Here is a 141,957-nt window from a genome sequence, read left to right as displayed (position 1 = left end):
AGTGGTGGGAATAACAGGCTAGTGAAATTGTTCTATTCAGAATACTTGATTTCTTGCTTTTTTTATCATAAATGGAGTTACCTTATGCTTTATCAGTAGTTGTGAGGCTTCCTCAGTAGCTGACTGGTTCATTCCATTAATCAACATTTCACATCGTCAGTTATACCTCCTTTCAGCTGAATGGGATCTGGCAGTCAGCAATCTCACTGCCCAGCTCTCTCAGTGCTGATGAAATTACAGCATCTCAGTATTTGATTATGGCATAGCAGTTCTGTATCCATCACTAAAATATCTTCATCCAGTTCTGTCAGCACATGTCAGCATTGAGGGAGATGAGTTTTCTGATGCAGTAATTTGAAGCCAAGGACCATGGGGTGTTCTGGGTTGAAATGAAGGCCTGTGCTGTCCTGAGGAGTGTCAGGCATCACATACCTGAGACCTCCTTCCCCAGCTGTTGTGAACTGCAATCACTGAATTTAATAATCAGTTTTATCCTGTTTCTCTTTTTTCTTTGCCGAAATCTACCCCTTGCAATGAGCTTTCCATTTTCAAGTGACTACCAGAAACCAAATCAGTGAATTTATTACTGAATGCACTTCAAGTATTGTTGTAAGGTACAAGTGAAGTCTGATGCCTTGTGTCAGGCATCAGGCTCAAATTGTAATTCGCAGTTACACTTCATAGTCTCTTTTTTCTCTTCAGTGATTAAGGTTGGATTGAGCACCTTGAGCACCGCAGGAATTCAAGGGTCCTTCCAGCTCTATGTCTTCTAGAACATTAAGGAGCTGATCCTTGTGATTTTCCAAAGTCAAAACACTTTCTCCAGTGAAGTCTTCAATTGGCTGTTTTAGTCAGAATTCATTCAGTTCTAGTGTGTCTCCAAAAATAGATTCCGTAAGTTCATATATTGTTTCTGTCTATGTAATTGTGCTGTTCTGGACTTGTCAAGTGTTGGATATATCCAAATGACACATTAATCGTATTCCCTGTATTATTTCATAGAATTTCATACATTTGTGAGGATGCTTGTGATTTACAAGGAAGCAGTGGAAGCTCATAGATCAGTGTATGTGGATATGAACAATTTGTTATAGGACAAAAAAGGAGCCAGTGTAGGTCTGTGGTTTGTGTATCTTAATTGTTCTTGCCATGGGATTTGCTGGAGTGTTCCAAATTGAATCAGAAGCTTTAAATACGGAGGTGGATACATATGTTAAAGAAGTCTGTCTGCATGAGGGCTGGTGTGCAACAAGTGGAAGAGCCATGTGCCAGATCCTTTGTCAACAGCCAGTGTTGACAGAAAGAGCTTGTCTGTGGTCAGCAGGGACAAAGACACTACTAAATCTGCGTGAAGATCCCTGACTTTACAATGACTTTGGCCTTGTCGTGTGTTTAGAGACTGTGTTCCATATAAGGCTTTAGCCTTAAACTTTTTCTAGGGAAGGTCACATTTATTCAAAGCATAATTTACTTGCATTCCCTTTGTTTCCTTTTAAGTTTTCTAACTTTAGCACTCATGGCACAGATAAAGGAGCTTCTGCTTCACAGATTTTCCATTTACATAAAAAACCCCCACCCATAAACACCCTTCATTGTCAGTGCACCAATTCTGCTGAGTGCTTTTCATTTGCCATGACCTTGAAAACATAAGGGCATTTATTAATTAATTCAAATTTACAGCTGGGTGGAGGGGAGGACTGCAGATTGGAGGTAAGCAATTTGTGGTATGCCCCTTATTTGATGAGGACTGTAGAAGGAGGAGTAGTCATTGCCATTGCCAGTATTTCCCATTCCAATCAAGTATGGTTTTCATTTAACCACTGGTTAAATACTGACCTTAGCAAGATGAGAAGAGTCTAGACCTGGAGTAATTACTGTAAGCTGAACTCCTGACAGTCCTGGATATGGACAGGAGCTGTAATTATCTCTTCTTTTTTGTAGTCTTGCACTGATTACCTCTGGATCTTTCCTGACATAAGCCTGTATATTGTGCTATAAACACAGCAATAATGGAAGGGACTTTGGACTTGGATACAACTCTACCAAAGTTTGTTTCTGCCCAGACATATACCAGAACATTTAGAGATTTTGTGAAGAAAGAAATAAGATTGGGTTTTTCTGTTTGTTTGGTTTTGTTTGTTTGAGTTTCCCTCGCCCTCATTTAACTGGTTTTAGCAGTACTTGCAGTGAGCTTGTAGGGGAAAATACGTCTTTGATTCTTTCTTTAACTCTCAGCCTCAAAGCTTATGTCAGGGGGAGTTACGTGTGCATAGAGAAAGGAGAAAATATGTCTTGAACTTTTGTATGTTCTCAGAAAAGGATATTCTCACCACCCACCTTAATTCTGAATTCTTTTTCTAGTCTGCTGGATTATCATGTAGGTCTTAGGGAAGCAGGTAAAGAGAGGACTCCAAATAATGTAATGTATCTGTGCCTCTTTTTCCATGCCTGAATGGAGAATATTTCAGTTGGAGAAACCCACCTTAGAACCACTTAGAGCTGAATGATAGATAGGTTCAAGTCTCAAAGCATCCTGTTCCAAATACACAGCCATTTAAAGTAGAGGGAAATCTTTTCTAGCTGTTAATGTCATGAGATTTTGACATTCAACTGAATAGTTGCTATGCTTTCCAATAAAAATTATGCTATGTGGTACTATTAAACCCACCTTGCCACGTTCAGGTGCCCCTCTGACATTTAACCTGGAGTATGCACCACACAAGAAGCCTCTAGTTCTCTGAATCCCATGCTGTTTAAGAAGCAAGCAGCAGAACGATTAATTTAATTTACTTGCTTAATCTCACTTATGTTTTATATTAATATGAATCGCATTAGAGGAGCAGGGATGTGCTTATATAACAGAATATTCACCTTCAGCTAAAGATTAATGTAGTTACTCATATTTACCGTATATAAAATGGAGGTCTTCCTCTCCTGCAGCAGGGTACAAGTAACTTCCAGGAGAGGTAGTTAAAAATTCTATGCCAGGAGTCTCTGAGCCAGGGAGTGGGTTATCAAGCATTTGCAGTATAATATTAGATACTGGAGGCATTCCCATCTTGGCAAAGATGACAGAATCAGGATGTGTAGGATTGTGTGGTTATGCAGGAAATCATTGTTTGCTCCAGTATCCTGAAACAATGTTTAATGACCTCTTCTTTCTCCAGACCTCAAAGACTTCTGCTTTGATATTGGATTGCATGTAGTACAGTGTAGAAATTCTGCTGTACTGTAATGTACACTGTTGTTTTCTTGTTAATTAAATACACGATTCATCAGTTTCTTCTTTTGGTCAGGTTCCCTTTAGCCTGCATTGGTGAAATCTCACTGGCAGTAGTATTGTGGAACAACATTACAGTTCCTGCATTTGACTGACTCAAAGGCATTCAACATAAGGGAATATTCTATGAGGTTATCTTTTCTGAATCATTATCAGGCACATGATATCTCCCTGTTCCTGAGTGCCATCTTCCTGTATATCGTAATAAATTAATCAATCTCTCATGGTCCAATGTGATACAGGCGGCCAAACATAACTCTCCAACATTGTCCTTGATTTTATTGGGAGCATTTTCCAAATAAGCAAGAACTATTAAGTTTTGGATGTTTCTTCAAGATAGAATTTTATAATAACCCTTTTTCATCTCTGAGCCTGCCTTAGTACCTCTTGGACAGGAACAGGTTTTGATTTCCCATGTTTTTATAGAGCCAAGCATAGTATCACCATTTTGTACATGGAGGATGTCTTCTGTCCACTCCAAGTTACTTTTTTGTTAACTTTAATACATTAGGCAGTAGCTTAGTTCTGTCTGATTTAGTTCCTGCATGAAAATTGAGAGACCTATTTTCATTCTTTGCAGAACCCATGTATGTTTCCAGTCATTCAGCAAGTTCACAGCAGAACAGTTTTGCCAGCTTCAGCTGATTTCTTCTTGATATTGTTTGACAGAAGGTAAGAATGAGAGCCTCTCAGTCTTATTTGTTTTTGTTACACCAGACCTCAATAGACAGGGCAGCAAATAAACACAATCTTAGTTGTTACTCTCAGAAAAAAAATTAAGTGTGATAGATGGAGTGCCATTTGTGATAGAAGATATTTTGTTTTCCTATCTTAGCATTGTTTTCCTGTGTTAGCATTCCAGAGATAAGGTATTTTCTAACATGTAACAACAACCTGATGTCAGTGGAAAACTCAAATGTCATTTCACATAAGCTCTCACATAAATCAAGAAAAAAATGTAATTTTTAAGATACCCAAACAGAAGCGAGGCTTAGGGTCATGGCGGAAGGTTGGAGATCGTTCTCAAACTGCTTCTTCCCCTCACATGCTGCAAAGCAAGGGGTTTGTTTTTTTGTTTTGTTTAGCTTTAAACAACATTTTCATGGCTCTACTACATTCATTATAAAGGTGGCTGCAAAAATGTCTTAATTCCAACAATGTTAATAAGCAGTTGGTTTTTATCTGTGCTTTAAGAGGCTGACAGAATATTTAACTCCAAGGGTAAAGGACTGGAAGGAATTGCTTTTATATTGTGCTTATGTTTCCAGTGCCTCAGAATCTGCTTCATGTTCTGTGTAATGTGACTCTCTGAAAGCAACTGCTTTAGAGGATCTAAAAGTAACCTAAACTTTCTACCACTCTGGCATTTCTTGCCCCCAAAAGATAATTTTGGTGTGATTCTCACATACGCTTCATGTATTTCTTCATGCTCCCTGTGTGGTCAGACAGACTTGTTAGAAGTAAGGTATCACAAAAGCTACAGCATTAAGTGACCTTCAAAGCAGAATGAAGCTTGCTGGCATGATGGTGAGCTTTGCCTATTTGTCTTGGTAGTTACAGCCTGAAAGTTGTTTTTATGATTTGTGCTCCTTGCCATGAAAGTCCAGTCTAGCTGTATGAAGGATATTTTCATGCCATAGAGAAGGTACTGGGCCAGATGAGCATACTGTCCTCTCTACTTGTAGATATCTCACTAATGGAGTAAAAACCATTATATCAGAGGCTCAGTACTTAAAATGGCAACACAGAAGCTATTAGAGAATATTTGGCAATTTTAAAGATATTATTGGATAGTGCACAGCAGTGAATACTTAACTTTGCGGTTTTTGGTGCAAGTGCAGGCTCATGCTTGCAAGTAAAGCTAAGCCTTTGAGAGGAAATGATCCTTCAAATCTGTCTGTGCTTTTCATGTCCGTTCAAAACATCATAGCAAGGTGGCGCAATCTGTAGCTTTTTTTCTCCATCAGGTACAAGTTTTGTAAGACTGTTGTTTCTTAATGTTTTAAAAAGCAAGAAAAGAGTAGGCTGTAAATACAGAACACATACCTGACTGTACAGCAGTGCATAAGTCATCTGTGGACCTCTTTGCCATAGGATGTTGTGGATGCCAAAAGTTTATGTGGGTCTGAAAAGCAATTAGACAAATGCAAGAAGAAAAACAAATTTGTGGTGGGCTGTTAAACATAGAGATAGACTTTACAACCAGCATGTCCTTGAGCCTGCTAGAAGCCTTGAGAGTATACTGGGGAAGTATTACAGGATTTTCCTGTTCTTATAGTGGATCTCTGGGGAAAAGTAGTATTTCCTTTTCTCATTATTGCCTCCCTTTAAGACTAGTCAGCAGCCTTTCCCTAGGAAAGTAAGGACCTTCTTTCTCCCTCCTTCCCTCCAAAAAGCAGGGAGAGAGAAGTACAGGAAACAGAGACCTGGAAGAAGGACAAAACCAAATGAGTTAAGAGAAAGTGGTGAGGGTTAAAGAGTGAAAAATAAAGGACAAGAAAACAACTGGGAGACAGTGAGCAAAACACTCCCAGGAATGCCCACTGCTCCCTCAAGGTATCCAGCAAGATGGTGGATTCTGAGAAGGGTTTCATGTCACTTCCTGGTGTGACAGAGGGCAAGTTTGGCTAAGGTCAAGAGGATGACACGGCAGTCTTACAACTTTGTGCAACTTTAGATGGGATGAATGTAAATAAAAAAGCAAGGGTAAAAACGGAGCAGAAAGAGTGCAGCCTGTAACATGCATGTACACAGGTGATGTCACTCTTTGTCAAAGGAAATGCTAGTTGGAAGACGCTGCAGACTGCATCATGAACATGCCTACTGACTGTTGCTGTAGCTTGGAGTCTAGTGAAACAAATCTTTGTCCTGCACATCTATGACTGTTCTTCTACTATTTGATCCTTTTCTTAGTTTAAACCCATGCTTTTCTAGTTGCTTCTTTGAATAATAGAAACCATACTGAAGTATACGCTGTATTAGCCATGGAGGAAATAATTTCAGATCCAAAATCCAGGCACCAGTCTTTATCACTATTACGGTGGGGGGGGATAAATAAATAAAAAAAAAAGCTGTTTTATTCATCCTGTTAAAAGGAATAAACAAAATCTCTTTATTCATTCTCTAAAAACATCCAGACAACCCAAATGAGAAGAAACTCTCAGTGTATCATATACAGCAGCTGGGGGACTAGGATTTTGTGAGTTTTGCACACAAACAGACATACGACTCATTCCACCAGCATGCTTACATTCATCCTCTGTCTCGTACCGGCTTTAATAATAAGCCTTAAAAAAACAAAGAATACATGTCCTGAAACAGCTTCTGTCTGTTACTTAATTGCTAAGTGACTTTTTCTAGATTTGCCTAATCATTTCAGCCCAGGCACCACTCATCTGTATTTAATATATACCATGAAGTGCCACTTGATTTCCAAATACTGAGCTCTGAACTTGGCTCATCTCACACAACTTTATCACAGAGTTGTTATTTCCATGAAGAAGGATTTTCAAATCATTCCCTATTGTCAGAATGCAACCAGACAAACTGAGTAAATCCTGAGCTGCATGAAATATGCCAGGAGACAACCATTAGAATCACACTGTCATACACTTTAAATGCAGATTTTTATCTTGCCTTAAAATGGTTGTAAGTTTGGTGAGAGTAACCTTCAGAATCAGAGGGCAGCTAGTGGTACCAAGCTATGGGGAGACACTGCTTGCAGTTTTCAGCATGGGTGGGGGAAAAAGTATACAAGAGGTGACAGTTTTCTGTAGATCAGAAGAGATCCGTTTGCAGGTCTGACCATTTTGTACTGCTTACCACACCGGTGTCACTAGCTAATGTTGTAGTTGCACATCAAGCACCAGCAGTGGTTTAAGTAGGCATCCCCCCAGCTTATACCTGTGAGCCAAAGAAGAAATTGGGTAAGAAGTGCATGCAACAGGCAACTTTGACCTGATTCACAATACAGGGTGTCTTTCCCTGTAGTATGGGATATAAATGTAACTCTGTATTGCTGTAATAGGAAATACAAGATTAATAGCAACTTCCATTCATAATGGTAACTGAGCAGCCTCGTATCCAAGCTCATGGACTTAAACTGTCAGGAATTTTCTCCCATTAAAGCACATAGAAAACAATCTTTTCACAATATATTTGATCAGTTTTTAGAAGTTCTATCTTCAGCTCATGAATGTGTAAATGAATAATGTTTTCTCCCTAAAAATCTCTCTGGAAAAAAACACTAATCAAGAATTGAGAGGTGAGAGTTAAGGGTGCATCCAATTGTGATGAACTATGTAATTTGGAATGCCTTAGAATAATGTGTTTGCTTATTCCATGAGTGCTGTGGGATACTTTATAAAGCAACGAAGAGATGCAAAGACTCGGCCTTGCTGTATATTCATATGGAATAGGCCCAGGCGAGGAGCTGCCCTCTTACTCCATGAAGGCTGTCTTGCTGGCATTTTATTGACACCAGTGCTGATTTTTAGCATCAATACTAGTTCATGAGCCACTTCATTGCCTCTTTTGATCTAGGATGACAGTAAGTTTAGATGCTAATAGTGTGCACATAATATGTTTCAAGCTCTTAATTTGTAAGTTACACTTTTTTACAAGAAAAGTGGGAGTATCTGTTAATGCTGTGACACTAAGAACTGGGGATCTCAGTGTGCGCTCCAGCTTCTAAAGCTTAACTTGGGTCATGTGCCATAGGGATCGTGATACTTACTGAAGTATATGGTTATACTATTGCAAGGGTATAGAAGAACATTAAAGAAAGAAATGTCCAAAAAGGAGTTAAAGTCTGAAGTCTAAATAAATAGAAGGCAAAATACTGCTCTATCTGGGCGTTTCAAAATGCTCTCTCAAACAGTGTGAAGATCCAGAAGACACTGGCAAGTTATTGCCCATGAAAGAGAACAAGTCAGGGAGTTCAGGTTCCAGCTGACAACTTTTCTTATATGAGAGTTTACAAACTCCATTACACTCATGTTAACTTCAGAACTGTTCTTGCTGACTGTCTGCATTGATATGAATTGCTTAAAACTTGATAAAATAGAAAAAGTAATTATAAATTTGGCTTGGAGACAGACAGGAGCTATGCCTGGTTGGATCTGTGGCTGCTCAATATTCGTTTTTCTTCTTCCTTTCGCACAGTGGCAGGACACTATTTATTTTTACAATTGTATTGAGGTATTTTGTGGACACTATCCGATGGGCATTTTATTTGTAATCTTCTCACCACACTAAGAAGCTGTTCTTGGTCAGTCCTTTTATTCGTAGACCACAGAATTCAGAATTCAGACCTCAAGGAAAAAGGAGGGAAAAGAGCAAACTTCTTGTGGTCATGTTGCTTAGCATACAGCTGTATGATGGATTTGGTGAGGAAAGCAGTATCGGAATCTAGGTAACACCCCTGTGTGCTGCACTGAGGAATGCTGTAATACAGTTTCTTGAGAAATAGAGACTCTGTTGGGAGCAAGTAGCCTGACTTGTCTACCATTGGCTGTAGAATTTAACCTCCTGCTTCTTACTGCAGCTTGTAGGTGAACTAGAGTATATCTCTCAGATACAGTGTTCTGATTTCATTTTAAAGCCATATTTTTCCTCAGTCTGAAAAGGCTAACTTGTTCTACCATGTATGGCAAATGGATCCGTCTGCTTAGCCACCTGGAAGGCCTCTATTTTTAGGCTCTTTCTTTGGAGCAGTTGTAATTTGAATTGACATACTGCTAGCTGAATGCATGGCACACTGGGCAGTAGTACCTCTGGAGCCACACAAGTTGTTGGTTGTTCACAGAAGCCCTAGCAAGAGCCAGTTTGCTTTTGCCAAGCTGGAAAACAAGCAGTGAAGTTGAGCTAGTGTAGGACTTGCTTGCAGCAGCCAGAGCTGAGCAGTCTTCAGTCAGTTAAAAAAAGAGAGCAGAAGGATGAAGGGCACGTACCTAATCTGTCTGGGAAGAGTTCAGTTGCCAGCTGATGTTTGAGCAGACACAAGTGACTGTAGCCTGAATGCTGCTGTTTAATTTAGATGCCTAAAACCTCACCCATACACAGCAGGTGGGCAGTTTTGGCTAACATTGTTCCATTGTGATTTTTTCTAAAGAATGTAGTACCAATAGCCATTATGAATGTACTTAATTATGAAATTATTTCTTTAGCATGCTCACACAATTTATGTGAGCTTGATTGGGAAGTAATGCATCTTAAACTGCACAGCATTTTGTACGTGTGTGTGGTACCTGTGCATACTTGACTGATGAAGTCATATGGATGACTTCTTGCTTTGGCAGTTGTTCTTGATCCCATTTTGTGACAGATTAAACATATTGAACTCTTCTGTTACTTGAAGGTGTTTTTTTCCCAGATCTTCACACTTGTTCGTCACTACCCAGCTGCTTATAGTCCACCATCACAAAAGCCATGCCCATGCAAGCAGTCCTTTAAAGGGCCATTGCTTTGTCAGGGTGCAATCCCCTAATCTGCAGCTATTTCCATAGTTTGTTTTTACATGTATAACCTTGCATATTGCTGTATTAAATCACACTGTTAAGTCATCTCAGTTTACCAAAGTGCTTTCTGTATTGTGTTGACAGATAAATTATTTTTCACCTTGCCAATCTTTGTTTTGTTCAAAACAAGGAATCTGTAAAGACTTTGCCTGTATGTGGGTCCTCTGGAGATTAGTTTGAATGTCTTCCTGTGTGTATTTGTGTGTGCAGATGCACATTTATTTGCTTTGTTATCACTGTTAAATGTTGGATCCAGAGCTATTATTTCTTTCCCCTTTTTCCGAGAATGACTTTGACAACAACTCTAACATAAAGACAGATTTGCTTGAAAATCTGATTCCCTGTTTGTTCTTATTATGTAGTAAGAATAGGGAAGTCTAATTTCTGCCCCAAATTCTAATTCGGCAAGAAGCCACTTGCTGAAGCTTTGCCACATGGAAAACCTATGCATTCCCAGGAAAGCAGTAACACCTGTATTTGTTGAGTTTGTGCATCGCTTGTACAAATGGATGCAGTTTAGGTGCTGGGTTTTGTTAAATTGTGAACAAGGGAGTACTTTGATTCTGCTTAGTCAATTTGCAGCAGCCTTTTCCTTGCTCTGAAATACTGTCAGAATCTCAGTAATCCATATCGTGCCTCTAAAACATTCATTCAGTGAGTTTAAAATGATTTCCACTTAGTTTTGTGTTCAGAAGGCTGGCAGACCAATGTATTATCCAGCAATTTGAACTGACTGAAGAGCTTTCTTCTGTGATACACGTCTGCAGCAGTACCAAGGTAGTCAATAGAATATTGGTCTGTTTGGTCTTAGACTTTTTGTTGATCCAATGTTTATGCCCCAGATTTGCAATCACATCTAGAAAATAGGTAGCGTGAGGTGCTTCATGTCTGCTGACATAGAGGACTGTTTTTAGGACATCGAGGGAAACTGCAGGGCAGTAATTTCTCTGGCATTATTGATACAAGGGCAAGAGAGAAAGTGATAAAATCTGTTTGTTGATATTGCTTGCTAGGCAAGAGCAGAGTCATAGTCTTTGCTTTTCCTCTTCACATCTCTATTGTGAGATGTTCTTTGTGTAGCTGTGAAAGAGCTTAATGAATGAATGAAGAGCCTGCAACACACAGCTATACAAAGCTGGGGGTTATTTTCTGATTTGTCCTGAAGCCTTCTTTGCATTGGAAATATACTGTATATTCCTCAGTCTGTGCTGTACCTCTGTCCTCTGGTTAAAAATTGGGAATGCTTTATGGTTGTAAAGAGAGAGAAGTAATGCTAAAGTGAATTCACAGTTGTGATGTGTTCCTACTGCAAGGGGAGGGAGGGCAGTGTGAGTTGATAGTTTAAAACTACTTTCTAAGTAACACTAAACTGTTTTTTTATATCTCTATTAATTACAAAGGAATCCAGCTCCAGTTGCTTATTGCGATCATAGGAAAAGTCAGGAATTTCTGCCAGCTATGTAGTTTCATTGCAACTAGGATCTGTTTTCCAGATAATGCAGCAGATGATTCCTGTCAGTCAGACATTGCTACTGTACCTCAACTTACCAAACACTGTAGTTGTTCAGAAATTCGGGGCAATTGTGGTGCACACTTTGACCCTACTTGTCAAAACAATCAGGAACTCAGGGAAAGGGTATCTGCCAAGGCTGCAGCATATTCCTGTGGGATATGGAAACTTACCCCTGTGTAATGGAGGACATGATTAATTCTGACTGCATTGACACTAGAAGGTTATTGAATAGGATTTCCTTGTGAATGGGCAAATCCTCTCCCAGCAGATAACCATGGCAGAGGTGTCTAGCGTACTCCCATTGCATTCTGAAAACCCACACCAAGGTTGCATAAATCCAGCTCAGGGTGCTCACAATTCAAAGTAACAAAGAAGCATCTACAGACTTGTTCATTCTGTAGTATTATGAATTACAAAACAATATGGATAAGGCTCATTTTATTGAAGAAAAAGGTTAGCTCTGCAGTCTCCCTGTGCCTCTTCAGTCTCTGTCTCTGTATTTTTGATAGCAACCATCCAGTAGCCTCTAGACGTGGGATTTTGGTTCATGCTCCTGTGTCCAGAGACTGTTGCCACTCAAGGCAGTATATAATCACATTCCACATTTTAAGCAGCTTAACAGGTCACTGGTTCTGTTCATCCTTCTCCAGGCACAACTTCAGAACTGTCTGGAATGAGGTCAGCCTATAAGGGAAGAGTAGGTGACAGCAGTTAGAGCTGAAAGGGGCAGCTATCATGGTAGATGATCAGGTAGAGAGCTGTCTTCCTCAGTGCTTGAAGCCTCTGCTGTTTGAAGACACATGCCTACACTTGACAACTTCAGTTATTTATTTTATCAGGGGACTGCAGGAACTTTTCCTGGCAGCAAGAGTAGCATTTATTTCTTCTAGTGTAAAATTTTGCCTGTCAGATGCTCACACCAAGGCTGGTCACAACATAGCTCACTTCATAGTCACTGGAGAGAATGAGACACTACCAGAGTGTCCAGCCTGTTACACAGATACACATTTAGAGTGATGAATTGTGCCTCCATTGATTATGAAGAGAGATGGGTAAATGACTTAGATCTAGACTGCAGGCATCCATGTTTGATCAAACAAATCATACGTCTGAGTGATGCATTCATCACTATTATCCTCTAGAAAGAAACCACAGACCTTGACAAATCTACTCACTTTATGCTTCAAATGCAAGATGCGCATCATCTTGACATTTGCCAACGAATCTGTGTGCGTGTAGGTGGGTAACAACTGACCCGCAGATACTTTTCCCCCTACTGAGAGGACGTAAGTAAGTGACAGATACTCATGGTGTTCTAAGCACTGTTGAAAGATATTTTGGTGCAAGGTAATGGATGTAGTATAGATATGTAGGATTCCCACTGAATTCAGAAAGATTTAAGTCTGCATTAAAACTGCTTGAGTGCTTCACTGTCCCCTTAACAGTCACCTTTCTGTTGCTCCATTAAGCTCACTAAAGTCAGTGGGAAGACTTGCAGCTATTAAAAGTCACAGACAGGTAGCTGTTGCCTCTCAAAGTTCTAAAATCTTCCTGTTGAAAAGCTCTGCCAATGACTCATAAAGGCTTCTCTTTATGCCCTTTTCTGGCAGGTATGTTTTGGTGGACAGAGTAGTGTCCTTCAGGAAGGTATAGAGAGCTGTCAGTACCATTTGATCCTTTTCTGGTGCCACAGAACTAGATACATCAGCACAAAGTAGTTAGCAGGATTGGTGTGATTCCAGGAGCCCTCTTTACTCTCTGGTTATGTACATTGTCTGGCAAGAGTCTACTGCTTACCATGGTCAGAATACAAAAAAGTACTTGACGGAGCACAAAGTTTCAAAACAAGTAAGAAAAATACCTGATTATTATATTGGACACCTTCTAACTTGAGTATATGGAAGACTCTGTGAAGAATCAACACATTTTGCACTTTTTCTTGCTCTAAGATGTGTTATGCTTATGGCGGGGTTTGAAATCTGTTGGTTTAAGTCTCCAAGTTCCTGCCACAGCCTTCTAGGAGCATCAAGCCCCTTAGGAGATTATCCATTAAAATACTGGGTACTATTAGGAGTGTCCTGTTCAGGGGAAGAATGATACTGGGAATCACCTTGCTCACAAGTTCAGAAACTCAGGGCATAGAGCTGTGGGAAAGGAACCAGGTCAGAGTGTTTTCTGTCCTCCAGAAGTCAAAAATTAGGCTATGGGGCTTTCAGACTTCAAGTACTAATATTTCCTATACATAAGTGCTAGATATAACCTACATGTCACGTATTCTTCAGTAGCAACTACTATGTTAAATCCTGTAAACGTATAAATCAGTTAAATGATGTTGTTAGTCACGTTGCTGTAGTGTGAAATCCAAGAATTATCCTTTTGCTTGGACAGCTCTTACTGATCAAGTAAGACTTTTTCCAAGAAAAATGTAAATTCCGAGTTAATTTTGGCCTTTGTTGCAAAGAATAAATAAATGAGCAAATGTGTATCGGTGACACAGCACTGCATAGTTGTAAGGCATAATAGGGACAAAACGCATAATTGAGGCTGTACAGAGACCTTTAGAAGCAGCGGGTTTAGTCCTCAAGTATTAAAAGGTTAATTAGGTTAAATGTTATTTTCAGCATTGTGCTTATTCCAAATAATTGCCTGATCTACTTATTTCTGCTTTTGTATAGTAACTGGTTATATCGTTTCTTCTGCTCCTGAGGTCTGGAGGGAGAAGCTTTACAGCTTGCTTTGTCAGTGCTTTTGCTACTTTGGTTGTCACTGTGGCGTTTGAGATAGGTTAGCGTTCTTCTGCTCTTAGCAATGTTTGGACCCATTTGTGTTCCACCTTGTGTGTGTGTGTGCAAGAAAATGCCCTAGGCCTAAAAAACCTAAATGTTCTCAGAAGTGTAGTGACTGATATGATGCTGTTGGAATGTATGGCTTTAAGCACTGGCTTCCGTGATACTTAAGCACATTTTTAATGCCCAGCATAAAAGCTAGTTTGATATTTTTTCATAAATTTATATGTCAAAATAAGCATTTCTACTGGTGCATCTTCTTTGAAATACAAGAACAATAAGAAAAAAATACAAGTGTTTGCTTCTTGATGTCTGGAAGGCAAGTCCTCACTTAAGCAGTTAACTTGCTTTCAAGAGAAGAAAATTCATTGTTCTACCTTCTGTGGTGGCATAAGGATTTCACATTGCCTTTGCCATCTGGAGAGGATGGTTGGATCGTTTTTGCCATGGAACTGAACAGCCCACTGGTAGAAATCGGATTTATTTTTCTGTCTCTGACTGAGCTTGTCAGCTGTGGCAGTTTAAATATGGTTTCTTCAACAATATAGTTAGAGCTCATTCGTTTTTTCTTTTGATTCTCAAAATATTTGGTACTTCTCAAATGCAGCAGCTTCCAACATCACAGACTCATTTATTTTGAGGGGTGCTGGCAGAAGATAACAGTTTCATATATATATATATATATATGTATATATATATATATAGGATCATCAAGTGAACTGTTAGGCAGTCATCGTTTTAAAATAGGTCTCTTGGTTTCAAAGACCTCATCTGAAACACTTGAAGTAGTAATGCAAAGGTAGATGTTCTTTTTGAAAAGATCCTGAAGCTTTAGCTTAGTCCGTCTGACCCTGAGTGAGGCTGTGAGGGCATCCTTGTATATCTGTAGTAGGTAGTAGGGAAGTCTGATGGGAGTAGAAGAGAGAATAAGATGATCAGGTGAAAGGAAATATACTCCTTAATAACATTAGCTTGCTTGCTTTTAGAACCATGAAGTAGGCCAGTTAAAGATTTTGAGATGCCATTGGTAGTCAAGGAACAAAACTTCATTTTGTACTGACTCCCAGCATATTTCTAGGCTGTGTTGCTCAACATCACTTGTCTTATGCCACAAGTTATATCAACATGGGCTGGGGAGGGAGCAGGTCGATTTTTGCTGTGTTATGAAATTCCTGGTTTCACTTTAGAAGGTTTCTTTCTGTAACTGAAAGGGGTAATTTTTCATGAAAGCTGTAGGTTATAGTATGTAGAAAGACTAAATCCATACCACAGATATAAAAAATAAACAGATTCCTGGTGTTCTAGATCTAGGTGGGTATGTGAGGGTTGTATGCAGCTTTGTTGCAGGTGTCTGTCTGAATAGCAGTGGATGTGGTGTATGAATATCTAAGTGGAATTTGTTTTAAAAGTGCACGATTTAGGTTGGGCATATATTGGATAAGAAACCCTGCCACTGATGTGTTTTTCCTTGTTCGCTGCCCACATACACACATATATACGTGCGTATCTATATAGAGACTCTGGAAATAAAACCTCATTTTTGAGCTTGTGGTTTTTTTTGCTACTTTGTATCTGATTAGAAGATAGTACAGCTGCGACTTCAGATTATTGCCAGACAGGGATCATTCTACTTCCTTCATTCTACAGTTTGTGTAGCTGAGTATTGCTGCTTGGATTGTGTCTTGCTGTGAGAGTGCAGCTGGGGTGAGATGTGTTGTGCAGCAGCTTGAGATTGCTCATGGTTAGCAGCAGTCGAGGGACTTGTTTTACTATATCCCAAGTCAGTAGGTGCCTGAAGCGCAAGGGAAGGTTTCATGCTGTTCCTATGTTTGCTCTTTAACAAACAGCACACTTTGGACTCCTCTGAGAATGCTGCTTCCATAGCCCTGTCCTGGTTTTGACTTGAGATAAAACACTGGATCACCACTCTTTAAGTTCAGTGTGGGCTAAAAGACCAAATTAGAGAAGTACGTACATGCTTGTGAAGGAGTACCAAAGGAAATGTATCATACTCAGACCAGTGCAGTGTACAAAATATTGCCAAAGCTGGTCTGTATTGTTGCACATACTTCAAGGCTAATACAGACTCAAACTCAAAAGAAACCCAAAAGCTTTGCTTCAGTGGGGAGAAAAAAAATTAAAATATATGGTGTAGAAAATGGCTTTTTATCCCAGTCTGATTGCCAAGAGGGTGCCTCTTTGTAGAAGGCACCGTCATCAATTATACCTTTCCCCCAGGAGCTGTTTACGGTAAAAATCTATTTTCAGAGCTATATGTAGTAGCAACAACAAGAAAACAGGCAAAGAAAACTGACATTTTACCCTTCAGGTACAGAGAAAAGGATCTATAAGTGGATGGGGATGCTATTTTAGAAGCATTACCACTGTCCCACTTATTCACTGGTCTGATCCATCCATCTACCTTTCAAAAACCTTCAACAATGGGAGGAAAAAAAGCCTTTAGAATGCGTGTCTTGCTGCTGTTTAATTGGTGTGTTGGGTGACTGAGCTCAAAAGACTTCTTCCCTGTCAGTCTGTGTCCCAGTTCTTGCGCTGCTGTGAGAGGCTGTCCTCACCATGTTCCTGCTGTGTGCAACACAATGCTCCAGCGCAGGTGCAGAAGACTTTGGGTCCCTCTGCTGTATATTGCTGTCAGTGACAGCAGGGAGATGGACTCTGTTGAAAAGCATAGTGCCTTTTTTAACTGCAGGAAAAAGCCTCATTTATTCTAATTCCAGTGAAGAATTGAAGTACTGCAAGGGCCAAAATCCCAGTCTCCGTAAGCCCTGCTTCACACAAGCCTGCTAAAGCTTTTGACTAATTTTAAGGCTCCGTGTTACTAGGGCCTGTAGGGAAAGGACAAGGGGAATGGCTTTAACCTGCCAGAGGGGAGATTGAGATGAGCTCTTAGGCAGAAGTTCTTCCCTGTGAGGGTGCTGAGGCGCTGGCACAGGGTACCCAGAGAAGCTGTGGCTGCCCCATCCCTGGCCGTGTTCAAGGCCAGGTTGGACACAGGGGCTTGGAGCAACCTGCTCTAGTGGAAGGTGTCCCTGCCCATGGCAGGGAGTTGGAACTGAATGAGCTTTAAGGTCCCTTCCAATCCAAACCGTCCTGTGATTGTATGGTGATACTGTTTTAGGGCATGGTGTGAGGGAGTTTGAACAGCATGAAGTTTTATCTAGTTTCTGTTGCCCATCAAATAGTTCTAGAAGCTGGAAGTCACTGGAGCTCGGTGCACAAATCCTGACCTTCATTTTATTTAGGTAAACTTTAGAGCAAGGAAATCAAATGGCTTGTGAGTATGTGTGACATGTAATCCTTACAGAGTTAAATCTGCTCTGGCTTTAAGGCAGTTTTGTTGCTAGAGATCTTCCCCAATGTGATAGTTACTCTTGAAATTTACTTTGCTTAGTAACTACCTAGTATTTAGACTGGAAACTAAGCAAATGTAACTCTGGTGAAGTCATAAAATTGCTTATGACTCTATTTGCAAATTTGGGATATTAATCCTCTTCTTGAAGAAGGGTAAGAAGAGGTATGTTTAGTTTCCTAGGAGGAAGGCTGCTGGGAAGGTGACCATCATTGCAGTTCATGTGCTTGACTGAGGCAAGAGTACAGTTTATTGTGAGCTTGGCAGTGTTAGCAATATTATCTTCATTGTGTTGTACTGATGTTTTATAATTTGATTACTTTAAAATCAATACAACACGAAGGCAAATCACCCTGTGATATAGAAGCATACGTCAGTGCACCCACCCATCCTCTAATATCTTTAGAGAGGAGTATGTCCTATTGGAAGTAGTTTGTGCCTACATTGTGAAAAGCTTAATATGGGAAAGTGTGGCACATGCATCTTTCAGATTACTTACCTGCCCAAAAGCTTGTCCCTTTTTTCAAATGACAGCACTTCCATTGAATAGGTATGATTTGCATAATGATAAATATCTAACAGCCCTGAAGAACTCCAGACTTTCACACATCTATCAAATGTTTCAAGCAGAAAAAGTTGTCCTGTGCTTGTATGTGCTGCTCTAAGAATGGAGAAAGTTTGCTTTCCATGGCTCATCTGGTTCTTAATAGGCAATCCAGTTTTGGTCTGGGAACAGAACCAAGATCTCTGTCCAGTACTCAAGAGAAGATGTTGGTTCTGGCTCTCCCCTGATGTGAGCAACGTGAGCTAGGTTGGTTCTTTAGGTTCTGTGCCTCAAGTTGAGTATCAGTGCCATTCTTGAGTTGCTGTTGTCTTTCTAACCCTATCCAAGATCTGTAAGACACTCTTTATCATATCCCCCATCCTAGTTAGTCCTGAGACTATAATTTCATTTTGTTACTAACAGTGAGTTACGTGATGAATGTATGCAAAAAGAGAGAAGTATGAATGAGAAAGTAATTGTGGAAGAATTGCTACTTTATTTCCACCCACAAGCATCCCTGTCCCTCTTATCCACACACACCTTGCCCTCACAAGGAGGTTGTAGGTGAAATTATACTAACTTCCAGGAAGCAGTGAAGGCAGGGTTGTTCCACAAGGAAAGGCAAGCCAGCAGCTGAGGAAGACCACACCACAGGCAGGAGCAGCATCCTTCCCAGTGAGGCAGAGTCCCTCAGGGCAAGCAGTCCAGGGCTGGTGACAGCAACAGATTCCATCAACAGTCCAGCCATCCTCAGGCAAAGAACAAGCCAGATCCAAAATCAGTCCAGCAAAGTCAAATAACAACTTGGGAATATGCATGGAAATGGGTACACCTGCAACATAGGTCAGCACAGGGTGCCTGGGCCAAGCTTGAATGGAGCTCCTGGAGCAAAGAGAAAGTCTCATTTGGGTAGGGCTCATGGGACACTTAAGGCCTTTGTTGGTGTGCTGAGGACCCTGACACTACAAGCTGAGTAAGGATCTGTCTGTGAAAGCTGAGTGCTGGCTCTCCTGGTGCCTCATGGGCTGGCTGGCGTTGTGAATGCAGAGTTCTGTTCCCTTCATTCAAATGAAATGAATCTACTGAAGCCAGTTACAGTCTGACCATTGCAAGCAATTTATGGTAAAGCAATTCTGTGGTTTTCCAAAGTGTCATCACAAGGCAATTTGAAATCTGGGTTTATTTTCCCATTTCTTTAACTGCTGTTTCCTGCAGATTCTCAGAATAGAATAAATGAGGAGCACATAGCAATAAATTACTCTTGTTGAGGCTGCTTGATGTCCAAACCACTGCAGATAGAAAGAAACGTCACGCCATTGTTATGGTGACAGTGAAGGATGATGCTTTCCCCCACCCTCTGCAGCTCCAGTGATGAAAATTCAGCTCTCATCTCTCTTTAGGCCGTGATGTAAGCCAGCAGCTACTCATTAAGCAGCAGCAGAGAATTTGCATCCATTCCTACCACATACCATTTACTAATCAACAACTGGGATCATTTTCTGAAGGGAGAAACTTATTTCTACCTTCCTTAATGCATACAGCAGCTTGGGGAAGAGCCATCTTTCCTTCCTGAACTCTTAACTAATTTTGAGGCAGCCAAGTAACTGACTGACTTCCTAAGCACTCTAGTGTTGTCATCTTCCATGGACTGCTCCTGAGCTATGCTTTTAGACATTGCATCTTCTGCTCCACAGGATACTTTGCCCTGATTCAAGGCTAATTAGCTGTTCCCCAATAGAGAAGGTCCATATTTCAGTTGGATGCTACAGCTGAGTGATAAGTCCTTTCAGTTCTGTACACTGTTCAGCTGGACTCATTCAAGTGCTACAGAAGCTGCTTGTTAAGGGGGAAGCTGTGTTTTCTCATTTGGTGGTGGTGTTGTGCACTGTTTTGTCATGGGTTCTGTGCCTTGGGTCTGCCTGACGCATTGTAGCTACAAAAGCTACTTTAGAACATACTTTGCATCAGATTCCTGAGAGTTAAATGATGATCTGACGACGCTTAGTGCCATAACTGGTCTTCATGTTCCCTATTTTAGCACATTCTTAGTAAGAAAGCTTTGTGATAATCTTTCACTAATCCTGCAGAAACCTGTTTTTCATTAGGCTGCCAAGGACTGTGAGCTGTAGAGATCGGATTTGGGATATAGATGCACTCAGAAGCGTGGTCTTTCTTAAACCTGACAGGGTCTTCCCAGGAATGATCACTGATTCTCAGCCTCTTCTGTTTGACTCTTATATTTGGCTACTGAGTAGAGTCTTTGAAAGCAAGGGATTCTTCCACAGATAAGCCATGATCTGCTTACCAGCCTATTGGTTTTCATTTTGCTTTCTGATGAGAGACCAGCCCCAATTCTACCTTCCCTTTCTGATCAAAGAGAAGGAGTCTGCCTGACTTACAGCTCCCATCCTCCAAAACAACCCAAACATTCCTGTGTAGCTCGATGCACTGAGCCTTGTGCCGCTTTGAACTATACTACAACTGGTGGCCCAAGAGCAGAGAGGTCCTGGATCTTCTCTTCCTAACAAGACATCTAATTTCATAGAAGAGGATATAAATATTAGCAAATAATTGATCTTCTGGTTAATAAAGGAACCCATTTACCATTGTCCCCGGAGCACACACTGGGTTCTGTAGAAATCCAGCGATCTCAGATGCAGAGAACGAATCTGGCTGCTGTTCATGACCTATACTGAAATGTTTTCAGGGATTTGATCTTGAATGATTCATGAAAATAGTTGATCCCTAAGACAGTCTGATAAGTATTTCAGAGTTGCGGCAGCCTCTTCACAGACTTTATTCCTGTTGTTCAGTTCACAGTTTTGAACTCCTTATTAGTCTCTGTTTTCTTTTTCTCTTTGCCCATAACCGACCTGACTGAATCCAGGGCCAGGCAATTCTGTTACTGTCTCTATTAAGCTAACAGCCCTCGATTCCGAGTTACCACAACAACAAGGATTACGTGACAAGCAAATGAAGACCCAGTCAGATAATGGAGTTTTTAAAATGGGGATTACTGGTGCTGAAGATGTAATGGTCTCTTTGATGCTGTTACTATCTATAGCATAAATCCCTCTCAGTCTTTGGCCTATCGACCTGACACACTGAAAAGGCTCCTTTGCAGCCCCTATTGTCCAAAGGGAAAAGCTTTGAGCACAGACGTCTTCAAGGCACAGGAAAAACACAAGGCCAGGAGATAAGCTTGGAAATTTGAAGGCAGTTCTTTCAAGCAGAGTCCCAGAGTTTTAGTTGAAACTGATCTCCTGATTGTATCTGTGTTGCTTTTTCTCCAAGGTGTGCATTCAGTACTTTGTAATTTCTAAAGATAACCTGAGCTGATCTCCTCAGGGCCAGAGCAGCAGTCTTGCAAATCACCATCTGCTGAAAAGCACTGTCTGATGAGCTTTTGGAAGACCCACTTGTCCCTGACACTCACTGTACCTCTTGGAGTACTGGCAGGTCTCTCGTATAGAATTACTCAATATATACCTTTACTACCTAAGAATAAACAAATAGTTGGACTTTGGAATAATTAGGACTATTGGTCTTGGTTTGGGGAATACCAGTTAGTGGCAGTGGAACAGTCTGTAGGAAGGTGAGAATTTGGGGCCTTTGTCCATACCATAATGCCCTCTCTCTGCAGAGCTGTTAATGTAAAGACAACCTTTTCCGTGTTCTGCAAACATGAGCCCTTCGCACTTCCTTCTGGGGATCTCTCAGGTTATTTTACAAGTCATTATCAGGTCCATCATATTGTGAGGAAATAGGGGATGTAATTCTCCCTATTTTCCAGCTGTAAGGTGAAATTCTTTCCTAAATTAGGGTAACATTATGCTTTATAGAGAGTTATGAGTACTGTCTTCAGGAGCTTAACAGGCACCGACTCACACGCACGCTCCTGTGCTAGGTTCTCTGATCAGTCTCTGGTTTTGTGGGAGCTCTGGGGGGATATCTGGCCATTAGCAAGTTTTGATCCAGTTTCAGTTTGTTCAGAAAATGAAAATATATGGGTAAAAGAAAACTGAGGGGTGAGGGTGAAGGGTGTGCTTGTATAGAAGTTGCCTCCCTCAGTTTTGACTTCACTCCTCAGCTGCATTCAAGGTCAGGCGCATGGAAATTAAGAATAGTTGGACTTATTCAAGTGCCTTTTTGTACAGATACCTTATCATCACTGTCACTGTGAGGCTCTGTTCCATAACAGATGCTGTCACTCAGTGCGTGAACAAGCCTCCTGCTGATGCCAATGCATTTGTTATGTTCACTGCCCAAGTTCACAGAGGCTGGTGCTTGTTACCGTTTGCTTCCTTTTTCTTGTTGCCTGTTTGTAACTAAGGGCTCAAAAGAGTTGTCCAGGAACTTGAAGTAGATGAAGTGTTCTTCTACAGTGACTTCAGAGTGTTTTCCAAGGCAACTGTGCTTTCCCTTTGTGTTGCAGCTCTGTGTGTCAGAGCTGATTAGACATTTGCGTTCAAGAACTTGATTTCCACAAGTTTTCAACGTTTCTCTCTTACTGGTTGCACAGTTCATGTAGCAGCAACATCTCACTGTTGGGAAGCTCTCTTGGGCTTTAACCTGTGCTGCCTTTATTCCATTCCCTTTCCCTTCCTTCCCATTATAGTACTTTATAACAAACTAAATTTCCCTCCTTCCTTGTATTCAAACCCTTCAACTGTTGGTAGGTGACTGTCATAGGCCCTTGGTCGTTGCTGAACCAAGCTATATATATATTTGATCTCTCTTCCCAAGTTAATCCCTTCAGCTCCTAATCACTTGTGTTGCCTTTTTCTGATGTCCCTATGAAATCAATCAATGTCTTCATGACAATCAGGAGCCCATCACAGAACACCCTGTTATAAATGCAATTTCACCACAGTGAGAAAGATGACATCTTACAGTTTCCTTGTTTCATAATATAATGCTGCTGCACATTCTCCCTAAAAGTGGCTTTGTTTTCTTTTCCTTTTTGATACTCTGTTTTAGTGAAAACTTAACCTCCAGTTTTCTGTTTATCCTCGGGTCTTGCCCATGATCACACATAGTAGGACTTAGGGAAGCTACTGCCCTTAAGTTACTTGTAAGAACAATCCAACTTCTTTTGATTCGTTTTTTTGTGGGGAGGAAGGATGGTGGCCTTATTTATCAGGGTAGATAGTGGCAGGACTTGGAGCATGCCAGTTTAAATAGAGCTAGATTCAGGAGTCATGGCCAGAGCTGAGAGCAGAAGAGGGAAGCTCTGGTTACTAATTCTTTGCATCAACCTTTGACCTCACACCTCAGATACACAGGCACCTTCCCAAACAGGGAATGGCCGTGTCTGAAACTGTGTGCTTCTAACTGCCCCAGGCAAGATAAACACAATCACCTATAGATTCCCGCTTGTCAGTGTGGAGGCACACCACAGCTGGTTGGCTGCAACCTGCAACCTTTCCCCCTGGAGGGAAAGCAAAGTTTATTCACAAAAGCAGCTATACGCCCTCTAGACTGCACTGCCTGAACTGATGTGTTTAGATTGGAGCTGCTTGAGGTGTTATCTGTTACATAGACAGTGACAAGGGGAAACTCTGCAAGTGGAAAATTAGTTGACGTATCGAAGTGTCGTAACAGAAAATGAGCGTTGGTACATTGAAGGGGATTGGTACTGAGGAGACCTTGGTCCTACACCTGCTGTCACTAGTGATTAAATCACCTTCCCACCATCATCCCCTCTTTGCTCTCTGACCCTTTAACATCAGCCCTCTGAAGCAACAGCTGCCTGTCAAGGTATGTTTTATGCAGTGCCTAACAGAGCAGAGTCTGGTTTTAGCTATAAATCACCACGATAAAGCCTATCACAATAGAACAAACTACAGAAATAGAGCAGACTGAGAACCCTTCACTGAGTTATTGAACTGCAATGGGGCTAAATCCCACAGAATCTGCTGTGGCAGCAAAGGGAGTTTAAGTAATGTAAAACATGTATGAGCTGAGATACACTGTGACAACAATACAGGAACATAAGCTGGCCACAAGTAAAATTTAGGTAAAAAAGTAGGAAAAGAGATTTATAAACATCAAGCCAGGGATGTTCTGGAAGAGCTTCCCATGAAGGAATTTAGAGGCAAAAGACCTAACTTCCTGTCCTAACTCTAAATGCCCTCTTTAAAGTTTGTTAGTAAGAGGATATAAGGGCTTGCTTAATACTGTATACAAGTCCTGAAATTTAGGGACAGATTCCTATTCCACATCTTCCTTTCTCAGAGCTATTTCAGGTCTTCATTCCTTCTGTGTTCTTTTCCAGCTTTCATTTCCACAATGAATTTCATTCAGTTAACTTAAAAAAGAATCTAAAACAAATCTGTGCAATAAAGCTCTCTCAGATCAGAGAGTTTGACCTGTCCATTGTAAACGTGGCTTCACAGGCAAGATTGTTCACAGGACTTTTGTCTGGAGCACCTTGTCATAATGCAGATACTTTGTCCCTTGATTGCGTCAGTCAACTTCAGGAAGTTTGCTGCTTAAGTGTATAAGCAAATGCACATTCTTCACCATCAGTAGGAATGGGGGCTCTGCTCCCCTGCTGCCACGTTTGATGTATGCTGCATGCTCCCTAGGACTTGCCTGTTTCTTAAATAGGTCAGTCAATATGTAAAGTGGAACCTTAGCCAGTTATCGCAGGCAAGAAAATCTGTGTCTTGGGTTTCAGCACAATCTGGTGGGAAAATGACTTCAGTGGAAAAAACTACTTTTGTGAAGGAACAAAGCAGGGAGGAATTTGAATCTACTTCAGAGTAGCTGTGAAACTCTGCTTAGTATCTGCCTGCCTTTGTCCCACCCAACAATGCATTTGCTGTAAAGCTTATAGCAGAACAACAAGCCCCATACTCCTTGGGCTGTAAATTAGCAGGAATTCTACTGGACTGGATCAGTGGCACTCTTGGGCAGTAGCATGTTTCTGACAGGACTGCTGGATGTGCAGTCCAGTCAGAGCCAATCATAACCTCAAGGCCCAGGCAACACTTTATAAGGGATGTGTCCACAGCATCCCTTTCCAGCATGTTTGGCAGGGTGATGCTGACTGGCAGGTAGGACAATCTTGCAGAGACCCTGCACTTGAGGAATTGACACTGTATGTGGAGTGGGAAATACAGACCGGATTAGTTGTTTCTGTTTGAGGTTTCAGTCTGTAATTCACTGCTGTGTCCTTTCTCATGCGGTGGCTTGTCCTGGAAGGTGAATCACAGCTGGTTCATCCTTTTTTCAGGGAGTTACATATACTGCTGAAATTAGTGTCCTGAGACTCCTCTCAAGCTACTATCTGATACTGCCCAGTCAGAGCCCAGCACAGAATGTTCTTCAGGGCTTCCAGCACTCCCTTCTGAAAACATCTCAGCAGCTTTCCTGGCAAGGAATCCCTTCCTGATGTCTCTACCTTAACTTGCTATTTTGTGTATCAGAGTGAACCTGATCAAAAGGTTACTGCTACTGAAAGAGGGAAGCTTTATTTCCCCAGCTACCTCCTACACTCTCCTGCTTTTACTGCCTCTGGCTTTCATCGGGTGCTTTAATAAACTGATGTAGTCTACTAATGTCAGACAAGTAAAGCAGTAAAATGAACAAACACCACTTTTTTTCTGAATTAGCAAATAGAAATGTTTGTGAAGGTCCCATGAGTGCAAGAAAAGGGAAACAGCAGAACTGGAGGATGAAGAACACCTCTTGTCTTTCAGCATCTGTCAGCTGGTAGATCAGTGTGTGAAACTTCAGTTTCATCCTCTTATTTTATTAAACATTAGGAAAAACTGAAAACCTAGAACCAAATTCCATGGTTCAGGGAGATCTCCCTCCTAATGATGCTGAAGTATCTACAGGATAATTACCATGGACCACATTCCTGGCAGTGTTCAAGGCCATGTTGAACAGGGCTTAGAGCAACCTGGTCTAGTGGAAAGTGGCAGGGGGGTGGAACTGGAAGAGCTTTAAGGCCCCTTCCAACCCAAACCAGTCTGTGATACTATGACCACAAAGCATGTGAATGTAGTTTCCCTGGTTCTAGGTGGCAGAGTTCAACCCTTATTTGTGAATATTCTTCTCCTTGAGTGGAATCTAGGCTAGTTGCATATGTTAAAATTAAAACTCAAAAGAACTAGTTTGTCTCAGTGCAACACAGTGTGGCGATTATGTCTGTATTAAGGTTAGAACTTCAGCATGTTATTCTGGATGAAGCCTATTCTCTTCTGCTTCATGCTGGGCCCGGTTTCATCTGTCTGGAAATGAGAGCTGATGGGGTTTGATAAATGGATGGAAAGGTTGTCCACCTCCACTGTGAGCATCAGCCTCAGAATCTCACTTATATAATGTGTTCCTCAGTGATTCACAGCAGCAATCTTGGCAGTCGCTGGCAGAGCCGTTCTCCTGCTCTCTAGCGGTAGAAGCACAAAAAAAAAAGGCCAAAACTGTTCTGCTGCTTCAGGACAAACTCATCCGTGACCTGAAAATGGCTGCCAAATTACCAGTTGATACCTTGGAAAATGGAGGTATCTAAGGTACCTGAGAAAAACCCTAAGAAATAGTTTAATCTAGCATGAATATGCATAGTGTTACTTGAGAGTGTCCGAACAATCATGCTGGAAGCTCTTAAAGTGAGAACTTCTTGCTTTTGTAGGAGCCCTTGCAGGAGTGCTTTTGCAGAATGAGAAGTTCTCGCTGCCGGTAGCAGTAGATGGCCCAGGACACAGTTGCTCAGTTTGGCTACAGCCATTAGATAGCACCAGTAAGCAGAGTCACTCACCAGTCTGCTGCCACTTTGTGGTGGGATGGGCAGAGCAGCAGTATCTGGTGAGCAGCAGTGTCTCATGCCAGAGCTGAACAGCCCTGTGATGTGGTTCATTAGGGAATAAAAGCAGAGTGTGAGGCTGTCTAGCATGTTGAAAGAAAGGGGCAGCAGCATTGATGGTCATCAGCATTGGCTGCCAGGGGCATCTCAAAGGTGGACAGTCGGGGAGGCGTAGCTACCTCCTTGGGAGAGCAGGGGTCTACTCAGAGCTGACTGATGGCTAGTAAGGGTCTCTCAGCAGGTGCGTACTGTCCAGAGACTGGAAAACAGATCACACAGTAAAACTGGAGGCAAAACTAGAAATAAAGCCCTCACCTCCCTGCCTCTCACCTCAGGGGTGGCTAACTCATTGTATAGCGTCCACTGAGGACAACAGTGGCACTGCACAATGTCTGACTCCTTGTGCTGTCAGAGCCCCTACGATGTGTGTGGAGCAATCTGTGTAACTACCACTCCGCCTGAAATTGGGGTCATGTAGTCAAGGTAGTAATAACAGGGAGGCTACAGACTGAGGATGCAAGCCTTAAACACGCACCTACAAACACATCACTACAAAAATAGTTGAGTCCATACTAAATTAAAGGTGAATATGGATTTTAAACATGCATACATTTCAGAACAGTGACATGTACTGGAGCCTCTTTAAAGTCCTGTGTAATAAAATAAAGAGTTCTCTTTAAGGCTTGCTTTAACATAGGCAACTCAGAGTGGAAGAGACAGTGCTGGAAAATTGCAGATTATTCCTTTCTCCTTCCCCATCCAGTGGAAAATAAGGAATATAGAATCACATGAATCTCTGATTAATATAAGCTTTCTCCTACAGTCACCTGCTGACACATGAGTAGTATGTGGTTTGATACCTGGACAGGCAGTCCCCAGCTTGACTGCCTCAATTGCTGAATTATCTATTTTAATCAGTGTTGTACAGCACCCTCTTCTGCTGAGAGGAGATGAGAAGTGGAAATCCCTGGTCTGTCTCTTTCCCTGTCTCTGAGAGGCATTTATGTACTGAAGAGCAAGAGAAGTATAAAAATTCAATTACAGCAAATAGGGGAGAATCAATAAAGGAATGAGAAGCTGACAGCACAGAGATGGGGTTCATCTCCACAGCAGAATCATGACACATGACATTACAAGAGCATAGAGTGCTCAGCTGAGTTATCAAGATTGATATTTATGATGATGACTTGCAGTTGTACTGTTTAAAAACCACACCTATTTGGTAATGAAAACCTGCTGGCAAGATCTGAGCAAAGAGGTGAAATTACAGGAAGAGTAAAATAAGATCAGTAAATCAAATGCTTTAAATCATCAGTGAGGCACACTACAATTAGGGTTGGATTCAAGAAGGCAGAATTATTGGAATTGCAAGCATAAATCCATGCCGTGCATGTGCTGGGAAACACGCTCACCTCCAGCATCTCCAGCTTGGCCTCTGTCGAGGGCACAAAGGTAACAACTGTATTCTAACATAATTATTCCCATCGACTGTTTCATGTTTCAGTTCAACAGAGGCTACACAGTTTTTGAGGATCCCCATTTTGGGACCAAATGAGGACTCTCGTATTTTGTGTCTTCACATCAGCTTTCACATAAACTGCATGGGATACAGTCTGTGATGTTCAAGACCAGGTGGGTGCTGGTGGAGCCTCAGAGACTTTAGCTGACTTTGCCTGGGAGATTGTTCATTGCTATTGATCTGAAATGCAACCCAACCTTGAAACAGCAGTGCCTTCTCCCTGGCCTATGAGCCTTCTCTCTTTATCTTTTTAATTCCACTTGTTCTGTTTGTCTTATGAAAATTTCCAGTTCCTAACCATGTGTTTGCCACTGTACAGTAGCCACAGCACAAGAACTGAAGGTGAATAAGGACCACTAAGTAATGCAGTACAAGCTCTTGTATACTGCATGGTTACCTCTTTTCTTACACATTCAAAGAAAAAAATGGGAGACTATCTAGTCATAGAATCATAGAATAGTTAGGGTTGGAAAGGACCTTAAGATCATCCAGTTCCAACCCCCTGCCATGGATGCCTCGCACTTAGACCATGTCACCCAAGGCTCTGTCCAGCGTGGCCTTGAGCACTGCCAGGGCTGGAGCATTTACCACTTTTTTTGGACAATCTGTTTCAGTGCCTCACCAGCCTCACAGTAAAGAACTTCTTCCTTCTATCCAATCTAAACTTCCCCTGTTTCAGTTTGAACCCATCACCCCTTGGCCTGTCGCTACAGTCCCTGATGAAGAGTCCCTCTCCAGCATTCTTGTAGCCCCCTAGCTCCATGTCCTGCTTACATTAAGGACACCAGAGTCATGAAGTTCCAGCCTTGGATTTCTCACTTTGTCAGTGGTGTCTACTTCAAACATTCCTGTTGAATAGGGATTGAAACACGTCACTCCAGTTTCAATGGTAGGTCAGGTTTAGTAAAACAAGCATGTTCTCAAATGCATTTTACAGAAATGCTTAACAAAAGCTGCTTTGAGTTCAGTGACAACAGCTGGATTTTGGCTTTAAGAGGCAGTGTTGAACAAGCACAAGTGGAGAGAAATAGCTCATTCCAATGGACTGATTAGGGGATGAGGAATCAGGAAATCCTGTGGTTTATTTCCTGGCCTGCCACTGCTTCATAACAGGCCCTGGTAAAATCTTTTAGATTCTCTGTAGTGAGCGTCTTATTTCATCTCATGTAGCGTTAAACCTTGCTTCAGTGAACAGTGACAAAGCCTAGCAAATACAAATATGCCTTGCTTAGAAAATTTAGCAAAGCATATGGTTTCCCTCTTTTAAAGGGAAAAGAGAGGAAAATACTGGTGACTAGCATTGTCCCAGCAATGCACATGAGAGCGATAATAGCTGTGTATTTCCTGTCCTCCCTATGGGGAAAAAACAGATCTAAGAGTGCCTCTGTCTAGTTTCTCCCTATTTCAGGAAATCCTCTCTCTTTGGTCCCTTTAGCAAGAGGAACTAGAATGATAGAGTGGGTTTATTGGGAAAGAACCCCTCAAACTAACTTGGATTTCTGGGGACCTTTAACTTTTCAACTTTCTTCCTTGTAATATGCTAGAGAACAGTGACTAACAATTAGGAAGGGACAGCAAAACTGTTATGGGACTTTAATTCTGAGTCCAGCATTGACTTTGTTGTGGCAGTCGGGGCCAGGTTGCCATTTTTCCTCCTTTTCCCTACAGAAACTAGGCAGAGGGTGCTGAAGTGAATTTGTGTACCTACAGTAAGTAGCATCTTTGGTACAAAGTAGAGTGAGCTTGTTTCAGTAGCTCCATGATTTTCATTCTGTGTACGCTGAAACACTGCTGGAGGGAACTTAGTAAATTAATGGTTGGTCTTCACAATGGCTCCATCCGCTTTTTTAATGTGGCAATTTATTAGGCATTTTACTTAGCTACAAGGCATTAATAAAACACGAAAAACTAAAGCTAACTTCACTGAACCTGGAAAACCGTGCAATAAAGTTACACAAAACAGGAACTCTCTTATTTTGCATTTCTTGTAGAAAATGAACGTTATGCACCAGCAAAGTTTACCATTTGTGGCTTTTAATTTAGATTCACCATTAGGCCACACTGCCACACTCCCAGCAAGTTACCTGCAAGGAGCAAAGAGATGACCTCTGAGAATCCATTTTCAGTCCCTCTTTGAAGCAGGTCCTTATTGAAACTGGAACTGTGATGGTCCAGCCTGGTAGAAGCTCTCAGTACTCAGCCCATAAAAATAAAAAGGTCTGTATGTGCTCACGTGGGCACAAGCATCTGGTGTGTGTGTGAACCCTCAGGGGATAATGACCCAAAGGCCATAGAACACTGTCATTTTCCATGACATAATAGGAGTTGCATCAAGAGTATGGGAGAAGCCAAGGAATAGGAAGGAAAGGTATCATCTCAGCTCACAGATAGAATCATAGACTGGTTTGGGTTGGAAGGGACCTCCTAAGCTTATCTAGTCCAACCACCTGCAGTGAGCGTTGGACATCTTCAACTAGATCAGGTAGCCCAGAACCACATCCAGCCTTGCCTAGAACATCTCCAGGGATGGGGCATCCACCACCTCTCTAGGCAAACTGTGCCAGTGTTTTACCACCCTCATGATGAAGAGGTTTTTCCTCACATTCAGCCTGAATCTCCCCTCTTTTAGTTTAAAACCATCACCCCACATCCTATCGCTATATATATATATACACACATGATATACACCTTCTGTGTAGACCAGGACTTACACAACTCAGTGTTCAGCCTCCTGTTCTTACAGCAGCTGTGCTCTGGAGAGAGATTTTCAAATAGATCACTATAACCAAAACCAGAAGTCTGAACTTCTGAGGACCAGAAACCTCCTACAGGACATGAACTTAGATAAATGTGACCTACTTCAGTCTCACTTGAGAAGTGTGAAAGTGGCTTCTATAAAGGGGAGTCCTAATGGTTTGCAAAGGTCTCAGACATCTTTGAAGGGTCATCAGTAACTGGAGTAAGTGTGATCTGATTCCTACTGTCCCTTCAAATTTTCAAAAGGCTTTGGAAAATCTAGTTTTTGAAGAAACTAAGCAGCCAAATAGGATAAGGGAAGGCTCCAGCATGCGTAACTAGCTGGGTACACAAGAGAAACAGATGGTAAATGACCAGGCCTCACAGTAATGCCAGCAGAGCTCCTCAGGGATTTGTGCCAGGATGTTCAGCATATCAACAAATGACCCAGGAAAGGGTGTAAGCATTCCAGTCACTAGCACTGCTCCTTTGCTTTTCCAGTTTCTCTGGTTTTAATGTATAGAGGAACATTATTAACATTTATTCTCACCTCTTGTGTGATACAACCTAAGACTAACCTAAATTAATTGCAGATTCAAGTCAGGTATCTGGGATTGAGCTAAAGCAGGTCTTTTATAGGAAATACCTAATCTTGGGTTTAAAATTTCCTGTGACAGAGAATCTCTGAAAATCTCCATCATGTTAATCTAGGGGGCAGTTGCCCTCAACATTAAAAATTATTAACCTAATTCTGGCCTGAAGGTATGTAGCTTCCAGGCAGCAGCTCTTTTGCTACAATGTGCTGGTGCGAGGATTCTTATGGGGTCAAGTCTCCACCTCTCCATGTGTGCGCTTACAGATTATTATCAAATAATTACTTCTATTTCCTTTTGCTTAACCAAAAAAGATTAAGCTCCCAGCATCTTTTCTATTAAAGTGTTTCTTCCAGTTCTTTTCCACTGAGCAGGATCTTCAGCTTAGATTTGGGGCTAAAATCTACCACAACCAGCAAAGACAGTTCTGAGTAGTTTAATCACCTTTTGAGTGTCTTCTGCACTGGGCAGGCCTTCCAAGCACAGACAGAATGACCAAAGCAGCTCTGCCACCACCGTTTTATAGAGCAGGGAGTAAGTGCCTGGCCGAGGGCTACATGTTTGAGATCTGTCCCTTGTGAAAAGCCAATGACTTTAAAATGACTTTAAAAAAAACTTTAAAAAAGACTTTAAAAGTCCCAGGAAGATGTTTTAGCAAGTTCTGTGTCAGCCTTAGGCTTGATGGGAATACCAAGTCATTTTGAATCTCACATTCGTTAGATCTCACAGCAAGACTCAGTCTTCTCAATGTATTCCACTCCAGCCTTCTCCCTGCTGTAAGAAGTGAAGCATTCTGGAGTACTGAGAAGTGTGGGGGCACACACCTGATCTGAACCTTTTCCCTGCTGAGAAGTTGGAATTTAGAAAAGCAACAACAAGATTTGTGAGTTTTCCCCCCATCTTTTCCCACCTCTCTTACTGATGAACTGGATATTTTTGTCACCACACATTGCTAAATAAATCCTGTCACCTAATCCTGTTAAGTGAAACCTGCAAATCCAAGGAAGGAGAAGTCTTGCTCCAGTGAGACAAGGATTTGTGGAGGGTTTTGCAGCATGGTAAAAAAACAAAGACAGAATTAACAAGGACAGAAGTGGCTAATAATATATACACCATTTTTCTTCGGGCAGACTTTGAACAGCAGCCTGTGTAGCACCCACCATGACATGGCGTTGCTCAGAATGGTGTTTGTTGTTGTTGCTGCTTAATGTTAAGTGCTTCCTCTGTAGTAAAGTATGTGCTGAGATGTCGCCACCTCCAGAGTGCTGTTTAATCTAACATTCCTCTATGGGAATAGGAGGAGAAGATGGTTGCAGTGTCTAGGTCTGCTTTATGAAGCTACTTTATATGAAAGTAAACAGCTTTTTTCTTATGGCAGTAGCAAACAGAAGCAGTTAGCAGAAATAAATGGGTTTTGCTAGTAACTTTCTGCTAGACAGCATAGGAACATGTATGACCAGGGAAGCTGAATGGACACCTGTCCTGGGTGGTCTCAGGCAAGTTCTTCATGCCAGACCCAGTGAAGGTCAAAGGTGGGATGTATTGCAGCATGTCACTCCTGTGAGCCCAACCAAGCCCACTGTGGGACATTGAACCTTTCAGTCCTGTGCCTTGGTGGCTCTCCAGGGACCATGGGCCAGTCAGTGTGCTGAGCAGGAAACAACTCAGGCAGGAGGGGAATGCTGTAGCCACAAGTTGCCTCTCCCCATCATCTCACTGCAGCTCAGCCATGTGCAGGGCTGCACATACGTACCTTCACATCATCTGGAACCCTGTCACCAAGATGTAAGCTTTATTTAAAAAGAAAACAACAGACCGTTCTCACTCTTCTCCTAAACTGCAGCTGGTGAAGCAAATGTCACTTTCCTGTTCCCTTAGTGTCCCACAGGAAGCATCTTTGTGAAGTTGCTCCATTGAACACAAGATTTAAGATACCATCAGTCAGTAGGAGAGCACAGGAGGGAATATGATTCTGTCAGCTAACGGGTTAGGGAAAAATCAGGAAGGCCTGTCTGCTGGTCTTGCTCCCAGGAATGTTTCTACACATCACACAGGAAAGGGCTTTGTCTAAAAAGAAGATAAAGTCTAGGAAGCAGCATGTGGAACTGCTGTGTCTTGTTCTGCCCTTGCATTTAGCAGCACAGAGCAGTAACATTAGCTGCAGTGTGCACTTTTCTCATTGATTTCCCAAAAAAACCCTCAGTGTTCACAGAAGAGCTGGGTGAGAGGGATCCCTCCCCCTCACAAACACACACACACAAACACAAGACTACCATCCACCGAGGCACATTTATACAATGATGAACTGATCCTATCAAGGCAATGGCCTCAAGAGCCTTTAGAGCTTTATTTAAACTCTTACACAAAGGTCAGTGGAGTGTTGAAAACAAATGAAAGCAGGGGCTGTGGAAATGAATCAATGGGAGTCCCTGGGTGGACTTTGGGAAGTGCCACAGTGTGGGGCAGGGCTGGTCTCTCCCTGCCTGTGCAGAGCCCAACACAGCCTTGCTGCTCTGCTCCGGCAGCATCTGAGCATGTGGCCATGTTCAATCAGGGCCAGCTTGTGTGCCACTGTGAAAGGTGAAATCTTAGTTAGTCCTTAGTCTGTAGGCCTGAGAATGAAGGAGATGCCTGCGTGAATAGATGTGACTAGCAAGTAGCATCCAGGGAATGAGAGGCACAGAGAAGAAAAAGCTCTCTCTCCATCCGTCTGGGTTTACTGGTTACTTAATCTTTGTCAAGTGTACAGCACTTGCACTTCCTGTTATTAGGAAGTCCAAATCTCATTTTACTACTGGCCACTTGGGTAATACATTGGTTCCTGAAATACCAATTTAAAAAAAAAAAAAAAGGACCAGGAAAAGTGTATTTTCTCTCTTTTTTTTGTTCTCTTCTACACATGCAACCTTCTTGTTACCAAAACCAGCAGGTTTGGCTTTCGCTTTCAAAAGAAGGAAATTCACTTTTTGGTAAAGATAAGGTTTTCAGAATGTCGCCTTAGTTGGTTAAGAGCAAGAATGACCATAAAGAAGCTTATAATCAAAGTTCATACCCTCCTTAGTGGCAGCATCACAGGACAACTTCATCACACAGAAAGGTGAATGTGATGCAGACAGTTCTCTCCTGCCCTCTTTTCATGTTCTTAGTTTCTTCTCTTCTGTTTTGGATCCACCCTTTTGTGTCTTTTCCATGCTTTAGCACCTTTCAACAAAGCCTTCTTTAAACAAGCAAAAAGGCTCCAGACCACACTGAACTGGCATTTGAAGACCAAGACGTTGTTTACTCTGCTGCTATATTCTGCTCCTGTGCTGTTTAGACTGGGACTGGACTACCTTCCTCTGCTGGGGTTTTGAGATCAGCAGGATTTTCTAGACATTTCAGTAACACTCATGATTAAACAGAAACATACAACAGACAGAGGCTCAGATTGGACCTGGAGTGCTTTTCTGATCCAGAAGTGAGGTAAAAGCCTGATTAAAGAAACACAAATGTGCATGTGTACACATAGGCAGGTGCAAACTCCAGGAAACAATCTCCAGATTTAGGATAGCCATGAGATCCTTCTGGAGTTGAGTGGGTTATATGCAGTACCACTGAAGGGCTGGCTTCTAAAAGCAAAAGCCCAAGCAGAGGACGCCTTTATTTTGATCTCACAGAATTATTTGCAGCCTTATCAACTGAAGCTTATTTCCCTTCCTCTACTTATCTACTGGCTCAGTGCGGCACTCGGCATTGCTGACAGTTGCAGACGCTGCTGCTGAGCAGCAGGCATGGCAGTGGCACAAATCACTCTCTTGCAAGATAATGGGAATGTCTTGAGGACTCAGGCTGGCCTAACCTGGTTGCTTGTTTGTCAAGGATGTACTTCTGCCAGTAAGGAATGAAATGCAGGCAGAAATACTCCATCTCCCTTGCCTTTGGGTTTTAGTGTCAGGGAAATTCTAATCCATTTAAGTTGCTGAGTGGGAGGGATAACTACCTGAAGCTCCCTCTGTGGGTAGCAGCATGAGCAGGGTATCTGTGAGGGGCAATGATAAAGTATGATCTGCTTGAAGCTCTCCCACTGCCATAGTGTTCAGACATGCTGGCTAAGCTTGGTTTTGCGATTTTGCTATCTTCAAGAGTTCAGAAATCCTGAATAAGCATGGAAATGTCTGAGTTTGTTCTCCAAAATCATGACATTCTAGCATCTTGTCTGAGGAAATGAAGTTTATACAGTCATACTTTGTATCCATCATCTGTCAGTTCCCTCCTACTAATACTTCAGCTTGTTTGGTGGTTTAAAACAAATTTGACAGAGGGATTTTGTCTCAAAAATAGCATCTGCCTATATATTTGTGAAAGTAGGTAGTAAAGAGTAAATAGAGTAAAAAAAGAGTAAAGAGAGAATTCCTCTTGAGTCATAAAAACATTGAATTAAAGGATAATTTAGGTTGAAAGGAATCTCCGAGGGTCTTCTGCTCCAGCCTGCTGCGGCCTATGCACCAGCCTTAAGAAGTGACTAGACGTTAGAGAATCCACAACAGTACAATTAGGAATTCTGGAGGAAAAGTTGGTGCCGAATCCTGCAAGTTAGACATGGGAGGCTCCAGTGACAAGGCATAAATCTATGGGACATTTCTTTCATAGTATTTTGCTCACAGAGCATCTTGTTTCTAATTAGTCTTATTTCAGGGTTTTTAATCTTCTACCTGTCTTCAGCAGTTTGCTGCAGGGAGGTGCTGTTAAGATGCATCCATTAGGAATTCTTAAACCAAATGTCTGAGAGGTGCTATGGCTTTGAAACTTTGCACTTGCATCAACAGCATGATGTCGAGTTTGATTCAGCAAGGAAGAGGAAGAGTTAAAGTCAGCCTCACTGAGACTTGCCAAGGTTGGGGGCTTCCATTCCTGTTATTGGAAACAATAGTACATTTCCCATCAAATCTAGACCTGCCTGAGAATCCAGAATAGTACAGTTGGTGTAGGCAAGAGATCTATCGGTGGGGACAGCCTGCTGAAAGTGATCCATTATTCTTTGTGAGGCCACAGCTCATTAAATGTGGGAGAAAGGCGCTATTTTGAGCAGGAGTCCTTTGCTAGCCACTGAACTGATCCAGTCTGAGCAAACCTCCCCATGCTGTCCCAACCCTCTCCTGATTAATTCCAGATGGAGGTAGAAAAACAAGCTAGTGCTTGGGTTTGAAATAGAAATTTGATGGAATATACATTTGGAAGGCAAATTTTACTGAAGTCCAAGATACAAGCTTAATATGGGTATTTCATTGTGAATATTGGAAAATTCCTGGGTAGAGTTTAGACCATAATGTACGAATGTGGGTACTTTGTAAACAAAAAATGATTGTGACTTAATCATGTAGTTGCTCTAATCTCAGATTCTATGTCATTTCTCTTCCTCACAGTTTCATAGCTCGCTACCTGTCTCTATTTTTCTAATTCTATGAAGGTTTCTATTCTGCAAGAGGAATATTAAAGGTCAGATGGCCAGACACTCGTGCTAATTTGTTTCCAGCTGTGATTTTTAGCTCCTTGCTTCAGTGAGGGTTACCAGCTATTGCAAAACATCCAAACATCCTGAAACTCTGGGAGGTTTATTCTCTGCATAGTCCGCAACTTCTTTCCATAGATGCCAACAGGGCTGGTTCTTTGGATAACATCTTTTTTGCAGTCCAGTAGCAGAGCTGCTTGTTGGTTATAAGCACGTTCGCCACAATGTGGCCTAGATAAGGGCTCATTTTTTCAATCTCGGTTTTAAGGGTGAAGAGAGTGGGATTGCTTGAGATTCTTTTGCCACTGGAAGCTGGAATGAGTGTAACTTTCCAAGTGCTTCCTGACACAAACTTTTCTGTGCTGTTGTGTATCTGCTGCTGCTGCCTCTCTCACCAGGCTCCACAGTCCGTTGTTAGAATCATAGAATAGTTAGGGTTGGAAAGGACCTTAAGATCATCTAGTTCCAACCCCCCTGCCATGGGCAGCTATGTTGCTAGGGATCTCTTCAGTATCTCTCTGTTCCCACTGATGGACTTTGAACTGTTCTTTCTCCCAACCCAAAACAATTCTTGTGTAGTAACAGTGGACTTTTCCTTCCATCCTGACGTCCAGATCTGTGGGACTCCTCTCTCCCCAGAGTCCAGCATCCTGGCATGGATTTCACATCCCATTGCTCAGCTGTTTCCATTACTGGCCAAATCCTCAGCTCCCCTCTTTGCTGTGGCTTAAACAGCTTTCAACACATGTTCCAGCAGTTCAGTCCCCCACTTTACTGCTTTTATAAGGAACATGGTAGAGCAAGGAAAACACACTGCCTGAATTTCAACAAGTACAAGTGTGACAGCACACGTGGGTCATTAATAAGGGCAAGGGAAGGTAGGATTTGTATATTTACAGTGATTATTTCTTTATTATCTTCTAGGTCTGATATCAGCTGCCAGGGCAGCAAGTGCAGACTCTACCACTAAAACTCTGAGGTAGAATTTCCCTGCTTTGTAGTGTTGAATATTTCATGAATTTCACATGTCAGTTATGAGTTACTGCCTGCCTGCGAGGAACAATAGGCAGCTTTGGAAGGACTTCCTCCCATTCTTCCAATCTATAGCACATGTTTGTGGACTCCTTTTTCATCTGAGAACGCAAGGATTCAAGGATGATGATGAAACTCTCCCCCATGCAGCATGCAGAAAGCTTGTACTGCTGCTTTCTGTACCCTGAGCCAGAGGACTGCAGTTTTTATGGCTCTCAGTCTGATCTTCTATAGTCCTGAGCTCCTTTGGAATGGGTTTTTTCCCATTTGCATTGCAGTGCTGGGTTTTTATTAAAACAGCACCACATATACATTTATAAATATGTATATATAAATACACGTATATACATAAATGTACACGTATATATGTATATATGAGCTGGCAAAATCCCCTAAGAAACAAGTGAATCTTTGACTGCTTCACTTGCATTCTCCCTACTAAATCCATTCCCTTTGTATCTATGCCAAGTCTGAGATCAGTAGCTGACAAATACTGTTTACAAGGAGATCATTTCCCTCAAAACCAGTTCTCCCTTTTCCTGGCAGGTGGGTTCTCTGTACCCCCTTTGGGTGTGCTGTGCAGGCAGTGATAGGCAGGACCTGGTCCTACAGCAGTGCTGGCTCTTCTGAAATGTGCCTGTAAAGGTCTGTTTGCTGACATGGAAAGAGCTGCCATGCTGACAAATGCTGACAATAAATAATGTCCATGATAGTAGTTTCATACCATTAGACAAGGATAATTCCCAGCCTCCTGCACTTAGTTCTTGGAAGGCTCTCAAATAAAGTATCATTATTTTGAAGTTCTCTGGGCACAAAATTGTCATTACATTTTAAGGACTTAATAACATCCTCAGAGTTTGGTACCTGTAATTCCTGGACCAAGGGTTTAGAAGCGTTTAGGAACCCACACTTGGAGACAGAGCTGCAGAAGCTTAGCACTTTGGGCTGTCTGCTAGACAAGGCCTAGATCCAATACAGCGCTGAGATTCTTATTTCTGGGCATGGGGATATCTGTGTGCTTCTGGAACAGTGCAGCAGTCATCCTGACTCAGTCTTTGCACCTGATAATTTCTGTCCTAGCTACAGAAGTGATAAAGGAGCATTCTGCAGCTTGGATGCTCTGTTGTATTCCTTCCCCACTTCAGGGCTGTAAGAGAATCTTGTTTGTGTCACCAGATACAGCAGCACTTGGAGAAAAATCCCAGAGAGGCCAGGACATAAAGAAGGTGTCTAGAATACCTACAGCTGAGAGAGGACAAACAGCTTGAGCATGTCCTTTGTTGCTCTGTCATTCCCTGGGAACATTAGGGACTGTGTTTAAAAAGCTGCATCAGTTTATGCACCTCGTTAATCAAAACACATCCTTTTGGAAGACAGTTGATTGCAGCTTAGGCACAGAAGTGCTTACACCTCAGCATCCCTAGTGCCTGGAGGAAGGAAGAAGAGGAGGAAAAAGACCTTTCATGCTGTCACTGGCTTGGTTCACATTATCTAATCTATGGGAGCATTTGAAAACTCAGATTTATTTGCCCAGAAAAGCTTTTTCTACCAGAAATTGTAATGAAAATAATAATATTAAATAATATTCGCACTGGGTAGCTTCACTGAGGAGTATTTCAAATGAGTCACAGCCCATCTGGGTTGTGCCAGGAGGTGGGAGGATGAGAGGAGCAGGTGAATGCTTCAGAGAAAGGATTCAAGTGAGAGCAGGCAAACAATGATGAGGAAGAATGTGCTGTGTATGTGTATGGTGAAGTCACTGCTGATGCCTGCATTTCCTTGAAGTAAGAGCTTCAGTAACATCTGCTGCTTTAAATGCCAGAGGTACCTGAGGCATGTGGCAGGGGACTCCTGGAAGGGAAAAGGGGAATATTTGCTTATGAAAGCAGAAGTGCAGACATGGGTGAGGGTTTCGTCACTGCTTGCAGTAGGCATCAGTTGCCTGTGTTTAGCCTCCCTTCTGCCTGCCTGCACAGTTCATGTGCTTGCCTTTTCCCAGGAGCTAGGATTTTAAATGGAGAAAACAACAAACATTTCAGAAAGCCTCACATAGCAAATCTATGCAAAAATATAGGCACTCTCTATACGGCTGAACAGATTCTTCATTTAACTCCACTGGTTTTAAAGGCTTTACATTAGAAAATCATTTGAATCTTAAGAGCTCCTTAAACACAAGGGAATAAACAGCCATTCCCAAAGAAGGACAAAGCAGGACTGATTGCCACCTCTTTTCCTCTCGAAGAACAAAAGGTAGGGAAATGCCTGATGTTAGCCTTTTTTCCCCACTGCTTTGGCCCCTGTTATATGAGGTACATTGTAGCCCTCAGTGAAAGGAAGCAGGATTACCGTGTGGAGCTGTCACTTTCCCAGGACCAGCCTGCCGGGAGCCCCACTAGTGGAGGGTGAGTGTGCCGCAGAAAGTGCTGACTCAGGTGCCCACTGGGAAGTGGGTTTCCCCGTGTCGTGTGGCAGGGAGAGCCCACGCATCCCTCCTTCCTCGCCATCATTCCAGCAGGGGAGCTCTTCCAGATGCAGCTGGCTTCTCTTTTTATTTATTTGTTTTTGGAATGATTTCTACAGCTCCACAGTGCAGGAATAGTGCTGGTTTGCATGGCTAACGGGGAAGCAAGGCAGCCGAGCAAAACCACACCTTCCACACCAGGGCTACTTTGCACACAGGTGCAAGCCACAGCGTTTTTCCCAGCAGGCAAACTCCTGCTGGGAAAGCCAGGCACTCCCTGCTCTGCATGCAAGTGAGATTTTCAAGGTGATCCGCTGTTTAGATTTGGACTCACCCCTTCTCACAACCTTCCCCCCCCCCCGCCCTGCCCCATGTCTTCACAAGCAAACCTGCAACAAAGCCACCACAACTCCAGAAGGAGCAGGGACCATAAGCATCTAAGAGGAAAAGGAATCTTCTTGCTCCTATTGTTCTTTTCATGTATTTTATTGTATGGTTATGCTGCTATTGTTAAATCCCAGCCGCCCGGTACTTCTTGCCGTTAAACCACGGGTGCATCCAGCCCGGCACTGCTGGCTAAAGCCGAGCCACGGGTGACTTTGGCTCCGCAGCAGGAGCTCTGCAGCTCCGCAGCAGCAGCGTTGCGGTGCCCGCTGAGGCACACACCCCCTTGGCAGGCAGGCGTTGCCCTTTTAAGAAGCCCGGGTGCTGGCTCAGGTAGGCAGAGCCTGCGTGCAGTAGTCGCTCCTATGGCAACCCAATAGAATGGGATCACTTCATGAATATTCCCAGGAGCAGGAGCTGCATGAGGAATAAGTGATGACAGTGATGTAAGCAAGCAGTGGCTGCTGCAGGTTGCAGTTCATTGTGTTATTGGCCGGCAGGTTGAGGAGTTTGAGGCACCCGGGCTTGAGCTTGGCTTTCTGGATGATGTCTGCCCGCCGGGAGACACGGCACATTTGCATCTCGATGCCAACATGGCAAAGCGGCTGCTGCTGCTGCTGCTGCTGGCGCTCTCCCTCACCTTCCAGCAAGAAGTGTGTGGCTCTCCTCTAGACTTATTGCCGGGTGCTCTGGATCTGAACAGACAGGGATTGCAGTAACACCAAGGGGAGACAAGCAGCAAGTAGCCAAATCGGGACAACAGAGGAGAGGGGGGGCTTTTTTTGCCTTCCCTCTGGTTTTTTTTTTTCTTCTCCTTCCCTTCTGGATGCAGAGCCTGTGTTTTGATGCAGAGCCTGTGGGTGCCACAGTCTGGTAAGGAGATGACACGCCAGTCTCTGGTCCCTTCTGCCCCTTGAGCTGGGAGCAGGGGCCTGGGGGCAGTGACGGTTCCCCTCCTTTGGCAGAGCGGGGGGTCTCTCCCTCTTACTGAGCAGCAGCAGCAGCAGCCATGGACAAGCTGCCCCCCTCCATGCGGAAGAGACTCTACAGCCTGCCCCAGCAGATAGGACCCAAGGCGTCGATCATGGACGAGGAGGAAGACAGTGACAAGGACACCCGGAGGAAAAGCATCAGGCTGAAGCCACTGCCTTCGCCCTCTGCTGGGAGCACCCGGGCTCTCGGGGGAGACCCTGGCAGAGGGGGTGACCCCGGCCTCGTGGAGACAGAGGCGGGCAGCAAGGGTGCCAAGACCAGCACCAACGGGGACTGCCGCCGCTTCAAAGGGAGCCTGTCCTCGCTGACCAGCAGGCACCTCCACGACGCGGCTGAGGAGAAGAGGCTGATCGGCGGTGAAGGGGAGCCGGCCTCCCCCAGTGAGGACAAGAGCCCCCCTGGCAGTTCGGAGCTGGAGCAGGGACTGTCAGCGCCTCCCCCACCAGCATCCCCCCCGGAGCTCCAGCAGCAGCCCCCCCGGGCTTGCTCCTCTACCTCCATCAAAGTGGAAGGAGGTGGAGGGTGCGACCAGATCACCCCAGATGAGGAGCAGAGGCTGGGCCAAGCCGGTTTCATGCAGAGGCAGTTTGGGGCCATGCTCCAGCCGGGGGTCAACAAATTCTCCTTGAGGATGTTTGGCAGCCAGAAGGCCGTGGAGAGAGAGCAGGAAAGGGTTAAGTCTGCTGGGTTCTGGATCATCCATCCCTACAGCGACTTCAGGTACAGTCCCCCCCCCCTCCTGGCCCACCCAAAACTAGCTGGTCTCCCCTTCCCCTCCCATGTCCAACTCAGACCTTTCTGCACAGTGCACACACCCAGGCAGAACTTTCCTTCATTTCCTAGTCAGAGAGGAGCTGGAGGACACATCCAGCCAAACAATCTGCAGATTTCATTTCTATTTAAGCTTAGTTCTAGTGACCCCACACTAGTAGTAATTCTAAATTGTGTTTTTAAACCAAGAAATGTATTTTCACGTTGGCTTTTTACAAGGGAAATCCTCTAAGTTCAGTGTTACTGGGGAAAAATGTTCCCACCTGATGCACAACTCTTAGACAAAAAGTGTGGTGGCTGCTGCTGCGTAACTAGTCCTACACCTCCAGTTCAGAGCATACGGTCTGCCTGATTCTTGGTTCAGATCCTGATTTTGTTCCTCTTGAGTCCTCTCCCTTGTTCCCAAAGAGTTAGGGCAGGATGTTGCTGTTCTGTGCGGCTTTGTACTGCAGCATCGCTTGTCAGGAATTGGTATGTGCAGGGGAGAGCAGCAGTCATTAAGAAGGAACTTAACACCTTCAGAGTCTTAGAGAGAAAGATTTTCTCTTTTGCATCTGCAGATCCATATTTGCAAAATTCATTTGGGTAGGGAATAGTTAACATTGTCTTTGTGAAAGTAATGGCTTGCTTTCACTCAGACAGCAACGTTTCCATGAAGATTAATAAGGACATTAACTTGTAAACCCTACAGCCATTTTTCATGGAGTTCTGTATAGCAGAGAGGTTGGCTTTGGGTATTTCCCTGTCTCATGCCCAGGTGAATCGTCCTCTGCAATATGTATATAAAGTACTGCAATCAATAATTAATTACTTAGCGCAGTCAATGGCTAAGGTTTATTGCTTCAACTTTTATTACAACTGGCTTACACCTCACATTTAAAAGCACACAGAAGAACATTCTTCAAACACATATCGATCAAACAACATGATTTTATGGAATTCTTGGACTTTTCATGAAACCTTGCATTGCTCCCCGAATACAGTTAGAAAGAAAGATAATGTCAGGAAGGAGTTGTAGGGTGGTTTTGGGTGCCCTAAGACGGAAGCCTCTTGATACTACTTACTAGGGGTTTAGCAAGCGGTCCACATGCTTAGAAGACTCAGCACTGGCACCGGATTCCTGCACATTTACTTGGATTAACAAATGTTATTATAAAGCTCTGTGAATTGGAAGACTGCACTGTCATTTGAATTCAGTGCATTCCAGTCTCCCGAGCACACAGCTGACCGAGCATATGAGGGTTTCCAGTAGCTACATCATGATACATAGTCCTTGCAAGTACAATCTTACTTAAACCCAGATGGGAAAGAGTCTAAAATTGCCTCCCAGTTGTGACTGATCAAGTCATAACTCACAAACATGGTGAAATGGGAGAGTCATTAGCTTTAAAAAGAACAAACCCAATTTCATACTCTTGACTATTGTTTGGATTATTTGCTCTGAGTCTGGAGTTTAACTACTTTGCTTTCCCAGGTTATCCTAGTAAGGTGTTCTCAGTGTGTCACACCCTTGAGGAATTTTGGCTTTAGTCTCTGGGTTGTATTTGGATTTATACAAAAGTAGCATTCAGTTTGCATATCTTTTACGTATCTGTACAGTGGATCCATTCCCTTCCATCTTTCTGGCTACATTTTCAGGACAGAACCAGGCTGGCAAACTTCAGTGACAGGACTGTAGCAGTAGCTGAGGTAACCACCTTGCCCAAGGTGAGATGCTCCTAAGAGTTTATGTTTTGAAGATTCTTAGTGAACCAGTCCTGCCTCCTTAAAACAGCACAGGAAACTAGGAGGTGAGTTTTGACTGCTGAAGTACTCGGCCATAGGGCCACTCCTAGCCTTGCACAAAGGACAGAGATATACAGGCAAGCTTAGACTCTGCCCAGCCAGAGGATCACACTGAGGCTGCTAACAGCCATTTGTATGCATGCAGCTATATATGTATATATGCATGTGTGACTCCTTCGTATTAATAATATAATCCTCCCCAATGTAGCTTTCATTTGTGCTGAAAAAGCACAGTGAGTTGGGTATCTGCACCCTGGTGCAATACACTCTCTGCTTGGGGTCAGATTCCTCTGGCTGCTTTGTGTTTCTTCTCAGTTAATGCTAGAAGCCTTGCACACAGATATGTGCCTTCTCCTACTGTTTATACCAACATCAGATGGGGCACTGGTACTGACTGTGCAAACAGACATTCAAAGAGGTGGGGAGGAGCTGGATGTGCTACCCTATGGTCAGTATGTGTATTTTCCAGGGAACTTTGTTCACCTCCTCTTCTGGGTCACTTGCAGCATATCTGTTTGAGTATGAATGTGCTTAGGGAGAATGCGTGGGCTTCCATGAAAAATGACCTCTGAATAATGGCTGCCTTGAAGGAGCAGAGTGGGAGCGTTCCCAGATACTCTTCGGGTTTTGTATTCCCTCCTCCTCTGAATACTGCTAAAGCATCTGTCTTGGAAACATCTCGCATGAATAATAATATTTTCTGACCTCTGAAATGCAGCAGATTGCACCAAAGAGCAGATATTATCAAACTGTTTGCAAGAGCTCTATCCTTGACCCAAAGGACTCTCTTTTCTGCTTTGAAAATTACGCAGTGCAATGCGTGATTGCTCCTTGTTACAGATGGGTGCAGAGTCTGGAGCATCAGGACCTTATCTCCATTATCCTGCACTTCTCTGCCACCAAAACTGCACAGCAGCATTTGGTGGACATGGTTCAAGTTAAATACTTAGACCCAGATCTTGGTTTCTGTCTTTTTGGAGAAACGAGTTTCACCTCTGAGAGTGAGCTGTATCTCCAGGCATTGTGGTAGAGCTCCAGACCTTGTGACTCTTGTCTCAGTACAGCTTGAGATGGGAAGTTTTGAATGGAACACTCCAGTCTATTTACTGGAGCTCAGTTCTGCTGCAAAATGACATAGGTGTCATTCCTCTGCCTTCATGGAGTTGCTTCTCCTTCGCAGTATGTGAGCAAAGTTCCTGGTTTAGCATAAAACAGAGGCTTTCATCATAGGCTTATTACATTATCCTTTTAGCATCTAACATGGCTAGTTCCAGTGGCAAATCTATGACCCTCCAAGAGTAAAGCAAATTAATATAGATTAAGGCTCTGTTGATTTCTGCTTTTAGTCCATTGTGAGGGGAAGAGACACCAGATGACCTTTATAAAAACCAAACTCCCTGCTCCTGAGTACTCATGACTAATGCAGTGGACTAGGTCTGGAAGCACTTAAAAGGCGGCTTAGCAATTTCTAATGAAAACAAGAATCCTAGCGCAATTTCTGAGGTGCAGCTGTATGTGCTAACGGCTTGAGTTTAGTTGCATCTGGGGTTGATTGCACATCAGTGCAGAGCCAAACAACTGTTTCCTAGATCAAGATTTATCTGTGACTTTGAAAGCTTTTCCACTGGGTAGATAGAATTGTAATTTACTGCTAAGAGAAAGCATTGATCCAGTACAATCGGTTTAATAAAAAAATTCCAGACAAAAAATGATCTATCTAGTTGGTAGCTGACTGAAGCATATTGGGTGTAGCTGCTCTCCAGAATTGCTTGTAAAAAGGTGTAGCATGCTGCTTTTAGAAAGGCCTGAGAACAGAGACACTACCTGAAGGACCAGAATAGTCCAAACAGTGGATGTAAATAGAACTGCACGTAATTCACTGCCCAGTAATCTATTAACTGCTTCACAGAAAAGAGAAGCTGCTGCCTCCTTGAAAACAATGGAAAATATCCCACTCGGTAGCAGACCCAACTTCAGATTTTAGGATTTGTCTTTTCATTGTTCTCCTTTACCTGTGATAGTTGTGTGCAAACAGATCCCATTTTTCATTTACTTCCTCTGCCAGAGCCCCCTGTCTGTTTGGGAGCCTGGGGAGATTTCTGTGGCACCCAAAGGAATCGATGCTCAGGTAGGGGAATTCCTGCAGAACAAAGTCATTTGCTCCCCTTCCTGCTGCTCCAGACCTCTGAGCAGTGTCATTCAGGGACACTCGTGAGGAATCAGTGGGATTACTAATTCCAGTACTAAACACTGGACCCAATAGCAGTGATGGGATTGAGCAAAAGTGGGGAGGATGCATGTTTCCCTTTTCTACTCTCTTGAATAGAACCGATTCCCTGCATTCCTGATGGGAATACTGCTCCAGCAATGGAGTCTGCTCTTCCTAAGCTTTCACTGTGTTGTGAGGAGGGTGAGCAGTGTGTGAAGCATACAGCACTGCTTCATGACTGCAGGTCACTTGGGTGGCTGTTGCTCTCCCTGCTCTCAGGCAGTAATGCCCTTTTCTGCAGCCCAGAATACTGCTGCTTGCACCCACCTTGCTTTGCATTCAGAGGCTGCCCACTCCCCTCATATGACTTGCCCACTGCTCATAGCAAACTAAAATGCAAGCTGCTCACTGTGTGAGCCTTATGTCCGCCAAATTGAAATTTGGGTTCAGAGAAACCTCTGCTTAGAGGAAAGGTCAGGGACACAGTTGCATTCGCAGCAGAACCTGTCATTAGAAACAAAACCAAACTGCAGCTCAGGCTCAGGTTTATTGCTAGGCAGCTCATTGACTGTGCTGGCTTCTTTTTGTTTTCATCCTGATGGCAGTTGCCCCAAAATAGTGTGGGGGCACTGTTGGCTGAGGAGGGGGAGATGCTTTCTTGAAGTCACATCTTGCTGTCTCTACTGCAGACAACTTTTCTGCCAATTCCCAGGGCAGCTTTGCTGGAGCAGAATGAGAGAAATAATGTGAGAGATAATCCAAATCCCACTGAACAGCATGGGTTGGATTTCTGTTCTCTTCAGTGGACTGTGAATCAGGCCGGAGGAGAAGAAACATGGTTTTGTGACCATAAACTAAGGAGACCAAACTAGTGCAGCCACACTTCCTGTGGCCACAGGCAAGTCATCACATCTTCACATCGTGACGGGGAGGATGAAAACCCCACACTAGCTAATCAGTGTGAGGATAGAGATTTTAGTATGAGACAGGTTCAATATTAGAAAAGGCAGCATTTGAAATACGGAGGCCTTGGTAGGAAAAACACCTCAATGTATCACCATAATAAGTTTTAAGGCTATAATCATATAATATTACAGTACTTTCATGTATGTTCAGGTGCAGAAACTGAGATGAAAGTGTATAAATAAATACTAAAACAAGACTTGAGATTTAAGATTAAGATTTTCAGCATAAACTTAATTCAGGCCCTTCAAACATCTCTCTGCCACTAGATGAACACATTATCTCTTCAGAGAAGCCCATCCCTCATCCAGGGCACACAGGGATGGTTCCTTTGTGAAAAACATTGCCTTGGTGTAGTCAGTTTGAGTACCTGTTTTGCAGAGGACGTAGCATTACGCAGCATAGCTTATGTTTAGAGCTCTGCCTCTGTGGGAGCAATCATCCGGAGGAGTGAGCAGCCAGCCAGAGAAACCCGATGCCACCCACCCTCTTCCCAAGCCTCTGATGTTTGTTAGTTTAGCTGTTGTTACAGCAAACCCCCCCCCCCGCATAGCTGTGAATAATGACATAGTGTTCTCTTTAATCACCACATATGAACATTATTGTAATCACAGTTTTGGGTTGAGTGATTTGCCTAACACCTCTGCAGGAACTTTTTGGCAGAGATGGGCTCTCTCGGGACCGCTCATCTGCCCTCGCCATCACATCTCACTCTGCAGCTCCTTATCTCTTTCATTGCAAACCTTCCAGATAGTGCAAGAAATGAGCTCCTATAGAAAATCTCTCTCCTGCACGCATCTGCCTCAAGCCCTTCCTCTCATCTCAGGTGAATTCTATGGGAAGAACTGTTTTGAATCTTGTAATGACTGTAACAAAATATAGTCAACCTCCGTCCTGCTATTTCATAACCTGAGCTTTTGACTTTGCAGTCTCATTTTTAACGCAGTGCTTTTGTACAGTTGTTAAGGTTTTAAAAAACAAATCAATCCCTATCCTCATCACAATCGTCTCTCCGGATTCATTGGCAGGTGTGGATCTTGTCAAGGAGATGCTCCACTGCCCTCTGCTCTGAATTAAGCAATGGCTGTAGCAGGTAGTTACAGCAAAGCAACAATGATGCACCAGGTTCTTGAGTTACTCTCCAGGCTTCGAAGGGAAATATTCTGCTTATTACAAACTCTCCCCTTGTTTTCTCCCCATCTTCTACCCCATTGTCTCGAACCTGTTGTTTTCCCCATCGCTCACTTCGTGTTTGTGTTTCTTATCCCACCAGTCCCATCTCCATTATCTGGGCTTCCCGAGGCAGATTTCTTGGCCAGCCAGTCCTAGGTCCTGGTACCCACTTACCATCTGATCACTGTTTTCCACCTGGCTTTAGTTCTCAGTAACACCCCTCCTGTGCCCCTGCAATGTTCCAGTTGCAATATACTGCACTTGGCTCTTCACTCAGGCTGGTTCCCTCCCTTGCCAGTCTCTGTTCTTCAGGGTTTTTTTCTGGGGCCTCTCCCCAGATTAGTTTCATCTCCTTCTATATATTCTTAGTTGCTGTTGCCCCTCTGACTCTTCAGACAATCTCAGTTTTCTCAGGTCCTTCTTTCCTTCCTGATTTAAGAACGGATCATTTTGCCTGGTAATGTCCACATTATGTCTTTCCATCCTTGGACGCTTCCAGCCCAGCAATGTTTAGATAAACTCTACCCATTTTTTACCTTTTAAACTTGAACTACCTCGATCATCAGAGCTAAGCATTTACAATGATGAATTTGTATAGAAGCACAGTCTCCACTGCATTGGTGTGAAATAAATTTTATTTGAGGAAAAATGTGTTTTCTGAAGGTGTTTTTTGGTAGGCACACAGAATCTGTGTAGGACTTTTCAATATTGTTCTAAGCAGGTGAAGTGAAGTTTTCAAGACGGGGTTATTCTGGTTAGGTAACAGTGCTAGTGCTTTCTGTGGCACTGAGGTTTTTCTGCTGTAGAGTCGCTGCTGCTGCACTGAAACCCATTTATTACACAGATAAAAGAGTGATCTTTGTCTGGGGATAACAGTGTCATTTTAGCTCAGATCATTGAAATATGTCTTTGTTTCTGATGTGTTATGAGCATCTCATTAGCAAGCCTATGAATCCCTCAGTTTGCTCTTGAACCCATCTATCTGAGCTCTTCTCTCTGCCAGAGGATAGATTCCTCCCTTTCTCCTATGTTTGAAAGCTGTGTTGGTGCCAAGGCAGTTATAGGTCAATTGAGTTACTGTTAGTTCTAATTGGCACTCTAACAAGCTATTAAATCCATTTACCTACAGATGAATGTCACTCAAAAACAAAGGTGCCAAGTCCTTTGCTGTCTTTGAGAACTTGAGAAAACCCCAGTTCCACCAGTGCCACTGGTGAGTGTAAGGGAAAGGCCAGGCTGTAGGGAAGTGGCCAGTGAGAGCGGAAGATTTCACCCCTGAAGGTTTATGCCACGAGGTCCAGGCTGTTCCTGTGTGCAGGGGGGAGACTATTTCCAGAACTTGGGGTCAAGAGGAAGAACTAGGAAAATCACCAACTCAGGCAAATGCTGTTCCCTGTTTGCAACAGCACATGGATTTGTTTCCATGTGGAGAGATCTCCGTCCTCTGTTCCTCTATCGGTTCTCAGTGTCCCACATATATTCCTGTGACTGCTGATGCAGGTGTAGGATCCACAACCATCTTTAAAATCAGGCAACATTGGCTGGGGACATTATTACTTTTTTGGTGTCGGGTGATCTATAACTCCATGAGATTTACTTGCTCTGTGTTGCTGAAGAGTCAGAGTTATTATGGTGAGCAGGGTTGATTTAAGTTCTGTTCTGAAACATTTAGGTAACCTCTTCCTCTAGCAGCTATACAGTGCTTATTCCCACATTATCCCAGCATTTCTTAGTGAGACAGTTGTAAAACAGTAATTTTTCGGCCTACAAGTCAGGACAAGGTTTCTTGACCAAGCGGCACTGCAAGTTCACCCTGCAGTCTTCAAATCAAAGCTGCTTTCTATATGACAAGCAGTAAGAGCTGCTCAGGTATCGTTGCTGAAGTGGGCAGATGAGAACGCAGCTTGGCTCTGAGCAGCTCTGCAGTGCTGACAGCAATAAAGCCAGGTTTTTGTCAGCAAACAAAGCAGTTAGGACTCCAGAAAGAGAGAAGAGCAAGCAGATGTGTGCTGGGCTAACAAGGTGTTATTATAGAGACCTTTTTCTGCCCCTTTTCCATCGTGAATGGTTTGCTACGTGGGAAGTCCCTCTACAAATTGAAAATATTCATTCCATGCAGTATATTCACAGTGGCTGACATCAAATATGGTCACTCTGTGCCTAGGATCAGCACCAGGCTAGTAAATCCAGGCTGTTCACTCCCAAGGAGGTGCTGCATGCGGCAGGGGAAGACAGGGCCAGTGGGAGCAAAGCAGAGGAGCATCCAAAGGGAAATTGCAAGGTCAGCTTGAGGGCCCATCACTTGGACATGATAGGGGCACAACTGCTACCCCAGCGATGCACAAAAGCTCATCTCATTTGTGGTTGCCTCGTCCAAATGTGCTAATTAAGGATTTAAATCTCTGCCTCTTTGGATGGAGAGGTTGCCTGTGTTTATGCATCTATTATCACAGAGCTTAGAGGCAGGAGAAGTGCTGCAGGTTGCCAGCTCACTCTAGTGTAGGAGCTGTAACTCCTGGGATTTTGAATTCTCACAGCTGTGCTCAGGGTTCTTGTGACTGCCAGGAAATCAGTAACAGTACCCTGAGTAACTCCTCACCCCTGGACACAGCTCCAGGGAGGCTGGGTGTGCAGGAGCTCTGGTGGGATTCAGATTTCCTGGTCAGAGCTGCTTGAGCACTGTTAGTCTGATGCTCAGTTCCACTCCCTGCATGTTTGGGGGATGGAAAACCCAGTGAAGTGCAGCTGGATTTCCCTGGCAGTGGGAAAGCAATGTCTTGCAAAGTTATCAGTGCCCAAAGCCTGTGAGGGAGATAAGGGCTGCATTCCCCAGACTCGGGGACTCCACTTTACTCAGTGCCTTCCTCCCGGTGGCTGTTCTTCACACGTGATTTGAGGGCAAGGTGCTAACTCATCCTAGCTCTGCTATCGGTGTCACCCGGTGCAGTGTCTCATCTGCAGAGCAGGGGTGTGTGCGCCTGCGTGTGTGTGTGTCTGGGGGCCAAGAGGGAGCACAGGCCCTGCATTACCCAGCTCTTCTCTGCTGCTTTTCTCCCCGCTGTCCACCTCTGGGATGGTGCAAAGCACTGGGGTGTGTGCTGAGCGAGTGCAGGGACATGGTGGCTCTCTGCAGAGAAGCAGGAGTTGCATTAGGCAGGGTGAAGCAGTGCAAAGGTGACGTTTCCTGGCAGCGTCAGGGCTTGGATGAGCTCTCCCGAAAGCCCAGATGATAAGAGAAATGATAATGATGCCTGACTCTATGCAGGTTTTTAACAACAGCAAACCCGCTTTCATTGAGCACAAATTCTTGATGCTTGATCTTTCCCCTTTTGCTTTGAAGCACTAATGCATTCATAAGTTAGACTTCTATTAATAACACAAGGAATATTTTTCTTCCATCTCTGGTTGTCTGTGAATTGTGGGGAGGGCAGGAGAAAGAACCAGTCTAGCTTACAGCTCATGGGCTCTTCACCTTAATGCCTCTACAAAGCATTTGTGTCATTCTCCCATTGCTCATTTAGCTGCATATACGCTTGGAATCATAAGCAATGGTGTCCTGGGTTCAGCAGTAGCAGTCATTTTTTCTACTGGTGCAGTGCTGTGTTTTTGACTTTCCGCCTGGGAACAGGGCTGATAACAGCGATGTTTAGACTGACCAAGGACTTTGAGAGTCTCATGCTCTGCCAGGGAGGAGGAGAAGCCAGGAGGAGGCAGGGACAGGACACCTGACCCAAACTAGCCAAAGAGGTATTCCATACCACAGCACGTCATGCCCAGGAGGTAGAACTGGGAGTTCCCGGAAGGGGTGGATCATGGCAGGGTGGGGGTGAGGTACCGGTTGGTGAGCGGTTGTATTCTCTTCCTTGTTATTTCCTTTATCATTATTACTATTAGTGGTAGCAGTAGTGATTTGTGTTATACCTTAGTTATTAAACTGTTCTTATCTCAACCCGTGGGAGCTGCATTCTTTTGATTCTCCTCCCCGTCCCTCCAGAAGCGGAGGGAAGAAAGGTGGGGGGGGAAGTGGACTGCGTGGTTCTGATTTACGGCCTGGGCTTAAACCACGACAGTTCTTTTTGGCGCCCAACGTGGGGCTCGAAGGGTTGAGATAACGGCAGAACTGACTGAGGCACAATGCTGATTTATTGGCTCTCAAAGTTGTTTCTCTTGATGTCACAGTTTCAGTATGCTGTAGCTTACTTAGAGCCGGTATTTGCTGTGTTAGTGTTTATCAAGTGTGGGCCTTGGGCTAAGGTTCTTGTTTCACTGTACTTTATGGTAATGGCTTGTAATACGGGGGGGCTCCGGCAGCAGGGCGGGATGAACGTGGCTGTGGACTTGTACCTGGCCGTCCCGCTGCTCTTCACCGTCCTGGCCCTCGTCTTCGCCTCCGTCTTTGTGAGGCTGCGGGGAGCCGAGGGGGAGCGGCCCCGGGAGCCGGCGGCGGCCGAAGCGGCCCGGGAGAGCGGCCCCGGGGACCAAGCGGCGGCGGGAGCGGGGCCGGAGGCCGGGAAGGAGGCGGCTGCCGAGCAGCGGGAGGAGGCGGCGGAGGAGCCGAGCCCCACAGCCGAGCCCAGCCCCGCGGCGGCCGAGAGCATCCCCCAGCAGCCGCCCGCCGAGCCCCGTGAGCCCGAGCCCCAGGAGGACGCAGGAGACCACGCAGCGCTTTCCAGCAAGGCAGAGGAGGAAGATCTGGACTCAGAAAAAGCAAAGCTGGTGGTGAGAAAGCCTTCAAGCACAGCAGCTACACCAGCCTCAGTGACAAGTACAGCAGCAGCATTTGAGAGTTTTGACAGTTTTGAATGGCCTTTGGGTACCCTTGGGACCTGCCTGCTGATTGTGATGGGGATCACCATGTTGGCACACACACAGAGTGTGTTCTACCCACAACCATTTTGTCGGATCCCGAGAGTTAAGCAGAGTCAGGTTTGGGTCTTGTCTGGGTTTAGACAATACAGGGGGACCGAGAGGTTTTCCCCAGGGCTGGACAGTCTTGAGTGTCACAGTGTGTGGGACAGTACGGGCGAGTATCTAATCCACTGGGCCCCTCCAGTGCTTTGGAAGCGTCGGAGATGGAAGGCAGCTGTGTGGAGTCCCTAATGACAAGTTGCAGAGACTGCTGCAGGGGAAGGTGAATTATTTTGAGCCTGATGGGCCCATGGCACTTCAGGCCATCAGGGCAGAGATGCAACATAGAGATGGACTCATGATCGAGGGGTGGACTTTGCAATGGGCCTCTCCTACTCTGAAAGACTGTTACAAGAGATGGAGCCCAACATCATGGACCGAATGGACGCAGCGCTTTATAGGGATTGGTCTGTGCATGACGATAAGAGTGCACTGAGATGAGAGTGAGGGTATATTGAAAATGTGGGATCTGAGCATGACGTGAATGGTATGGAATAAGGGGTGGATACTGTCCTGGGTTCAGCAGTAGCAGTCATTTTTTCTACTGGTGCAGTGCTGTGTTTTTGACTTTCCGCCTGGGAACAGGGCTGATAACAGCGATGTTTAGACTGACCAAGGACTTTGAGAGTCTCATGCTCTGCCAGGGAGGAGGAGAAGCCAGGAGGAGGCAGGGACAGGACACCTGACCCAAACTAGCCAAAGAGGTATTCCATACCACAGCACGTCATGCCCAGGAGGTAGAACTGGGAGTTCCCGGAAGGGGTGGATCATGGCAGGGTGGGGGTGAGGTACCGGTTGGTGAGCGGTTGTATTCTCTTCCTTGTTATTTCCTTTATCATTATTACTATTAGTGGTAGCAGTAGTGATTTGTGTTATACCTTAGTTATTAAACTGTTCTTATCTCAACCCGTGGGAGCTGCATTCTTTTGATTCTCCTCCCCGTCCCTCCAGAAGCGGAGGGAAGAAAGGTGGGGGGGGAAGTGGACTGCGTGGTTCTGATTTACGGCCTGGGCTTAAACCACGACAAATGGATAGAGGGACAAACTGGAAGGCAGGTCTGGCATCTTGTGGAGACTCTGGGAGCCATCCTGAACAGAATACACTGTGCCTTGATCTCCAGCTTTGAAAAGGGGTGATGTACTGCCAGGGACTGTGGAAGGTGCTGTAGAACTCTGAAAGATATTAGCATAGCAGAAGATGCCAGAGTCGATGTCAGCAAGGGTATGGTTCATGTCCAAGAAGTGGTTCCGTCAGGCTTTCTTCATGACTGTTCTTCTCTGTGTACTGCTGTAGATTTGGTTACATCTCTTGCCCATCTTTCGCAAGGACCCCAAAACTGAGTAGATCCATGTATGAGGTAATTTCTGGGTAATTGGGTTATTTGTCTTAGTAAGGAAACCAGTTGCCAGTGCCTGCACACTTCCAGTATGGTGCTATACTGTGTAGCACATTTAGAACTAGGCTGGGAAAAGATAGAAAAAAGCCTGCATGGGAAGGGAGACAAAAGGAACTTCACCTTTTGTGTCTGTAAATGAGAACTGTGCAGCACCTGCGTGGGCTTTGGGGAGGCTCTGGAAAGGAGATGATCCTGTGTATTGCAAGGTGTGCGTCCCTTTTCTTTGGGAATACGTGGCCTCTTGGCTTTAGTAAACACTCCTGAGTAAAAGGTCTGGCACAAGGAGCTGGCAAACGGGCTGTACTTTGCTGTGCTGTGGCAGCAAACATCCTCTAAGCTTGCTGACTCTAAGCTGATGGGAAATCTGTTGTGACCCCTGATTTTCAGTGCAAACCCAAGTGTGCTTCAGGGATGCCAGCCATGGGTGAGGTGATGCACTGTGTATGCTGTGGTTAGAGAGCAGCTAGGCCCGTTCCCCAGCTGGGAATCAGAGCAAATGCCTCTTTTGAAGACGTGCTTAAATCAAACTCCAGATTCGGTAGTGACTGTTGGCTCCACCTTGACTGCACTTGGAAAGTTTCTGGGCCTCGGTTTTGCAAAACCTCATGTGAAGTTAGATCTTAGGCAGAAGCTCTTCCCTGTGAGGGTGCTGAGGCGCTGGCACAGGGTGCCCAGAGAAGCTGTGGCTGCCCCATCCCTGGCAGTGTTCAAGGCCAGGTTGGACACAGGGGCTTGGAGCAAGTTGCTCCAGTGGAAGGGGTCCCTGCCCGTGGCAGGGGTTGGAGCTGGATGAGCTTTAAGGTCCCTTCCAACCCAAACCAGTCTGGGATTCTATGAAAGATACCTTGTTCAGAACTTCTCTCAGTGTATTCCTGTTATCATTGGGCTCCTCTGCCTTTGTCTCTTTGCAGCACAGGCACTCCTGTCATCTCCTCCTGATCCATCACCCAGATAGGGCGAATTCCTCTGGCTTCTTGTTGTCTAGTTGGGCCAAAGCCTTCCAAACAAGGGCAGCTCTGCTGGTTGCATGCTCCTTTTGCAGCACAAACAGGAATTGAGGCTAACAGTGGCAGATGTGGGTATGGCCTAGGGCTCTTGCTTTTGAACAGGGGATCTGGAAGCCTCATCTGCAAGTAAATTCACACAGCAAAATCTGCACTGCAGACAAAGAAAGATTTGCCTTGACATCATCTGCCCTGCTCGGAGCTCCGCAGTCAGTCAGGAGAGCAGCGCACAGCTTCTAGCCTGGCTAGCTCGGGAGAATTAAAACTAAGCTTCCTCATGAGCTGTTCCCACCCCAAACACAGGCTGCTGGGTGGCTTTGTGTCTGTCTAACCATTACTGCGTGTGGGTGGATATGTTATGTGTGTGTGAATGAGTCTGCTTTGGAAATGAAGACATAACATCGGGGGTGCAGCTAATAATACAATGCCTTGTGAGTGATGTGGATGTGAGAAATGCAAAACAGAGCTGAGCATGTCAAGGATCACTCTGGTACCACAGGATGGTGATTCCCACGTCCAGGCCACTGCTACCTCTTTTTTTTTGGCTCTTCTTCCCACCCCAAAGCACCTCAGATGGCTTTCCAGTCCTCTGCTGAAATTGCAAAGCAGGGAAAAAAAAGCAGTGGAATGTCTCCAAAGCCCAGTCCCACAATGAGCACAACCCTCTTTGCAGGGCAGAGCAGCTGTTATGGAGAATAGGAAATGACAGAGGTGTTGGCTTGTCCGTCAAAATGAAGGATTATGCCTATCCATGAGCATAGCTGTGGGAGACACCGGTGTATGGAAGTCACTGGGGGAGCGGGGAGATGTAACCCCTCTGGGACTTGGCAGCTGATAGTGAGGGTATTATTTTCACAAGGCTGAGCTGTTTTCAAACCCTTCCTTTCGTGTAATCATCACACATGTGTTTTCTCAGTCATGGCAGGCCATGAGCATTTCTTTCCAGCTTCTCGGAAACAAGCTGTGAAGGAGCTGAACAAGATGCCTTGGCCTTAGTCATTCACTTTTGCTCAGCTTGGACCACAAACTTTGGGCCTTGCTTTTGGTGCACAACCTTGTGGCTGAAGGTTCTTTCAGGGAAAGAGCAGCTCTTCCAAGTAAGGACAGGTAAGTGGAAACTTGTGCCTGCCACAGACTTGGCTACTCGCATCTGCAGTGCAGTTAGGGATAAAGACATAGGGTTGGTGACACCTCCAGTTGGAATGGTTCAGGATGGAGCACAGCTTTTCTACAGCTGCTCACAAGAGGAGGGGAAAGAATTCTTCACAAGCTCTTTGAAAACTTGTTTTTCAAAGGGAAGATGCATAGCCTTAGGCAGCTCAGAAAGCAGAAGGGAAGATATCCCAGGTAAAGGAGTTTTGTAGTAATAAAACCTAACCTGATCATTCAAAATCCGTGGCTGCTGACAGAGCAGACTACTAGCCTACGAGCAGCCAGCCAACACAATGAGTAGTTTTAGGCCAGTTTGAGCAGTATGCTTGAGCTATATTCAGACCCTGCCCTGAAGCACTAGTTGTGCGTGGTTGTGCTGTGTACTGTGGAAGTGCTGCACTTCCCCTTAGCATTAGCTTTGCTGCAGTGCAGGGTCAGATGATTTCTCCACACACTGGGGTTCTGGTGGATCCATCATAATTTCTTTGAAATTAGTTGTTATCCATAGATAAAATGTATGGAGCCAAATTCCGTGGTGAGAATCCACTGCAGCTAGTGGGGGTGACACTGAGAACCAGTTTTACTCCTTGGAGCTACTTCTGGCCTGTGTCTCTTGTATAGGTACCTCTGAGGCTCATATGGACAGTATCTAGCCTGAAACCTGCTAATACTGCATTCCTGTGAGATACCAGACTGCATTCACATTTTGGTGTTTGTGGAGTGGATCTTCAAGCAGGACTCAGTGAGGCTGGTTCTCTGTTGCTACAGTGGAATTACTTTCAAGCGCTGAATATTCTGCTCTTTGCCCACAAAATAGCTATTTCTGATTCAATGTCTTTCATAAAGGAGATCCCTAAATTACAGTCTGAATATCTAATGAGGTAAAATGGCTTTGGATGTACTCGAGGGCAGAGCTGATGTGCTCTGCCTGCACTCCAGTGAAAGACCTGCTGCTGTTCCCCACGGAAACCAGGGAGTGCTGAGGATGGTGGCTCCAGGGACTTGCAGAGCTTTCTTCCAGGTACCCTCGTCACTGAGCCGTCTTTATACTTCTCTTTCTCAGCCTTCCTGTATCTGCTGAGCACCAGCCAGTTTGGCTGAGTCATATCACATATATTTTTGGTGGGACAAGTTTGAAAGATACAAAGGAAAACCCTAACTTTTGGCTTACTACTAAGCTTACTTAAACAGAAGGACTAGATTAAATTCCGGGCTAATTCACATAATATGCTAGCACATCCCTGCTCCCGCTGAAATCAAAGGCTACAGTAGCCTTGAAATTAGGCCTTGTGTGTGTAGAAGTGTATTTCATGTTTTAGAGAAGAGGACCTTTGAGAGTGCATTCTTGTGTTGCTTCTTGGAAAAGCTGGAATTCATTGAGACATTGCTGCCATCCTTGGTGTCCAAAATGGGGCGGGGAACAGACTTGCCTCTAGGCACCACAAGCAAAGGATTACACATGCCTTTTCTTTTAACACATGAAATTTAAAGAAGCCTGGAATAGTCTTTTGTGGCTGTAACTTTCAGTACCCAGAGCATGGTTTGGTTCTTTTAGGTTTTCTTCTTCCAGCCTGGGGACCAGAAGTCCGTATTGGTGAGGAGGGCTGTGGCATCTGCAAAGTGCCGTTGCCCATCTTGCACTTGGGCTTCAGGCAGGAATAGACCCTGTCCTCACCAAAAGAGGAGAAGAGAACAGAAAGAGCTCCCGCCTAGAAGAAAGGGGGTTTAAAATTTAAAGCAGGTAGATTGAAAATGTACACTTGGACCTCCTTTGTCAGTGGAATCTGTACCTTAAATAGGCAGGAGAGAGCTTGAACCTGTCCCACTATCCTTTTGGTAACTATTCTGCACCTGGGTCGGAGCAATCCCAAGCACAGCTACAGGTTGGGCAGAGAAGAGATTCAGAGCAGCCCTGCAGAGAAGGACTTGGGGGTGTTGGTTGATGAGAAAATGAACATGAGTCAGCTTCAGTGTGCGCTCGCAGCCCAGAAAGCAACCGTATCCTGGGCTGCATCAAGAGGAGCGTGTCCAGCAGGTCGAAGGAGGTGATCCTGCCCCTCTACTCTGCTCTCGTGAGACCTCACTTGGAGTATTGTGTGCAGTTCTGGTGTCCTCAACATGAAAAGGACATGGAACTGTTGGAACAAGTCCAGAGGAGGCCACGAGGATGATCAGGGGAGTGGAGCACCTCCTGTATGGAGACAGGCTGAGAAAGTTGGGGCTGTTGAGCCTGGAGAAGAGAAGGCTGCGTGGAGACCTCAGAGCAGCCTTCCAGTATCTGAAGGGGGCCTACAGGGATGCTGGGGATGGACTCTTCATCAGGGCTGTAGTGACAGGACAAGGGGTAACGGGTTCAAACTGAAACAGGGGAAGTTTAGATTGGATCTAAGGAAGAAATTCTTTACTGAGAGGGTGGTGAGGCACTGGAATGGGTTGCCCAGGGAGGTTGTGAATGCTCCATCCCTGGCAGTGTTCAAGGCCAGGTTGGATGAGGCCTTGGGTGGCATGGTTTAGTGTGGGGTGTCCCTGCCCATGGCAGGGGGGTTGGAACTGGATGATCTTAAGGTCCTTTCCAACCCTAACTATTCTATGATTCTATGATTCACTGTGTCAACAAAACTACTTGCACATTTCAGGTATAGCTGAAGTATAAGGTACTATATAAGGTAATTATATAAAATGAGGTTATTTTTTATATATGTGGTAATTATATAGAATGAGATTGTTCTCTATATATATAAGGTAATTATATTGGTCATATGTCCAAAAAGATTGTGATTTCACATTCCCTTTGTTGCATGTCTGAGCCCTGGTGCTGATGTGCAAATGCAGAGAGGTTTTTACATTATTTATTGGGTTTTCATGATTATCATATCTGTACTTTCCCAGCTGCTTGTAGAAATAGCTTTGTAATATTTCTGTGAAATAGCAAATATATATATTCCCATTTTATGTCTGGAAAACTAATACATGGAGAAACTGCATTGTTTTCTAGTGAGTTGTTTACAGAATGTGAACTTGGGTGGTGGAGCCCTCAGTGACAGGACTGTCCTACCTTGTTCTGCAGTGGCCCTCTTGGGAGGCTGGGAACTGGCAGGCTGGAGCCTCCTTGTTATGTATTGATGGAAAATGGGCTGCATCAATCTGAATATATTTCTGAAACAACTTGTTTCTGGCAGGTTGTTCATTCTAAAAATACAGTTATTTCTAATTGCTGAGCAGAATGCTTAATGAATTCTTCCTTCCCAAGAACAATTCATCAAAGACATGATTTAGGGCCGGCACATGCTCCCCCAGGGCTCAATGGCTGTGTTCCATTGACTTAAATACAGCAGATCAAGGCCAGCCCATACTGGAAAAAATTTATCTAAGCGTTTTTTAATGGTGCCCATCACTATTTGTCTGCATGTCTCTGGCAGGAAAGTGCTATATGTATTGGAGGAGCAGCACTGGACTGTATAGTACAGTTACAGTAAGATGCTGTGTTTTGCAACCAGTGTTTTCCCATTTTATATATATTTTTAAAGAGAGTTATTATGCAAACTCCCATTGATCATCACAGGCATTCAGAATGGTGAGGAAAGGAGCTGCAGTTACAGCTTGCTCTGGAAGGTTTCTCAACTGGACTCTGGGTCACTGAGCCCCTGTGACATGGATTAGAGCTTTGAGAAAGGAGAATCTGCTGGGCATCCCCAACACACCACAAAGATGTGCCCTTTCTACATCCTGGAAAGAGTGGGAGAGATCCATCAACATCCTGCATCTTGGCAAAAGCCAAGGTGTGAAGTGAAAATGCCCAGATCCCCCAGAAGCTGCTCCCATGGAGGAGTGTTACATAGCACCCTCCATGCCATGGAAGATGAAAAGCCAACACGGCTCCTACCAGTCTGACAGGAGGGAAAAGGCCTCTTATGCCTTGAATGTAGCTACTGATGTTTCCTACTCTGTGGTGGTTCAAACCATTCTCCTAGGGCAGGTATGTCTGGGGGTGCCCTTTCTAGGGGAGAATATATTTTAAATGAGCAGTTTCTGATTTTCTCATTCTCCTCACTCAGAGTATGCACCAAGTCCTCGTTTTTCCCCAAGTCTCCTGCTGCCTGTCAGCTTCTGCTGGGTTCCCTCATTTCAGTCAGTTCAATGCAGAGCTGTTTGTGGGGCCAACAAATAGTTTCTCAGAAACTTGGAAAAGGCTTTGGAGCACAGTTCCCTACATAAGGAGCTGCCTTTCTGTGGAGCTGAGGTGCCCGGCAGTCACTCGAATGGATTCAGGATTCCTGATCTCCTCCTTTGTGCTGTGGTCCTGCCCGTGAGTCAGGCACTCAGGAGATAACCACCTCTCTACCTCAGACCTGCCTCAGTTTCCCCAGGTGCCGATGCTGACGGTGAGCCTCAGCCACCTACATCAAGAGCTTTGAGGTCAAAAGGAAAAGAATCTCTTGTAAGCTACATACTGTTTCTGTAGGTGCAGTGATTAATTCAGCATCCGATGTTAGGAGGGGATAGTGGATTCACGTGGATGCCTTAGCTAAGCACAGCCTTGGCACAGTATGTTTCTGCTGAGACCTAAAATAATCAGAGGTGGTTGGACTTTTTTTTTCTCTTAACTGCTGCGTTTCTAGCAGGTGATTTCATCTCTTGTCCAGGGTCTCAATACCTGGATCACAGAATCACAGAATGGGTTGGGAGCTTAAAAATCATAGAATCACATCCCTTGAACGCTGCCAGGGATGGGGCAGCCACAGCTTCTCTGAGCACCCTGGGCCAGCGCCTCAGCACCCTCACAGGGAAGAGCTTCTGCCTAAGAGCTCATCTCAGTCTCCCCTCTGGCAGGTTAAAGCCATTCCCCTTGGCCTGTCCCTACAGGCCCTTGTCCCAAGCCCCTCTCCAGGTTTCCTGCAGCCCCTTTAGGCACTGGAGCTGCTCTAAGGTCTCCCCTTCAGGAGCCTTCTCTTGTCCAGGCTGCCCCAGCCCAGCTCTCTCAGCCTGGCTCCAGAGCAGAGCTGCTCCAGCCCTCGCAGCATCTCCATGGCCTCCTCTGGCCTCGCTCCAGCAGCTCCACGTCCCTCTTGTGCTGCTGCCCCAGAGCTGGATCAGGACTGCAGGGGGGTCTCCCCAGATCCCAGCAGAGGGGCAGGATCCCCTCCATGACCTGATGCTCTAGGGGTGCAGCCCAGCACATGGTTGCCCCCAAGATCCCAGCAATATTAGGTTTGTTTGGGATTCACTGAATAACTCCCTGCAAACGAGAGTTTAATGTTAGCAGCAGGAGGGCTGGAGAGGGAAAATAGATTCTGCTTTTGCAACTGAAACACACATAGCCACCACCTCATTATATGTTCCATGTCTTAGTCCCTTCCACCCTCATCTTCTCAGATCAAGAGGCTTATGGCTGGCACTTTGTGCTGAAGCTGGTCTGAAACAGTGATGCCAGCATAAACATTTCCCACCAGGGCTGGAAGTGCTGATGTAAACCAGTGTTCTTCTGGTGATTCTCATAAAGTCATACTAGTCAGTGTCAGCTGAGGTTTGGAAATAGTATGCAATATATACTCCAGCCATCCCAATCCATGGTCCTTACACATTTCTCCTCTGGCACTTCCTCAGCCTCCAATACTCGAAGCCATGCTTCTGAGACTACTTCATGGAGTGTCTCATTGAGTAAATTGCTTCATGTAGCTGAACAACAGCTGTATCAGGTTCAGGTTTAAGGCATCCTCAGGCACAGAAAGCTCTTTCTCTGTTCTTTGGTCTTTCATCATAAGGTGATAGGATGTACATGGCCAACTGTGCTGACAAATGGCATGCAGAGTTGTTTCTAAGGCGGCTTAAACCCACTGGTGGCCTGCTGCAGAGATGGTTGTCCTGGTGGTGCATGGTTCAAAGGTTATGGTGAGTACCCCAAACCTGGATCTCTAGGAGCCTCTATGAGAGCCTGGATGTTGTTAAGAGACCTCCTGTTTCACCCCACTTTCTATGTGGGGAGGCTGGAGTTGTGATTCCTAATCAACACCAAGCTGTGGCACAGTAATACCTAGGAGGAAGATTTTTAGCATCTCAGATGGCTGGAAATCTTTTTGTCAGCCTGGTAGATGACTTTGCTATCTGCAGCATGCGTTTGTCACCTCTCTGTGGGCTACTGCTGAGCATGAGGACATCAATTTGTCAATCCAAAGCAAAACAACCGTTAGCAGAAATCACTGCTGCCCACTTTGTAAGCTGTGATTCTTACCTAGTTATGATTCATGTCATCTCTCTGCCTTAGTTTAGCATTTAATTTTAGTAAATTCGGGTTCCTGGTGGTGAGGCTGACATCCTAAACTTGCATTATGTCAAGAGAGCCATGTCAGTACAAGCCAGCTGTGAATCCAGCCTGTCATCCTTGTAGCTTGTCAAGAAGATGAGTTGGTGGCGGATAGCTGTTCCATCAGTTGGTGTCATATGGGCACAAATCAAACCCTTGGCCCAATATTGCTGCTTTTTGAGACAGTTCAGGACTCTCTAGTGCAGATTCGCCTTCCCAACAGCCTGCCTGAAGCCTTGAATTTGACTCATGCTGCATGTTGGATAGGAGCCAAGGCCTGGACTTCATAATGTCACAGCTTATGCATGTCTTTAGGCTTTAGCCCTTCACATTCTGTAACATATTCATGATGACTTGGAAGCTGCAGCCCTTATTGATCTAGCTGTTCACTACACAACGTATGGCATGTTTCCATGGCAATAGGTCCCCCGAAAGTGGCTTCCTCCCTTTCCTCAGTTTATTGGTCTTTTTCATTATTAAATCATCAGAGATAAATGCACACAGAGAAGGGTCAATGGCTGGATCAATGGGCAGCAAGCAAAGAGGAACTTTTCCATATTCATGCTAAGGGTAGATTTCAGAACAGCAAATAATGCAGAATGTCCAGGCCCTTAGCATGTTGGCCTCATACATAATGCATCCTGGGAGCTCTACGAAATCAATACATGTAACACCATGAAAACCTTTGGGATTCAGCATGGTGGGGGAGGAATCAAGATTTCTGAGTGCAGTAGGGTGGGTTATGAAGAGAGGGTTAAGCTCTATGACCTGGGCTTTCTGCTGTGAGGGCAGTTTAAGTGCTACAGATGGAAAATTGTCCTGAGTTCTTTGACTCTGGGGGATGTGGTGTGCAGGTTCCTTCCGATGAAGTTTGATGAGGCAGCCACACTGGTAATCCCAGACCACCAGCAACTGGTGTCATCTGTAACCTTCCCTCAACAGGGAGCCTGAAGTGGGCTGACATAGCAGCAGCAGGGAGAGGAGTTCTTGTGGACACATTAGAGCTTCATTTGCCAGGGCTTGCTCTGACCTGGTTTCCTTCAAGGGGAAACACATTCTTACAGATCTCCCACAGAATCTGCACCATGCTGTCTTCCCAAAGTGTCTCCAGCCACTGCTCCAGTGAATTGCCACTGCAGAGCAGTTTGTATCTTTGATCACCTCAGTGGTGCTGTGGGAACAGCAATGTATTCCCTGGTTCAGTGTGTAAATGTTACTCCTTTGGGCCTTCAGCAGGAGGAGGAATAAGCTTCCTTACAGTAGTACCCACAAAAATCTCCATGCGCTGGTAATAGCTGCGTCCAGGCAAGTGAGAAAATATTGCTAATGCTGCTTTTAGATGGAAATGGGATGTGTGCTCTATTGGCCTCTATACTCCAAATATAGAGCCAGAACAAACAAAGTCTCTTGTGGCTGTCTCTGTTCCTGTATGTGCATCCCTCAAAGTGAAATGAAACCTTGTTTATTTTTACCTTTCTGGGAAGACTGGCTTCTAAGTATAGCTTTAGGATATGGTTTAATTTATCGGGATGGTGTTTGTTGGCAGGAAGGCAGCAGGAGTTGAAGAGAGTGGTCAGTTGACTGCTCCATGCAGAATCTACACATTACTGTTCTTATTGTGACACGTTTGAGTTTCAGCATTACTGGAAATGAGGTGCAGGAGTATATTGTTTCTGTGAGACACAGTATGTTTGCAGAACAAGACCTAGGTGTAAGTACATTTGCATTTATCAAATGGCAGGTTGCACATAAACCTCTTGCAAATACTCACACAGTTTCTCTTAAGCACAGTGCAGGTTTAGGTGGTAGACATTTACTTTGCAGATCAGATGGCCAGAACTGTAACATGCAAGACACATGCAAGCCGGACAGCGGTGCTTTGGCCTCCATGAACTTCCCTGCCATGCCTCAGGCTGTAAAGAGAGGACACCTCACAGGGTTTGCTTAGTCTCCAGGAAGCTGAGCTTAGGGGTAGCACTTGCTGTGCAGTTCACATACAGCATTTGGAGGAACTTCAGTGGAAGATAACAGTATCTGGTAATTAGAGTGCTGTTGTCCCAGCCAAGTCACTTGAATTCTATCAGCAGCTTCCCTATCTGTGGGAAAGTTAAACACACTCAGGAGAAGGGGTGTCAGCAACTCCTGAGCATAAGAGTCCATTTTTTATTACATGCTTGAACCATACTTCTCTTAATGTGGTTTTGCTTCATGTCTGGTGCACTTCAGCACAAAGATAATGCAAAGTGCTTGGGATTAGAGATGGAAAAACAGGAAATGGAATGAAGCTGTTCCAACAAGGTCACAGAACACCCAGGACTATCTGCCTTGGCCGATGCACAAAGCCTGTTTCAAACTGACTAGATGGAGGCAAATCTTTACCTCTCCAAGAAGCCCAACAGTAGAGTGAGTGTAGTGTAGGTGCTATCAAAGAACTAGTAATTTAAGCTAACTTATATTAATACAGTGCATCGTGGTTTGTAAGTTAAAGGGCATAATTCACAATGTACTCTGTTATAATCGGTTAAATGCATCAATGCCTCAAACGTGGTGTTTGCAAATTGTCAACTATTACAGCTGGAATAAAAATACCACCAAGTAATGTGTACATTTATATTTTTACAATGTAAAAGCAAGGAAATCTCCCCTTTGCTGCTACTGATCAAATTGTAGTGTTTAACATGACTGGAAACCTCTGCTGAAACTAGGCAACCCTATTTGCTGGATAGCAGTTCTAGCTCTGAGTGAGTTACTGAAGTCCTTAGTATCTCATAGTCCATCTATTTGTAATATGGGATGCTAATACAGTTTAATTACATCTCTTGGGATTTAATGAATGTATGGACGTCACTTTGAAAAACGCAGGGTGCTGCTCACTGGTTGATAATGTAGTACTAGATTTAAAAAGTGACCCTAAAGAAGCAATGAAAAGCTGCCAGGCTGCTTTGCTGGGCCTGCAAATGCCACGGTAAAATATTACATAAGCAATAGCTTCCTTAATATTCCACTCACCCAAATCCATGTCATTATATTTTAAGGTAATAATATGAGCATATCTGTTAAACTGGAAACACGGAATGCAGTGCTGCAGCTCGGAGGGGATTGGGTGAGCAATTATGTGAGTGGCGATAATCTAAGTCAAAGGCTAAGTACAGACCTTGGGAAGTATCACTTCTCAAGTGAAAACGTCACTTGAATTCAGTGAAAATTTGGTAGAAGTCAACAGACGAGTTTTAAGAAATCTTGATGTGAAGTGCTCCGAGGTGTGCACCTTCTGTACTCTGTGCTGTCCCTTGTGTAAGCACTTAACATTCACCACGAGCTAATTGTCCTTTTGCTCCTGATGACATGGAAGTTAATCACATAGAATCCCAGGCTAGTTTGGGTTGGAAAGGACAGACCTTAAAGCTCATCCAGTTCCAACCCCCTGCCACAAGCAGGGACACTTTCCACTAGAGCAGCTTGCTCCAAGCCCCTGTGTCCAACCTGTTCCAACCCCCTGCCACAAGCAGGGACCCCTTCCACTAGAGCAGCTTGCTCCAAGCCCCTGTGTCCAACCTGGCCTTGAACACTGCCAGGGATGGGGCAGCCACAGCTTCTCTGGGCACCCTTTGCCAGTGCCTCAGCACCCTCACAGAGAAGAACTTTGGCCTAATGTCTAATCTAAATCTCCCCTCTGTCAGTTTATAACCATGCAAAATTGTGTTCTATCTTAATAATTCAGTGATACCTCTTACTTTCTGACAGCCAGCTGAGGTATCATGATAACTACAGCATCTGAGATCAGCAGATGAATAGTTCAGACTACCAGCTGCACAGGGCTCCCAGTCCTGCCTCTTTGCTGTCATCATGACAGCTGGAACACCTTCTGTAGGTGCCGGTAATGGGAGTGTAGCCCTTTACTGCTGTATCAGCCCTAGTGTTTCTCCACTGTTCATTTCCTACGTACTTGCAGAGCAAGAAGGGATGGGCCAAGCAGGGCTGAGTAAGCAGCAGCAGGGAGGTCTAGAGGAGGCTGGGACACAGCAGAGCTCTGCTCCTCAGGCTGTCATCACACATGGCTTATGATCAGTGCTCTCAGGGTTTATTCGAGGTGGCAGAGGATACATATTATTTGCATAGATTGGTCAGAAGGAATTAAAACTGTTTGTCTTCTTCTTTAGCTAGGGCCTCCCAATCATTTCCCATTATGCAGCACATGGAATATTGTTGTAAGTCATTTGACTCTTTTTTGGTGGATATTAATTTCAAAGAGGTTTTCAAGTGCACAGGTATTTGTGTAACTCCCTAAAAATAAATGAATTCTTCTCACAAGTGAATTCTTGGCCCCAGTGGCTGGTTAAGCGTCCTTTAGTGTGTTTAGGAGCAGTGAATCACCATGTTCCTCCTATTATCTCTGTGCATAATGCAAAGTTTGTAACTCTCCAGTAGAAATACGCCTACTCCTCTCTGCGAGAAGTAATGCTTCCAAAGCCAAGGAAGGAGCTCTTCCTGCTGTTTCCTTCTCCTCTCCCTTCGGATAGCAGTGTGAATGGCTGCTTTCTGGAGTAAACTTACCTCCCACTGTTGCTGCTCCAGCCACCCTGACACCCATTTGCTCATGCTCTTTGCAAAGAGGGTTTCTATTTCTAGCCTGACTAGCGGTATTGGGAATTGCAGCACAACCTCTTTCCTGTCAGGATAGCTGCTGGTGAGCACAGCAGGGTCTGATTCAATGTGTAGTCCAGAGCAGGGGAAGGAGGAAAGGGCAGATTTTCATCAGCTTCTGAAAGGAATAAGCTGCAATTCCTCCCCATGGAAAGCTGAGGATGGAGATGGCATTGGGTCTCAGCAGGTGGCACTCTGTTTCTCGAGTCAGCACCGAGGCAGCGCTCCTACCTGGGCTTCAGAGAGCCTTGGATCTGTCTTTGGTGTTGGTTTTAGCAAGATACGCTCATTAAAGAGCTGCTCTTGCAAGGCTGGGAAGGTTGGCCAGGGTGTCTGAGAGCAGTTCCATTGCTGGTGGGAACATCCTGACTCCTGGCATTTCCAGTTAGATGCAGTTTCATTTCTGCTTCCTCTCTGTGCATTTTCAGGCAGCGCCTCAGTTCAACCCAGAGTTGGCTGCCTTTCAGCACAAGCTGAAAACGTCTAAAAGGCTTTGGTAATTTAAAGGTGAGGTTGCTCCAGTCTATTTTCTCTTGACAGTGCAAACACCACAGAGCAAGAGCAGAACTTTAGGTCACAAATGTGCCCTATTGGGGCAGGTTTTGGGTGCAATAGTGACGCTGTGATGCCGACCCAGCTAGCCTCTGCATTTCCCTGTTTTCTCTTCGACTGGTCACAATCCATGTCACGAAAGGGTTTTGAAAGATCAAGGTTTATTCCATTAAAACCATGACATCCGAAAGCAGTATTCTGAGCCTGCTGTTCCATTGTGCACTAGACAGAAGGGAAAGCTGATCTGACTTTCTGGTCAAAACCCACCTTCAGAAGTGTGTGTGCTATCAAACCAACTGACTGACACCACCTCTGCTTAAAGAGCATAAAGTATGTTCTTAAATTGTCTTTGCCACACTGAATCTCAGATGTATTCTGTTACAACTAAATAATACATTAGGAATTAAAAGCTCGGCAGTAGCAGTGCATGTGGAAGGGTGATTTTCAGATCTAAGAAGCATGTGTAGAGTAGGATGTAGGATGAAAAACAAGTGTGTTTGAACAAGACATCTGGTTTCTGTAGTGCTGGCAGTTCCCTGTGCTGTGAGCTGCTTGGTCTCACTGAGTCAACTATAATCAAACAATACATTCATATTTATTAATTTTTTATGTAGGCTTTTGAAAACAGGAAGAGATGAGAGAAGAAGACAGGATATCAGAGGAGGACATCCAAGACAGTGTTAAAAACCTTTTTCAAGCCATACAAATAGCTTCAGGTCTGGTTAGACTCAACGAATCCAGTTCAGGTCCTCATCTTCACTTGGCCTCAGGCTTCTGTGAACAAATCCCATTCAGCCTCTCTATCTGCAAGACAAGGATAATAACTCTATCTGCCTCTCATGGGTGCTGCAGAGCCAAGTTCATCACTGTCAGCTCTGTGGAGTCCCTGGGTGAAAGGAATAGCAGAAATACGGAAAGCATGGATTATTAATAGCTGATGCTTGCCCTCACATACATCACATGCACCCTTAGTCATCCTGGCCGGTAATTTACGGGGAGCGAAAAGATGCTCCTCCACGTAAATACAAAATGACACATGGATGGTATTAGACCTCTGAGGTGTCGTGGTCACCCAGAGTCTATTCAGTCTAAATCCAGTGATGCCACCCTGAGCAAATGACGCTTCATCTGTGAAACTTAAAATGTGCAGGAGCTGTGGGATCTTAATAGTCAAATTTGAACTCGTAGGCTGTTACAGTGTGAATTTCCTATGCTGGGATTGGTGCACCCACCAAATTCTTGGGGGTTTTCAGCTTTTTCTGCCTCCTTTGTAAAGTCCAAACGTTCTCTCCTCCCTGGCGCCTTGGATACCCTTTTATTAGCAGGGGTGCACTGATACTCAAGTTTACCTTTTGTGTTTTGTAAGTGATGCCTTTAAAGGTCAGAACTGAGGGGAGCCTGTAACAATAATCTTGAGGCAGTAGTACACCCTGGAGGAGAACTCTGCTTTAGGAAATGGAGGGAAATGAATTTTAGCACTTCATCTTTGCTTGCCCACATTACAAACCATGATTCTCTGCAGACAGATCAGCAGTAAAAGCAGACTGAGACTGAGGAACGTGTGTGAAGTGAGTTTGAGGATCTTAGAATGGGAATAGCTGTAAGAAATGCCATAAATCAGGATGCAGGACCCCTGGAAGTGCTGTAACTGTGCTGACTGCAGGAGTGGGGTAGCAGGAGGTGCTAGAGCCAGGCAGAAAGCATTTTACTGGGGTTGTGTGTATGGAAATCATCTTCCTGAAGCTGTGGAGCCATCCTTACCGCTGCTGTCACTGCCACCACTTGGCCACTGACTATTGAAATCACCAGCCAGTGTGAAAATAAGAGGCACAAGAATCCCAAGCTCTCTGAAGAAAGCCTCTCACTGTTCCATCCCTGCATGTCTGGCCATGTCTGCCTCATGCTATTCATTTGAAACTCAGGAAAAAATCCTTTTCTTTGTGCACCTCTTTCTGTATCCCCTAAGGCAAATTAAAGATGGCTGGGAGGTTATTTGTTTTCCGTGCTAATACACGCACTGCATCCAGACTTGCTGCTCTTGTGGGATTATTATGTAGATGAATTGAGTAGGAAAGCTGCAGCATCATCTCAAGCCCTTCCTGAGGAAGACCACAACATGGATTTCTGCTGTATTAATGCACAACACTGCGTGACACAGCTCAGCTCTTAGAGATGGACAAATCTCATTGCTGGGTGTCTACCAGCACCAGCTGCACCCCTATAGTAAGTGAAGGACTGGGTGCTGCCATGCCTGCAGGGGCATGGCACCTAGAGAGCAGGGCAGAGATAGATGATGGCATAAAACCTCAATAGTGGATTATAACTTTGCTTATACTGAAGTCAGTTCCTACCAGCCTCTGCTGAATGTTCTGAGAACTGCTGGTGTGGTGCTGGGTTGTGACCTGTCTGTACGTGTGTAATACCTGGAGTCTTAAATATGCTTTTAGGGGGTTTAAAACATACTCTGCCCTTTGTATTTTCCTGCTGCGAGTTTAAGAAACGGGTGTACTTGCCTCACTATAGAGATACTGTTCTGTAGCAGCTCAGAGGCCCAGCTGAACAGCTCTTACCAAAGCTACATTTTGAGGATCTTGAAGGCAAATCTCTTCCTCCTGAAACACCTCAGTGGTTTGGGCTGTAACCTGTCAGACAGAGAAGCACTACATGCATGTCCTTCAGCAAACCCATCAGTTTCCTACATTCTATCCCTGTAAATCCAGACTCACGCTGTTGACTTCACCACTGTTGGGAAGATTGATTGAAGAGAAGGCTCAGTTCTCTCCCTTGTATTAACCTGCTCAGTGGCCTAGGAAGTTTGTCTTATTTGCACTCAAGAGATCAGTAATAATACAAATACCATGCTGATAACCAAACCTGATAATCTCCTTGCTCTGTGCCCTTTGCTCATTTGCTGGGACAAGTGCAGCTTAATACAAGTTATTCATGATACCTGACAATATTGTAGTAGCCACCCTGTAGTCTACAGCGTGGAGCTGATGAAATCTTGGCAGGGTGAAGCCACAACACGTTGGCATCTCTCTATGTGAAACATTTGGAGCACCACTGTGCTGGGCAGTGGCTCCTTCCTGAGACTCCTCAACAAACTGGGAGACCCAGGAAGGTTTTTGCTCCTCACTCTGGATGAGTTGTGGCAACATCGTTGTGTGTCTTTTACACTGACACCTGAGAGAAGTCTTAAAACAACACTACTGTCTTGCCACTGAAGAGAAGAGAAGCTTCATGGAGCAGCTGTTAAATGTTGTCATTGCTTACTTTAGAGAAGAAATAGATATTTCCAGGCACGTGCCTCCAGGCTTTATTGATGATGTCTGTACAAACAGGGATCTGTAGAGTGTGGACTAACTCCTCAAGTCCACGCTCAGCATAAGCTTGGCTCAGCACGTAACTGAGCACTGCAGATCACAGCCCAATCTTCAATTCCATCCTGATCCCGGTGCTGTCAGTGCTGGCTGCTTCTAAAGAAACATCATACAGTAGCCTGAGGGTGTTAACCCCAAGTGGCTTTACTGATATATGAACTCTGAGGCCTTCCACATACTTGTGTTCTCTCTCCCTTTACCTAACAGTCATTGTAGCAACTGCAGGTATGTCAGTCTCTGCTTGGATGGCTCTGAAGTCCCAGTTGAAGTTTTCAAGTGGGTATGTTCATCCCTGTACTCAGTTCCTTTCTGAACCCTCTAAGCCAGAAGATGAGTGTTCCTGTGATATCAAGTACATCATTAGCAGCTTGTGTACTCTGAGTACAGACAGACTGGCAGAGCACAGGGAGTGATTGACAGTAGAGATGTATAAAGCACACTAGTTCTGTTGACCTGGGCTCCCTGATCTCCCACACTGTAGCTGATCTTCTATGTTTCTGTCTTGCTGTCCAGGTTTTATTGGGATCTGACCATGCTGCTCCTGATGGTGGGGAACCTGATCATCATCCCTGTGGGCATCACTTTTTTCAAGGATGAAAACACTACGCCATGGATTGTCTTCAATGTGGTTTCGGACACGTTCTTCCTCATCGACCTTGTCCTCAACTTCCGAACTGGGATTGTGGTGGAGGACAACACAGAGATCATCCTAGACCCACAGAGGATCAAGATGAAGTACCTGAAGAGCTGGTTTGTGGTGGATTTTATTTCCTCCATCCCTGTGGACTATATCTTCCTGATAGTTGAAACCCGCATTGACTCGGAGGTGTACAAGACAGCCCGGGCGCTGCGCATCGTGCGCTTCACCAAGATCCTCAGCCTCCTGCGGCTGCTGCGGCTCTCCCGCCTCATCCGCTACATCCACCAGTGGGAGGAGGTGAGCAGAGCCTGTGGTGCACTTGCATCCTACATCTTTTCTCTATTTATGCTGGTATTACACGGTAGTGTTTTCTTTGAATGCCCATTCTCCTGCTTTCTGCCAGTGTGAATGCTAATAAATTATGTCTTGAGTCTGATGCTTTGCTTTTAGCAGGTTCCTGAGAGGGCCTTCAGCATATTGGTATTTAGTCACTTGATACTGTACTATCTGCTTCACCATCATAATATACATACTCTGTAAAGATGATGTATGGGCTGGGTGGACCCCCTGCCACAAGTTTGGAGTTACAGAGCTGCCAGTGAGTGGAGCAGTTAGCCAGACACCGGGGTCCTGCCCTCCCAGAGCTCCAGAAGGTCCAGAAACAGCTCAAAGGAAAGGTCTAGATAAAGCTGATTTGCAGAACCTGTGGCACCTCTTCTTTCACATGCTTATCTCTTAAATAAATGGCTCAGTGATGTATTTATAATCATCTTGCTTTCTAAATTCTCTTACTCTGTGTTAAGGGGAAGAGGAAAGAAGAGCAATCTGCTGACAAATAGGGTCTGTTTAAAGACACAAAGGTCTGGTGAAAAGCAAGAGCCTTGTGCTGTTCCCAGGGGAGTTCCCATGTGGAGGTTGAGTTGTCGGGCATAATTCAAGTGGAGCCACAACCTTACAAGTAGGTTGAAGATTGGTTAATTTTCCTGTCTCTGTGCTCTGAAAAGCAGAGAGAAAGCTCTCAGCATCTTTCTCCACACATCAGGAGCATATTTTCAGAACAAGGAAAGCTGGTCAAGGCAATTTCATCTTCCTCCCCATACTTCTGCTTTGGAGCAGAGCCTGATGCAGGGCATGATCTAATGCAGAGTGTGCTCCTGGGAATGTGAAGGGAAAGCAGCCATGCAAGTCATGGCTAGATTGCACCGAGCTGTCAGAACACTAATTCGTGACAGAGCTGGACCTCCTCCCAGCATCACTGACTCAGAGGGGAAGCACTGGTGCACACTTCAGCTTTGTGGTAGTATGATTTGTGAATGCTTTACTTGCAGCAGAGCAAAATGCCTTGGTGAAGTTTGGGATGATGAGGTGCAAGGTGCTGTACAGATGTGCAGGGAGAGGTGGCTACAGCCTGAAGAATTCAGTGCAAGGTTCATTTGCTTCATAGCACAGGCAGGCAGGAAGTGCAGAGATGGAGATAAATAAAGCAAAAGTGTCCTTCCCAGTGTGACTCAGTAAGTCAGAGACTGAGCAGAGCAGTGAGGTGTCCCCAGGTCTGTTGTCCTGTCCCTTGGCTCTGTTGCTGCTCTGTCCTCTAATCAAAGAACACTCAGGAAAGGCAAGGTGGTGGCTTAGGCTGTTGTTAAAGTTGCTCCTTCATACAGGTTTGCACATAGCCCCAGCCATGCAGAGCTCCCTGCTTGCTTGTCTCTGCTCCTTGAGTTCCTTTCCTGAAGGCTGTTGAAGAGTATTTAAGTATATTTGCTGAAGATTGCACTGGATTTGTTCTAAACTACAATGAAATGAAAGCAAACCAGAGCCCTTTCCCTGTCATCTCACCCACTTTTCTCTGAGCAGCCATTTCTAGTTTCAGTCTGGTGATACAGACCCGTGGGGCATCTCACCCTTTTGCTGGCTGTGGTGGGTGCCAGGGCAGCACAGCCAGGAGCTCCCCAGACTCCCCTGAAGAACTGACTCCTGGAGTGATGCAGTGCTGCAAGCGGAAGGGACAGATGGTGCTGGATTGCAGTTTGAGACTGCAATGCAGACTCTGTTATGCATTGCAGAGCCCAGCAGCCCGAACACCATAGTCTTTCCCAAGCAGCAGTTTCCTGGAGAGAGTATGATCCTAGGAGGTTTTCCACCTTCTCAAATCAGGGAGGCAAGCAGAGAGAAGGGCTCATCCCTTGTTGGTGCAGTGCAGGCTACGAAGCAGCAAGGAGAGAGGGAAGAGAAGTGCTTCTTCATCTTTGTGTGGGAGTAAATGGTTGCACTCCCTAGAACCACACTGACAGTTCTTTCTTCTTCTTACTCTGAAGTGCCTGCTTACTCTGAAAGTTCCCATTAATCTTCCCTCACTGCACAGATCAGCAGTGGTGATCTGGACGTGTTCATTCCTGTAGGACACAGCAGTGTTGGACAAGACTTACTCGGGGTATACGCAGGAGGTAGGTTGCTGTGGAGGGTTAAAGGAGGACTGTTGGGTTGCTGAAGACTTTTGTTCCCCTTTGTTCCCCCACACTACCCCACTCAGTGGCTTATCTGATAGGTAGTATCCTTTTCTCTGAGGCTCTTTGCACGTGACCAGATAAGCTAACTAAGACATCAGTAGGGTTCGCTGGTCCACTGAAGAAGAGTCTGTGTGTGAACAGGACTGTGTGAGGGGCAGTGCGAGGTAGAGTTAACAGATGGAGTAGTCAGGGAGGGAGCGTGCTGCCTTGTGTCTGGATGCGTTATCACTGCTCACATGTACTGAGCTTATGCAGTGACTTCTGATGGAGCAACCACTGCTGCCTTGCTTATGACTAGTGCTGAGACTGTGGGTCCTGCATGAGGATGAGAGGGGGATCCAGTGTACAGAGATGTTAATCTACTTACTCTGCTTCCAAGATGAACATTCCATCTGTGCATTAGTGTAGCTCTGAGTGAGTACAGGGATAAGTGGTCCCTTCCTGAGTTCACAGTGAGCCTCTCCGTTTCTTCCCCTGCAATTGGCCATGCTCTGCATGAATTTATCATTCACCCTGCAGTGAGGAGAGAGCAGCTTCTCTGAGGCTGCAGTGCTGTAAAGCAGCCAGGCTCTCACCCGTTCCAGATCAGTGCTAGTCAGGAGCCTGTGGGCTCGAGAGCCAGTGGTTTGAAGTGCCAGCACCACTGTGGCTCAGCAGAGCTCTGCTCTGACATCCTCCCCAGATCTGAACCAAGTGCTCTGGGGCCTGCAGCTGGGCGAACAACCTAAAGGAAACAGAAAAACAAAGAAGCAAAACACTCTAATGTACCCGTGTTCACTGGGGTACGAAAATAAGCTAAATTCCAAACGTAGCAGTTTCATTTGCATGATCCATTTTGCATGAGTGGCCTAACACATGACTTCACCAGTAGGGCAGGATATAAATAGTGTCTTTCTGAAGTGTCTGCCATACCTACCCTGCAGTGAGAAGCTTGGTAGCAGTGGAGGGAGGCACACTGTGCTGGCCAGAGCCTTGCCTCAGTAGCATATTCTGAACTTCAGTGTCTGGTAGTCACCAAGTCTATAGGCAGAGATCCAGGAGGGTCTGTATGCAGGGCTGTACAGCCAGAGAAAAACCAACATAGAATCATGGAATCAACCAGGTTGGAAAAGCCCTTTAAGCACATCCAGTCCAACCATTCCCAGCACTGCCAAGGCCACCCCTAACCCATGGCACTGAGGCCTCGTCTCCACCTTGTGTGAACACTTGCAGGGACGGTGACTGCAGCCCTGCCCTGGGCAGCCTGTTCCAATGCCTGAGCACCCTTTGGGGCAGGAATTGTTCCTCAGCTCCATCTAAACCTGCCCTGGTGCAGCTTGAGGCCGGTTCCTCTTGTCCCATCCCTTGTTCCTTGGGAGCAGAGCCCAGCCCCTCCTGGCTCCATCCTCCTCTCAGGCACTTGTAGGGAGCCATCAGGTCCCCCCTGAGCCTTCTCTTCTCCAGACTGAACCCCCCAGGTCCCTCAGCTGTTCCCCATCACACTGTGCTCCAGGCCCTGCACCAGCTTCATACATGGGTTCTCCTGTCATGCCTTGTTCATTCCCAGGGAAGCTGTTGTCACTGTGGCCTTTGCACCACTCCAAGAGCAATTCAGGGTGTCTGGGCTGCTCAGTGGTTCCTGACTGTGGGAACGTGGAGGCACACGGTCACCTCCACGTGAGTCAGGGAGTTGGACCTTCACACTGTTGTATTGGAGAAACTGTTGAGAGGAAGCAGACTCTGAATATTAACATCCTACAAACCCATCCCAAGGTGCGAGGGGTTATGATGGGAAGGGAAGGAACTAACTGGGTTTGATACGTATCACAATGATAAGATTATCATAAGTAAGAGGATTTTTGCTGATTTTTGTCAGAAAAAAAATACAGTTTTCAAATTTTACAGTTGGAACCTGAAGAAAAGGACAATTTGGTGATTTTCAAGCTATTACATCAATGAAGGCTTGAAAACTTTCCTGCATGCTTTCCTCTCCCCTTGAGTTTCCACATTACATAGAAGCTTGAGAATGGAGGGAATGCATCTCGTCAGGTCTGTTACTGGGCACATCATCTAAAGGGTGACCTCACGTCCAGAAAGATTCAGAGAGATTCAGAACATTGATCCAAAGGCTAGAAGGGCCTTTGTGGAACGACTGGGAGAGAGCTTCTGAGGCTGTGAGAATATGGTTCCCAATTGCTTTTCCTTGCGATTTGAACAATAATTCCCTTAGTTTCTTCTGAATTCCCTTAGTTTCTTCTGACCTATTTGTAGCCTTCTTCAGGTTGGCTATAAGGAAGAAATTCTTCCCTGTGAGGGTGCTGAGGCGCTGGCACAGGGTGCCCAGAGAAGCTGTGGCTGCCCCATCCCTGGCAGTGTTCAAGGCCAGGTTGGACACAGGGGCTTGGAGCAAGTTGCTCTAGTGGAAGGTGTCCCTGCTTGTGGCAGGGGTTGGAACTGGATGAGCTTAAGGTCTTTTGCAACCCAAACCATTCCATGATTCTGTGATAACGTGGCTAGTGGCCTGGGGATGTAGTGTTAGGCCAAATCCATGGGTCCTGAGAGGCAAGGAGCTGGGCAAAATGGTTGCTCTGCAGTAGCACAGTAAGCTCCCATTGCATAGGCAGTTCCAAATAGCTTAGCAAAGTTTGTATTGCTATGATTTGCAATTCTGTCATGTTCAATTGCAAGGCAGACCCAGGGGAGTAACTCATAAAACCTCTGGCCACCCTGGAATAAAAGCAGACTCAATAAACACTGGTAATGTGGCAGGGAGGGGGAGAATGGGCTGGATTCCTTCCTATATTTGCATTACCTCATCTCTGAAAGCAGCATTTGTCTTTAATGTCATTAGAGGAGCTTATTACAACCATAATGCAAATTATAGCAATTTTCCCTCTTCCTGCACAAAGTGACCCAAAACTCCAGCATCTTTTCCTTTTGAGGAAACTCAGGCTGAGCTGAAATCAATGGCAAAACCCTCGTGTTGATGCATTAGAAGATTGTACCACATTGAACTATTTCCACCTGTACAGCACAACATCTTCATGGAAGGAGGACAGACCACAGAAGGAAACAATGTTCTCTGTTTCTGTCCAGACACTGGATTTCCCCTCGCTTGCCCACAGGCACCTAGTGATCCGTCCCCTGCTCTGTGCCAAAAGACACCTAAAAAAGTGGGGTTTGGTGGCGTTTATCTTTGCTGTAATGCAAATTAAGCTCCCACCTGGGAAATGAGAATAGTTTCAAAGAGAGAATATCATAAAGAAGGGGTTATAATGCATTACAAGGAGCCAGGCAAATATTTGAATAGCTGCACAGCTACAGAGGTTGCCATGAAAAAGGAAAAAAGCCATTTATTATTTTACAGTTACCTTCTGGCACTGCTTAATGTGTCTGCTGTCAACAGGATGCTATGACAGGGGAATAGATGGCTTGAGGGGTTGGGATTAGGGCATGGAGCCATTTGTCTCTAGGTCAGTAGTTCAGATCCAGGTTGTAGCAAGTCATTTGCTGTCTCATGGATGGTTTTTCTTGCATCTTTTCTAAGTAGCCAGGTGCCTGTGTGACAAAATCATCACTGGGGCTGGCCCTGGTCAGCCTCAGGCTCCCTGCAGTAGCAGCAGTGGGGTTTAATTCCCTCCCCCTACGCCCTTCTGGAGTGAAGTCCCCACTGGCCAGGGTGTAAGGGTGTGTTAGTGCCCAGGTCTAGCCTGTACCCAGCCCTGGTTCTGAGTCACAAGGGCCACCAGTCTGGGCTTTGATGCTGAGATGGAATTATAGAGGTTTCAAAAGAAAGAGGCTGATCTCTTAATGATCTCTAATCACTGTGATCGCTGGTTGCTACTCCAGCCTTTCATTTTCCTCTTCTCTCAGACTCCTCCCAGCCTACTCCTTACGTGCCCCTTCACTGGGCACTGTGGTGAGTTTTCCTTTCTCCTGGGGAGCTCATGTCCCTGTATTTCTCTGCCAGCACCAGCTGCCTGCAGCTCAGAGCCCAGATCTTGCCAGCTGCCTGTCATTCTTCTTCAGGCCATTGTTTGTGGAGGGGGTTTCTGGCAGGCTTTATCAGTGCTGTTGTGTTACAATAACAGGAGGGTCCTCAGAGAAGTGCTGGAGTCTGGCATGATGGTTTTAAGGTTTAGTGCCATTTAGGCTGCATGCTTTATGGATGGGGCATGCTTCAGCTGCGGCCATGTGGGGGCCCTCAGCACACTGACAGAGCCTGCTGTGTTCTGTCATAGAAGTGATACATGAAGTGGTGTGATACCAGGTATGTTTGTAACAGGAAGAGGAGGCTTCGCTACCTTGTGCTCTGACTGCAAAGCTTAAGGAAAGCTCTAAATCACTGAAAAATCTGGACAGCTCAGGAAGCAGCAAAGACAGTGCCTGGGTCCCTGAATCTGTAGGAGCACAGATTCACACTGCAGTAGAGCTGTGCCCCATAGGAAAAGCCCAGTGAAGGCCAACCTGGAAGGGCTGTACCCTCTCTGGAGCTGGAACTGAGCCCCTCGGGTTGGGTATGTAGGCAGCCTACTCTGCAGAGCCTTGTGTCGATCAATATGTCAATATAGCACATGCATGGTATATATGTGATGTGCATATATATAGTGCTGATGTCAGCAGGACAGCTCATATGGCTCCTAAAGCCATTCAGAGGGAGATTTTTGTTGCCATTTGGGTTGCTGATCCACTGCCAAGTCTGTTTTTGCCTTTTGGGAGTATGGGAATCATATGCTGCCAAACTCACCCTATTCTTAAAGTCAGTGTGCTTTACCATTAGCCTTGGCAAGTGGTGGTAAATACATTACTCCTCTGATTGAAGGTTCTTCCAGGAAGGCACTATTGATTGTGTTCATAGCAAGTGAAAAGCTTTAATGAGGTAGCTGAGGAGAACAGCATTTCCTAACCTCACTTTTTGTATTTAGCAAGACAGGGTTGGAAAAGAACGTGCCAAATCCCTAAGTTGTGTGAATAAAGCAGGAGCTCGGCCCAAAATAGGACCATGGAAAAAAGACAATCAAGTTGGTTAATGGGGGAGGGAGAAAAGGGGCTTTTGGAGTGTAAGGATGAGCATGGCAATGTAGTGCTGGTTTTTGCCAAGAGAAGTTGAAGCCAGTTACTTCATCTCCTCACAGAGCATCCTCATGTGCTCCGAGCCAGTCACTGAGCAAGGGAAGTGCCAGGTGGGACCTGAGGCTGCTCCTGCTGGAGTGGGACTGAAGGAAAGCAAATCCCTGCTGGCAGGAAGGGAAAATGCCCCACTCACTGGCATCAAGGGGTTAGATCCTGGAAAATCTCTCGAGAGCTCTTTAGATATGTGTATGGTTTCTTCTTGTCTGGTTTGCTTTGCTTGCCTCCCCCCTCGAAGCTGTGGGCACTCTGAGACACCACTGACACCAGAGGAATTCAGGGTAGTTTTATTCCTGTAAGTGCATAGGGCTGGTGGGAGAGAACAGGTGATTGCCAGTACACCTCCCTGCCCACAGACACACCACCACTTGGTAAGTGCTGTTGTGTTGTGGAGCTCAAGGCAGAGCAGAAGCCTGAATCCCTCTCCCAGACAAGGGTGGCTGGGCTGGAGTGAGCCCTCAGGCTCCAGCACCACCCCTGCATAATGCTGTGAGTTAAAGAATTCAAATGCCTTGCCATGCAAATAAGGTAGCCAAAGGCAAGCTCTTGCCTTTCAAAGGTGCTGTGCACTCAAGGAGGGGGACAGGGCAACATCAGCCATGCAGAAGGGTCAGGACCCTTCCTGCCTTTGGGGCTGCACCAGGGTTGGGTGGACTGGAAGTGGCTGCCCCTGGCCACTCCTGCTGGGGAACCAAGGAACACAAACCTGAGGCCAAGCTTTGGCTCTGAGTGAATCTCACTTCCACTCCAGAGAAGTTGCCAGCCCCAGTGCAAGACTCTTAGCAGCACACTGTGTGTGAGGAACCGGAGCCAGAAACCCCCAGCGCTGAGAGTGTGTTTGGTTTTTACCCTCTTTTTCTCTTGCCAGGAACATGCTAATGCAATGCAGACAGCTCTACTTTCCCTACTAGTTCGAGGTGAAAGGAAGAAGTCTTTGTCGAGAAGGACAGGCTTCACTCCTGAGCAGGGCATAGAGAATGCAAAGGTTTAATGGGCAGGAGCCTTATTGATGAAGTTATTTTCTGAGCACCGCTGTGAAAAGAGCTGGTTCGAAGACAGTTTCAGGACATGCAATTATCCAGTTTGCCAGCTTAATGCATCCAACTTAACCTCATTTTTCTGAAGCAGAAATCAATGTGGTAACTCTTTCGGAGCTGAGAGATGACATTTCATTCGTGCTTCTCTCTTAAGGATGCAGAATTTTAAGCTTCCTCTTCTGCTTTAACTCCCCCAGTTTTGATAAGCAGGAATACCCCAAGGGCTAGAGGAAAGGGTGAGGCAGTTTCCACATTCCCAGAGTCACAGCAGAATGGCAAATGATTCTGAAACCTCTTTACAATTCATGGCAGAATTTCCCTTATTGCCTTCTTGGAAGAGGACTTGGAAATATCTCTGTGATTTCAGTACAAGAACCTTTTATTCACTTTGTTCAAGCGCGACAGAAGAATTCTGAAGTGTTGGCAGTGCTGATCTTCACCCCCGGTTTTCCTTCCAAGGAACTCATGTCCCCTGTTCATCTCTTCCAGCGTCTGTCACCTTCTCTACTCCCACATGGCCAGGGATATTTTGGTAACTATTCCTCCCTTTCCTCAGTCCTGCAGAGCTGCAGCTGCCAGAGCGGTGAGCTGGGTGATGCCTGTCCAGAAGTTCCTCAACAAGAATGTTCCATAAAATGGGGAAAAGATGGGAATTGCCCTGCTTTTCACTCACACACCTCCTCTCCTACCCCTGGCACTTCCAAGGCTCCGTGACTCAGCGGTGCTCAGCTGGGTGCACTGCAGCATCCGAGGGACGGTGGTGGCAGCCGGCCACATGCTGAGCAGTGCTGAGCTGGGTCAGCTGCGGAGCAGCCTGGACCATGCAGCACTGTCAGTCCTCACCTCAGTGGCTCTCTGTATGATCTGGTCAGTCAGGGGCAGACTGCAATGGGTGTATTGTGCACAGACAGAGGCGAAGGGGAAGGAAGGGAGGTGGTGGACTTGAGCTTTTTAACCTAAGAGAAAACTCTTTTCCCTGAGGATGTAAAATGGCAGTGGTGGCCCTTGGCAGAGCCACGTAGCAGGCAGTTCCCTGCTGACCTGCTGGTGGGTCTCTCTTTGCCATTTCCTCATCCTGTATTTATGAGGGAGAAGCCAGAAATCAGAGAGGGTCTGATCATGCTGCCTTTTGTGACAGCTGGAGAAAGAGAGATGTGATCTGAAAACAGAAACACTGCAAGTATCCTGCTGCCTTCCTTCTGGGCTTAGGATGAGCCACACGCCTGTAGTCCTGTGATGTTCCTCCCCATAAAATGAAGATGATAATGTAGTCACCTCCTAGATCTTAAACAACTGCAGTTCATTCACACTTCTGAGGTGCTGTTAGGGCTGGGATGTGTTTGACCCAGATCCTGAGCATCCCACTAAGATAGGGTAGAAACATGCGCTTCTCTGCTAAGTAACCTATGGCAGGTCCTGTCCCAGGGCTGAGGGACACTATTCCTACTCTTCCCTGGAAACAGCCCTGTGTGGGACATAATGTATCTTTATCTTAGCACACCCTTCTGTTTCATGTAGCTTTTCATTATTTTGTGATGTATCTAATATCCTCTCCCTTGACCTGTTGACTTGGGCTCATTAAGGTGGATGAGCATAGAAGAGGATGTTATTATCATATGGTTTACTCTATTAGTCTGAGAGTTAGGAGAGAAGGAGAAATGGGGGGAGTGTTTCTCAGGTTCATCAGCCAGGATGGACCATGAAAGGATGATGGTTTATGCAGTGTGTAAGTGGATTTGGTGTAGAGGGATACCGGTGTGAGGGAAATCTTGTGGTGAGTCAGCTGTGGGCCAGGAGCTGAACATGCTTTGAAGATGGAGAAGTGACTTGGTGCAGTGCTGGTGGAGGAGAGGGCAGCATCCACTCCCCACACCCATGCCCAGTGCTGGGATGTGCTCAGAGCTGAACCACAGGGTGCCGCGGGGGCTGCCCTCACGTGGATCACTTCAGGTGCTCTCACCTGGGGAGGGTGAGTGTGAGAGCCTGTCCTTGTGCTGGCAGTGATAAGCAGTCAGACAAGCAGCAGCAGCGCCTCCTTGTAAACACTGACAGGAAACTGTGAGGATAATGTCCCTTGCAGCAGCTGACGGGCCTGCTTTCCCCAGCTCCCTGGAGGGGGTGGGAGCAGTTAACAGCAGCTGGGGTTGTTGGGTTTTTTCATTTATATATATTTATTTTTCAGCCAGCAAACTGCCGGGTGTTAATTCCTCTCGATGTGCTGTGGCTCAGCACAGCCCAATTTGGAAAGGCTGTCCCTCAAATAGGGTTTATTTAGACTCCTTCCTACGATGCATCACTCAAAAATCCACTAATTGTACTGTACCCAACAGTGTGTCTGGCTTTTCTGGTGCTACAAAGAATTAAGCTGAAGTTGTGTAGTTTCTACATGAACTTGGTGTGACCAAAGTCCGGAGACTTCTGTCAGTCATCCGCAATGAAAGGTACTGAAGAGATAAAGAACTTCCAGTCATCCTCTCATCCCCACCACCAAAACCAGTCCTGTCTACTGGACCCAGCTGATTTCTGCAAGTAGCAGGGGGAACCCAGGAGAGATGAGACATGTCAGTGTGACTGTGTCACTGACAAAGGTCCTCCCTTTCAGTGCTAGAAGGATGCAGCATCTCCCTAAATTCACCACACTTACAAATCTTCCCTGAAAACTGGGAGTGGTGGTCAGGGAACTGTGCCTCTGTACACTGGCATGTTGTTACAGCACATTGCGGAGGCTGGAAAGGCTTGGGAGCAGCCCTGACTGATGGCTTGGCTGTGAAGCCTTACCATGCCGCTTAACATGGCCCTTCTGTGCCACATGGAGACGTAAAGAGACCATCTAGAGCAAGCCTGGCCAGCTCACACTTCCCAGAGGCTCGCTGGCAATACCCTCAGCAGCTGGGGGGGGATGTTGTGCTGTTGGGTTTGTGTAAGTGTGTTGTAATGTGATGAACTTTGGGTATAGCATGAGCTCAGTGCTTCCTCACTCTCCCTGTGTCTCCATCCTTGCCTTGTGGCAGAGCATCTGTGGGAGATGCAAAGTGGCTAATGAGTCATGGGGGGCTTGTGCCGTCTCACCTTCCTCTCTATTTCCATTGTACTCTTCCATGCAAAGGAAGGGTAAAAAGGGCTGATATTTGCATACAGGTGGAGAAAGGAAAATAACACATATGATTCAGGTTGGTTGTGCCTTCTGCAGGCTTTTTGCCCTCCCCACAGGCCTCGTCCATGGGCAAGTCTTGCTCCTCTGCACTCTGAGCCCTTCGTCAAAGGTCTGCTCCCTGCCAGGATGCAGACATCCTTCCAGCTGCCTTTTCCAGCTGATAAATGACCTCAAGCTGTAGGTAAGAGAAAGGGCACTTGAGAACTTTTCCCTTTAGTTCTCTTCCCTCCAGATGTGAACAACATGTTTGTATTTTGTCTTCAGCATAAGGCAAACCTGGTCCAACTCTGGAATGTGAAGGAAATACGGAAGGCTGGCAGGGCCAGGGGAAAGCAGAATGAAGAGGGCTTCTGTGAAATGAGGCAGTAGAAATGTGCTTCAACCCACAGAGAACAAGTGGGCCAGAGGGAGGGGAGCTGGGCTTTGCATTGTCTGGGGGAAGAGATGGCTTCTCCACCATGGAAAGCAGAAGGAGATCTTGCTCATGTACCTGCTGTGAAGGAGAGGGGTCAGCACATAGCAGTGGGCAGATTGCAGCTGCCTTAAACGGTGCATCCTATGGGTGCATGCGGAGAGAGGGCAGCTGCACTTAAGAGGAACTTGAGGTTAAGGGAACCTAAGGGGAGCTTGGGAATAATGTTGCTGGAGATGAGATAGAAGCACACGATGATGCTTCTTACATACACGTTTTTGCCCCTCTCCTTTCCCTCTTCAAGGTCATTTTAGCAGCCAGCTAGGAAGGAAGAACACAGCCCACTTCAGGAAGATGGAGAAACCCCTCTAGTTTCCATCCTGGCTGGCTGTGAGTGCTGGAAATGCAGATGATGGGATCTGGAGCCAGGCTGGAACATGTTCCTCTGGCCTTTACCCTCTTCCTCCTCCTCCTTCCTGTGAGACACAACATGCTGTAAGCTCCTACAGGAGATGGTGCCTTTAAAAAGAACTTTATCACAAAGCACTCTCCCCTTATCTGCAGCCTTCAGATGTGGATGTGCTGCACAGTGCTGACTGGGGACCTGCAGCAGCTGACGGCAGCCTTCCACCTGCTGCTGAGGAGAGGAGGCTCCCTGGACCTCCCTCCCAGCCTGCCTGAAGCAGTGCATCCGCTGAAGCAGCCATGCATGGTCAGGGGACCGCATCCCTCCCATCTCCTCCAAAACAGGCACCAGCGTTGCAGAGCAATCCATACAGATCTCTGCTGGCTGTGCTCTAGGCTGGGTATGCACAGCCCCATGGAGGGGGGACCTTCCATGCCTCAGCAGGATCATAGCCTCAGTGAACACCCACAGGCTTAGTAAGAATTGCATTTCCATGAAGCCTTGTATTGCTCCATCCTCCCTCCTCTTTGTATTCAAGTAAACCTACTGCTGTGGGCTGCAAGTGCAGTGTGGCAAACTACAGAGGGGGAAAGCTTGGAATGCTCTGCCACTTCCTTGCCTGGTAAATGTTGCCCAAACTGAGCTATTGCTGGCTGCTTTCAGCCTTTCCTTCCTACCTCTCCAGCCTCTGGCCAGCAGCAGCAGCGGACGAAGGGGAAGCAGCCTCAGAGCCCAGCATTTGACCCTGATCAGCTAATGGGGTGAGGGAGGGGAGAAGAGCCAGGACTACAATCAGTTGTCTGAGTGAGGAAGAGCCTGTTTTGATTAGCTAGCAATTTTTGTGGTCATTTGGAGGAAAAGCTGCCTGTGCGTGTTCCCTCCTTCCTGGGGGAGCTGTGAGCTGCAAGACAGCACCTCTAAACTTCCTGCAGTGCTTTGGGAGTGGGGAGAAAATATTCTGTAGTGACCTCTTTCAAACAGAAGAGAGGGGAGAGGATATTTCCAAGCTAAAGGGGATGGAGCATTTCCTCAGTATGAGGGCTGGGCATCAGCACCCCACACAGTAGTTTCTTGCTCCCATCACTTGTTTGCAGATCATCCAGAGCTTCCTGGCCTGACGGGTAGCAACCAGCTCCTTGCCTCCGAGGCTGGCAGCTCCACACACTGTGGGTTGCTTTATGGAGCCAGGAAGGTGGGAAGGTTGCATTGATGTGCCAGCTTAATTGACTGCTGGCACAGAAAAGGGGATGTGCTGATGGATGGGAGGCAGCTGCCAACCCCAGATGCCAGCACTGGCATCACAACCGCAGCAGGAGAAAGGACCAGGAGCAAGCCGAGGTGGTGGTGGGGAAAAAAGCCTGTGGCATAACTATGTGAGGGGGTTAGTGCAGAATTCAGTGTTGGAAGCCTTGGAATGTGGCAGGCCAGGTGGCTGGGAGGCTTGACTGCAAGGGCAGTGCTCCGAGTCCTCATCTGGAGCCTCCTGGGAGCAGGACAGCAGGACAGCAAGCTGTGTGCTTTCTGCTTACTGCTGGCAAGCCTCGAAGCCAGGTGCTAAAGGCACAGCTCCCCATGGCTGGAATTGCAGAAGGGCAATGTCAGCCAGTTCACAGGCCGAGCAAGGAGAGATCCGCTTGGTTCCTGGAGTGGTGGCAGCTGGAGGTCATCTGTGGTCATCAGTTATAGCGGAGGCATCCCTTCATCTTGAGCCCGTGTGTGTGTTTGTGTGTGTGTATGGGGCTGACAGCTTGGCACAACCCAGCTGGTGTGCTGGAGGGTGATGGGACATGCTGGCCAGACGCCTGTCACTGTGCCTGGCCATGGCTGTCACTGCCGGGCTTCCCCTTCTGGCTTTTGTGGTGATAAGGATTTGCCAGGTCACCTTGGGTGTAAGCAAAGAGGTGCTGGGTTGGGCAGATCCTGCTGCAATCGTAGCTACTCACAGAAGCCTCTGGTACTCCAGGTCAGCCCTGGTTTTGATGCCCTAAATGCTGTTGCTTTCTGCCTTTCTCTTAGCAAGGTAATGCTGCTGAGAGAGCCTTGCAGCAAGTATTTTTCCTTGGTGTTCAATTTTGGGTTTCTCTAATTGCGTCCAAATACATTCTACACATGTCCCTCACCTCATCCCCAATGATCCTCACCACTTTCCTTCTCATCTCCCTCCTGACATCCAGCAGATGATCAGAACTCATCCTGAAGGAGACAGTTGCCAAATTCTTTCTCATTAGTCTTGTCAAAAGTGCTTGCATCACCCATGATATTTAGGCTACAGATGGGAGATGGGATCTGTAATGAAATCCTGATGTTCAGATCGTCTCTTGTCTCTGTGGTAGGCAGAGGCTTGGATTCAAATACCAATCATTTGCTGAAGATGTGGACACCAGGCTAATCCAGATACTGAGGTGCCTGGGGTTCTGGGGGGATCCAACCTGAACCCAACAGATGTTCTTGAAAGTTTAGTGAAAGGAGGTGAAATCTTCCATTTTGTGAGACTGCAGCTGTGTCAGACACGGAAGGGGGAAATCAGATCCCATGACCCTGAGTTCATGCTAAGCTCTGAACTGATGGAGCGGGCTCTTATCTGGGTTTCATATCAGGCTTTCAAATCTGAGGAGGTCAAGTTTAGTGTCCTGCATTTGCATCATCCCATGCTCAGTTTAGCCTTGGGTTTTTGAGGCATCCCACCACTGTTCCCAGGCTGCTGAGGTGACAGCACTGAGGAGGGGTTGAGATTGCCTAAAGTTGGGTTTCAAAACAGCCAAAATGTTTCTTAGCCCATATTGCTCTGGAAGAATTTGTCTGCAGCTTAATTCCCTATTCCCCTTGTGAAGGGGACACACCATAAGTGCAAAGAAAGAAGCTAATAGTGTTAGTTAAAGCAGAGAATCATTTAGTCCTGGTGCTAAAGCTCTCTGAAACGAGGACTTTAACATTGCCTAGGAAGCATGTCCTGCCCTGCTGGTTCTCCTTGCCTGCTCCCATATGTTGCAGCTGCTCCTGGTGTCTCCATCCTCTGCCTGCCATGCTTGGGTCCTCATTCATGTTTCTTGCTCTGCCAAAGCTTTCCAGGGTCAGGGATCTGGCTTCATTTATAATCACTGATGACACTTCATAATAATTCTGCCTTAGGTTAGACGTGCTCATGGAAAAGATGCTCATTATAGTAAATGCGGACCACTGGAGCACTGCACTGGTCCCTTCTCCATCCCTTGCAGTATGGCTTGCTCTCCAGGGCAGAAACCTAGTGCTGTGTTGCAATCATACCACTCTGCTAGTACTCCTTTTGGGGGGAGAAAAGGCAATGTCAGCCTTTCTTGATCCCTGCTGTCATCTCAGCATGAGATTGCACCACTTCTAAACTCCCAGCTTGTCTAGTGTCTGCTCTGCATCGGTGCCAGCACACATCCAGACACGGACTCCACCACAGCCTGGATTCACCCAGGGTGGAGGCCCTTGTGCACCCCTCTCATTCATGTGCTCTGGAGGCATCAAGCATGACTGAGGCTCAACAGCATCCAGAAGCAGATACCCTGAGAAACTCAGTCCTAAATTCACTGTTGATACTTTGAACCGGTTCTACAGGCTGCCAGGGATGGAAAAGAGTGTGCCACGAGGCTGGCTCCACATAGCTACTGCTTGCTTGGAGCTTTCCAGTGTAGATACAGCCTGTGTGTGCACAGTCTGGCATTACATCAGAGAAGGCAGCAAAAGTTGAAGAATGATCCAGACTGTAGAGGGCAAGGCAGGAGAGGTCGAATGAACAGGCTAGGAAATGAGTTCCCAAAGGACTCAGCTTCTTTTAAACCTGACCAAGAAGCCAAGCAGAGTAAATATGAACACTTCAAGCAGCTCCCATTTCTGTTTAGTATGGTTGCTTTATAGAAGCTGCTTCAGTATAGCTTCTTACTGCCTGGTTCTCTGATGGAGGGGATGAAAAAGCAGAACTGGGATTGGGGAAGCACAGCGTAGAGACAAGCACTAAAAATAATATAAATGGACATGGTAGGATAACTGAGTATAAAAATAGCCCAGTTTTAGTTATTTAGGCTACTTCTACACTGTACCAGTAAAGTGAATTCAAAGAAAACTGATGAGAGTGATGGAGAATAACCTGGAATAAATGAAAAGTTTGAAATTCTTTCTTTTAAGGGGAAGACATTAAATGAAGCCTCTAAAGTAATAAGTGAGCTAGGAAAAGATGAGAGCCATCTATATTTCTCCTGCTGTATTCAGCAAACGTATGGAACAGTCAAGTGAAATTGAAAAGGCAGCAAATTCCAAAGGCATTCAAGAAAATACTCTTTCAGGCAGGAGGTATTCAGACATCCACAGACAACACAATTTAAGGGCAGTTTGGAGGTTTATGTGAGCTCTAAGTGTATCCGGAGTTAGAAGGGAGACAACAAGAGCTTTGGAAGGTTTAACCTCACTCCTGCTTCCAAGTTTAAATCAATCTCTCACTATTACATGTGGAGGTGAAGTCTTCCAAGGAGGTGGGTTATCATCCCTGTGACCTATGGGAGGAGAGCAGTAAATCAGGAGAGAGTGGTGGCTCCCATTCCCATAAGAATTAAAAGAAAAAGTTGGATACATCAGCAAAGCCATTTCAGAAGGAAAATAGCAAAGATTGGGCCTTAAACAAGTAGCTTTGTTTCAATAATTCTATCAGCAGTGTACTTTTTGGAGAGAAACACCATAAAATACTCACTGATCACCTGATGCCATGAGAAGAAAAGGTTTCAGTAGGACTTCTGTGTGAGCATCCTGCAATGCCATGGTGGCGTCTGGGTCCATTCCAGCTCTGACAGACAGGGCCCTAGGATAAGATGCTTCTTCCTTTCCAGGGGAAAAGAATAAAGACCTGCCTGGGGAACCGTGTGGCCTTTTAAAGCTCTTCCTAATATCTTTTGCTTTTTTGGCTGGTTGGTTGATACACGTTTGCTGCAAAGCAAGGGTTGGAAGATTGGTGTCAAGGACAGAAAAGCCCCATACTGTGAATAAGATGGGGGACTTCCCTCTACATTGATTTGAGCTCGGGCTCAACCTCAGGCAGCAGGTTTTTAGAACACCCTTGCATTTGCCTGAACATACAACATCCCTGTCAAACTCTTCTTATTCTTATTACTGTGATTATGATAATGATAATATTATTATGTTATGCCCCTAAAAGAGCTGTGCAAATCTCCTCCTTCTCCCAGGCTGCAGCTCTGGGGAGTTTTGCCTTGAGACCTGTCACCAGGCAGCATTTCCTGTTGAACTTCTAATTAAAGTGGCAGCCTTTAGGGACTTTGCTCCTGCCCAGCATATATTAATGGAGCTTTAAGAATGCTTTAGGTAGAGATGCTTTTAATAAACGTCTTTGTTCTGACTTAGTTCATTTGTCTAGAATGTATCTACAGCCACAGCAGGAATTAACCTGTCACGCTTTCATAAAGAGAATTCATACTTGCATAAATATAATCTACACTGCTTGTTGGTTAAAAAACAGTTTTCCCTGGCCCAGATTCTTCACGCAGATGCAAGATGCACCCAGGCACTTCCCCATGGGAAGGTCGCATGGGAGGCTGCCGGCTGTGCTTCCCCAGCAGCTCCTCTTCCTCCCGTTTCTCTGTGTCTCCTCTGTGAAGGTTACAGGAGGGAACAGGTCTTCGGAGGTGTATTACTCAGGGAGTTGTTTTCACTGTGTTGTTCTTTTACAAGCTGTCTTCTCTCAGTTTGCAGTACTGAAAAGGTTACATTGCTGTTATTGCTCTAAAAGGCAATTGTCTCCCTGTTACTTGTCCTGGGCTGGATGGGACATGTGTGACACGCTGCAGGCAAGTGAGTTTGCATCACTGTGCAATGAAATCTTGTGTTGCTCTGCTACAAGGGACCAAAGAGCAGCCTACACAGCAGCCTGGCACTCCCCTCTTCGGAGTTTGTCCAGGGCTGCAGTAGAGAATCTTCATCCCTGTGGTGTGAAGTGCAGCGGTGGTTTCATCTGCCCTGTCGGAAATGGTCCTAGTGCTCAGCCCATCTGCAAATCAGGCCATTGTGCTGAGCATCCTCAGGCTGTGAACTTCAGTCTCTGTTAAAATACAGTGCCACCAGGGTTGCAGGCGGAGGAGCTGCATTATCTTTGCTCACACTTTCTGCCTCGTGGCACATGAAACCATTCCAGTCTCCAGGCCTGCCAGGTCACTTCCTTTCACGGCTGTTACAATCACTAACAGCATCAGAAAGTCAAGGGTGGAAGTTGTGCTTGGTTGCTGTGCTTGTAATCAAATTAAAGTAGAGCATTGAGTTAGGTGGCAAGTACTCATCTCCCTGCAGACCTGAGCCATCCTGCCAGGCTGTTGGGCTCTTGTACACAAATATAACCAAACCTAAGGCAGATGGAGCATATAGAAATCTACATTATCATCTCTATTTAAAAACAGGAGGGAAAACCACCATGCTTTCAGTCAACAGCAAGCTGATCCTTTAAACAAATGCTAGCAGCAGAGGTGAGGAGAGATCTGTCTTGTAAAGCACCTGAAGGACCCATTCCATTTTGAGGTGTGCATTTTTTGGTGTGGGTTCTTTCAGTCTTACAGGCATCCAGATAGGGCTGCATAGCAGGTTAATATGCATATGCTTTACTCTCTGGATTGCAATGCAAGCTGAATTAAAGACATATCAATTGATGAAGAGTAAACTGTGTGAGTCATGGAGCTCAGCAAGTTTGCACTTGCTGGGCATGCCCTAGTGAGTTTATGTTGTATCTCAGGTGTGATCATAGGAATCTCTAAGTGACAATCTTGTTTTAAATGCCTGTTCTGAACTTTAAACTCACAAATTCAAGTGTGACTGAAAGAAGTCTGAAGACAAAGGTCACTGCTAATTTGTTTGGTGACAGCTTCTCTAGAACGTGAACTAGGGCTGCTTCCAGGCAGCTGGATTTGGAGAGGACAATTTTCCTGCTCATTGGAAGGGTCTGTTCTCTTGATCTGATTTCTTCCTCCCGAGTTCCGGCAGTGTGTTTATGGATACAAATCTTAGTTCTCAGGGTCAGGCTCTTTCTTGTAGGTAAATGGGGACCGGGAGGCACTGTGGCAGACCAGACATTCATTTATTCCTCTCTCCTGCTCTTAATGGTGATGAAGTGCTTCATGTGATGAATTCCAAACCAAGCAGGTCTGAAGTAGTCTGCTCGCAGGTAGATTTATTCCTCAGGGATTGTTTTTTATTAAGCACTGCAAAGGAAGAATATAAACCAATTTTTTTAAGTTCTTATTAGCCATTTACTTATTTAGGCATATATTTAATATCCTGCTGAATTCCTGGCCTGCAGGATTCCTGGCAGTGCATTCCACAAGCTAAACCACACATGGCTTGGAAGAAAGAGCATTTCCTCCTTCACTATGCTAAAGACTCATCTTGCCTTTGGGCAAGAGAGCATTGTTAAGAGCATTAAGCCTATCCCATCCCACTGATGTCTTTCTGGGGTACTTGTGTCTTACCTGCCTGTCACCAGCCTGTCCCAGAAGGTGTTCTGTAGTTACTTGCTTTTAACTTTACCTCTGAACCAGGTAAAGCTACCACAGAGTGGAAGGCAAACAGCTTCTAAGCAAAATGTGACGTGGCCCAGCTCTGGGACCTGATGTTGCTGCTGGGAGGAAAGAAGCTTGGGATCCCATTCCTCAGGACACCTATTTATACAACTTCATTTCCTTGCCAAGAATAGATCTGTGCTCCTAGGGAACGGGTGTTGCTGACCTGGGTAACAGCATAACCTGATCAATAATGCCCTCAGGATTCTCTCTCATTACTTGTCCATGCTAAGGGGTTGGATTGAATTTGTGCTGGTGGCTCAGTGTACTCAAGTGGGTGTTTTCCCACTCATAGCTCAATGAAGGTTTAATGAGACCACAAATGAGGTCCCTGTGACATGGGCTGCAGCCTGGACTCACCTCCAGCACCTGAGTCATGCATCCGTTACCTCATCGTGCTGCTCAGCTGCCTTTTCCAGCCAGGAATACCTTCCCTGAGTGCCAGTCCAGCACAGAGCCATAAGGACCAGCCTCTCAGGCCACTCAGTGCCCCTTCTTGATGCCATTTCTAGGTCTTGAGGCCCCAGTTTCAAACCCGTTGTGTTTCTTGTCTTCTCCTCAGGTATTTTTGCCTCCTTTCTCCTCAGCCTCCCAGATACTTCTTTCCCTAGGCGTATCTATGTATAGCTCCTGAGCTAGACAGGCCTTTTGCCTGATGACTGTGGTCATTCTTAAACTTCCAAAAAAGCCTGTGACCTATTTCCAGAAATGATTCATTGCTGGCCTCTCAGAACTACAATTCCCAAAGATGCAGATAAGAGCTGTGAGAGATTAAACCCCAAAATGCCTAAGCAGGTAAGATACCTAATTCCCACTGAGAATGAGCCACCTAACCTACTTACAGCTCTGGGGCTTGACTTTTTGTCTTTTTCTAAAGGCATTTGACCATGTTGAGAGCATATAAAACCTGAGCTGTGGGTATATGAGAACATCAGCCCCATGGAAGAGCAAGGGGTCGCTTCCTCCAGAGATCTTGAAGTCCTGGCCCTGTTGTTGTGTGGCTGCCCTGGGAGGTGACAATACCAGCATTGCTCCGCACTAGAGGCAGTAGCCAGCTCCAGTCTGTCTAGCTAGCACCCATGGGAGCCAGGCTGAGAGAGCTGGGCTGGGTCAGCCTGGAGAAGGCTGCTTAAGGGGAGACCTTAGAGCAGCTCCAGTGCCTAAAGGGGCTGCAGGAAACCTGGAGAGGGGCTTGGGACAAGGGCCTGTAGGGACAGGCCAAGGGGAATGGCTTTAACCTGCCAGAGGGGAGACTGAGATGAGCTCTTAGGCAGAAGCTCTTCCCTGTGAGGGTGCTGAGGCGCTGGCCCAGGGTGCCCAGAGAAGCTGTGGCTGCCCCATCCCTGGCAGTGTTCAAGGCCAGGTTGGACACAGGGGCTTGGAGCAAGCTGCTCCAGTGGAAGGGGTCCCTGCCCGTGGCAGGGGTTGGAACTGGATGAGCTTTAAGATCCCTTCAACCCAAACCAGGCTGGAATAGTGTGAGACATAGAGCTCCATTCAGTGGAGGCCCAGCCCAGCCCCACATGTGTTTCCTTGGCGGTTCATGGAACACCACGCAGGAAAAGCGCTGAGTTGTGCTAGGAACCATTTTTAAAGTGTGTGTCATGTTGCCGTGGTGACAAAAGTTCTTCAAAGGAGAAGACTGAAAGTCAAGGCTGTGGATGGTGACATGGGGAGGGGAAGGGGGGCTGTCGTCATGGCAGCCTCAACTCTGAGCGTGCAAGAGGCAAAGCACATGGTGGTGGCAGGAGCTTGGGGTTTATATATATCTAGAAACATCTGCCAGTTCTGCCAGCTTTCGCAGTGCTAATGAGTCCTGCTGCTTCACCTTCCTCTGCTGTAAATATCTGCCATAGAGATACAAGTCTCTGAGGGAGAAGGCAAGAAAATACTTCTTTTTGCCTTTCATTTTCATACGAGCTTTCTGCTCTTCTCTGTGGCCCCTCAGCTCCTACCTGGAGAAGAACTTCCATTAGCCAGAAGCAAGCTGCCTGGGAAGAGTTAAATCACCTCGGGAGGAGGTAGAGGCTTGCATCATGCTCTTGCACAGCTTTAACAGCAGCAGGCTGCTGCAGGATCACTTCTCTCTGCCACATGCACACTGGCTTTTTGTGGGGCTGAAGTGGCTGTTCCTGAATGTGAGAGATACCTTCTTGGGCTCTAGTTAAGTAGCTGTGATCCACAGGCAGTGGTTAGAACTGGAGATCAAAGCTGGCAGCCCTAGATTTGGCTCCAAACTTTGCTCTTGGCTTCCTGTGCAACCTCTGGCAAGTGGCTTTTCCCTTCTCTGTACCTCATTTTGCCCATCTAGAATAAGGGAGCTCACACATTCACGGGAGAGAGTAGAACAGACCAGATTAATGTCAGCAGAGCCCCTGGAGACCTTTGGATGAAAACTGCCACAGCAGCACGAAGGATTATTATATTGGAAATGCAAAATCTACTTGGATATCTCTCTTAACACCTGGCACTTGGTGCACTTCCCTCAACCTCCCTGTTCCAGGCAGCCTGAGACAAGCATACTCCACAATATCTTCCTCCGTGAGCCTTAAACCTAATAAATCACAGACCTGATTCTCCTCTCGCACTGACTCAAGGCAGCATCAGCAACTCTGCTGACATTGATTATGTCATTTGGTGCAAAGCAAGCATAAAAAGAGATACAACCCCAAACTCTAGACTTCGTCTAAAACTTAATCTTCTGGCTATAGTTTCCCTTGCTGGCACAGCAAAATGCAGGCAAAACCAAATCCCACACCACCTCAAACTGTCGAGCGCATCCCTGACTCTGCACGCTGCTTGCAGCTGTAGCTGTACACCACAGATGATTCCCCATCTCCAGTCCATCTGCTGTGTGCTGGCTGGTGCTTGCAGCGTTGTCCCAATACAATCTGGATCCCAAAGCTCCCTTCCCGCTGTGCCATTGCACCATTCCGCCAAACACAGTGGGATCAGCACAGCCCAAAGCTATCTGACCCAAAGCTGATGCTTCAGAAGGGACTTCTGTTTCCCAGTATGTTGGGAAGTTGTAAATAAGCCCAACTGCATTCCCTTACATATTGCTATTTCTTTACCTAAGCTGCTTCTCAGCAGGCCAGGCTGCTGTTTGCGAGTTGCCTCAGAAATTCAGAGTTTATGCATATTTTCATGGCAAGAACAGCATTTTGTCCCTTCTGCCCAAAGAACCAAACGTGTGGCTTGGTGACAGCAAAGCTTTTGGAGTAAAATTAGTCCGTGTTTTGGCACAGCTTAAATGTGACATCACTGGAAGAATAAATAGAAAGTTGGGGAAGAAGGAGCAAGTGAAGGGGTTGATGATGCATTTCCCATGGCAGCAGCAGGAGAAGGAAACCAGCAGCTGAGATCTTTTGCATTGCTTTGCTGAAACATTGTATGAGGGGTTACTCAACAGGCTCATTTTCTGTGGGAGCTGCCTTTCAACTCTTCTTGTGCAGTGTCTAAGTTGCCCAGGGAGTTTGTGTGTGCCTTATGTGTGCTCATGGCTTCCATGCTTCAGTGCTCTAATGTGCATAACGCTTTGTGTGCCTGGAGAGGGTTCTTCCTCCTGGGGCAAGCCCATGCTGTGAGTTCTACGTGTGGTTTGTGTCTCACTCACTTCAGCCTCCCACAAGGGATCTGCACATCGAGGCTCCCAAACCCTTCACCCCACATGGGCTGTGTCAGTCGGGACTCTTGCTGAGTGGGGAGAGGTGACATTTTGCCCCTTGCCTAAAGAATTGCCACTGGTTTGTGGTAGTGATCCCTAACTGAGCAAACCCACCGGTCTGTCCGTGAGCTGCCTTTAGTTTGCACCTTGGCCAGCCTGAGTGCTGCCACTGTTGTCCAGTCTCTTTTCTAACAAAACAGGATGAGGCCCACACAGTGCAGAGACACTGTAGCTGATGATGCAGGGACTTAGTGCAACCACCATGCAGTGATCTCTCTAACACTGCTTTAGGCTCAGGAAAGCTCTTCCCAGCAACCACCTATCCGCAATATATCAAGAGATTAACACTGAGGCTTGGAAAGGCACCTAATGCCTTTATGAGAAAAATGTACCTTTACCTCTGTTACCTACAAAAGCCAAGGAAAGAAAGGAAGAGTGAAAGACATGCCAACTTGCTTCCCCATAGTCCACAAATACTCTTCTTAAATGTGAGTAAACATATATTTCCTCACAGCAGAACAACCTTAACTCTGATGCTGGAGCACTCAGAATGACGTTTTGATTCTCTTTGGAGATTTGTGGTGTGTTTTACGTTCTTTGGGGTTTTTAAAGCCATAAATTAAGAGTAAATTCTTTGCTTTCTATTAAGCTGGAGCCATGTCACAGCTACTTGATTATCCAGGGGGATTTATCACTGTTGTATGTTAACCATAGTGTGGATACAGATACCAGCACTGGCTCAGGACCAGCAGGCTTTCTTAGTTTGGATGCAGTGCTACAGAAGCACTCCTGTGTTGCTAGAAGAGGTAGTGAAGGGCCACAAGCAGTGTCACTGCTTTCCTGTGGTGCAGAATCTGTTCAGAAACCCCACGCATGCAAGTCAGCTGTGTGCAGAGCCAGCACTCAGCTGAGCTGGTGGGGATGCTGTCAGCTCTCTCTGGCAGGATGCTTAGCTCCAGCCCAGCTGTGCTGGCTCCAAACAGAATCAGTACTATGTCTCTGCCTCCCAGACCCTCAGGAAAACCCCATTTGTTCCAAGCACAGCACCTCCAGTACAGGCAGAGCACCGCAGCATCCTCTCACTGTGCTGTCAGGCTCTTGGAGCACTCCATCCTCCTGAACAGCCAGACAGCCTAATGCCACATCACTGTCAAGGGTCTGAGGAGTTCTGGTGCCCTCTCAGTTTGGGTGGACACACCAAGCTGTGTGCCACAGAAGCCAGCACACCCCGTTCAACACACAACTTGATTACAAAGCCTTTGTTTCACTGCCAGAGCCAGACCCCACTTCTCCAAGGTGTCCTTGATTTCTTCCAGCTCAAGTGATCAGGTTAGAGGAATCCTGCTGCAGCAGAGAGTACTGTACAGAGTCATTTGGGGCTGACAACAGATTCAGGCTAATAGGATCCTGGTAGCTTCTTCTGAATAAGCGGGATTTCCAAGATGGAGCATTTATATAACTACAGGTGACTTTGAGGAGGAAGGTTTTGGTCCTTCCACTCTCCCAAGCTGCCCTTTCAGAAAGCATTGCAAAGTGTTCTTAGGCTGGAAGGACAGAGCTGACTTTGTAACAGGGATTCTGAAGCCACAGCTTGTTTTGGACAAGCAAGAAACAGAGAATACCCTTGGAAAGAGGTGCTTTTAGTGTGAGTCTGTGCTTTGTCCTTCTCCTCACTGCCTTTCTCCAAATGACAGGCAGCTGAAAGGCAGAAGGCACAAGCAGCTCCAGGGGCAGAAGGAGGTGTGATGCCCTGGGCTCCAGCCTGGCTTGTGTTACAGCAGGACAGGAAAGCCCGGAGTGTTCACGATGAAAACCAGGGAAGTTCTAATCACCACTCACATTCCTCTGCTTGTGGGCCAGCTATTCCAGAATGTTCCTTCCCCACCTCTATAGTCTGCTTTAGGGCACCGCAGCCTGGCTTAGCCACTCTCCAGCACACTACTAGAGTTAGTATTCTCTGCAACACACGCACCTCTTTATGGTAGGAGCTGCTCCTCTGTGAAGGGTGTTCATCCACACACCTTCAGTTATTCCTGTGTGCTGCACAGTGAGTCTTTCTTACTTTTCCCTTGCATGTAAATGCAAATGTATTCCAAGGAGTGAGTGTGAGCTGGTAACTCCCAAGATTGACATTTGCATTGGAATTGCCTCACCTGCAGTTTAAATATTTCCAGTTGGAGTTCATTATCCAGGCTTACTGTACGGGCAGCAGAGAGAAACAGGAACTCCCAAGGCGCAGTGCATCTCCTTTCAGATGTGTCACCCTCTGGGTGTGTGTTTCCATCCAGTGACTGTAGTGACACAGTCTAGATCTCAAGGTCTGAACTAAGTGAGCTGAATCCACCCTTGTGTAAAGCAGATGTTGTCTCTACCTGTGTGGGAAGTGCTGGGGCACTCCTGAGTGTGAGCAATCCTGAACGGCCTCTGAGCTCCATATCCATTCACCTTTCCACTAAACCATCCATTCCCATTGGATATTCGCCCTCTGCTTTAGATATATTAAAGGCAGAAGCTCTTCCCTGTGAGGGTGCTGAGGCGCTGGCCCAGGGTGCCCAGAGAAGCTGTGGCTGCCCCATCCCTGGCAGTGTTCAAGGCCAGGTTGGACACAGGGGCTTGGAGCAAGCTGCTCCAGTGGAAGGGGTCCCTGCCCGTGGCAGGGGCTGGAACTGGATGAGTTTTAAGATCCCTTCCAAACCAAACTATTCTATGGTTCTATAAAGAAAGGCACCTCCTAAATCTGACAGGGTTTCTCCCTGCCCCTGGCTGGAGTCCCCTTGGTTACAGGAGGGCTGGAGCTCTACGGAAAACACACATAGGTGGGAGAGGAAAAGTCATTAGCACAGTAAAACCCTGGGGACACAAAAGATCCATTCAGAGATCCTTCACAAGCTGCTGCTCTGACTTCATTAACAGCATCACCCGTGGCTGTCACTCAGGCTGGATTCACTTGGCTTATCAACATGAGAATGAGCATTTCTGCAATGGCAGAAATAAAGATGAAACCGGTAGGAATTATTCTTTATGAATGATGTGCTCAGCTTTCATACTGACCTACTGAGTCAGCGTCGAGAGCTGCATTTCCTGGAAGAGCCTTTCATGCTGGATTTCGGAGATTTTCTTCTTTTCAGCCCCAAAATATCACTGAAATTGCCTTTCTCCCACTAAGTGACTCTGTGGACTCCAGCTGCCTCTTGGATGCAGTGGGAATAATGGAGTTTAGGAGCAGTTATCCAAATCATTCATCCTGGTTTGCACCATTCTTCTCTGGCTCCCTCCGGTCTGGCCTGAGCATGTCGCATCTCACAGTGCATCTTACCTCCTGCCAGCAGGATTAGGTGGGGAAGTGTTAAGATCTGCTGTGGAAACAGGCATTCAAATTGAACAGCTCCCTCTGACAACAGGGATGAGCCAATCAGAGCAGCTCACCTGACAAACCAGGATTCCTGCCTTTTATAACTAAAGCCTTTTTAGCTGCTGGAACAGACTCACACTGTGGGATGAGAGGAGACTGATCCCTGGCATAGGCAATGATGGCAGGTACATACAGTCAGAGGGGTGGGAGGAGCAGGACTGTCTTTGTCAGAGCAGCAAGGAGCTGTATGGACTTAGCCATACAGTCACATAGCACACCTATGGCCTGTCCCCTGCTTCAGATTCCTTCCTGACAGACATCTCCCCTCTGGAAGCAATTCCCAGGTGCTATCTCACACGCCGCATGCCTGGCTCCCTACACAGAGGCATGGTGGAGCCCAGGCAGTGCTCAGGAGGGTCACACTACAACTTCCTTTGCTCTCTTACATCAGCCTGTATCAGGGTCTCTGTGCCTTTTGGTCTATCGCCTGGAAGGGAGGGAATACCAAGGTGGGAATGCAGGAATAGACTGTGACATGCAGCCACATCTGATGCCCAGCAGTCTTCTTTGCTCCTCCCATTCCTCTACTTTTTGTTCCCTTCCATTAAATCCAAATAGGACATTGTGTCACCAGATTGCAGGCTGTGCTGCCAAACAGCCAGGCTGCATGTGCCTTCATCCTTGGGAAGGCCTCCTGAGAAGGCACCTGCCAACAGAGTCTCTCTGCTTCATTCACGTCCAGCTGTCCAAGCATCTCACTCCTCCTCCGCCAGGCACAGCATGACCATGTGTGGGAGCAGCGATGAGGCTCCAGGGCAGGCCTGGAGCATGGCTGTCAGGCCTCCATCCATGCTGGCTCTGTCACAAATTGCCCTCACTAGTCCCGTCCAACCTCAACCATCTTGTGATCTCTTCTCACTGCGGCATGTTGTAAGGTATGGAAAACCAAGCCGTAGCTCAGGATAGCAGTCGCTGCATGCCCTGTGTGTCTGTTATCACAAAGCTGGGCGTAGGAGAGCCAAGCACCCCCAAAATCTCCACAACCATCTATAGGAAGAAGATGGTGTCCATCAAGGAATATTTGGCTGCACATGCAGCTTGTACTTCTTAGTGTGTCCTGCTTATGACTGGTACTATGGGCAACACTGGCAGAGAACTGCTCCCAGAGGTGTGGTTGCTGCTGCCTGGTCGCAGGTTGTGGGTTTCCTTGCTAAGAGCTGTTCTACAGCTCTGCCGTGTTTCCCTATTCCTTGCCCACCTTCACATAAGACTGGAAGTGATGCAGCAGCAGAATACAAGAAATACAAGAAAATAGTTGAATCAGGTCCTCTTCTAGAAGTCTCAGCTGAGCTTGAGGCCATTCTTTCTTGCATTTCACACTTGCAGAGACTGTATCGACAGCTTCCTCTGTGGGTCAGTCTGTAGCATACATTCAGCAAGAGCAGAAATCAAAGAAGGGCACTGCAGTTTAATGATAGAGTTTATTTCTGACAAGTGGCTGATGAGCCAGAAATATTTGCAACCAGCTTATTTTATAAAATGAGTTATGAAGCTTTTAATATAAATGAGAAGGCAAAATCAAAGGGCAAAAGAGTCTATGATTATGATTTTGTATTTTGGGTTTTAATCTGTTTTTCAGCTGGTTCTGCTGACCTGAACTTAGCTGATGCAGCCTTTTCTGTTACTTTAGCAAGGTTCTTGACCCTGTTACTGCACCTAATGATGTTGGGTTGGTTGACTAGAGAGCTGCCATCTAACCTGCTCCCTGTTGGCCCCTGCAGATCTTCCACATGACCTACGATCTGGCCAGTGCAGTGGTGAGGATCGTGAACCTGATTGGGATGATGCTGCTGCTGTGTCATTGGGATGGCTGCCTCCAGTTCCTCGTGCCCATGCTGCAGGATTTCCCTGACGACTGCTGGGTGTCCCTCAACCGCATGGTGGTAAGTGCCTGCGCCTCTTGTGTCCTCACAGCCCTAAACCCAGGCCCTAGCTCACAGCATCACCATTGCAGCATCTGACGTGGTATCTCCCATTTCCCCCCACCTCCTTTGAGGGCTTTCCACCTCTCTCCAGCCGCAGAGCTGTGGGCATGGAGCTGCGCTGGAGGCAGGCTCGGCAAGGAGAAGGACTCAAGGCTGCCGAGCAGGACCCAGCCCCAGCAGAGCCCGCTGCGGGCTGCCTGCGGCACAAGGCAGGAGCGAGGCGCCCCCTCCCGGCAGGAAACAGCAAAGAGCAAGAATGGAAACGGGTTTCTGCTGGGATGTGGGCAAGCTGAGCCAAAGGCAACAGGCAACTGTTAAGCCTTCTCCTGCACATCCACTTGCAGGGTCGGTGTGATCACCCACCCTTCTCCGTGAGGAGCTGCACAATATCCCATTAGAGTGGGCTGAAACAGACTCTGCCAAGCTACAGTGCATCCTCCCATCACAGGAGCAGCAGCCAGACTTCCCAGTAACATCCCAAGCTGTGCTGCTCACTCTGCTGTTTGCTGAGAGGGAGATTTATACCATATGGCAGATGCATGGGGAGTTCATGGTGTCTTCCAACCACCTTGCTGAGAATTCAGGCTCTTTTATTCAAAAGGACAATGTCCAGTTGATTAAGCAGCAAAAGCTGACAAAGCTTAAAAAATTACCTCTTATTGCAGCTCTTAAACCTCCACATTCCCCCAGCCAGTTCCTCCTTAAAAGAAATAATAATCAGGCAGTCAGGCAGAACAGACCCAATGTAATGTGGATAAAAGAGCTGCCAGGTTTCTGTGCCTCCCACTGTAGAGCTGTGGGCACATGCTGCCCATGCCTGAGGACACTGAAGAGCCATGGAACAGTCATCTGTTTGCTGTTCATTTATTCATTTCTTCCCTCTGCAATAATCATTCACTTCCTGCTGCTGAAAGGTACCAGTCTGGCACTTTTGGATACTAGAACCCTTTATGTATCTACAGCAGAAGACCAACCCATGCGGCAGCTGCCTTCCCCCATGCTGCCTTTATATTATTTATATTGCAGGAGAAGTAAAAGATCAGGCCCCATCACGCTAATGCTGTTCAGGTTCAAATGGACATCTCTCATCCTGTAGAGCTCAGAGGTGAAGACAGAAATCATCCCCATCCCAAGTGACTTGGCCATGGTGCACTTGCAGAACAGCTTCAGAGCAGCAAGTTTGAACCATGTTTCCTTTAGCCTAACATTTGTGTGGAGGCTGCTGCCTGATGGCAGTGCATCTATTCGCTTTTCGCATCAACCCTGGGAGAAGAGGTAAAATCTGAAGAGTCAAAACACGCAGGTCTACTGGGAACTGATTCTGCTGATTCAAACAGGCTCTTGGACACCTTTCACTCAGGGTCTGTAAGGCCAGAAAACCACTTGTAACCAGTGGAATGAAGAGCTGCAAACATTAGGATCAGAGCCTGATGAGGGGGGAAACAAAGCTAGAAAAAGAGTTACCTGCACCAGACTATGATCACAGCCTACAAATGTTCATCAAGGTAACTGTGTAGTGAAGGGAGTCTTGAAAGGTGGCAGGAGACAGAACAGGGGAAGAACAGATTTAACCTGGGCACCTTCCTTAACAGCAAGGAGAGGAGAGGAAAGGATGGGATCCCACAGGCAGGAGGGCTCAGCACAGGCTCCAGGAGGAGCAGGGTAGAAAGTGACTTCCACTCCAGACACTGTACAGGAATGTGCCAGCCCCAAAATACCTTGGGTTTAGAGCATTAAACAGAGAGAATTAATTCATCTGCAGTCCGACTTTCTTCTCACAATAAGGTTCTGTCCTCTAATCTGAAATTTCCAGATGTGTTAGTGGGACATTGATGGACGTGGATGACATGATTACTGCAACAGCTTAAATACAGCCTATAGTGAAGTAATAGGAGAGGCCGCTGAGGTAGGAAGCAAGAAGAAATCGGTGTTCCGAGCTGATTTCTCAGACTTTGGTGCCAAGATCTCGATGGTGTTTTTGACAATGGCTGTTTGCAAGCTGGGATGGATGGGGTTGGGAGGTGGGAGTCCAGGATGGCATCTGTCTGTGACAGGTTGGGGTTTGTGACGTTCTGTACTGACCTGGTCATAGCTTTGAGGAGATAAATATACTTGGTGCAGGACTGTCCTGCTTATACACAGGAGCCAAAAAGCTGGGATGGAACCACTGTAGGAAAAAAAGGAATCTTCTGAAGCTGCTACAGCCACGGAGAGCTGAAAGTGAGGTGCCAAATGCTTCGGAGGCTTTCTCCTCGAGTATGCTGGTGCTGCTCTTCCACTGCTCCAGCATTTCCCACCTAGTCACTTGGCAGTCCATAAAACCACCTCTGATTCCGATGCAGCAGGAAAAGAAGATTCATCACCTCCAATCTGCTTCCTAAAGGTTTGATTCTCTTCCAGGGCCTCTGTGAAGGGTCTGGTGTTGCCAAATCACATCAGGAGCTTGATAAATCCCTGGGTCCAATTCATCTTGGTGTTTCCTACATGCATCACGTAGAAATATGAGCAGTTATAGGAGTGAGTCTCCGAGTGACTTCTTTCTGAACTGGCAGGGAAGGATGTTTGCAGTATTAATTGCTCAGCCCCATCTCAGGGGCTCCAGCACTGGCTTCCCTACAGGGCACTTTATTAAAGAGAAGAACTACAGTGAGTCAGCTGCCGAGCAGCATGTGTGAGAGCAGCAGCATCTCCCCAAGACCCTCTCCTCGCTGCTCCTCACCGGAGACATCTGAGCTCTGCTGAGACCTGAAAGCTGCTGGAAACACGTGGCTCACTCCCCTGGGTATTGTGCTGAGCTGAGGAACCCTGCAGAGAAGGCAAATATCCCCGTGTCAAATGCAGTGACCTTGCATAGGGAACACTAATCATCTTCCCTCCCTCCAAAAGGGAGCAGCTTTCCTTTCAGCTTAAAGCCTCCTCCACACCCCCAACACATTCCTGTAGTGATGCTGATAGAAAGGAGGAAGAGAAATGGATGCCACATGTGTTGTGGAGGACACAGCAGTCCTGCATGGATCTTCTGTGTGATTCTGAACTCTCCCTAAGCCTCTGGTCCAGCTCCTGCCCTCACTCAGCAGGCACATAAATTGTGTAGTAGCTTATCATGGTTTACAACATCTGTCAGGGAGCAGCAAGAGTAGGGCTGCTCCAGCATGGGGTGTAAGTCAGGAGCCAGAGGGGAGCCCTGCACAGGCAGCACCCTCACCAACTAGAGCACTGTCCTATCAGCTGAAACTGCATGGGCAAAGCAGAAGTGACCATTGACCATTCCAGGGCGACAGTCACATCCAGGGTCTATCCAGCGAGTCCAGTTAGGAGCAGTAAGAGATGGAAGTAAGGCTGTAGTGTAATGTTCAGGTCCCAGGGCTGGGCACAGATCCAGTTCAGGCAGGGTCTGGGTGCCCAGGCCTGCACTGAAATGGAGCACCAGGGACATGGGGTGTGTGGGTGAGGGCCCTGGACAAGGGTGATGACTGGGGCAGTTCAGACTGGTGCACTCAGAGCCCTCAGAAGATCTCGTCTGTTAGGTGGATGCCATGCAAAGCTCTCATTGGAAATAAGCCCAGAAGAGGCAGGTTCTGCCCAGTGTGAATCTTGACCTTTCATCTCTGTTTCTCATCCCACTATTCCATTCCCTTAAACTGGATCTGAAGGTGTTTTCCAAGCCCAGCAGTTATGGTGTTGTCCAGGGGAGGGCAGTGATGTTCAGAGGCCTTTTTTCACAGCTTGACATTAGTGTGCAGTAGCAAACCCTGAGTAACATCTCTGTGGCCAGGTAAGATCACTGCTGAGACAAATGTGGGGCTTCCCAAGATTGAAATATGGCCTTTCACTACAGACAGTGCCTTAATACAGTGAGTTATTAGTGGTGTAAATCAGGCATAACATTGTGCCCATGGGCGATGCCCCTACCCCAAGAATTTGCCAGTACTTCTCAGTGTCTTTACTTCTTTCCCTTTAGTCTTCTCTAGTGAGGCTTCAACCAGGCACACTCACATGTACACCAGACCCAAAACATCCTATAAGACACCATGCAGGAGAGATCTGAGCAGAGGCACTGCATTCCAGACACTAATCCCAGAGGAACCCTTACAGTGTGGATATTAAAAACAAGCTAGGCTGAGAAACCACTTCAAAGTAGTTTGAACTCCCTTTTGGAAATACTCTTAATGCCAGGCATGTATCTGGGATAACATCCCCCTTGACTGTGTTCTGTAGCTTCACTTTAGCTGGCTTTGAGATTTGGTTAATGAGGAGCCATTTGCTCTCTGCAGTTTAAGGCCTCATTGACCTGCCCTAATGGGCCATTTTAGCTACTCCAGTATGTTTGAAGTAGTACAACCCTCCCACTCTGGGGACTGGCATATCTTGGCTACAGGGCTATGACAGTAGAGTTTAGAGCAGGCCTAAAAACTAAAGATATACTCAGACCTATAAGCAGAGAACACATATACTGTGCCGTGAGGATCCAGTGCGCTTTACAGACATTGAAAGAACTTAGAGGTTGTGTCATGAAAGTGATTGCTCTGAAAGGTTTCCCCTCCATGGAAGTGCCTCTCTTCCAGCAGTCCTTGATCTCTTCTCGCAGCAGATACTCCCTCAGGATATTTGTTTTAAAGACTCCATGTTCTCCTCCAGCTCTCACCCCCAGCCTGTCATTAACTCAGCACTCTGCTCTTCAGCCTGGCACAAAGCAGGCTGTCCTCACCCAGAGCTGTGCTGCTGCTGGGAATTGGGCTTGAGGCTTGGAAGTCTACAGTTCCTAGGGAGCCAGAAGAGATTCTGCAGGCCGCAGGGGCTCAGTGATGTTGGCTGTTGTAGTTTTGGATGACTAATGCCAACAAAACACTGGCAAGCTTCCTTGTAAACAGCACTTTGAGCAGCAAGTTGCTGGAAGAACAGCATTTAAAACCTGAACCTGCCTGACACCAGGTGTTCCTCTTAAGCTCTGATCATTCTTTGCCATTAAAACCCGTGGCAGTCAGTTTCCTGAGATATCAAATTCTGGCTCAGCTATTCTTATGCTGCCTCCCCAGATTCCCTTTGGAATTTCAGTTCAGCATTTCTGCTCTCAGTTCGGTTGTGGGGATGTGCTGCCCTATTAAACTACTGCCCCACTGAACTCAGAGGCAGCACTTCTGCAGTGTCCCAGTGAGAAGTGCCTGGTGGGAAAGGAGTTCATCTGACAAGGAAGGGATGGGTCAGGATCCTGAACCAGTAAAGCACCTTTTAGGCAGAGGTTGGTCAAGTGTGACTGCTCCTTCCTGTTGTCTGAGGATCACTTTCCTCCTGAAGCATGGAAAACAAATGGGCTGAAGCCATAGAATTTGCAGCATTTGCCATTCTGTAAGTGCAGGGGCCACAGCTTTACAATTGCCAGTACTGCAGGGCTGAGGGAAGGGGACTGTTGTTCCTGGAAGAGTTAACAGTGGAGATGCAGGGCTGGCCTCATAAGGTGTGTGAGATGCTTGATGACTTCACAGATCAGAAGAGGGTCTGCAAAATCACCCAAAACTTGGGTGGTGATAAAAATGGGTCCCCCCTACATCTTTGGCCAGGACTCGAGGGGCCATAGCATAGACATGGGTGAGGGAAAGAAGCAGATTCACTCCTCTGATGCTCGCACCTCAGGCAGCCCCCATGGTTGAATCCTTCCTGCTGCCCTAGCCAGGCAGCACAGTACAAAAGATCTTCACCTCTATCTGGCTCCCCTTTGGTCTGCAGCTCCTCACACATGGGCATAGCCATGAATGGAGACAGCAGTGGCCACATTGTCTCTTGTCTCTGTCCTTTGACTCCAGGGTAGTTTTTCCAGCACAGGAGGTGAGCAGGGTCCTGCTTTGTCAGGGAGGGGAACCCAGACAGGCTGGCGCCGGGCAGGAGCAGCTTCTCTGGGGCTCTGAATGTGCTGCTTCTGTGTCCGCTTTGCTATCATTTCTATTGCTTTGCCCTTCTTGTTGCAGTGTGAATCAGGCCTGGCTTGCATAATGTAACTGGATATGGCTCAGGTAATGCTATCACTTGCCTTTGTCCATGTGCTTATCACCTAACCAAGCATTAACACTCTCCAGAGGTTCCAGCTCTTTGCCACAGCTTCTGTTTACTACTTGTAAGCTCAGTGGAAACTTTCCATCAACATTAGTGACACTGAGAGAGCTGTTTGCAGAGAGGTCCTCAGCCACCAAACTCAGTGCGATGAGATACCTCCAAGGAGGTGTCCAGTAAGCTCCAGGGGTCATAGCATCACTGGTCACTGGTGCCATGGCTGCTGCATCTCTCGGAATGGAGTTCACAAAAGCATTGCTTCTCTGTTTGACAAGCCACAAGCCAGGCATTCTGTACAATGACCTTCTAAGTTGCCACGGCATATGGATTCCCACCTGTAATGTTAATGCCTTCCTAGAACAGAGAGAAGAGTGCTGAATGTACAGGTGATGTGCTGTGATGAATGTCACTGGAGCAGAGGTATTTTTTCACATACCCTGTGGCAGCAATGTGTGATGACAGTGCATTTACTTTAGAAGGTTTTGTGGCAAGGACTTGCTAGCGCATACCCACAGGATAGTAAATGCACCTTGAACTGTTCCACAAACTCAAGCTCATCAGAATAATCATGAAACTTCTGTCCCATGTTGTCATTGCTGAGGTGCTGCTTGTGTTGCTTGCAGTGGGAGAGCACAGGGTGTCTGGTGAAGCCCTGGACTTCAGCTGGCTTCTCTCGGTGGTTCATTGCACCTCCCAGATGAGAGCATTTGTAGTTCTCTCAGCTCCCAGAAAAAAGCCCTGTTTTACACTGAGAAGAACTCGCTCTCTGGACATTATCATCTTAATTTTCTGCCCTTCCCATCTCTTCAGGTAATGCCCAGAAGTCCTGACCATTTCCTAAATTGCCAGCAGTGAGTTTCCCCACTCTAAGGTCTTGGTGCTGGCACCATGCTCAGGCTGTCTTTCACCAGTTCGTTTGCTCATGTGGGTTACTTCAGAAATATCCCAGGGCCTAATATCAGTTTATGAGGATAGCAGCATGTCACACTGCCTGCCTTCATTGCTGCCAAGTTTTGCTGGAAAGAGTATGCAGAATGTCTAAAAATGCTGTCCAGAGTCAGTTAATGTCAGATGACCAAACTTACTGAATTGTAGCATCCCAGACTGGTTTGGGTTGGAAGGGACCTTAAAGCTCATCCAGCTCCAATCCCCTGCCACGGGCAGGGACCCCTTCCACTGGAGCAGCTTGCTCCAAGCCCCTGTGTCCAACCTGGCCTTGAACACTGCCAGGGATGGGGCAGCCACAGCTTCTCTGGGCACCCTGGGCCAGCGCCTCAGCACCCTCACAGGGAAGAGCTTCTGCCTTAGGTCCAACCTGAACTTCCCCTGTTTCAGTTTGAACCCAGCACCCCTTGTCCTATCACTACAGTCCCTGATGAAGGGTCCCTCTTCAGCATCCTTGTAGCTCCATCAGACACTGGAAGCTGCTCTGAGGTCTCCACGCAGCTTCTGTTCTCCAGGCTGAACAGCCCCAGTGTTTTCAGCCTCTCTTTGTATGGGAGGTGCTCCAGCCCCTGATCATCCTCATGGCCTCCTCTGGACTTGCTCCAACAGCTCCATGTCCTCCTTGTGTTGGGGACTCCAGAACTGCCCACAGTGCTGCAGGTGAGGTCTCAGGAGAGCAGAGTAGAAAGGCAGGATTACTGCGTGTGCCCAGCACTTCCAAGCCCTCAGAGAATACAAATGCTTTTTTAATACGGAGAGCTGCTTTAAACATGGCCTTTGGGTTGAATGGTGGCTGTGCTTTTCTGAAATGTGAATGCCTGTCCCAGTGCTGAAGCTCTGTCTGTCTGTCTCTCCAGAACGACTCCTGGGGGAAGCAGTATTCCTACGCGCTGTTCAAGGCCATGAGCCACATGCTGTGCATTGGCTACGGGCAGCAGGCTCCCGTTGGCATGTCAGACGTGTGGCTCACCATGCTGAGCATGATTGTGGGGGCCACCTGCTACGCCATGTTCATCGGCCACGCCACCGCCCTCATCCAGTCGCTGGACTCCTCGCGGCGGCAGTACCAGGAGAAGGTAAGCACCGGGCTCTGTGACCCTCATGTGGCTGTATCAAGGAGTCCAAGGCTAGCAGTAACCTGGGTGAGAGGCCAGATCTGTGGTGCCTTCCTCACCACGGTGGTTTATTGTTACCCATCTCCACACGGGGGAGTGAAGGGATGGGTAATTCATCCTTTCACTCTAACCCTCGGAGGAAATAGGTGCAGAAGGGCAATATCAGGGCAAGAGGGTGATTCTTGTTGTCGTCCTTTTTAGATGAACGTTATCAGTGTCACTGGTGGTATCTAAAGCTGCAAGTCACTTTTTCCTTCCTGAGATCTTGTTTCAAATCCCAAGTGAACATTCCAGAATGTGTGGCTTTGTTTAGCAAGTACTGGTTGTAAAAGTATCCAGATTATTCACTTCAGTGCTCAGGAGTGAAACTACACAACAAACCCCAGAGCACAGATCAAAGCTCAGGAACTCCCAACGGGTTCCCAGGTAGCTCTTGAATGAATTGCACAGTTGTTGAATTGCATAATGGAGGCATGGGCAGAAATGTCACAATCATCAGTTACCACTGCGGTGGCAGTAACTGGTGGTGGCGTTAGGGTGGTGCTCTGTGTAAGATGGTAAAGGACAAAGTCAGTCCTCCTGATTCAGCTGATGAGGGTAACTCGTGGGACTGCATCAATTCCTTACCCTCTTTCCATGCCTTGGTTATATCGCTTTTTGTACAATGACATTTTGTTATCTAAAGCAAAAGTGCAGTGATGCTTTGCCATCCAGGACACAGGCAAAACTTCTGCCTTCAACTTCTGCTTGAAGTTGCAAAAGCAACTGACCTCAGCAGGGCTGAGGGTGCCATACGCATAGGCAAGGAGGTGTTATGGTTAGGGTGTTGCAGAGATACTTGTTCTGAAGATTAAGAAGAAGAAGAATTATTTCCTAGCTCTGTCCTGACGAGGCCAGGTCCAGTTGCTGTTATTCAAGTGGGTCAACTATAGCTAAGTGAATTTTAAGTTCAGAGTGGCCTAGGAGCAGTTTTGGTATGGGGTTACAATGCTGGGCCACAGAAAGAGAGTAGGGCAGAGACTGAAAGCAAAGAAGACCAGAGGCTGAATCACGATTTGAGGAGAGGGAAGATCTCAAACCACAGCTGGAGGTAAAGGGAAAAGCCCAGTAGAAGGGTGGAGGACTGGGCTTTGTGTAGAGTTTTACTGCTGTGCTACAGATTGGCTGCAGTAATTCTAATTGAAAGTGTGGCATGCCAAAGAAAAGGACACTGCAACACCAGGAATGAAAGCCGATCAGCTCTGTGTATGCAGAGTAGCTATTCAAATGTGTTTGAAGCAGCATAGAAGTGAAGGGCTGATTTGCAGATCAAGCCACCTGGCCAGCCTCACTGCAGCTAAGGTTCCACCTGCAGGACAGGGCACCACGGCTTTCTCCTCAAGCCCAGTCCAAAGACAAGGGCAGAACTTGACCTTGGAAGTTGGATTCCAGTCAGTGCTCAGGGAAATCCAGAAGGGCAGCAGGGACTACGGCGGGGATGACAGAACAAATGTGAAGTGTTAAAGCCTTATTAGAATGGAGAGGTGTGAATGAGAGGGTTAACAGATCCAGGAGAAAAGCTTGGTGACAGAAATAGTGGATAGAGGATTTAAAAAAGGGTGTATTTCACATGTGGTGGTGATAGCAGGTTCATTTCCCAAGGTATTCTCCTGGGATTAAAGCTTCAGGTATTGAGTACATTCATTTTCCCCTTGCAAACGGGCCAAACGATGGCCTAAAACCAAATATGTATTCACTTCCTTCATTCCTTAGCACTTGAATAGCCATGGTTAAAATGAAGCTGCTTTGTGATTTGCAGCCCTGCAACTCAGTTTAGTTCAGTCCTCATGGGACAACGTGTCTGTTGAAGCATAAGCAAAGAATCTCAAGTTTGGAGGTCGATTGGTAGAAGCAGGCAGCAGTTTAGACGCTTCTGCTGAGTACACCTTTGGCTGCAAACAGGGCTCTGGAGACTTTAGCAGCTCTTCCGGGAGCAGCCAACAAAAGGAAGGCAATGGGAAGGAGGAGGAGTAGCAGCAATAGCATAGTAACAGGACAGGAGGTTCTGGTTAGTAACTGCACTGAGAGGCTTTGCTTTGTATAACCTTCAAAACAAGGTTCAGGAGTGGTGACGTTTCAGATTGTCATGAGCTCTGTCAAACCAGCTTGTTCTTCCCTTGGACAAACAGGAATATTGAGGAGAGGAGCCAAAGCCAAGATGTGCTGTCTGGTGCGTTCAGTTGCAAATTTGTCTCACTCTGGCTTGGATTCATTGAACATTTGGACATTCAATCCATGTCCTGTGTAAATCTTCTCCCGTAGCACCTGAATTGACACTGTGCTGGTTTCTGCATGGCAAGGAAGCTGTACAGGATCAGTGCGGTAGTAGGAAGCATGGAGAATTTGGATAGGGAATTTGCACCCTCCACGGCAGTGTAGGGCAGAGGTTTGTGAGTACAAGCAGTGAGTCCCACAAGGCACAGAGCACTCACACCAGCTCAGGCACTGGTGGCATGAACACCCCTTGAACAGCCCTGAATCGTAACAGCTCTTTAGATCTGGCACTTTGAACCGACTGCTTTATTTCCAGGCCCAAAGGCAAAGTTAGAAGGGACCTCTCTGTCCAGTCCTGCATTCAGAGTGTTATGCCCTTAGTCTTGCCCATAGTCACAGAGAGTCAATGGCAGGATCAGGAGCTGACTCATCTCTTAACCTCTTTACCAAGCTTATTCCTTCTGGGTTTGTTTTCTGCCAGACTATAGAGGAGGCCAGTGAGTGCCAGAGCTGGTGCAGGGTGCTGGAGGAAGAGGTCCATAAGCAACAGCAGAGGCACAAAGCCCTTTTCAGCTATTCATAGATTATCTCAAGCCCTAACATAAATTCCTAATCCTACAACTTGCAGTAGCTGTGGCTCATGAGAGAGGAAGAGTGTTTCCTGCCCAGGAGATAAATAATCTAGACCAATCTGCAAGTTATTGTCATGTTTTTTGCAGGTTCCCTTATTAATTTCTCTACTCATAAAGCTCGGCTGGATTAATATTTATGTCAAGTCACCACACACAGCCTTGTCCTCCCCAGCAGACTCTGTAACCTTGAAGCTTTCGCTGCTTCCTGCAGCCAAGCTCCTTGGAACAGAGCAGGGGGAGACTCTGGGCTTCACTGTCCCAGGATGCAGGCAGCGATGGGCATCATGCAGAGAGGATCTGCTCCCCTGTTATCTTCTCAGGTACATTCAGAAGAATGACTGATGCGAGGAAGGAATTGCTGCTGTCAGCATTGCAGAGCCCAGCAAAGCTGTAATCTCTCCTTCCAGAGCCTCACCTCTCATCAAGATCTGCCTGCCACACTGGCATTCCCTCACCTCTCTGCTTTCCACATTCAGTCCCCTGCTTCTCCTCCCCCCGAACTGTCACTGTCTGAACTGTCCAGTGAACCCTGAGTTATCCAGTGCCTCTTGTTCTTAAAATACGTATTGAAACTGGGTGGCTACTTAGGTACTTGTGTATTCACTTAATACTCTGAAGCACAGTTGCAAGGGGACTTCCTTACAGAAGCACTAAAGGGATCTCCTTTCAGTTCTCGAAACAGCCCTGCTTACCCATCAGCACAGGCCTTCTTGACGCACCCAAGATCTGGATGTCCAAGCGAAAAAGCACTTTATAGTCCAGCTATGAACATAGCCCTTCTGTCAGCAGCCTGAATTCAGCAAAGAGTAATTGGGGAAAATTTAGTCACTGTAAAGGCTGAAGCAAAACAACAGGAACATTCAGTCTCTGTCAAAACTATCTTTGTGGGACAAAGCAGATGTTAGGCCAATGTTCATTAGAGAGGAAGTGAGACTGCTTTTGTGCCTGCCTACTGCAGGGAAAGCTGGGGACCTGTCTTTGGGCTTAGACAGATTCACCTAAGGAAAATGTTTCCAGTGTTACTGAGTGCTGAGATGCAGACAGTAGGGATCCCTAATCTGCCTTTGACAGGAAAGCTGGGAGGGTATGGCCTGGAGCTGGACTGCTGTGTGGATTGCTCTTCTGTTCTTTAGCCTCTTCCTCAAAGTACCTGAAACTGCTCGAGACACACCGCCAGGTGAGAGGAGCCCTCAGCCTGGCCTTTCATGGCTACTCCTTTGGATCTGGGCTCTTTTACTGTGCAGGTTGGTGTTCTGAACATCCTCCAAATGAATGTGTGCAGGGAATTGGGTGCAGAGATCCTACCTGGGGTCCTGGATACAGCATAATCACATCAGCCTGGCTCCGTGCCCTTGCTGTTAGCCCCCCTTCAGCCCTCCTTTAAGCAGAGCTGATTAACCCTAGCCCTGCACTATAACAAAGCTGTATTCAGCCTTGTGGCTCCAGGATTGGATAAGCCAGTGGGCCAACACAGCACAGAAACATGAAGATAACCAGCGTCAGCATGGAGTTGGGCAAAGACATCCATTTTTGCCGCACTTACTCTCCCACTAAGCTAGGAAATTTCATGTTCATTACCAGTCTGAACAGGATTTGAAGTGACTTCCCCAGGATGATTGGTCACCGATGTCTGTAGGTTCTCAGGGGTCATTCCCAGATTCCTAGAGTTCAGAGGAGTTATGTGGAAGTCCACTTCTGAGCTGCTGTCAGTTCTGGATGTCAGGGAAGCTGCAAAGCTCCCTTACTCTTGTAGTGATGTGTATGAAGGAGAGGGAAAGGTGTGCAGCACTGCAGAAATTAAACATGTCTGGAACATTTAATGAACTGGAAAATTCAATCAAACTTGCTAATTGGGAAAAGTTTGGAGAGCCTTGCTTTATCCTGCTCTGACAGCACTAGTTGTGTATTACCTCAGCCTATGAAGAGATGGCTTCAGACCTGTCATGTCCCATGTCACTGTCAAAACATTTGGGGTTGATAACAAGGCTTATAAATGATGGGCTTCATGGACTCTGCCTGCAATGAAGCGCCTGCGATGTGCCTTGGGCTTGGGCTCTCAGCACTGCCTGCAGGTAGCTGTTTCTGGGATCAGGAACAAGTTTTCTGGATAGTTTGCAGTGCAGAGGCAATAAGTGGGAGGAGCAAGGTTTGGATGCAGCTTAACAGGAAGGGTCCAGCTTCCTAAAGCTTACTAAGACTGGATGGAATAGAAACGGGTGCCCCATCCCCACCTTCTCTCCCCACATGTGACAAGTCCAAGGAGGCTGCCAGAAAATTGCAACCTGATGTAAGTTGGGTCTCCTTTGAGTTGGGATTTGGACAAAATATCCCCCAGAGGTCCCTTCAAACTGCTGCAGTTCAAAGTCTGTAACAGCTTTATTCAGTGGGAACGGCTGGCTCAGGAAGGTACATCCAGTGCTGCAAGGCAGCTGTCCTTTTAGATACCCCAGCCACCTCAAGAGTATTTGTAAGAAATAAGTATTGAGGTGGTAGATCATTGATTCCTTCAGTTCAGCTCAACCAACACATCAGCCATTCGTGTCAGTTGTTTTGAGCTGCTTTTCATGAGAGGCTCCTCGGTTGGTTATAAAATGGAAATGTGTCACTAAAAGAAGCCCCATTTTGGAGCTGTAAAACATGCCTTGAAGCAGAGATTTCAGTTCCCAGCTGTGGAATGTGTCCATCGTAGAAGCAGCAGTGCCTGCATGGAGTGCATGGCTGAGATTGAGTGCAGAGGCGCATATGGTTCCCTCACCACTCTCAGACAAGGGGAGGAAGGAGGCAGTAACTTTGCAGTGTGTTTGTAGCACATCTTTACAGAAGGGGAAGTAAAGCTGCCACGTAGATTGCCTTCTGCCAGCAGGTTTACATTAGAGATAGGTCTTGATTTGCAGTACCGGAGATACTGTGATTATAGCTGGGCTTTTGACATCTTCTTTCTGAGAGTGGAAGCCTCTGTTCTTTGTTCTGTTCTTCGCACACCATCAATGCCAGCCTGTTCTGAGCAGTGTGCTTGTGCACACACGTGGAAAGGGCTCTTGCCTCAGCAGTTCTTTGTATCCCAATGTGGGATACAACAAACTTCATTATCAGTTTTGAAATTCGCTTTGGCACTTGAAGTGTAAGTAAATAACGGTCTAGGTTAAAACGGACATTATCAGCTTCCCTGCTGAGCCATCCTGGCAAAAGTCTGCTCCCAGCAATGCTGATTTTAAACTGCAGAGACTCACTGGCCCCTTTTCCCCATCTCCAACTTTGATGGCAGATTTTACCTCATCTCTTTCATTCTGCTCTGATGATGAAAATAACGCTGAGCTCTTTTTCCCCCTCAAACCTCCAGTTAAGTGGCTCCAGTCACAAGACCTGACACCTCCAGTATGCGCTATGAGTTTCATAGTGTTTCATGAATAATAAAAGATGCATTGAGGAGGTCCAAAAGGTCCCTGTGCTGGACTTACGCTGGTATGTGACCTCTCAAACCCAATGAGGCATTCTCTTCAGCTGGAGCCAGTCAAGGAAAACAGGCTGTTTCTGTAGCCATGATGTACAGGTTTGTGCATAATACGTTCGTCACCGCACCACCTTCCTTCAGGCTGAGCACTTGTAAGAGCAGACAAAAGGGACCTTGCCCACAACATTAAGTGCAAAGAGATTCGTCCTAAAACTCTTGGATCTGCTCTCCTAGACCCCCTGAAGGTAGCAGCCATTTCCATTGCTGGCAGCGGTGGGTGATGCACACTCAGTGCTGTGCTAATAGCACCATCTCCTTTGTGTTCCGTGGCTTGTGCTGCAGCCGCTGCAGCAGTGCTGCTGATGGGTGAAGTAAACAACTGTTCCATCAGCCCATCATTGACCAAGCTCAGTCTGTCGACATCTCACAGCCCAGAAATGAAGCATAATCCTTGCCTAAATAGGTGCTGATTAACAGCAAGGAGAGGCAGCTCTGGCAGCTGATCATTGCAGTCATCCTCAATGGAGTGAATGTTGGATGGAAAAAAGCTCCAGGAATTTTCTGCTGGTGTCTGTGGTCTTTGGAAGACAGCAAGAGGTAAATAGCCTGATTCTAGGTAAGGTAGTTTCTGAAGGTTACCACTGCAGTAAGGGTAAAGCTGTTCCATGTTTTTCAGCATGTAACATGCCATGGTACAAAGAATAACGTGGTCTTTGGACTCAGAGCCAGGAGCTCAGAGCCAGGACATGCTGTCGAGCTTCTTGCAGAGTGCAGGTAGCTGTGGTAGATTCTAAAGCTGAAGAGTACATGGCTGTAGGTTTAAATTTAAGTCATTAATCTGAAGCCAAATAGCACTGATAAAGTTTGGTGCTGTGCTAGGTCTGGTCTGAGTTGTTCTGGTTGAAATAACCACCCATTCCTATACAATGGAGTACAATTTGGCTGTACCCAACTCTGAGCCTCCCAGCTCAACCCAGACTCCCCTCGTGCAGGCATCCTAGATGTCTTTCCTCTTACTAGTTCACTTAGAGTTTCCTTTGGGCCTCCAAGTGAAGGAATCCAGATCCTGCTTCAGCCTCGTCCCTTGCTGCCTGGGGCCTGGAGGGTGCAGAATGCACAGCATATGCCTGACTACAGTTCCTCTCAATCACTTTCCTGTTCCTATGGAACAGACAACCCTGAGCACATTTAATTTGGTTGGAAAACAGCAGGACAGTGCCCACAGGCATGTGTGTAGAGCCAGTGGCATTCATAACTGTTGGCAGACTCTGGATAAACTGACATAACCTGCATGAGATACAGTTTTCAGGAAGAGTGTAATTAGATGAGCAAGGACTGACACTAAATAATGCTGCAAGTGTGGAGATGCGTAAAGGGGAACCAACAAAGATCACACCAGCAGTGCTGGCATGAGTTTGTGTTACAGAATTCCACTGTTCTTCATAGAACCATAGAATCCCAGAGACTGGTTTGGATTGGAAAGGACCTTAAACCTCCTCCAGTTCCAGCTCCCTGCCACGGGCAGGGATACCTTCCACTAGAGCAGCTTGCTCCAAGCCCCTGTGTCCAACCTGGCCTTGAACACTGCCAGGGATGGGGCAGCCACAGCTTCTCTGGGCACCCTGGGCCAGCGCCTCAGCACCCTCACAGGGAAGAGCTTCTGCCTTAGATCTGACCTGGAATGTCTAACCTGCTTCAGTTTGAACCCATCACCCCTTGTCCTGTAGTTACAGTACATGATGAAAAGTCCCTCTCTGGCATCTTTGTAGCCTTTTTCAGATACTGGAAGCTGCTCTGAGGTCTCCACGCAGCTTCTGTTCTCCAGGCTGAACAGCCCCAGTGTTTTCAGCCTTTCTTTCTATGAGAGGTACTCCAGCCCCTTTTCATCCTCGTGGCCTCCTCTGGACTTGCTTCAACTGCTCCATGTTGTTTTTATGTAAAGGACAGCGTTGCTGCACGCAGTGCTGCAAATGGGGTCTCACGAGGGCAGAGGAGCAGGATCCCCTCTCTGAGCTGCTGCTCACTCTCTGCCAGTGCAACCCAGCACACAAAGGGGTTCTGGGCTCAAGTGCACGCTGAAGCCGGGTCATGATCAGCTTCTTGTCAACCAGCACCGCTCATTCCTGGAGCTATTTGACTCCATGACAGTGTGTGTCTTGATCATTTTGAGGAAGATGGAGACGTGGTTGTAGAACAAATCCTGAGGGTGGGGATATGAATGACTTAAAAGACAAAAAGGAACTCAGCATTCCTTTGTTTCTAATGATTACTGCATGCTGTGTAGCTGCACTGGTTTAATCCTCATCTTAGGTCAGAGAAAATAAAAACAAAGATGGAACTGTGGCCTGTCAGGGCACTTTGACTGGTGATGGTCATGACTTGATCTTTACCCCTGTGAAGCACTAATCCATTGCAAGGGCCACAGCGTTGTACCTCATGGGTGCTGATGTGGATCTTAATCCAATATCTCTGGATATATGTTACCAGCACTCAAGGTACAGTCAGTGCATTATCATTCTTCACTTCATGGAAAATGCATTACTCAGCTGGAGCATCTTTCTTCTTACACAAGTGCATCTCTGTTGACTTCCTTGCAGTCCAGACAGGGAGACTGTGAATGAAGTTAAACTCTCCCACAGAGGTTTCAGCCTGTTTCTGGAAGGATGCAAGCAGTGCAACAGCTCTGTATAACAAATGTGTATTTATTGCTGTGTAGATGGAGACGAGCATCCCAGGTGCCTTCCCTGCAGTGGGTTACATGTGTGCCCATGTCAGCGTCTGTGAGCCTGTGCAACTGTGTTTGAATTAACTGAGATGCAAAAACGGATATCAGTGTTTCTCTGGAGACCTGAAGAGTGATGTGTATGGACCAAGAGAGGGCTCAAAGAGGTGTTGGGGTGGGAGCAGCTCTCCTTAGATGCAGGGCCATTTTCATAATCAAAAGTAAAGCAAGGAAATAGTCAAAGTCTTTTTGCCAGTGATTTATTAGAGAGAGGAGGATTCATGATAGAGATTGAAGGCAGGGAAGACGTTAAAGCTATTTAGTTCCCTTTGGACTGTGAGTGATCTGAGCTTTGGTTGAAGGGGAGGGGAGTGGGGAGACAACTAAGGAAAGTAGGCAGCTGTGGAAGGAAAAATACTCAGGCAAATGGTTTCCCTTTGATATATTAATACTTCCTTTAAGGGCTTATTTCAGGTAAAACAGACTTAAGAAAATGACCTAGGATTTAAATGGACTCAATTGTCTTCAGAGAGATTGAAATAATTCCTAAATGAGTCTTTTTAGTTGAACACAGGGAGGCCACTAATCTCTGCGGTTCCTCGGAGCAGAGCTCACACTGGTGACACGGAGGCAAGTGGGAAGATGGAACAAACAAGTTCAAGGGGAAAGGAGACAAGAGGCGGGTGTCAGGTTAAGCAACGTCTGAAGGTTCTCAAAGGGCTGCCACCTCAGGGGGTATGAAGTGGGCTTAGAAGGTGCCAGATCTTCAGGGGATCAAGGAAGGCCTGTAAATTCAGGGTTGTCAGGCTGACCCCCATGTACTGCTGATGTTCACCACACGATTATCCTTCCCCCTTTGCTTTGTAGCACCACTGAGTGTTGCTGATGGCCTCAGGATAGATCTCCTTTAGAGCTTAAGCTGAGAAGACACATGCAGAGCCCACTGCACTTTGAACCCTCCCTCACACAGGTTTAATGGCCTTTTGGTTAGTAGCTCTGAATGCTCCACACTGCTCCACCAGTGGCCTTCAGCAGCACAAGGGAAAGGAGAAAACGCCACATGACTGTAGTTTATTAATGTAGAGAGACTCTATCTCTGCACAAGGGAGAGTGAAGAGCTCACAGAACTCCCCAGCTGCCATGGGTGAGAGGAGGTGGCACTAGCAAAGACAGGAGAGCCAAGATGTGAACCTCTTGTTAATGATGACAGAGAATTATAGTTTCTTACTTCACTTCTTCCTCTTACAACCGTGTTCTTCATTTATAATCAGAAGCAGAAGCTTTTTTTTCCCTGGTGAAGTAAATTTGGTCTGGTTTTACTCCGAGTCTTATCGAGGGACAGTGATTCTAGGAGAATCTGACAAGCCCTAGAGACTTGCAGAGCAGTTATTTATTGCTCTTCATTGCAAAGCAATAAATCCACGTACAATAGTGAATAAGCAGTGTCTGAGTGGCCCCATCCAACCTGTGCTAGTGAATCTGAGAAGCTTGGGGGGATTTGTCCTGAGAAACAAAGGTCAGTTGAAGATGATGGCAAGTACTCATGGTAGGGGGAAGAGGGGCACCAGGCAAGCATCTTGTGACCTGGTCAGTGGTCCCCTTCGAGACGTTGGGCTAAAACTGAGAGTATAAGGTAATAGTTTTGATAAATAATTTAGCCAACAAAACCACAGCGTTAAAACAAGCCCAACTGTTTGCAGCTTGAGAATCAATTGAACAAGCCCAAGTCAGCAGAAGCTAGTGTAATGATTCCTCTTTCCATAGTGAGTGTCCTGTGTGTCCTGTGTCCAATTTGCCAGGTCTCATGCATGTCTCAGATGCTGCTAATGTGTCTCCAGTGGCAGTAGACAAGCCATGTTTAAAAAGAAGGCAAGAAACCTGGAAGAGGGCCTGTAGGGACAGGCCAAGGGGAATGGCTTTAACCTGCCCGAGGGGAGACTGAGATGAGCTCTTAGGCAGAAGCTCTTCCCTGTGAGGGTGCTGAGGCGCTGGCCCAGGGTGCCCAGAGAAGCTGTGGCTGCCCCATCCCTGGCAGTGTTCAAGGCCAGGTTGGACACAGGGGCTTGGAGCAAGCTGCTCTAGTGGAAGGTGTCCCTGCCTGTGGCAGGGGTTGGAGCTGGAAGGCTTTGAGGCCCCTTGCAACCCAAACCAGGCTGGGATTCTATGGTTCTATGTTTGTTTGAGCCAAGACTTTAAACTTTCAGCATTTAAGAGCATAACCCACAAAACTGTAACAGGGCTCATACCAGCACATTGTCCGCATGGGACATGGTGGTTCCTGCTCCCTTTATCTCCCTTGTTCATGACTGCAGCCTCCATGCAGCACCCAGTATCCTGCCAGTCCCTGCAGAGCTTCAGCAATCCAAGCAATGAAGTGCCATATTCATTGCCAATTCTGTGCCTGGCTGCAGCACCCGAGGTGGTGACTCGCTTGACTTTGCTCATGCTGTAGTGATGATGAATATTTACAGTCAGCTCCTCTGCTGCTAGCTCCAGACACAAAGCTCTGGAGATGCCAGGAAACCCCGAGTGTCTCCTCGACCACCTTGGCTTCTCAGAGTAATTCCTTCTCCTCTCTGGTGCAGATGAAGTTGTTAGCATGCAAGGCAGCACCAGCACAGGCTGTGCTGGGAGCAGAGTGACACGGTGTGTGCCGGGGAGAGCTGCAATGAGCACACGTTCAGTAATTAGGCTCTTCAGCACAAGCTGCAGTAAAGGGTCATTCAGGGACAGGTTTCTTGGGGGCAAGAGGGGAAAGAGGGATGGCAGAAGGGGAGCATGGTCCTTTTGTCAGCATTATTCAGTGTGGTACACGCTCAGGATCATGTTCTTTAGTGCAGACCAGTGGGAGGGAGCATAACCATTGCAATGCACACACCTTGTCTCTGCAGCACCTTCAAGGCAAGTGCCTTCAAGCCATTTACAGTCCCATGCCCTTAAGGAAGTGTTATTTATTCATAGAAAGCACCATTCATCCCCAAATACTGCCCTGGCATCACTCATAGTGAGCCCTTCTATTCCCCTCTAAGTGACATGATGGAAATGCAAACCATTAGGTAAAAATAAGGACAGGTTAGACAGCAGAAGTGCATGGGGCAGTAGAGACCCCAGAAAGGTGAAGAGAATGTGGGGCCCAGGGTGGGGAGGCAAAGGTTCCATCATACGTGGCAGCCAAGAACACAGAGGAGAGAGAAAGCAGACCACGGGTATTGCAGCTTCAACTGAGTAAACTCAGCATCCGAGTCTGTGTGTGTCCTGCAGTTTTGTCTGTGGCTGTGAACATCCCAGGCTGAGCCATGTATGGCCCCTGGTGCAGTGGGTTCCTGTGCTTGGCTGGGGCCTTAAGGGGCTTCACATCACTTACTCCTCCAGAGCCAAGCCACCAGGTCACTGGCCACCATTCCACTGTGTGCTGTGGAAAAGCCTTCTGCTGAGGACACCTTGTACTTCCCTTTTCTGATTGTGCACAAGGGTTTTACAGTCTTTGCTCAGCAAAATTTGCTGCGAGGAGATTCCCAGCTGAGCACTTCCTTCTTACCAGTTTTTGCAGTGTCTGAAGGGGAGGACAGGCCCTGGGCTGCTCAGCACCCAGGGAATGAGGAGCTGCCCCTGCAGTGTAACTGTCTGAGAGTAAGTTTAAAGGTTAAAATATGGTACAGCCATTTGAGGAAAATAACAAGGATATAACAAAGATGCCTGCACTCTCCCCACACAGTTGCTCTCTCCTGCACCAGATTGTCTGCCCAGGTCTGGCTTGACATGAAGGGAGCAGGTATGGGTATGCTCTAGTTTGTGCTTGTCCATGAGTGGGCACCGTTGTTGCATGTGCTGGTAACTCCTCCTCTTCCCCTCTTCTTTGTACAGTACAAACAAGTGGAGCAGTACATGTCCTTCCACAAGCTCCCTGCAGACATGCGGCAACGCATCCATGACTACTATGAGCACCGCTACCAGGGGAAGATGTTTGATGAGGAGAGCATCCTGGGAGAGCTGAGTGAGCCCCTCCGGGAGGTAAGGAGGTAGCACTGAATGGGCAATACATGTTCCTGTCCCTTTTGGCAGCTGGGGAGTTCCCAGTGTGCAGTGTTCTGTCCCAGTGCTTTGCAGAGGACACCACCAGTGATGGGAGTGGTGGGAGGCCAGCTTTCCCATTAGCATTGGCTCTGGGAGTGCTCTATGTGGCTGACCAGCCATAAAGGCCCTGTTTCACTTGAGATTGTGTCTGTTCCTGTGCTGTGCTTACCTTTCTGGGAGATCAAGACCAAGAAGAACAGGGTCGTCTTGGGTATGTCTCTGTGGGAGACAGTTTCACTCAGAAGGAATGACTGTCCTATCCATTGGTGTATGTCTGGTATTCCCTTGATTTGGTCATGGCAGAAGTCACTGCTGTGGAGAGAGAAACCCAGGCCTTTGGTGTTTGCACGACTCCTGCCTGAGTCTGTTAAAGGCTGCAGCACAAGTGATGGCTGACATAAAGGGTGCAGTGTGCAGGCTGTGTTACCCACCCAACACGTGAACAGGTACATCTTGTCAACTTTTGAGGCTATGGTGATACCTGGCAACATCATCCCCTTTCCCAAAGTGCCCCTGCAGAAGAACACTCTGGAAAGTGTTATTACCTCACACCCCTGGAAGCCCTTTTCCCTCCCCAGACAAACATGCATCACTGCTTCCAACTTGTGCTCCCTAATCTGTATCTCATGTATTTATATAAGCCTCTGTGCAGTGTGGTGGCCTCATCTGTAGCAGCACATAGAGTCCAAAGAAGGAGGAACCTTCCAGCATGGCCCACACTGCATTTACAGAAACCCCCTTCCCTCACTGAAGCCAGGCAATGCAGGTTCTCCCTAGTTTGTGCCTCCAATATATTATCCACCAGCACTAGAATAGGTTTTCCTTTTGTCTTCCTCTCCCCAGTAAAGCACCTCCATAGGAGAAAGAAGAGCGGAGGACCTACCAGCCTTAGTTTAAAACTAGTTCAGTCAAAGTCTTAAAGAGCAACCCTGAAAAGAACCCCAGTGAGGAGCAGACAGATGCTTCCCAGCCCTCCTTCTTCCTGCCCCAGTCATCCAGATGCCTCTTCCCTGCTTGGCTGGGGAGCCCAGTGCTGAGGTGATTAACTCAGTATCACTTTCTGCCGCTTTCCAAGTCTGAGCTGGCACAGAGCAGCTCCTGTGCAGTGGAAAGTGCTGTCACCCCCTGGGAGTGACAGCGAGCCACAGGAGGAGGCACAGTCCCTGTCTGCTCTGGACAGCTGAACAGCTCAACTGGCTTTCCTTCACCAGAGGCTGATGATCCATCCATGCCCAGTGACCTGTAGGCACCTCTCCCTCCCCTCTCTTCACCCTGTCCCCATCTACCCCTGAGCTCCTTGGCACATTTCTGCTGTTCAGCATCTCTTTGACAAGCAAGGGCAACACAGACCGTAGGGCTGCCAAGGTGAGTTATAACATTCTCCCAGAAAGGAGCCCTGGGCTTTTTCACCCAGCATTTCACCCGTGCTCTGCACCTCTCTCCCAGCCCAAGGTTTCCTGCAGAAGGAGGTTTACTGTGCATGTCTGGGAGGTTGGGGTTTTTATCCCTGGTCAGAGAGAAAGCATATGAATGCAAGCAGTGAGGCATGAAGCTGTCAGCCTCAGCTTGCACTGTATGTGCTCTGAGCATCCAGAACCTGTTCCAGCCCGCACTAGAGGAGCCAAAGTAAGGAAACAGCATTCCCCCCTTACTTTATAGTGTACAGTTCAAGTGGGGAAGCTTCATCATTTATTAGATGTAGACTAAATACATGTGTTTTTTCTTTCCCAACTTTTCTCCCCTTCCCTCCCTTCCCCTCTCTTTCTTTCTCTCCTGCATCACATCACGCTCAGGAAATCATAAACTTCAACTGCAGGAAGCTGGTGGCTTCTATGCCCCTCTTTGCCAATGCAGATCCCAACTTTGTGACATCAATGTTGACCAAGCTGCGGTTCGAGGTGTTTCAGCCAGGAGATTACATCATCCGGGAGGGCACCATTGGCAAGAAGATGTACTTCATCCAGCACGGGGTGGTGAGCGTCCTCACCAAAGGCAACAAGGAGACCAAGCTGGCAGATGGCTCCTACTTTGGAGGTGCATGTCAGTCAATCGTCATTACACAGCAATACCCACTGTTATTGCTCATGTGCTCCTTAGCTTGTCCTGGGTGCACTGGGGTGGCAGCACGTGGAACTGCTTCCCCAGGCTCCTTCTCCTCCACCCTCTGTTCATCTCAACTGTGTGGCAGCTTCCTGGTATAGGAAGTGGTGTAATGGGAAGTGAGTGGGACTCATGGGCAGTTCAGGAGTATAGATAATAAGTGGCAAAATGGAGAAGGGAAACTTGGCTCTTGTGGGTTCATTTCTTTTTGCCCTAAGCACACTGACAGATCTGTGAAACTGAGAACCTATAGGAAAAAAATGGAGCATTCTCCAAGTGCATTCCTACCGTTTTCTAGTCCTGCTGTCTGGCATCTATCATATGAGGTACAGGATAAACATGCAGGAAAACAACATAGTCCATCTTCCAGCCTGTGGCTCGGCAAAGTGTTGTGGTCAGCAGGCAGGGGTAATCTGTCAGCAGCAGAGCTTGGTAACAGGGGAACTGGCATGAGGTCAGGAAAGCCTGTAAAAGAAGATTGGAGATAGTGCTCTTATGAGCAACACAGAGAAATCCATCCTGTCAGAGCCCCATGGAGACCTCGCTGAGCCCCTGACAGGCAGCTCTCTGGTAGATGCATGTCTCAGTACACACACTGAATGCCCCAGAATTAATGGCTTACTGAGAGGGGGCAGGAGGTAACCTGCTTTTCCTTCCCTTCTCTAAAGCCTTTTCTCTATTAAAAAATCCCTATCATGCATTTCCTACACTCACACACTCAGTTCCTGTGAAACAACCTGTCTGCATCTACCTGGAGTGCAAGGACTCTGCATGTTCCTAACAAATCAGGTCAGTTTGCTGGGGTTTGGAGTTCCAGGGTTGGAGACAATGCTTTGGGATAGACCCAGAATGAATCCTTAGCATGGTGGTGTGGCTTGACACCCAGCATGCAGCACAGAGGAGAGTGTTGTCAGTCTCTAAGACACACCATCTGTCTTCAGGTGTCTGCCTTAGATGCCCGCACTCTGTGTGTAATCAGTGGAAAAGCAGGACACAGGAGCTCTCTGCTGAGTGCATTAGGAGTGTCTGTGTCAAAGTCAGACAAGGGCTTTCTGTTCTGTAATAAGCTGAGCACCCTTCTAAGAGTAGGGTGACTGCAGGGTAAATAAACCAATAGTTAGTAGGTGCCACTAACTTGTCTTTTCCTGACAATCTGTAACCTTGTGTCATATCATACAATCACAGCCTGGTTTAGGTTGGAAAGGTCCTTAAAGCTCACCCAGTCCCAACCCCTGCCACAGGCAGGGACACCTTCCACTAGAGCAGCTTGCTCCAAGCCCCTGTGTCCAACCTGGCCTTGAACACTGCCAGGGATGGGGCAGCCACAGCTTCTCTGGGCACCCTGTGTCAGCGCCTCAGCACCCTCACAGGGAACAGCTTCTGCCTAAGAGCTCATCTCAGTCTCCCCTCTGGCAGGTTAAAGCCATTCCCCTTGGCCTGTCCCTACAGGCCCTTGTCCCAAGCCTCTCTCCAGGTTTCCTGCAGCTCCTTTAGGCACTGGAGCTGCTCTCAGGTCTCCCCTTCAGGAGCCTTCTCTTGTCCAGTCTGACCCAGCCCAGCTCTCTCAGCCTGGCTCCAGAGCAGAGCTGCTCCAGCCCTCGCAGCATCTCCATGGCCTCCTCTGGCCTCGCTCCAGCAGCTCCACATCCCTCTTGTGCTGCTGCCCCAGAGCTGGATCAGGGCTGCAGGGGGGGTCTCCCCGGAGCCCAGCAGAGGGGCAGGATCCCCTCCATGACCTGATGCTCACACTCTGGGGGTGCAGCCCAGCCCACAGGGAGTTCTGGGCTCAAGCACACACTGAAGCTGGGTCATCGGGAGTTTCTGCCAACCAACACTCCCAAGTCCTTCTTCTCAGAGCTGCTCCCTCCAGATTCCCCCAGCCTGGGTTTGTGCTGGGGATTGCCCCAACCAGTGCAGGACCTTGCAGATATCTGCAAAAATCTTTGAAAAAACAAATGTTCTGGTGTTGGGATCAGAATTATGCCCAGGCATCAAGCCACAGTCAGCAAAGAGCCTTTACTACAAATCCAGAGAGAGAACTATCTTTAGCAAGAGCACAGCTTCATCTTCTCCTCCCAGTGCCCATGGGGAGCTGCAGAAGGACAGCTTCTCCAGTCTGAATGCCCAAATGATATCTTTGATAATCCACCATCCCAAAACTTGCCTGGCTAATGAGATCAGCAGAATCACGGAGCTGTGTTTTGGTAGCAGCTGCCACAACTGAGCCCGCTGGTACTGTAAACTGTTACTGCACATGCAGAATGTTACCCCTGCTGATGTTCTTAGGGGGAGAGGAGGAAGAGTCCAGCTCAAGAGGAGACAGGGTGGCAGGCAAAGTGGTGATGCCCATCCCCATGTCCTCAGGCTGGCTCTTTCCTTGCAGAAATCTGCCTGCTGACGCGGGGCCGGCGCACGGCCAGCGTGCGAGCAGACACCTACTGCCGCCTCTACTCCCTCTCCGTGGACAACTTCAACGAGGTGCTGGAGGAGTACCCCATGATGCGGCGAGCGTTCGAGACAGTGGCTCTGGACAGGCTGGACAGAATCGGTGAGTAGAAGGTGTGGGGGGGTCTCCTTCCTGTTGCCTGCTGCTCTGGCAGCCCATCTCCAGCCTTTGTCCTTAGATCCTTTGATGGAGTTGGGAACTGAAGGAGGTCATAGAATCATAGAATGGTTTGGGATGAAAGGAGTTTAAGGTCATCTAGTTCCAGCCCCATTGCCATGGGCAAGGATACCTCACTCTAGACTATGTGACCCAAGGTGCTGTCCAACCTGTCTCTCTGTGCCTGACTTCAGCTCCTACCAGGAGCCCCGTTCACAATCAGTTAAGTCCGCATTCTTCTCTCTCGTTGTTCCTTACACGTAAACATTTTTGCCAGTCTCTGCTTCCATTCATTTCCAAGATCAGTGTGAGGCCATGAGGGCCATGCTGGTTAATTCACTAGAGTTTGAGTTTCAGCTTAAAATCTGTAAACACACAATCAATAAAACCCTCCCCCCAAGCCCAAAGCAAACACAAGTAACCAAATAGTATTAATGCCTTGTTGCAGCACAGTGACCCCCACCTTGTCCAATGGGAGACATAATGTCTTCTGCAAGCACCCCTGTCTAACTAGGGAAGAGAAGGATAACATTCCTTGGTCACAACCAGAGATGTTTTAACACAGAGATTAAGTGACTTATGCAAGGACAGGCAAGAATTCTTTGCAGAGTTGAGGACTGAGCATTTGAGAGTCCTGCGCTAACTCCTTTAGCTGCTTATTTTACATCTCCTCACAATGCATTCATTTTCATTGCTTTCCAGAATCCAAAAGGTCAATGCAGGGCTGAGTACAATGCAGAAGGAGAGGAGGATGCTGGGGTGAGGAGGGTAAGGAATAAGCTGGCATCCCAGCAAGGGGTGCAGTGCCTCTGGGGCTGCTTATGCCAAGAACACTGTATTCTGGGCATCTCATTACCTGCTGCAAATCAGAAATGTGACCCCTGAGTAAAAGGGTAGGAGCTTAATATGTAGAGTTTGGCAGAGTCTATGGTAATGAGGCCCTAGTGTAAGTAGCAAGAGTCCCATCACTTGGGTTATTTAAATTTCGCTGTGAAACTGCTGAGGAAATGAAATACCAGGCACTGGCAGGGATGGTCTAACTTGACTTTATCAAATCTTCCAGATTTAGGTGGCCAGAACTGCTCAGGTTCCTAGCTTGATGCTTTCTGTGGGTGTGTATACAGGTGGGCAGGCTGTCCTGTGTCTGTGTGCTGCTGCCCACCTACCTAAAATTCATGGAAAATTCCAACCCAGCATAAAGAACCTCACATGCTTCTGCTGTCAGAGGAATTCCTTCCTTCCACAGGCAGCTGCAAAATACCAAGTCAGGAGGTGACACAGGAGTAACAGGTCCTTTGGTGCAGAACTCTGGCATTACCCTCCCCTCCTTTTGCCATTCGGCTGACCTGAGACACCATCAGTCCCTGTGTCATAGAAGAGGCAGAACTCTTCAGAGTCAGACACTGAAAATCCTTCTGCTACCCTTGTTTCCCTGGCAGCCAGACCTGAGAGCTGCCTGTTCTTTCAACTTTACATCCTCTACTGTTGTGAAATAGCAGCTTCCTAGCCATTTCCAACCCTGTTGTGCCCTGCAGTCTTTGTTTTGATTTTCCCGAAAGAGCCTTAGTGATTTATGTGTACCCAGCTCTTTAAAATAAGGCATTTCTTCACTTCTCTCTGAAACTTGCACCATCCAGAAAGAGCAGTGCATTAGCTGTGTAACAGCACCTGATTTTTTTAGGTGTCAAGATGACTGCATTCTGCTTGGTCTCTCTCTGAAAGCAGAAGGATTATTCTACAAGGCTGAAGTTAAGGAACAGAAGTTCTTAAAAGCCGGGTATGAACAGAAGCAGGACCATGTTTTTGGTTCCTGTTATGTTCCACTCAGGATTTGGACACAAGCTGGAAGCAAACGGGAGCTTCTTTCCAAGTCAGTGGTGCGTTCACTAACTCCCTCCTACCCAGACAACACCACGTCCTTGAGAAGCCCATGCATCACTGAGTACACAAAATGTTTCAGAGGGCTCTTTCACTGTTCTGGTACCAGGATGGGATCCATCCAGTGTTCCCCTGTGCAGTACAGGGAGAAAAATCTCAGTCCATTCAGTCACAGTGGCTGGTGAGATTTTTACAGGATTACCTGCTACATGGAGGATTTGGAAAGCATGGTCTAAGCTTGTTGAGGTGGCAAGGAGGCAGGATGAAGATGTAAGACCTTATCCCTTGAAGCAACAGCCATAATACTGGTCAACAGGAGGTGTGCTGAAGCATTCACTTTGCAGAGCAAATGCAGTTTGAAAACCTGTGGCTAAGGGTAAAGTGCAGGGCACATGCATCCTGATCTCTGTGCCCAATCTCCTCCTGTTTGTGGATGGGCAGTGCAGCAGCCTGGAAATTGTCATTGATGGTTCTGCAAAGAGCATGTTGGTGGATCCTTCTAACCTCTGTTGTTAATGGGAATTGATACTGGCATCCTGCCTGTTCCATGTATTGCTTGGGAAGATGTTTTCCAGAGCTCTTTAAAGACTGGCAGGTGTTATTCTCCATGATTTGACTAAGGCTGGGTTCTACAAAGACTTGTGTCCCTACTTTACTCTCTGAGTAACTTCAGGCTCTAAAGAACTCCTCACCCTGCAGAATATCATATACCCCACTCTGCAGCTTCAGAGGGAGACTAGAGCCATTGATTAATGATCATTTTAGCACACACTAAATCTTCCATTTTTTCTTGTTAGTGACCAAGCTGTGACAGTCGTTGCAGTATTTCTGTGGGGAAATAAGTTGTTCTTTTCTCCAGTGAGTAATTCTTTGTCTGACGAGCATTTGTGAATGTCCCAGTTTGTGATGCACCACTTACTTACACAGGTCGCATCGTTCTGTTCCTGCCTGGCTTTGAAACTGGCTTTCAGTGGCCACTGAAGCTTAAAATTAGATTTTCACAAACATTTGCACTTGTAAAACACAATGTTCGTTGAAAGCAAATACAAGACAGGGCGTGAGTATTGTTGAATCAAAAGTCACTGATGCGTCCCCAAAACTACTGAGAGACAATCACTTCCAGTGTTGGCTGTGCTGTAGTAAACATCATCAATGTCTGGGTGAGGTTGCTCCCCATCCGTATCAAGGTCACTGGTGGGAGCTGACAGCACATTTACAGCCAGAGGAAGTTACTTGTTCTTTTGCATCAGGCTTTTTTCACTCCATAGTTTGAAATGGTTACATTTTGAAGGCCAGCTGTAGATGTTTTGATCCCAGTTAAGTCAGGACTTGCATTGCCTCCAGGCATTGCAGATGCTAAAACACCAGAAGCTCAGACAACACAATACCAGTCTCCAAATAAAAAATACCATTGTGGTACAAGAGCGTCAGTTCAAGATCTTATAGTGGTAGAAGTTTTAAAAGCTTTGTCATGCAAACAAGCCACAAAAATAGATGTTCCCAACCATTTGCCTGTGCATCCTGTTTGCCAGCTCGTGACCATGCTTCTGCAATTGAAATCCTGTTGGGTTTGTGACCCCACTTGTCCAGGTCATGACTAATACTGTGGGATCTGCTGCCTCAGAGGAAGGGCTGGTGTTAGGTGAGGGGAAGTATGAATGAGATCTGGGATCCATGCCAAGCTCTGCCACACATTCCCTCTGTCCTTCGCATGCCTTTGCTCTGTGCCTCAGTTCCTCAGCTATTCCACGGTAAAATAAGGCTAACAAAAGTGGAGCTTGGTCTTTGAATGCCTCTCAGCTGCCTGCTCCATGGCAGGTGCCCTGCAAGATCAGATGGATAAATGGAACAGGCTGAAATGTGTATAAATAAACCAAGATGGACTCAGCATGAATTTTGTACTGTATCTACACTGTAGGATAGATTTGTTTACTGTGTGCAGGTGAGTAGCTCCAAAGAGCTGCACATGTGAGGTGAGCAAGTAGATTTGGTCGTGAGGAGATATATAAAGATAGATAGATAGATAGATAGATAGATAGATGCTTCTTATTCAAGACTGCTGATGCAGGCACAAGTGATGTAAGGATTGAAGTTCCTCTCTTCCAGGTATACAATGCTAGAGTGTGTGCTCTGGGAGAAAGCGTTCTTTCAAACTCACATTGAACTTTTCCTTAAGGCAGTGAAATCATAATCGAAGTGCTGAGCAAGTGAGGGTGCAATGGCAGACATGAGGTAACACAGTTCTACTCCATTTTGTCTTCTCTGATTACCTGAATAACCCACAAACTCGACTGCTCATGAGGAATCAAAGTTCAGGTATCACTCTATATATTCCTCTGACGTGAAATGCTTTCCCCTCATTCCAACACTACACTTTTACAGTCAGCAGAGAGAAAAAGGCATATAGAGTATGACAGGTCTTCTGCTAAGGTGGCTGGCTGAAATGGCTTAGGTGAATCACCCCTGGAAGTGCTGTCTAGCCCAGGTATGCAGGGTAAGAGTTGGACTTGAGCAGGAATTGAATAATGGAATGTGAAAGCCAGTGTTTTCTGTTTAGCCTAAGGCAAAACACCAGCAAAGCAGGAGCCATGAGTCACTTCAGCTTAATCAAGGTGAATTGGCAACTGTGTTCACCTCATAAAATGCCATTTCTCTTGCAACTCTAGATAGAAAATAAAGCTCAAGATACCCCAGTAGAAGGGACAGTACAGGGTGGTGGTATCAGGAGACCTGTCTTTAACTTTGTAAATGACCTTGCTTTACATCAGTTCATCCCAACCCATGTCCCTTGCCGGGTGCAAATTCTCCAGGAAGTTTGGTTTTCTGGGCAGGAGTCACTGCTATTACAAATGGGTACTGGCTACCTGGGAGAAATGGAGCAGTGCTGGGATACACCATAGTACAACCTATCTACATAGGCTGCCCAGGTTGTCAGTTCCTTATATAGAGAGAGAGCCAACTCCACAGCTCTTGGCTGTCTGCATCAAAATAAAACACCTTTTCAGATCCCATTTTACCATTCCATCAACTTTAAGAACAATTTTCAATCTCCTCTTCAATGACATGAAGTAAGACCTGCTTCCCAGCCACTCCTCTGGCCTCATGGGACTTCTGCCTTGAAGGCCATTCAGTAGCTATCTGCAAGAAGAGCAGGCTGCAGAGCACAAAAGTGCAAGGAAACCAGTTCCAGAATGTCCAGAGTCTTCCAGAATGTGTCCCTGTCACAGCTGTCAGTGCTAGGAGGGCACTGAGAATTGAGTGCAGGAGCTTTGGCTCCAGATAAAAGAGCACTTCTGCCACTTTGAGGAGAAGGCAGCTCCTTGGCTTCAGCCGCCGGCGATAAGTAAGAGCCAGGACTGTGTGCTTCAGGCAGCAAAGGGCATCACAGGCACTCCAGAACTGCACAGCTCTTACACCTCCTCAGGGATATTGACAGTCACATTCCTCTGAGAAACTCTGTACTCAGTTTATTTTTTTGCAAAGCTCTGCATGATGGGCATAAATGTGAGGAGGGGAAGCAAGAGCTTACTCTTGTTTAACTGTCATGAGATTCATCAGCTCACATTATTCACCATGTATCATTCGACCTACAGCACTTTGGCCCAGTTAAAAGTGATGTTCTGTCTATTAAGAGATGCCATATATTTTGGAAGATACTATTTGGTTTATGGAAGAAGGAGAACAATCAGTGGCAGGGCTGAGCTGTTTCAGGGAGGGAAAGCCTCCACTTGGAAAGATGGGAATTGTCCATTTTGAAGGTTTGAATGCATTATTGTTGAAGATGTTGCCAAGAAACATTCCGTGACCCTCCCCAGTACAATGTGCTCTACACTGATCACATTGATTCCCCTTTCAGTATGGCTTTCCTGCAATAAAACCCCTGTGTACAAGTCTTAACTCCATATAGTTTTGCAGAGGACAGAAGAGGGGAGAAGGAGAGCTTGTTGTTCCCTGGAGCTTGAAGAATTTGGCTTTAGCACCACAGCGTATGCAGCCTTGTGCATATCAGGGCATAAGAGCAGACAAATGGTAATTACTGCAGAGCAGTTGGAGAGCTGCACATCTAGGCTGTGATGTGTTGACACAGCCAGGCTCTCAGGAACGTTCATCTGAATTGGTGTCTAGAGCAGATTTGTTAACAATGCTGAGCTCTTCTATGGATGCTCCTAGAGCTAATCCGGCTGGATCAGCTTTGCTTCCAAGGGTGCTTCAGTTGTGAGCAGAAGCCTTTACATGATAGTTAACACAGTTCAGTGTGGTTTAAGTTACATCTGAGAGAAAGGCTGGAACAGGAAAGGAAGCCCAAATTCTTACTGGGAGTTAAGAATTATTTTGAAATCTCTGTTCCAGCTAATTTCATAGAATCATGAAATCATGGAATGGTTTGGGTTGGAAAGGACCTCAAAGCTCACCCAGTCCCAACCCCTGCCACGGGCAGGGACACCTTCCACTAGAGCAGCTTGCTCCAAGCCCCTGTGTCCAACCTGGCCTTGAACACTGCCAGGGATGGGGCAGCCACAGCTTCTCTGGGCACCCTGTGCCAGCGCCTCAGCACCCTCACAGGGAAGAGCTTCTGCCTAAGAGCTCATCTCAGTCTCCCCTCTGGCAGGTTTAAGCCATTCCCCTTGGCCTGTCCCTACAGGCCCTTGTCCCAAGCCCCTCTCCAGGTTTCCTGCAGCCCCTTTAGGCACTGGAGCTGCTCTGAGGTCTCCCCTTAAGGAACCTTCTCTTCTCCAGCTGAAAGAGCCCAGCTCTCTCAGCCTGGCTCCATAGGAGCAGATACCCCGTTATTTATTTAATGTTTAAATGATTCCCACAACAGAGCAGCTCAGGATATAGGTAAAACCCCCAGGCAAGGGAGGGCAAAGACCACCATCGGCACTGCTGTGAGCCCTTTGCTACAGCAGCAAGCTGAGCAGTGTGTTCAGTACCCACTCCTCTGAATTATAAGAAGGGAGGAGCTGAAAGAAGTCGCCATGTGGCAGTGGGCAGGCACCATGACAGCAGGGCAGGCAAAAGGCAGTCTAATAAAGTCAGATTATTTCAAATCCATGCAAATTCAGAAAGCAATTTAGTGACCTGAATTCTTAAAGTGCAGCCAGTGGCCTTGGAACTGAATTCTCTTTAATTTCCGCTGTGTCTGTGCGGAGTTTTCACAACAAAAAGCTAATTTTGATGATTTGATGAAAGAATTAGTGTTGAGTGCTGGCTCCGTTTAGGAAATCACATGAGCTTTTCTCCCTGCTCTTTTGTGTGCTCTTTACAGTCGAGGAAAATGTGACTTTGCAGTTCGTTATTAAGAGAGCAACATCTATTTGCTTAGTTTCCATAATTTTACATAGCCAACTCCACTTCAAAGCACCAGTGGCTTTGCTAGGAACATCTAGGCTCTAAATATCTTCCTTTTTTAACCCCCTTCTATTTAGCCTATTGTTACAGTGAGGAAAATAGGGAGCTTTTAGAACCCAGAGCACTCCATTGATGGCACTTATTTTTGTCTCACTTAGGGAAGAAATCATATTGAGAACAAAAAACATCAGTTGTGCCATGGAGACCTTTGGGTCTTAAGTCCTTTGCCTGATGTTGCTCCTGTAGCTGCCTCAGTCCTGTTAAGGGGCACATCCAGGCCAAAGGGTTGCTTTGGAGCCACCCAGTCCTCCCATTACGTTATCTCAGTAAGTTTGGATCGTGCTTTTGGGGTTAGGAGAAGTGCTTGGGTAGATTGTTTATCTCAGTACCTTAGACTCAGCACTTTATATGGGATAAAGAACTTAGAAGGAGAAACTGTAACATCCAGCCTCCCTGCTTCCCTGATGAGATTAAATTGGAAAGGGGAGTCCCTTTGCCTTTCTCTTAATGAAGCTTCTTCCTGTCTTAGCAAGAACACAAGGCTCCACCGTGGTTCCCTGAGCATGGCTCTGAGCTGAGGAACATCCTTTCAGTTGGGGTTACGTGGGGCCAAACTAATCAGTTCTCTGATTGCTGTCTTTACTGCTCTCGAGGCACGGGATGTGGCAGTAAATCCAGAGCAGGAATAAGGAATTTGAAACTGAAGCAATTTAATATGTAAGATGATGATGAGAAATAATCTCAGAACTACCTCCCCAAGCAAAAGTGCCTCCTACTGCCTCATCCCACTGCTGGCTGATTTTCATGCAGGACCTTAGACAGACCTGCCAGGAAGACATCTTCATCCCACCAGCATTCTCCTGTTCTGATCTGGTGCTGGTTGGAAGGAGGATTTGCTCTGGAAGCACTTAATAAGACTTATATCTCTGTGTGGAAACATGATGTAAATGATGCAATTCATTAGAATGGTGGAACCCATGAATCCTTCAGTTTGGTAACCAGTTCCAATTTGCATAATGACTCTGAAACATTCCTCTGCCCTTCAGTAACTGAAAGAAGCTTCTCAGTCATTTGGTGTTTAATATTCTGGAGCAGAAACTTGAGACTTCCTTGGCAAGATGGAAAAGCAAAAGTTGATCTAATGAAGAGATTAATAGATTCAAGCTGGGCTCAGGAAGACAGGGAAGTGGAATGTAACTGCAAAGGAGAACTGAAACGTTCTGGTTTAAAAACTAACAAACCTCCTGATTCCAAGGGTTTTGCTGGAATTGTTTTCTCAGACACAAATTTCAGGAGCTTTGATCAAAACACTTACAGGAAATAGTGTGTATGTTTGGAAAATGTTGGCATACTCTCTGATTAGTGCTCTGCCAAGGAAACCAGAGGCTGCTCAGCAGCTCGTCTTGTGTTGTCAAGAGTTGGGTTATGAAAACATCAGTCCCCTCAGTTCATCCGTGCAGCTGATTAACATCACTTGGGTTCTCATCTCAGTTGAGGGCAGCCTTGAAAATTGCAGGTTATTCAAGCACAGACAAGCAAATCAGAAGCCAAAGATAGATGACATGGAATTAAAGGAGTGAGCTGAGGTGTAATGATGGAAACACAGAGCAGTTGATGGTATTTAGCTTTCTGGAAATCTGCATTAGCAGCACAGAATCAGAATCCTAGACTACTTTGGGTTGAAGGGACCTTAAGGCTCATCCAGTTCCAACCCCTGCCACAGGCAGGGACACCTTCCACTGGAGCAGCTTGCTCCAAGCCCCTGTGTCCAACCTGGCCTTGAACACTGCCAGGGATGGGGCAGCCACAGCTTCTCTGGGCACCCTGGGCCAGCGCCTCAGCACCCTCAAATGGAAAGAGCTTGTTTCTCTTTCTCCTTTTTCTATCCCTCATCAATCCTCCTCAGCCCAGTTTTGCTACAGTTTGTGATGAGGAAAGCAAATGTCAAAAGGCAGCTTTTTTGCCTGCCTGCTTTGAGCACAGCATGTTGACTCCCATCTACATCCTGACCTTGCAGTTGTGCAAGAAAGCCACAGATTCCCCATGCTGGGATTTGTACCTTCAACTCTGGAGAGAATGATTACAAACCTGCAGCTGAATCCCTCTTGAACTCAAGTATACTGGCCAGGTTCTCTCTTGTCATTCTTGCTTAGGTAGGGTGTTCCTTCTCTCCAGACCACAGCAGTTAATATTTCTGTTTCTGTTTAATCAGCTCGTTGTGTTTGTGAGGAAACAAATGTGATTTTTGTAGATACCAGGTGGAAATTACTGTGTGTGCAGCGTAACTCTAAGCCGTTCACTGTATATTCACTGCAGAAATGCTCTGAAGTTTAAAGGTGACATTCATGCTCTCTCTGGTGTGCCTGGCTGCAGGAAGGGCAGGTAGAACTGCGATCACAGGAATACCAGTGCTGTCTATTCCAGTCCAGTTTACAATGAAACAGGTATTATACACTGTTTATGTCTCCTACACGTTCACTTCCAGTGCAGACAGGCTCTCCAGCAACTGTAATGACATTAGGAGCTCCAAACACTCTTTGCCTTCAGAAATGTGTCCTTCTGGGGGCTGGTATTATTATCCAACGCAGGATAAGAAAGGTCAATTCATGTGCCTTGATGGTTTTTTTAGGAGGGAGTGAATAGCAGCAGGTGAAACACAAAGGCATTAAGAATCTCACTACCCACAACAGACATCATATTGCAAATGCACCACTTGCAAAACCAGAATCAGTTGCTAGAGCCACATCTTGTCCTTTATGAAGAGAGAAACACTTTTCCTTAATGTGTTCTTCCAATGCTTAACTACAATCACAGTTAGATTGTTCCTGCTTTTTTTAATGGGCTTGTGTAAAGTCACAGTATCTTACGGGTCCTTCTGGACCTGAAGAGAAAGGTTTTTAACAGCTTCCTTTGTGAAGTTCCATATAAATCAGTATCAGATCATCACTTCTCTGAAAGAATTGTACTTACTGATGTTTTCAAGCCTGATCCTTGTGGATGTTTTCTGTACCTTTTCATACCTTGCAGCTGGACACTAGAACTAAACCGTCAAACCCAGCATAATATGTGGGGTAAAAGATCCGTTATACACTAAAGAAATAAAAGCAACAATATGGATTGTCATCTATGCACAAACCTGTACTCATGTCCGTACATGAAGGTCTGAGATGTGACTGGTATAGGATTGAAAGGAAATTCCACTGGAACCTCACTGGGAACTACTACCCAACCTGGCAGCACATTCTTAACCATTCCTTCTTGGAAACTAGCAGTGGATCAGTTTAAACCAGAATGCTGTAGGAGACAAATTTAGTATCATTCCATGGACTTAGTCGATAATGTCAATGCTCTTGAAAGTTGTGATTTCATGAGCGTGAGACAAGTTTAATGGACATGAGCTGTGCTGCCAGCCTTTAATTCCTGAATCATGACATGATTTGGGGGTTAAAATACAGAAAATGAGGCCTTTCCCCATCCGTGCATCCATCCCCTGCTCTCTAAGTCCACAGCAGTTGGCACTCTGCTGTCTGTTTGCCCTTGTCCTGTACAGGAGCTGGAAGTGATCAGCCAGGAGAAATGATACTGGAATCAGGTTCAGGAGGGGGGTGAATACAGCTTCTGATCCGATCCAAACTGGCTGGTGCCTCCTTTGACCCTTCTGCACTCACCCCCCCCGAGCTTCAGCTACAAAGTGAGCTGTGTACAGACACGCAGCCGTAGGGCCGGGGTGCCCCTGCACACACAGACACACGTAGAGACAACACGCAGAGCAATTCTAGGCTGAGCCCTTCAAATCCGAACAGCTTCAGTAGAAATAGCAGGGGTGCTGCCATCAATTCAAGCTGGCATATGTTGTCAGGAGAGAGGTCCCTTGAAAAGGCAAGAACAGGGATCCAGTCTGCACTAATTTTAGAAGAGACTCATTCAAATCAGCATACACCAGCTCCTTATCAACCAAGTTATCAATTGGCATGTTACGAGAACAGAGCTTTGAAAGGCATTATGCACAGAGCCTGTCCATATCAGAAATACTCTCCTTTGAGAAAGCATTTGTGCTCTGGTAAAAGGTCATCACTGGCAGCATCTCCTTCCCCATCACTGAATAGTTCTGTCCTTCAGTCCAGGCGAGTGGATCCATCCAGACCACACAAACTCATTACACCACTTTTTCCAGCCTACTGGAAAGGTAAAGCTCATGCTGATATTTTGCTGCAGGCTTGGAGGTCCAGCTGGAACACGCAGTTTGCTAGCCTGCAGTTCCTTAAAGTCTGGGCTAGAAGAGCACAGCCAAGATGCAGCATGGCTGAGGTCTCTTTCTTGAGCCAGCTTGAGCTTTTCCAGCACGTGAAGTCCTCCTGTCCCTTGTTCCTAGAGGAATTTCAGCTAAAACCACTCAGAGGGAACACGTTACATGACACAGATGAGGAAAAGAAGAGTAACTGAAAACTCAGGAGACTTCCCTGGACTTAAGTTTATGAGGTGTTCCTTTGCAAACACACACAAAAAAACCTGCAGCCTTTGGATTTACTCTTTTTTTCTAATGGAAGTTCAGATTATGAGGTTAAGATGGGAATCTTCCAGATTCATGAGCTTTGCTACCCCTCTGCCACACTTACCAAAAGTGGCTCTACTGTCTAACTAAAATTATGTGTCCTGTCAGGCACATTTTGATGGGATCTTAAAGTCTGATGATCATAACACAAAAGCAGAAGATGTGATGGCTGTCATCTTACAGCTGGAACACAGATCCTATAATGACAGTGGAGGGGAGACAGTGCCAACAATTTGATGGAAGTCTGGCAGGAAGCTTTGAGGAACCCTCCCATTCACTGACACCCCAGAATGACTCTTTTCTCTCTTCACTTTCACTACAGGCAAGAAAAATTCCATTCTGCTGCACAAAGTCCAGCATGACCTCAATTCGGGTGTTTTCAACTACCAGGAGAATGAGATCATCCAGCAGATTGTGCAGCACGACAGGGAAATGGCACACTGTGCTCACAACGTCCAGGCTGCCGCCGCTGCCGCGTCCACTCCCACCCCTGTCATCTGGACCCCACTGATCCAGGCACCCCTGCAAGCTGCAGCAGCCACCACTTCTGTCGCTATAGCTCTGACCCACCATCCACGCCTCCCAACAGCCATCTTCCGTCCTCCCGTGTCCGTCCTGGGCTCCTTGGGACAGCAATCCAACCAGACTCCAAGACAGCTGAAACGAATCCAGTCTCTAATCCCGTCCACGGGTCCTTCTGCCGTTGGCTCTCCCTCCAGTACTCCGTCCCAGCTGCATACCCCAGGAGCAGAAACCCCTTCCTCTTCCTCCTTCCACATCCAGCAGCTTGCAGGATTCTCAGCAGCCGCTGGCTTAGGCCAGTTCCAGGTGGGATCCCCTCCAAGCGGCTCAAGCCAGCCGGGTTTGAGCAGCGCATCCACAGCGGGACTGAGCCAGTTCCAACATGGGAATTCTGGATCGCCCTTAGGTACAGCTCAGTCCATGCAGCAGCCACAGCAGCAGCAGCCAGCCCTTTCCAGCAGTGGATTTGGGCATTTCCAGCAAGCCACAACTGGATCCCCATCAACATCTCTCACCCAGCTCTCATCAAACTCACCCCCCAGTCTTCTCAACCAGTTCCAGCCCACCACAAGACCACTGCAGGGGGGACAGTTACAGCAGCTCTCGGGCAGTGGGACTTTGGGAGGAATGAATCACTTCCAGCCCCCTCCTTCTTCCAACTCTCCATCTTCCAGCCTAAGCCAGCTGGCACAGGTCTCTGGTGGGCCGTCCTCAGGCCTGTGCCAAACACATCCAAGTGCATTAGGATCTTTAAGTGGAACGATAGCCCAGCTCCACCAAGAACGGCCACCTTTTGCCTCCATGTCTCCACTACAGCAGTCTGGTGTCGCCTCTCCCTGTTATACCCCTTCTGGCCTTAGTCCTCCTAGTCAGAGCCCAGTAGCAACAAGAACTTTTCAGTGTAGCCCTTCCGGGGCCTCAGGCTCTCACGGATCTTTGCTGCTGCCTCAGACCGCCAGCCCACCTCCGCAGATCCTGCAGGCCAAGAGCACGCCGCCGGTGCCGCCGGGACGTCTGAACCAGGACATCAAGTTGATTTCTGCTTCCCAGCCATCTTTGCCCCAAGAGCTGGCTCACACACTGAGCCAGAGTTCTCATTCCTCTAGAGAATCCATTTCCAGCTTCTCTCCTTTCCCTGGTGGAGGGACTGGGCTTCTTGGGAAGCCTTGTAGCTCAATTCCTGGGCGTGTGACTTTACCGCGTCAGCTGTCCTCAGGTTCTTTACCCCATCCGCTGGTGTTTGGGGCCAGCACTGCAGGCGCTGCTTCTCTGACTGCTGGTGGGAGGAAAGAATCCATAGTGCTCACAGGGGACCTGGAACCTGTCAGATCCAAACTGCCCTCCAATTTGTGAGGACTCCTTCTGAGAGCTGGTTATGTCAGCCCTGCGGTTCAGTTCCTGATTAGACTTTCATGAATCATGTTTTCCTTTTCTTCTCCCCCTCCTTCCCATTGCTTTTTCTCCACTTCTTTTGTTTAGGTTTAACTGTGATTAGAAACAAACAAAAACCACACGAAAAAGAACAAAAAAAGAAGATAGCCAGGTATTCTTAGAGCTATAGATTTTTGGTCACTTGATTTTATAGAATATTTTAATACATGGAACAAAAG

General features: G+C 46.4%; 1 protein-coding gene across 1 annotated transcript; it reads left to right on the top strand.

The window, feature by feature from the left end:
* Nucleotides 1-41,843: 41,843 nt before the first annotated feature.
* On the top strand, nucleotides 41,844-141,700 carry HCN4 (hyperpolarization activated cyclic nucleotide gated potassium channel 4; the record flags this gene model as incomplete). Its single annotated transcript, XM_080625970.1, has 8 exons — nucleotides 41,844-42,749; nucleotides 72,781-73,204; nucleotides 101,904-102,065; nucleotides 109,955-110,173; nucleotides 123,135-123,281; nucleotides 125,138-125,378; nucleotides 127,828-127,992; nucleotides 140,148-141,700. The coding sequence occupies exons 1-8, from the start codon at nucleotides 42,046-42,048 to the stop codon at nucleotides 141,698-141,700; spliced, it is 3,615 nt and encodes a 1,204-aa protein (XP_080482096.1). The 5' UTR covers nucleotides 41,844-42,045.
* Nucleotides 141,701-141,957: the final 257 nt, after the last annotated feature.

The sequence above is a fragment of the Psittacula echo genome (assembly GCF_963264785.1).
Source record: "Psittacula echo genome assembly, chromosome: 10".
Lineage (NCBI taxonomy): Eukaryota > Metazoa > Chordata > Aves > Psittaciformes > Psittacidae > Psittacula > Psittacula echo.
The sequence above is the reverse complement of the archived record's forward strand: the minus strand, read 5'-3'. Positions and strand labels throughout refer to the sequence as shown.